This window comes from Notamacropus eugenii, chromosome 2 (genome assembly GCF_028372415.1).
Source record: "Notamacropus eugenii isolate mMacEug1 chromosome 2, mMacEug1.pri_v2, whole genome shotgun sequence".
NCBI lineage: Eukaryota > Metazoa > Chordata > Mammalia > Diprotodontia > Macropodidae > Notamacropus > Notamacropus eugenii.
Window position 1 is genome coordinate 485,740,332 of NC_092873.1, and position 142,220 is coordinate 485,882,551.

Here is a 142,220-nt window from a genome sequence, read left to right on the forward strand (position 1 = left end):
CAGACAGATCCAACTGTCTGACCATTACATACATACAGTTACCAGAGAGAAGAAGCACCAACATGAGGTTTTCAAAGTGTGTATGTGTGTGTGTGGGTGCTTAACAGCTACCAAGAGTCTCATCTGGCACAAGAACCTTCTTCCAAAGCAAAACCTCACCTCAAAATGTATATGTGTATACACACACATACACACAACACCCCCCACACTTTTCAGAGCCGGAAGGCACAACCCTCAGGACCCAGTGCCTCATCAATTAACAAAGGTGTGGACCTTCCTACAAAACAAGCCTCCCCCAATCAAACTCCCCTTAACAGATTCCAAGTGAGACCTATTAGGACAGGGGAAGATCTTTAACTCTAATTAACATTACAGGCTGTGAGCTTTGAAATATCAGAAAAACTATCAAAGGTCCTCTCAGGAATGTGAGGTAAAAGCAGTCAGGTGAGGACTATCCTGCTTGACCCAGATCAGCAGTGAGCATCCATGCATAGCCATAACATTGTGTGTGTTGAAAGCAAGGGAGCTACTTGGTAATCTCATTTGGTAACACCCAGAAGTGGACTTTTTTGGGGTTCCTCAAAAGGAGACAAGAACTCCCCAGGCCGTGAAGTATTGCACCAGGAATTTTTTGTAGTAATAGCTTTAAATCTGAGTCCATTCTACTCAGAGTCCTGTGAATGATAGAAGGGCAGTCCTTGCCATACTTTCTCAGTAAGTATTCCTTTGTGAAAGATAATTGATCTTAATCTATAGCTCAGAGAAGTTAGCTGGACCTTCAGGTGATACTGAGAGGACCACACTGGACTGACACTCCTAAGCTCAAAAGGATGAACTTGATCCTTTCCATCTCTGGTACTCATTTATCTAAGATTAGGAAAGAATAAGCATAAAGAGTCAAAAGAAACAGAATACCCATATATTCAAGGTCATATGGAGGCCAGCTGGGATATAGGGCCCAATTCGTTCTCCTCATTCACAAGCTTCCAGGTAAAAATGAAAAATGGCCTCCCGTCTTCCTTTTGTTTGCTACTCAATTCCAGCTCAGCAGCCAATTAAAAGTCTTTTCCCCCCAACCATGCAGTAATCAGAACACCTGAGAGTGCTCTGAGTTGAATTTGAGGTAGCAGTTAAATGTTTCAGCTGAAGATATTCAGCAAGCAGTTGGAAATATAGAACTGGCTCTCAGGGGAGAAGCTGGGGATTGAGATACAGATTTATAATTATAAGATATATGTGTAACAGACTTGATGCATACCCAGACCACCTAAAATGGCATCATCTACATGAGAGGGGCTGGAGACCTGCTTCTGGCACTGATACATGCATGGACATTCTGCATTCACCTACCATGGGGTTGGAAACAGCCTTTCTCCATTGGCTGGATAGCAAGAATTGGTGGCATCTTTCAAACTACCCAACTAGGACAATTTCTTTTCTTTCTAGGAGAGAAGATTCTTTTCAGTCATAGAAGATTATGTACATTATGCAATAAGCGGGTCAGGGTCTGAGGGCCACCTCTCCAACTTCTTAGACCATGTGGCCCCAAGCAACAGAACTTGGAATTCTGGTCTGTTTCATTTGTCCTTGTAAATTTAATTCCAGTCTATCAGAAGGGAAAGGGGATAAGAGAAAGGGGATGATAAAAAAGAGGGCAGATTGGTGGAAGGGGTAATCAGAATGTACACCATCTTGGGGTAGGGGGAGGGGAGAGATGGAGAGAAAATTTGGAATTCAAAATCTTGTGGAAGTGAAAATAAATAAATTTAAATTTAGTTCTAAGTGCATGGAATGGAGTTACAAACTGGGAGCCTGAGCCATGGAGATCTGGGAGCTCAACAATCCAGGTTGATGTTGCAACTGCAGGAAACTTTGAAGGAACAAATGGTCTATGATGCTATCTCAGTGGAGTTTTTGGCTTGACCTTGGGTGAGATGATATTTAAGCTATAGTGTGAGCCTAATCCCCTTCCTTTCCTCAGTGAGAAAATTGAAGGGATTAGAAAAAGTGGTTACATGTGGGAATTGAGTGAACCACAGTAACCATTTTGTGACAATTCTGGATGTGGTTCAGTTCCCTTTCTATTCATTTATGGGTCTAGTCCAGTTTCTGTCTTGTGAGAAAACTTTATTCTATCATGAGAATTGTGAAACGATTTTGTTGCACTGTTTGAACCCAGCCCTGTGTGGTTGGAAAATTGGATTACCCTTACATATTGCTTAGTAACCACTAACTAAGAACCTAGGTTCTGCTGACCAGAAACCCAGTCAGATCCAAAGGTTGATGCAAGGAATTCTCTCACAATTATATATCTCAAGTAATGCATACATCTTATCTGAAAACTAGCCCCATACTGGTCAGCTATTGTTTCTATATTCCTTTGATTTAATATAGACACTTGGAAGGAGTAGGATATCTCTTTTTCTGATTTCAGGGAATTGTACCTGTTCACTCTTCCCCTTCCAACTTGGAAGGTCTCTAATCTTTCTTCCAATTAGAAATCAGGTTACCTAATTTTGTATCCTAGTTAATTGTTTTCTTTGAATTAATTGGTCATATTTGATTAGTTGTTTTGAACGCATAAAAAGCTATCTCCCCGTAATTAGTGCCAAAGCTGAGGAGTTCTGGTCCCAGTTTTTTGAGCAATTGGCATGTGTTACTTAATAAAACAATATGCTAGGAAGCTCGAACCTTTGTCTCCTCAGTCATTTCATCTTTTACCCTCTACATCAGAGATATAGCAGGGATTATGCTTTCAGGTATTGGAGGAAGCATTTATATGTTTTCTCTTTTTATACCTTTGAAGCAAATAGTCCTTTGTAAAAGCTGATCTGACTACCAAGTGGCTAAGTGAAACTGAGGTACTTAGATACCCCAAAATGGACAAATACACAATTTGGCGGGGCTCTAGTTGTAGCAGAGAAGACAGATATTCCCTCAATCCCTGTAAGGTAACAGAGAAGGGGGAAGGCAGGAAATGTGACACACATGGCCTCCAGGCAGTGAGGGCTGGAGAACTCATATTAAGCATGAAAGAAATGTAATTAATGGGGCAGAGAAGATATGTAAATAGATTGAACAGAAACCTCCAAACACAAAGACATAAATTACCCAGAAACACAATAAGAGCCAAGTGTACTTCTCTGTTTACTTCCTAATAGAATTTGTCAACCATTACTAAGTTCATTTGTAGAAAGACAAGCAAAATTAGTCTGAATATGAGTATTTATTTCTCCCAAAACTTATGGAACATGCATATAGAGATATGCATGAGAGTTCATCGTGAGACAACGAAATCAAAGACGGACAGACAAGGCAGATCTTATATCTTCAGAGCAATTCCCTCTTACCCTTCCCTCCCTTCCTGGCTCAGATGCCCTATGTCAGCCAAAATTATAGTCTCCATATGGTTAACCACAATATGAGAAAGGAATTTCTTAAGTGAATGAGTTATAGATACAGCAAAATAGGGGTAGTATTAAAGTGTCAATTGAAATTATAGATCCAGGATATCTGTGTTTCCTTTACCATTAACATGGCATGACGTATATGTCCATAAAACTCTTAAGAAAAGTCCCATTATTCAAGATGGTGTCCCATCCCAGGGATCCTGTCCTTAGTGGTCAGAAACACAAGAATGTTTTAGATCGGCTTCAACTGTTGACATAGGAAGGAGCATTTTGAGTTCACTCAGAGAGTGATGAACCTCTGTCATCCCAGAGCACTGGAAAGCATTGTGGTAGATTAAACTCAGAGTGAACCACAATGCTTCTCCTGATTGGTCAATACAGGTTTTAGGCCTTTCTTAGATCTTGGGGGTTCAAAATGACTTAGGGAGGGGTCTATAGATTATAGGTGCAAACTACCAAGTTTACCTTGCCCTAATAGCTTCCATTCAAATTGAAAATATGTGTTTCTTGGGGCCTAAAGATGCAAAAAAAGAAATTTCTAGCAATTAGAACCTCCTAGCAATGCAGTGCCTTAAGAAATAGTGAGCTGAGGGATCAATCAGTGGAACAAATTAGATACACCACAAATGAACACAACAGTCAAGAGTTTGATAAACCAAAAGGCCTCACCTACTGTGTGGGATAAGATTCAACAAAAACTACTGGAAAAACTGGAAAACTCTGACAGAAATGAAGTATGGACTAGTGAATTCATAATTAATTTATAAAATGGGACAGGCATGGCTGGTTCTTTGGGTAATCACCAGGCAGAACCACAATGGCAGCTGGGAATGAGGCAGCAATCACATTTTAATAAGAATATAGGGGTAAAGAACACAGAAAGTACAGAGAAAAGAAGCAAAAGAGGTACAGAGGTAGGGGAGGGGTGAGGGGACTGGGGATGGGATGATGAAGGAAGCAGGCAGTGTAGCGAACAGGATGAGGAGGGGAAAAGGCACAGAGTATTTCTCACATAACCATGGATGAGTAGGAGCACTCAGCAGTGTGGGCTTGGTAGACATGGATAGTGCTGGGGGCCAGCAGTTTGAGGTCTCACATTTTTTAACATGTTTTAGGGAGAATAGGCTCACTCTTCTCAGTGCCACTTTAGTGTTAGTTCATTAATATTTCCAAGTCATCTCAAAGTTAACAGCATCATTTGGTATTCTACTGGTCTTTTGGAACTTGTCTGAAATTTACCTATCATAGATGGAACCAAGGCCTTGACAGCAAAGCTTAGCTAGCCTCCTCTGATTCAGTATCTATTACCAGGATGTGATTTTTATTTAACATGCAATACAATTACTTGTCCTTGATCTTTGGCATGGTTTGTATTTGACATCTAGATTCCCCTTTGCCATCTTACTTCCTTCTAATACTACTTTATACTGGCTACTTATAAACTTATTTACTGTATTGACTAGAAGGGAAGGGATGGTCAAGGGGATCGGAGCAAGATATTATTTTAACATAACTCATATCTCACACTGTGTACCAAGATAAACTTCAAAGGAATATGTGCTTCCAGAAAAAAAAAGGGGGTAACTTCATAAAGAAATAAGAACAAGGAAGAAATTACCTTTCAGATCTGTGGACAGGGAAAGAATTCATAACCGACAAGGATAAGCAGGATCCCAGAAGATCAGATAGATGATTTTGATTACAAAAAAAGTGCCAAATTTCTGCATAAACAAAATGAATGCAGCTAAAATTAGAAGTGAAGTAAGTAGCTGAGGGGGAGGAATGCAACAAGTTCTTCTCAAACTTATAGTATATACACTTAGTTTTCTATTTACAAGACATTCAAATAATAATAATACCTATCATTTTATAGTGCTTATTATGTGCCAGGCACTGTGCTAAGGGCTTTGTCATTATAATCTCATTTGATCCTACAAAAGGTTAAGTGATTTACCCAGAGTGAGTGTTGAGGTCAGATTTTAATACAAGTTTATACTAATGCCAGACCCTCTTATACAAGAAGGAAAGTCCTTCTCTAATTGATAAATGGTCAAAGTGTATTAACAAGCAAGTTTCTAAGGAATAGATATAAGCTGTCAATAAACGTATGAAAAAAATGCTCCACATTATTAATAGAAAAACAAATTAAAGCAACTCTGAGATTCCACCCCACACCATAAGATTGACAAAGTTGGCAAAAAAGGAAAATGACAGATGTTAAAGGGGCTGTGGTACATTAAATACATTAATGTAGGAAGCTAGGTGGCACAATGAATGGAGAGTGGAATTTGGATTCAGGAAGACTTGAGCTCAAATCCTACTTCAGACACTTACTATCTACATAACCCTGGACAAGTCACTTAACCACTGCTGACCTCAGTTTCCTCATTTGCGAAATGGGTATAATAATGGAGAGATGTTGTGAAGATCAAATGATATAATATTTGTGAAATACTTTGCAAACCTTAGAGGACTATATAAATGCTAGCTATTATTAATGTACTATTGGTGGAGCTATGAATTGTTCTAGCCATTCTGGAAAACAATTTGGCACTATGCCCCCAAAGTTATTAGACCATTTATATTCTTTGACTCAGCAATATTTATTCTTCAGGCCTTTACTCCTAAAGAGATGAAAGAAAGATGGAAAGGACCTATACATACAAAAATATTTGTAGCAGCTATTTTGTGCTGGCAATGAACTGCAAACTTAGTGGGTGACCATCAGCTGGGAAGTGGCTGAACAAATTATGATATGTGAATACAATGGGATACTCTTAGGCTATAGGAAGTGATGAAGGAGTGAGTTTCAGAAAAACTAGGAATACTTGCATGAACTGAAGTGAACAGTGAAAGAGAACTATTTATATAGTATCAACAACATGGTGTCATGATAAAGATCTGTGATAAAAAGAAACTGAGACGCAAAGTGCCAAGCATGATCATTTTATTGGTATTGATGAGGACTGGAAGGTGGGGCTGAGAACCCTTACAAAAAAACAGAGTACCAGGGACAGGTCACCTGGAATGAATTCTAGGACTCAAACATTCTTGAGGTCAAGGTAAAGATTTATTATGCTTTTCAGCAGGCAAGAGTTCTTAGGGAACCTGCCACTTTAGAGGGGCATAGCTAAAGTTTATATAGGATATTCTATAGGAAACATGCCAAATATGCTAACTAGGTGTTTTGGGGTGGAATTAGGGAGTGGTTAAGGAGGGGTTAGTTCTTAAAGGAACGTTTACTTTTGGTATCTACTGAGCGGGTATTTTATCTAGAGTTCATTGGGAAATAGCCCAAGGAGGGGCTATATGGAGGTGTGGTTTTAGGCCTGAAATGTCACTAAGTCAACTAGCAATTAGGACTGACTCAGCAATACTAGGTTGCTCTCTGTCTAGACATCTAACAATGTCTTGTTAGACAAGATAAATGTAAGGGAGTCTAAGTCTAGGATATACATGATTGGCCATCAAGTAGTAAATGTTGCTATGATCCAGTGCACAGCCCATTCAGTCAGTACACAGCTGGCTCAGACTGATAAGTTCTATAGGTGGAGCTAGCTTCTGTATCAGGAAAAAATAAAAGTTTTGCTGTGGAAGGCTGTGTCCTTGGGATGGAGAGAAACTGCCTGGGATAGTGTTTTGAAGCTAGGGAGAAATGTGATTTTTAGAGAGAAATGTGATTTTAGAATTGGGACCCAAGCACATGCACCCAAGCATTGCATTGGTATAACTAGCAAATATGAATAAACTACCCCTCAGTAGTCAAAGATGCATCTGACAGTTGGAGTAGCTCTTTTATACAGTTGGAAAGGTAGCAGGTTATATAGGGAATCAAAATAATCCAATGATGCAAATGACATCTGAGGTTGTGATTAATCTGACCAGAGATGGAGAGTGGGCTATACTTGGCTTGATTCAGAAGGAGGATTTCAATAATCCAAGGCAACAGGGGAAAAAATGGAGTTTGCTAACATCCCCTGGCTAACATCCTTTGGAAAATCTTATGGTGGGGACAGTTTGTCATTAGATTGACTCACATCCCCTGGGAAGTTTGGTGGTGGGCAAACATACTATGACCAGGCTGACACATCTCCATCGGTCAGTCAAATTCATGGATTTGAGTTATAGGCTTACAGGAGTTCAAACCCACCTAATGAAAGGACCAACCAATACTTAAGGGACTGATATTAATATATAATAAATTGATTAAACTTTATTTAAAATAATACAAAATAAAATGGAAGTATCAATTTTCAATTTTACATTGGCAAAGTCAAACAATTTTAAAAGCCTTATGAACTCTCCTTGATGCAAAGATCAACAATGACTCCAGAGGACAGGATGAAAATTGGTACTATGCCCAGAGATGTGATGGATTCATATACAGTGTAGAATCACACACATACTCACATTGACATACTCTCTCTTCCTCCCTCTCTCTCTCTCTATCTCTCTCTCTCTGTTTCACTCTCACTTCTTGACTCTCTCCCTTCATCTTTTAGGCCCTTTGACCCGGAGAAATGGGCCTTGGTTTGTCTTGTTGCCATTGCTGTTTTTCTCTTTTATTTGTCCTGTTCAGTTTTATATGTAGGTGTCAGAATCCCCACAGAGTCTTGACTCAGCCATGTTGACCCTGGAGGCAGGATTCCAGACTGACCCCACAGGAAAGCCCTAGGATGCAAGGTGCCTAGAATTTTAACCCAAAGGGGACTTTGGATATGGAACTTGGTAGGATTGTGTTGTATAGGGACTGAGCCAAACAGTGAACCTAATTCCCCTCTTCTCCCCAGAGAATGAAGTGGTACAAGGGGGAGACTGATTATACCTTCTAGATATTGGGGGAAAATGTTTATATGTTCTTTTTAGTTTATCTTCGAGGTAAATATTTATATGTAAAAACTAATTTGACTATTAAGTGGTGAAACAGAACTGGGGTTCAGGAGAACTGTAAAACACAATTATCAAGGGATTGAGTCCATGACAGATAAGCTAAATTCACTCTAACACCCTAAAGGGTACTAGAGAATCCTGGGGGAGGTGGGAAGTATTTGATACCTATTCAGATATTAGGAGAGCCCCTGTTTTCCAGAGCTAAGGGTCAGCAAGCAATATGTTCTCTGAGTAAAATTTCACAGTAAAATTTCAAAATTGTTTCATATAATTATTGTATACCTGTGGTCTCAGAGCTTGGACAAACACCTGCTGTATCCACGTTCTGGTCACGAAGCCCTGCTATGAATCAAACCTGTTTCATTGTTGCTGTTACCACTCACTGTCAGGGCTACAACTCACTGCATAGCCTTTGGTAGAAGGATTGAGATCTCCCTACACTGCTTCAGGCCCCATGTGCCCCATCTCCCCCCACTTTCTCCACCTGCCTCCCACCCCCCCAGCACGTTCGACTTTATTTCCCTCACTTTGAAATTAAACTTTTGTTTGATTCCTGACTCTCCTATCTCTAGGCTACTCTGTTCTACTCCAGCCATCCACAGGCTAGAGGCTGGTTCAGTCCAGCTGACACACCTGGTTTCTAGGCAGAGGAAGCAAGGGTAGGCACTGTTACTCTCAACAATCCTACAAAGTAAATACACAGGTATTATTATCATTATTTTACAGATCAGAAAACTGAAGCTCAGAGAATTTAAATAATTTGATCACAATCCCAGGGATTATAAGTGACCAGTTCAAACTCAGGTCTTCTTGTTCTGAATATGATTTTCTTTCCACTGGGTCATCCTGGCTCTCTATGTCTATGGCATTCTTAAAACCTTAATGTGAATATCTTTATGAGAAGAGACAGATATACACGAAAAGTGAAACAATACTCAGATACATGAGCTCTATTGTGCAATAGAAAAGATAATGATGGGTGGAGGGACAGCAAAAAGAGTTGGGAGACTTTCCATATCATTAGGTTGATTCAGTCACAGCCGAGCTTGGTCACCCACTCTTCTGAATAAAAGGGTTAGTGGAGGTCCTCCTCCTTAGATTTCTGTGATGAAGCAAGTGAACTCTCTAACAAGCAAGTGAACTTATAACTTGTAGTTTAAAGTTTTGGAGACCTAATATGAGAAAGAATCTGTCTAACCTTATCTAATCATCTCTAAGGATAATATAAATTACATATACAATATGTACTGATGTTAGCTCATTAAGCTAAATGTGTATTAATAGACAAGTATAACAGAAATGATCACCACCCCTATGGAGTTAGGGAGACTCATCTTCTTGAGTCCAAACCTGACCTCAGACATTTACTACCTGTGTGACCCTGGGCATATCTCTTAATACTGTTTGCCTCAGTTTCCTCGTCAATGCAATGAGTTGAAGAAAATGGCAAACTACTCCAGTATCTACCAAGAAAACCCCAAATGAGGTCACAAAGAGTAGAATTAAACAAGTTAAGTTAAGTTAAGCACCAGCAGAGTGGGTTCTAAGTAAGAGGGAGGCAAAAAGAAAAAAATGTAAAGGAAAAGAAAAGAAAGAGAATTGTGTCCCTTTTGTGGGGCAACTCCAGTGACTGCCACTTAATATAAATATCCAGTCCAGTATCACAGTCTCGGAACAGGCTTTTCTTTTTTCTTTCTCTTTTCTGCTTATCTCCCTTGGGTCTCTCTGTCTGTCTTTCTCTCCTCCCTTCTCTCATTACAGGTTGAAGATCTCTGATGTCGTTTCTTCTGTTGTAGATAATATCCCCCTAACGTCAGAAAGGAAGCTGCTGTGAGAATTAGTGCATTCCTTTGGCTTCCGAGTCCTCTCCAGTCACTCAGGATTTGCTCTGTTCAGCTCTGTTCATACCTGTGGATGAGTATGACACCATAAAATATCAGAGCTTGGAGGAGTCTTAAATATTGTCAAGGAAAACCCCATCATTTTCAAAGGAGAGAATGGCAGCTCCGGTAGGGCTCAGAGTAGTCATCTGCAGACACAGGTGTAAGCCCCAGATCTAGTTTTGGGAGCTGCAGGATTGGGAGATGGGAAGAAACTGACAAAGGAAGAAAAACTGGGGAAAGTAAGTAAGGGCCCGCTAGTCTCGTTTTCTTCTGAGAACAAGAGACAGGAAAGGAAATAAGAGATAACAGTTGTAGTTGCAGGAGGTTTTGATACATGTCTCTAAGCAGTGTTGCATCGTTTTTTAAGAAAATTTCCATTACTGCGTTGGCCGGGAATCGAACCCGGGTCAACTGCTTGGAAGGCAGCTATGCTCACCACTATACCACCAACGCAGACGAGAGAAGTACTTTCGAATTCCTTAGACGAGTAATTCTAGGTAGGGAACTGAATAATTCTAGGTGGGGAAAAGGAAAAGGGAAGATTCAGGTTGTTTTTCTTTTACAAGTATTTAGACTGTCTGGATGAACTACGCTGTGATTCCTAGCAGCAAAAGTTTCCAAACTCAGACTTACCCTCCTGTTCTCCACTCACCGTACCCCACTGCTAGGGAGTGGAGAGAGTGGATAGACAAGAGGAAAGCAATCTGCTTCTTCCAGAGACATCCTCAACGCTCCAGCTTTGGGAAAATATCCAGCCGAGGGTGCGGATCAGCAGAGACGGGGCCAGAAACCCACCAAAAAGGGGCTTCTGCGAAACCATTTTCCACCCCTTCTCTCGAAGTTGCTCCTGGATGTCCCCCAAGTGCCCTGGGTCCAACACTCCGAGGAGGGAGTGGAAGAGTCCGCGGATCGCTGAAACCAGACCTGCCTGTCCTCCCGGCCCCCACTCCTGCCCTCCTCATCACCACCACCCCTCACCCGGTTTCTTATTAGATTCAATTAGATCATTATTTACTAAGCACCTAAGTGCCAAGTGAATTATGCCAGAACTAGAGATGGAAAGACCCTAATGGAAGCAATCCCTTCTTAAGGAGTATATATTCTACTAGGGGGACAGTAACACGAATAAATATAAAACATATACAAAGTTTATTTATTCCAAGTTAAGAGAACACGAACAAGATGGGCAGCGGCAGGGTGGATGCGGGTGGAGCAGGTTCAGTAAAGGCATTATGAATAGAAGGTCGGGCCTGGAATAGGGAAGATTTATGTTCAGGAGTTCAAAACTGGCCTCAGACATTTACTAGCTGAGCAAACCGCGTCATCTGCGTTTGCCTCGGTTTCCTCATCTATAAAATGAGTTGGAGAAGGAAAGGCAAACCACTCCAGTATCTTTGCCAAGAAAACCCCAAATGTGATCACAGAAAGTCAGACATCACCAGTAAATAAAGGAATTAGGAGGAGCAGAGAGGAGAAGTGAGAGAATTCCAGGAATAGAAGATAGTTGTGCAAAAACATGACTGCAGAAGGTGGAATACTGGGTAGAATATATATCAGGCAGGTCTGTTTGGACCAGAGTGCCCAAGAAGTTGTAAAATGAAATGTCAGTTCAGAGAAACTAGTTGGAACTAAGTTGTGCAATAGAAAAGTTACTGGCTCTAAATGACAAAGAGGATTTGGTATTTTATCCTAGAGGCACTAGGGAGCAACAGAAGTTTCAGAATCAAGAGAGTCCTAGGGTGAGACCTGTACTTTAAAAAGATTGTTATGTGTAAAAAGTTATGTGGAAGATGGACTGGAGAAGAGAAAGACTGAAGACAGGGAATACAATGAAGGAGACGAGAACGGCAGTGCCCTCAATTGAAACAGAGAAGGTAGGAAGATAGGTGAGTTGAGAGGCTGACAATACGGAGCTCAGGTGAAAAATGAAGATTCACCTGTTGATTCGCGAGTTATCTGTAAGAGACGCTAATTGAATTCTGGCAGCCAATATAAGCATCAGAACAAAGATCAAAAGGAATTAGGACAGATTATGGGAGACAGGGAAGCAAAAGAGATTAGACAGGCTGAGAAAAACAGGGAAGGGAGAAAGATGGGTAATTGTCAAAATGGTTATCTGTGTCAAAAGCTACAGAGAGCTCAAAAAAAAAGAACTAAGGAAAGGTCACTGGATTTCAAAATTAAGAGAACTTGTGTAATTAAGTAAGTTATATCTGTTCAGTGATTTTTTTTCTTAGTAGGCTATATAAATATCTATTAATAGTCCTTATCTATACTCACCCTGTTCCTTGGGTGAGAGTGGGAGGAAGGAAGAAGGAAAGCAGGGAAAGAGATGAAAATGGAAAGGTGATTAAAAGATGAGACGAAGCATTAGGTAGTTTGGAAGCCCAGAGGACATGGATACCAAGATCCTCTCAGGTTATGACTGGAAAAGGTCATCTACTATAAACATTACCACCATTCAAAGGAGCTGGAGGACCAAGTTTAGGCAAAAAAAAACAAACAAAAACAAAAAACAAAACAGCTGCAAAATTCTCAACTTGTTGGATTCAGAGTTAAAATTCTTGCCATGTGGACATCAATTCAGTGCAGCTCAAGAAACATTTGCTAAATACTCTTCCAAATCCTCTACTAGGTGCTGGTGATTCAAAGATTAAAACATATATATATATATATATATATATATATACTGTCTATACAAAGTTTGCAGTTTAGTGTTGAAGGACACACACACACACACAAAGTACTGTGCTGTGCATTTTAGACACAAGTGTATTAGGAAAAAATATTTAATTTAACCTTCATCTAATATCCAATCCACTCCTAGAATGGAGAGAAGTATGTCCAAACTGGCATAATTCCCTCATTCCCCCCAGACTCCAAGATGCTTTTAGGTAATGTTTATAGGACTCTTGAACAAGGAAAAATATTTTACAATACAATTTTGGGGTTAACAATACACAATTCCATTTTCCTCAAGTATTCTCCTGGAATAAACAAAGTGACCGTCTCTCTTTGATCAATATCTTCATCCTTTCTCTCTAGAGAAGTGCTGGACCCAACACCAATTCAGGGGATAGATATTCTTAAATGGATTATAGGGGCCACCTCCTCCATTGGAATATAAACTCCTGGAAGACAGGGACTGTTTTAGTTTTCTATTTGTTTCTCCAGGTTTTAGAACCATTCTTTGCACATAGTAATTAGTTAATGAATGCTTCATTCACACATTTAAATACCCCAACCAAGAGTTATTTTTTTAAACCTTGTCCTTACTAATCTTAAAACATTCTCTAAGGAAGTCCTTTTGTTTTAGATGTAATCCACCTCCAAACAAGGAAAACTGAAAAGGGATTCTTTTTTTTAAGACCTGAGAAATATTATTTCTTCATATTTCTAGAGAAAGCAAAAGGGTAGATTTTTATATGCTTCTACATTAGTAAGGGAAGAGAGACATTCACAAATAACCCTTGCTCAAAGTAAAACCATTAAGAATTAAGTACATAGGAAAGAGAAAGTGTCCTGAGAGTATATAATAGGGACTATTTACTTGTGGTTCAAGGAGAGAAGTTCAGGGAAGACTGTGGAGATGAGATCTGTACAGAGACTTGGAAAAGTAGTATTTCAGCAGGCACAATCGTGGGGACAGGGTACTTTAGGCATGGAAAAGGGCTTTTTGCAAAAGTGCCAGAGGCACAAAAGGGCCTGACTAGGTCCTGGAACAATAATGAGGATGGGTTAGCTGGAGCATAGGCTACATGTCAACTTTCCATTGTAAAGGCTGCAGTATGGAGGCCTCACTGAAATTCACTAAGTTTTGGGGGCTTCCAGCCCAGGGGATCCTTTTTGCCTCTGGCCCCAGGACATTCACTCTTTTCTAATCTTGCCTGATTGCTATGCTCCATCTAGAGAGACTGCTCTCCTTAATTTTCTTTTTTAGGAATGAGAAGTTCCCTAAATCTATTTGACTTCCTAGGTTCAGACACCCTTCCTGCCTGTAATGCCCAATTTCCTTTGCCTTTTTCTTCCATAGTCACCATTACAGAATTCACATTTTGTCAACTGCTCTGTCTTTCCCTTCTACTCTTTATCCATGAATTCCAAACAATTATGGGTTAAATTTCTGGTGCCTACCATAAACAAGAACCAGAACCAATACCAAGACTAAAACACAAAGCAAAAATTTAGGAACTAATGAAAGTTCATTGAGTTCACTAGCAAGGGAAACCCACAAACTTGTGGAGACTCCCCAAAGGAACAAAATGAAAAAGCTTATATATGTTTCCATTCCAGTAAGAGGTGAATTGGGCATAGGGTACCTCTGGATTGGACAGAGCTCTTGCTGAGGGTTTACAGGGTAGAAATAAGGACTGTGGTATTCTTTGATTGGAAAAGTCTGTTACTGGTGCAAGTAATAGGAAATGTTCTTCAGGTTGGCTGTCTCTTGTAACCCTGCCCTAAAAGATAGGACTGTGCTTTGTGTTTCAGGAGTCAGGAAAGTTGAGGACAGGGCTGGGGGTGCAACATGAAAAATCAAGATAGCCTAACTTCTTTATATAGGCCTCACTGTTCACTAGAATAACAGGTGTGTCCATGAACTCATGTTTCTCACTGAACAGTAGGTATGTCCATGTAATTGAATCCCAGCCATGGGTACTGCCCCCAGACCCATTCCTCATATTTCCCACAGATATAGCAGGTGTGACCATGCACTCAACCATAGCCACATCCATCTAGTCTTAGAGAGAACCACAATAGCCAGCAGAAACCAACACTACCAGGATGCCCAAGCAGGATGTGGACCCCAGAACAATAGAAGGGACTTTCCCTAAGTACGTACTTGCACAGTAATAGTAAAAGTTATTATAAAATATCATTATTATACATATTTACCCCCCAATAAGTTATTCTGTTTGCATTGTGGGTAATTACATGTGCAATTCCACAGTGGTTAGGACCCCTCCTCCATTATCAATCCCTTAACCAACCTTTCCTGCCTTTTTAATATTCATAATTTTTGTTATGAAATTATATCTTTACCCTATAAAAATCCATCTTACTTTCTCTGACATTGCTGGTTCCTCTTGGAACTTAGCTGACTTCATGAAAGGCATCAGCCTTAATAAATGCCTATATTTGAATTAGAGGTGGTCTGATTGAATTCTTTGAGATGATTCCACCACAATACATGATGAAACCGCAACAACAGTGTGTCTGTGGTTCATCTGTCTTGCCCCTGACCTTGTTCACATTACAAAACAAAAACAACTTGTATTTTATTTTACTTTTTTCAAAATTTTAAAATTTTCAAAAATATTGATTTTTTTCTCTTCCAGCACTCCCATTAAGGGAAAGAAAAAATGCTAAAACCTTTGCTTTGGGCCAAAGCAAAGGTACAATGGAGTCAGAGAGAGGGCAGTTCATTATAGGGAGGTTGTTGTACCAGCCACACTCTTACTGTTAAAGTGAATAAACTGAGTTACTCACAGTTGTTTTTAGTGATCAGCTCTATAAGAAACGATATTTATCTGTTATATTAAGCACTTGTTTGAAGGATGTTTGCCTTATAGAGATCCCTTTCTATCAACAAAATATTATGCATAAATACAAAAAGTCTGGAGTTGGTATATTTTTATGGAGATGATAGAGTTCTAGAAAGTATTAGACATTTCTGTTGAGGTTTGGTGTATTTGGGACCCCAAAATTCTGACACCCTGGGTCCTATCTGAATGAATTTGACATAAGCATTCTTTTAGCCAAAGAGAAAAGCAAAGTTTATAAAGATCTGCCATATTGGGTTGCCCCCTAAGAAGCCTCACCAATTGTGACACTTGTATTAATAAGTGGGCCAGATTGAACTAGATTGAATCTGAGCACCTTCATGGAGGTAAGAAGGATCTTATATACGGAAAGATTGTTGGAGGGATGTAGGATTGGCCAAGTAGTATGGGCCGATGGAAGGAGGGGTTTAGGAAGGGTCTTGAGGAGGAGTCTAAGGAGAATCTTGGTGGAACTGGGGTGACTAGAAGTCAGACCCAAGAGAATAGGATTTTGATGGGATCAAGGGTAGGAAACAGCAGGAGGCAATTAGACAAAGAGATAATGAAAGACTTATGGCCTCAGGTGAATGCCAGATCAAGTGGAAAGATTCAAGGAGAGTTCAAGGGGGCTCCCAAAGCCTGCACCCCATCAATTTCTATACACTACTGCGATGTTAATAGAATTTATGTTAATGTGAGTTAAAGATCTTCCCCCATCCCTTAATAGGCCTCAAGTGGAGCCCACAAGTGAGGAACTTGTTTAAAGGGAAAGTTTGTTTATAGGGAAGTTTTCTTGCTTGAAGGCTTTCACATCTTTTGTTAACTAGGCACTGGGTCTTGAGAGTCATGATGCCCTCCAGTTTTGAAAAGTGCATATATACTCTGAGGTGAGGTTTTGCTTTGGGGTTTACTCTTTGAAAGGTTTTTGTGCTAGATGAGACTCTGAGTAGTCATTAAGGATAGAGCCTTCCCTCCTTCCCCCACTTTGAAAACCCAAATGTTGGTGCTTTCTCTCTCTGGTAACTAACTATGTGTGTATGTAATGGTCAGACTGTTGGATCTGTCTGTTGATCTGTGATGTATATATTGCTTATGGTCAGACAGTTAGAAGCTCTGTCTGTTGGTCTTTATTTCTCTGCTTGTATTTTCTCTCTTGGTATATGTGATTAAAGATTATTGATCCCTCAAAGGTTGCTTTCCTTTTAGAAAAGCAGATCTAAGAACCTGTGCTAGCAGGCCATCCTGGATGTGTCAGTGTGCTTGATGTTACAACTACAAGGTTAATATTACCAATGTTGAGGTTTGAGATGCTTGGAACCACAAAATACCAACATCCCAGGTCCTGCCTGAATGAATTTGACTCAAGTCTTCTTTTAGCCAGAAAAAAACAAAGTTTATTAAAGATCCACCATATTGGGTTAAGTTTTAAGAAGCCTCACCATTTGTGACACTTGTATTGACAAGTGAGCCAGATGGAATCTGAGCTAGATTGAATCTGAGTTAGATTGAATCTGAGTACCTTCATGGAGGCAAGATGGAACTTATATGCAGAAAGACTGTGGGAGGGACCCAGAAGTAGTCTAGTACTCTGGGAGAAGGGGTCTAGGGAGGGTCTTGAGAAGGAATCTAAGGATGATCTTGATGGAACAAGGGTGGGAAAGCAGCCAGAGGCAATTGGAAATTGGAAAAAGATAATGAAAAGCTTATGGCCTCAGTTGGACCTACAGCAAATGAGAAGATTCAAGGAGAGTTCAAGTGGGTTCCCAGAGCCTATAATCCATCACCAATATAAATAAAAATTAGAGAGCTTATCAAATGGCAAAGGCAAACAGGTCAAAGACACTTTTGTGATATTACATCATAATAGTCTGTAGCCTAAAGCTTAAAGCACTCCAGGACCAGGTATTATAAATTAGTGGGATTGAAACAATAGTGAATTATTTGTACAAGGTAACTAATCATATAACAAAAATTGTTAGCTTTTTTTAATACATCTTGTTCTAACATGAAATTCCCATATTGGCTATTTAGTCTTGAACAATGACCAATTAAACAAATTATACAAAAGGCCTACTAAATTCAGTTAAGCATTAGGATTTACTTAATTTTCAATTATGTTTAAGTTTGAGATGAAAAATTTTGTTTCAGTATTAAAGGACTAACTCTCCCCTCTCTATTCTCCCTCACCTCTCACAAACACAGGCCCATTCAGAAAAGACAAGTGGATACAAAACAGGTGAGGACAATGTTCCTCAACCTCCTCATCACCATTTCCTCCTGCCTCCCCCCCACTACCTTCAAGTTCTAACTAAAATACCCCCTTTTGCAGGAAGCTTTTTCAAATTTCCCTCAGTACTAGTACTTCCCTCGGTTAATTATCCCCAATTTATCCTGTATATAGCTGTTTCTGAATAGTTGTTTATATCTCCCCCCCCACTCTACCTCTCATTACACTGTGAACTCCTTGAGAACAAGGACTATGTTTTTTCCTTGTGTTTTTCCTTGTTTTCTAGTGCTTAGCATGGTGCCTGCCACATAGACACTTAATAATACTTTTTAATTTACTTTAAGATTTTGACTTTAAGATCAGAATTATTCAACTCAACAAAAGGTTGCATTCAAAGTCCACAATAGAAAGTCTTTTTTATGAAGTGGAATAAGAAGACTGGTGAAATAATGTGAAATAAGACTGGAAAGCTTATTTAGAAACATTGCATAAGACTTGAAATGTCAAATATGAACCTACTATGTGTTGATTCCCCCTAATCCACTCTGTCACTAGCAAGTTGAATCCTCTGAGGGACTGCCACTACCTTAGATTCTAGGAGCAAACTTGTAGGTGGCTAGACTCCTAACTTTGATTTCCTACTGATATGATTCCAATTACTAGTAGACTCAGGTTTTAGTCAAGGTATCTACAAAAAATGGCTTAGTAAGAACAGTAGTTACAAAGCATTTCTTACAGAACCTTGGGGTTCTTTCTTTCTTTCTCCTGAAGGCCTTTATGAAGTTTCCTGGGAGGGTGTGACTGAGTACATTGGTAGGCTGGGTTTAAATTTCATCTCTGATGGATGGGTAGCTTAACCGGGTTTGGCTAGATAGATTTGCCTGCTACTGGGCTGGGTTATTTGATTGCTAATCTGACTCCTCAGTAGGTTTGGTGGGTTCCTTTAGTCCCATTGCTCAGCAGCTGGATTGCAGCTGATGATGGAATGAGGCAGGAAGATCACCTATTGCTGGATTTGTGCAAAAGTCACTGGATAGTGAATCACTGTTAGCTTTTACTAGTAAAGATCATTAAGCCACAGGGCTGCTGCTGTTAATCCAGTGCAGAGTATTTACCATGGGACATATTTTAGCTGAACTGAAATGAGATTCCCTGGATTTGCCCTTCAATGGGTTGCAGCAGTCTCTTCCACCTCAAGCCTGTAGCCTTTAGTTTAACTGGTTGTTATTTTTCTCTTTTTAGCTTAAGGGCTACTCCTCTTTGGTCCAGGGCAGTGACCATTAACCTAAGAGAGATAGAATCCACTTCTCTCTGAGGCCCTGAGTCTTGGTTCTGAGATTTATCAACTCCAAGCAGGAGATGAGGGAAGTCTAGTTTCTCCTATCCTTTAGCTTCTTGTCCAGAGTTGGTTCCTCCCAGAAGGATCTCACCATCAAGTTCCTTTTGCCATCTTAAGAAGAGCAGTCAGGGACAAAGGTACTAGAGTTGTCTTTGTCTTGGAACAAATTCATGGTTCTTGAAAACCTTTTCATATGCAATTAAACTATTCAACCATCAGGATCTGTCCAGGGTAAGAAATATATCCATAACTCCGAAAGGGTTCCTTTACGTTTCACTATCTGTGTTTCACCTCTTTCCGATTTTAGCTTTGCACGAGGTCTAAACAGAGGATTCTCTCTACCCCTTTAAGAAAATAAAATTAAACAGATAAGTTGGGGTAAAATAAAAATTTAAAAGTAATACAAACGAGAAGTGGGAAATTTATTTTGGTTAAAGAGCTATAAGAATTGAAAAGCAAGAAATAAATGTAGAGACTAGCGAAAAATCAAAACAAAACAACTATTACATTAGTCCTAGTAAGAGGTAATGAGGACTCGAATTACTGGCATCCCAAAAGAAACAGGGAAAGATAACATAAAAATAATCCAGAGAGAAATTCAATTTAAAAATATTCAATAACATCTGGTAATGAATTGAATGTAAAAAAGGAAAGAGAGTGAAAAGTCATATATGATTAAGAGATGTAAAGGTTGGACGACTGGTAGAATACTAGGCAGGTAGATCATTTTGACAGGAGCGGTCGATCTCTAGACGAAGAACTTGCCCCAGGGACGGAGCAAACTCGGATCTCTTATAGCAGGGCTGGGGAACCTGCGGCTTCGAGGCCACAAGTTGCCTTCTAGATCCTCAAGAGCGGCCCTCTGACTGAACCTAAACTTCACATCAGTCAAGGGGCCGCACTTGAGGACCCAGAGGGTCACCTCGAAGCTGCAGGTTCCCCACCACAGTCTTAGCCCTAAGCCCACGACCGAGCCCGAATCAGCCCGAGGCCCTGTGGGTTGGGTTGCCACGGTTTTTGAGTCCAGTGGACCCTGCCCCAATCCTCCACAGCCCACCCTTCACCCCTGCCATGGAGTTCTTTTGCACCCACTTTCTGGTCGGGTTGTATCTGCGAGTGTTTGCGTGTGAGGGGCGCTGAGAGTTTGGGGGGTGTAGACTGCGAGTCATCTGCAAGAGAGAGTACTTGGGATCGAAGACTGGTGACTGAGAGCTCTACCAAGTCAGGGGCTGCTCTGCCCAGCTGAGACTAGAGCCTGGGTGAAATTGGGACCGCAGAAGAGGATCCACCAGAAAACTCCGAACGTTCAATAAGATTAGAGCTAGAGGGGGCGGGGATCGTAATAAGAGCATGGGTGGTTCAGTGGTAGAATTCTCGCCTGCCACGCGGGAGGCCCGGGTTCGATTCCCGGCCCATGCAATCCTAATTTTTAAAAGCGCAATTCTCCTCCAGCCTCTGACCGCCCCGGGTAGCATAGTACGTCTTCAGCACCTTCATCCTTGGACCTCCGATCTATATCTCTCCCAGTGCCCACTAAAGGAAGCTCAGGTGGGAGCTCCGTTGTTGGCCTGATCCCCAGAAATCCATAACTGGTGCAAAAATGACTTCCAGGGCGCCCAATTTGCTAGTTCTCTGGCAAAAAGTTGGCTATCTCCCTGGCCTCCAGCCCTCACGCCCCCGGCCCACCAGAAAGTGAAAACCAGACAGTACAAGGGAGCCAGGAGCAGGTATGTGACGTTCGGCACTCCTTTCTGGATTTCTCTTGGCCTCCCAACTTGATGGCGGGGCCGAGAGAGAACACACTTCTTCACAAATTGTCCAGGGCCCACGCAGGGTGAATATGCTTTGATTTTCTCCTCGGTAACGGTCAAGCAAAAACTCTTTCCCTGACCGGGAATCGAACCCGGGCCGCGGCGGTGAAAGCGCCGAATCCTAGCCACTAGACCACCAGGGACCGGTTGTTACGTGGCCTATCTTCTTCATTTAGCTTAAGACACGACTTCTGCCACCTTCAGCTACTGTACTCGGCTTTTATTGAAGAACTATTGGACGCGTCTAGCCCACCCTTGGATCACTCTCACCGCAAAACCAATAAAACCAATCGAGGGTCACGTATCCTTCTGCCTCTCTCTCACAGGCTAGCCCATTCCCTTAAATGCTAACACCGGTTTTTCTCTTCTGAACAAAGAACCTACCTGATAAGGATTCAAAACCCAAATCTCTACCCACTCGGCCATCTTTCCTGGCTTGTCTCCTCACATTGTTGCGTGTTGCCCTTTCAACTTTAATTCCTAGGATCGCCTCAGTTGCGCCTTTGCTCTTGTACCATGTCCTTCCCCTCTTCAGAGCCTCCGAGAACACTTGTGCCTTCGCGAAGACTTTTCCTTGGGCTTTAATAACAATCCGTTTGTATCTGCTCTGGCTTCCTGTTTCTATCTCTTCTGTTTTCAGCTGGGTAGAGCACTGGATAGAATGCCGGGCCTGGAATCCGAAAAGACTTGTTTTCCTGACTTCAATTCTGATCTCAGATACTTACTGCGTGATCCTGAGCAACTCACTTAACTTTGCCCCAGTTTCCTCATCTGTAAAATGAGGTCGAGAAGGAAATGGCAAACCACTCCTGTATCTCTGCCAAGAAAATCCCAAATGGGTCACAAAAAGGCAGACGACTGAAAAATGGTTGAATAACAGCAACTCGTGTAACTCCGAAGGAACTTACCATGAACCCTAGAAGGAGAGGGAGGCTTTTGCATATTCAGACTGCAGTCTTGCTTTCCTGGATATGCTCAACAGCTCACCTCCAAATCCTCCAAATTCTGCCTTACACTGGAGTATATGCAACGCCTACAAACCCAAACTTTATTGGGAGGGGGCAGGGAGAGAAGGAAAGTAGGCAGAAACGAGTGTCCTGTCCCACAGCACAAACCCCTAAGAGTGGGGGACCTCTTCCTTCATTTATCATTCCTGTGTGACTGGCTCTCCGGTTTACTTACATAGCTCTAACCTTTCTCCCGTCCTCCAGTCTCTCATCTCCAACTTCCTATTAGAAATCCTTGAGGTAGAAGTCCTATGGACATCTTAGACTCACCTTTCCCTCCTCGTATAGGGTACCACCAATATCCTATGAACCCAGACTAGTATCTAGTCATCCTAGGTTCTTCACAGAACAGAGCGCTGAAAAAAAGGTCAGTTGTGTTGGCCGGGAATCGAACCCGGGTCAACTAGTTTGGAATGCAGCTATACTCATCACTATACCACCAACACCTTAAGTAAACCCTTCTGTCTACTCCAAGAGATCCTACCTACCGTTTCCTGGCTGCTCTTCCATCTGGGGCCATCACAAGAACCCTGCCCTCAGGTTGGGTTGCCATCTCTCTTGTCTCCCGCTCATTCTGTTTCAATAGCTCACGGCCCTACTGGAACCGTCGGTTGTCCTCCACTTGACCTTGACATGAGTTCCCTTGTGCCCACTTTGTGATCAGGTGGTTTTGGAGCATATTTTCGTGAGTGGTACTGTGAGTTCTGGGGATGTTGGTTGCGTGTAGGCAAAAGCACGTGCTTTCGGAGAGTGGACAGTGGGCTGAACTTCTGGGAAACCTGAAGTTGGGGAGTCCAGACCTTGATAATAGGCTCCTGACCTTCCAGGTCTTTGTAGCTTCCGACCTCTTGGTAGCTCAAGTAGGCGTGCCCAAAACTAATCATGGGCTTCCTCTGCTAAGGTCGGGCACAGAATCCTAGCTCCTGTCCCGGCTTCCTTTTCGGTCGTAGGCTAAGGGTTGGGCAAGAGAGAGACCCAGCAGTAGTGACTACAAGGAGTTAAAAGGAGATTTTGGGGGCCTACCGTTGGAGAAGGGCCCGCAGCGGGAGCCTATGGAGGTACCAAAGTTACAGAGAACAGCCTCCAGAAAGCTTGTGTTGGGCAAGGATTCCAGGAAAGCGATGCGTTTGGCTCTGGGTCTCCTAGTGCCACAAAGGCATCTTTGGGAGAGAGACTTTAATGGCGGGGGCTGGGGCGCGAGCAGAGAAAGAAGCAGCATAAGGCATGCAAAAAATGCACACCATCCTCCCCTTCTGGGAATCCAACCCAGGTCTCCTGAGTGACGGCAGGGATACTGACCACTGTGCTAGTGAGAAAAGTGCCAGTTTACTTACAGTTGTCCATAGCCCCCGGCCTGGGCACACATTTCCCTCTTCCCTGCTAATCTTTGTTTTAGGATTTCCTAGATCTTCTGAGCTTCATAAATCAGAAAGGCCCCTTCCTCCTTTCCTACCTCTTCTGCCCACCTCCAAAAACCTTTCACTCTCCTTCACCTTGCGAGCCACATCCCCAGCCTTCACACTTTTCTTCTGTTGTCGTCCAAGATGTTCATGGTTTTTCAGAATTGGAGACTGCTCTCCAAAGAAAGGAATTCTTAAACTTAGGTATGTACAAATGAATGTATGTATGTGTGTCTGTGTTTGACCCCTCTGAAAGTCTCTAGCAGTCTATGGATTGCTTCTAAAGATAACATTTTTGAATGTGGAAAATGAAATCCAAATAAATTAACATAGAAATCAACGTTAATGAAATAGAGACATCAATATGTCTTTAAAAAAATTAACCTAACTCAGGTACTCGAGTAAAAACCCTGTCCTTTCTTGATATCTTCTAGAAAATGGGCAGTGAACACTTGATGGAGTGGGAGGCCCAGAGGGACATGAAATGGGGGGAGGAGAAAGGAGGAGGAAAAGATAGGGGATCGAAGCAGGTGGGTGGGGAGGTGTAGCTGAGAAACAGTGGTCGTGTGAGGAAGCTACGCCTGGAGGTTGATGGGCTATGTGTAGATGGGTGGAGAGGAGAGAAGAGAGGGCAGCAGATTGCTCGAGGACCGCATCCTCTGCTCCTTTGAGGGGGTCTCTTCCCTCCTGGACGCTTTTCACTTCCACTGCAATGTTGGGCTGGTTCCTTTTCGGTGCCAACTCCATCCTTACCCGTCAGTCCTTTTTGGAATGTTCTCCCCCACCACTGGTTCCTCGGGTGGACATCCTCTCCGTACTTCTAGGCCCCTCCGGATCTAAGCTTTGCTTCACGGGCCGCACAGTCTATGTGGTACTTGCACACCCATTCTCCTGTGTGCCCTGGTCACGGCTAGGCTCTCCGACTTTGTGCCCTGTTTGCTAGAGAAGCGCTGTTTTCCCCAAGACACTGGACGCTGCGTGACAGCAGGTCTCCAGTTCTTTCGTTCTCTGAATCGTTCCCCACCTTTTAACCCTGGCTCCAGCGTCGGGAGAGCAATTGCTTGGCTCTCTCATTAGGTGCTGAGGATTTGCTCGTTTGAAAGAGGGCGTCCCTAGAAAGAATGGGCTCGGGGCTGAGCTGCTTGTGTTCTCGAGACAGGGGCAGCGGGGTGTCGGGGAGGCAGGGCAGAGGCTTTGCCGGGACGGGAGGCACAGGAGGGATCGGGCCAGGTGAGCGTTGTTTGTAGTGGGTCTTTGAGAATGTTTGAGTTGGCCTGGAGAGGCGGGCGGGAGGGAAGGTACGCTACGTGTGTGGAAGGATGAACTTTCTTAGTGCTGGTGTCAGAGCAAGAAGTTAGAAATGCTGTGTTAGAAATGAAGGTAGGTGAAGTGAGCTGGAAAATATAGTCTTGCGGTTGCTCTGTGACTGGTTTTGACAAGGGGAAGGGAGGGGCCGCCCTAGGAGCAGAGTCAGGATGGCCGAGCGGTCTAAGGCGCTGCGTTCAGGTCGCAGTCTCCCCTGGAGGCGTGGGTTCGAATCCCACTCCTGACAGCTTGCTTTTTTGCCTCCCAAAACAGTCCAGTAGCTGCCTCAAGGAAGTGGGAGTGACTTGCTCAGACCTCTCACTCCACGGGCACCGGTCCTTTCTCTCCAACTCACTGTCCATAAGACCAAGCATCCACGTGCGTGTGAATGAATGAAGGGTATGTGGCTGAACCATGCCTCACCTCAGGATCAAATTGGAGTTTCATGAGAGGGTAGGTAGATTGGAAGAGAAGCACACAGATGGAAGGTGGGCCTTATGAAAATTCCCCAGTAATATAGTTGTATTTAATTAGGTGGAAGAAGAAGAGGAAAGTTTGGGGCTCGGAGCATGACCTCTTAGAAATCTCATGAAGATCAGAGACGTAGATGGTCTAGGTTACCGCATGGATGGTTCAGTGGTAGAATCCTTCCCTGCCACGCGGGAGGTCCAGGTTCAATTCCTGGCTCGACCATACCTAAAGATGAGTTCACTGTCTTCTTAGTACAAATGCTCTCCTGAAAGTGTCCCCTGCCAAAGTTTTGCATCTCTGGAAAGGAGGTCATTTCCTGTTCATGATCATCATCCCCTCTCTCTACACTCTCCCCCATCCCCCAGACAAGCTCCTACCTTTCGGAGAGGCCAAGAGAAGCCCTTGGTTCTATAATCATGAAAACGGGGGTGGGAGACTGGGGAAAGACCTCCTTCCTTGGCACTTAAGGGACCAGGCTTCCGGCAAAAGTTGTTCTTGCCCACTGGGTTCTGCCTTACCTTCTTCGTAGGGAACCTGTCCTTGACCTCTTATTCCTTACAGTTTGCCCGCGGGACAACTTGGAAGGACTGAAAGGAGCCTCGGGTCTGGCTTTCCTCACTCACTTGATACGTGGCCACACGCCCAGAAGCAATAGAGCAAACGAAAACCAAGCGGCGGCTACAGGAGGTGTCCATCCTAACGTCGTGAAGACTTCTGAGAAGGTTTACGCGCTCTCCTTGAGGTGGGCGGCCACTTGTATAAAACAACGTTCCCTGACCGGGAATCGAACCCGGGCCGCGGCGGTAAGAGCGCCGAATCCTAACCACTAGACCACCAGGGAGTACATACTCTCTAGTCTCCCTTCCTCGGCTAGCATAAGACGGGCCTTTATCTCTCCCATGTCCTCTTCAGGTTCCTCTGGAGACCCAATGGATCCATGTCTGGCCTCTCCCCTGGACCATTTACCTTCCGAAGTGGACTGATGCCCATTACCCCGCTGTCCCGCTGTCACTTTTCCACAAGCCGGCCCATTCCCCTAAATGCTACTAGCCTCTGGCCTCATTTGAACAAAGCACCTATAGGCACACGAGAATGTGAATTCCAAACCTCTACCCCCTCTTCCATCTTTCCTGAACCTCTTCTCATTCCACCCTTTCTGTTTCCGCATTACACATTTCATTCATTGGTTCGCTTTAGTTGCCTCTCTCTTCTTATGGCATGCTGTTTTCTCTCTTTAGAGCATCTGTAGATACATGGGTGCCTTTGGACGGCCTCTTCCTTGGGCTTAGTAACAATCGGTTTGACTCTGCTCTGGATACCTTTTTCTTTTCTTTTCTTTCCCTGTCAGTATCAACTCCATTTATATGGCAGGAGTAACTCAGAAAGAGCTTGGTTGGGTCCTGAACCCTAGAAGGAAGAACTCTTATTCTCCTGCACATGCACAACTGTGAGAGAATCCCCCTTCAAGTCCTTTCTTCATTCTGGAACATGTACAACGAAGGGGAGGGGTGTGAGGAACATAGGCAAAGACCATGTCCTGTCCGGCTGCAGAAAACCCCAAGACTTCTTCCATTATCATCCCTGTGCAAATGACTCTCAGATTTACTTGTATAGCGCCAATCTCTCTGCTGACCTTCATTCTCCAACTTCCTATTAGACATCCTCGAAATAAAAGTCCCATAGACATCCTAAACTCACCATGCCCCAAACCCTTTCTTTACTTTCCCAGGCACCCAAGTTGGTAGAATCATCCTAGACTCCACTCTGCACCTACTCCCCCTACCCTATCCACAGTCAATAAATTATCGATTCCAGTCATTTCTACCTTTCTAACATTTCTCCAAGAGCTCTTTTCTTTCTCTGCAACACAGACACCAACCTGATGCAGCCCCATATCACTTCAAGCCTAGACATATTAGGCTGCTGGGAGGTCTCTGCAACGGAGACCCTAAGTCCTACTGAAAGATAGAAAGGAAAGCCAGAGGACGGACCTGGCTTCAGTTTGATCTCCATCTTTGGAGGAAATTTCCTAATGAGTGAGATCTAGAAGCTTTGGAGTGTGTGAGGACAAATTTTATCCCATTGTCGGTCTTCTCCAGGATAAATGCTCCGACGGAGTGAAGGCAGGGGCTCTTTTCTCATTTGCCTACCAAAGATGCGCTGGCCTAAAGGAGCCCCAAGACATCGCACGCATTAGGTGCTCCATTGTCGTTCAGTTGAAATAAAGGAGACTGAAGTGACATGATGAGACGTGACGTGACCTGAAGGTGAGGTGTTTTATTTGTTTTGTTTTGTTTTGAGCTCGAGACCCAGCATCTAAGAATTGGAAAGATCCGGAGGATACGACAGGATAGAGGTAGAGAGCCGCTCCTAAGTTCAAACTGGGGAACATGCCTAGAGGCCCCAAGGAGGTGATAAATCGGGGGGGGGGGTGTGGTGGGTGAATGAAAGATGGTCATTTGTGACTGTGTCCAGGTCGGTGGTGTGGCGAGATAAAAGAGCATTGTAGAAAACTGCTTTGGCCAGGAATCTAGCCCAGGTCAACCGTTGGGAAGGCAGCTATGCCACCAAGGCAGATGCCCGTTCTTCTCTCCTGCCAAGGTCTAGTGAGAGTCCCAGCTGTTATCCGTTGATCTGGGGCCAGCACGAGAGTCCTGCCGGCAGCTGTATTCCCTAACCTGGTCGCCCGCTCGCTCGACATACTAGCGGAAGCAGGTCCAGATATCTTGGCTCCACGGCAACCGCTTTCCTTGCCTGAAACCTTCAGCCCACACAGAGCTCCTGCCACTTCTTCCAGAGAGACCGCCTGGTACTGCTCGAACTCAGCCACGTATCCCATCACCCAGTTGTCTCGGCTCCTCGCTCGCAGGGGACCATCCTCGGCAGCGTTTCACGACTGCTAAGTGGTTCAAGGCTGCCCAAGGCTGTGGGATTGGGAGCTCAGGATACATCCCCGCCAGTAGGCCAGCCTGAACCCACCAGTCTTGTTAGTGGAATAACCAAAACCAGGGTCACTGGTACGTGAAGAGTACGTGTTGCGGAGTAAGGTGTAAGAAGACTGGAAAGATAGGACGGAACTAGGTCATGGCGGGTTTTAATTCTAGAGGCAATGGGTAAGCCAACCGGAGTTTATTGAGTTTGGGGAGGGGGTGGTGGTGGCATGAATGCAGAATGAATTGGAGTAGGGAGAGACTTAAGGCAGGCTATTGCAAGAAGCCAGGCATGAGGCCATGGGGGCCTACATTAGAATGGTGGCCCAGTAAGAGGAAAGAAGGGAGCATATTCGAAGTATGTTGCAAAGGTGAAATCTACAGGCTTTGGCAATAGATTTAATGGGGCGGAGGGGAGTCGGGGAGGAGGAGATAGTGAGCTATCCAGGATGACCCCTAGATTTCTAGCCTGAAGGACTGGAAGGATGCTGTTACTCTTTACAGTGAAAGGGAAGGAGATCGGAAGATTTAGGGGAAAATACAATTGAAGTGGATATTATCCCCCCCCCAGCCCCTGGGTTGAGAAATGTCTGTTGAGTTTCTAGGTAGGGTTGGGCCTAGTAGCCACTTTCTGTTGTGCCCCTTTGCCTAGTAGCCACTCTCTGTTGTACCCCTTTGCCTGGCAGCTGCTTGGGCCCCCCTCTCTGTTGTGACCCCTTGCCTAGCAGCACCTAGGAACCGCTGTCAAAACTGTTTTGTGAAAAATGTGTGCTATTGGAACCGCAAGGCTGTACCGAGAAGTGCTAAGATGCTTAAAAGGCACTCACACTCCTTTTTCGGGGCTGCCTCCTTTGTGGACAGCCGCTGGCTAATAAAGACGCTCCCAAATTCTCAATTGACTCTTGCCTGTGCTTGTCTAGGTCCGTCCATTTCACAATGAGTTCTGTTTTGGACGTACTGAGTGTCAAGTATCTATAAATATCCAGCTTGAAACCTCTGAAAGGCAGTTGGAAATGCACAATTGGAGATAAGAAGAGAGATTGAGGCAGGAAGGGTATATTTGAGAATCTTCATCATAGAGACGTAATTAAATTCATGGAAGTGTATGAGATCCACAAGTGAAACAGGATAGGCCGGAGAAGAGGACCCAAGAATTTTCAGTGATGGAAACCTACAAGTTGTGAACGCAAGATTTAAAGAAAGATTCAGCAAAAAAGGAAAAAGAAAGATTGTCGAATGGCTAAGAGACAGGCTGGGAGACACGTAATAAATTGGGGATTGGGGTGAGCTTGAACCGAGAGAACACAATCATAGGTGTGTGTAAAAGAAAATAGATCCTCCCCGTCGGGGAATTGAACCCCGGTCTCCCGCGTGACAGGCGGGGATACTCACCACTATACTAACGAGGAAGGTGGCAAGAGAGAGAGGGAGAGAGAGAGGCATTTTTTCAGATTGTTGACTGGATACACTCTCCTCTTCCCAGCAAGCCTCTGATTGGGGTTTCTTAGACTTCTGTTTCCGGAGGGTCACAAACCATAAATGCCACTTCCCCTTCTCTATCTCCACTGCCCGGTTCAAATTCCTCTCGCTCTCTCACTCCACTCCCCGAACCACCTCCGTAGCCATCAAATCTTGAGTCATTTATCTCCAGCAAGTCCATTATTTTCCGGAATTAAAAAGACTCCTCTCCAAAGGAAGGAATTCTTCAACTTAGACGTGTGCGTCAGCTGTGTAGACGTGTACGTTGGTGTGTTTGACCCCTCTGAAAATCCAGCAGCCTACGGACCCCTTCTCAGGATGACGTTTTTGAATGAGTGAAATAAAATTCAACAAATAGCCGATAGTATTAACATAGAGCCCTTACTTTTTTTTTTTTTATAAGTTAAGAGATGCTAGGGTAATACCCCTTGTCCTTTCTTGATAACTTTTAGGAGGCTGGCCATTGCTCTGGATCAAGGGGGCGTTCCTAGGGGAGGTGAAATGGGAAGGGGAGAGGAGGAGGAGGAATGTGTAAAAGGTAAAGTCAAATTTTCCCTAGGAGACTGGAGGCGGCATAAGAGCAGGTCTCCAGTTTTTTCCTGTTCTGAGGTTTTCCGCTATAGCCTACTCCGCGGGCGCCTAGATGTCACCTGTCTCTTCCTGCATTCATCCCTGGCAGACACAGGGGACCTTCTCGTTGGAAAGAGTGTGGCCCTAGTATGATGGCTTCGGGGGTTTTGTTGCTGTGTTGTTTGTGCTTTGTTTTCGAAGAGGACCATGACATCAAGAAGGTGATGTCACGACTTGCAAAGAAATGGATTTAAGTGAGAGAGGACAGTGCAAAGTCATCAGTCTCACTTTCTCCTCTGGAGCCGTATAGGTCTAGTAGCAAGATATAGATCAGGTAGACTGGAAATGGCTCTCAGTTCTCTGTGGTTAAGCTGCGTGCGTTCCTCAAAGAAGGGCCTCGCAGACGCAGTTGGGGAATGTCACGCCAGTGGCGGCTCCGGGACCCGGAGACACAAGAGGGATTGGGCTAGGTAAGAATGGTTGTGGTGCAGGTGTTAGGGCCTCTCAGGAGGGCTTATGTCTGAACCGAGAGCTGAGGGGGACCAGCACTGCGTAGAAGGACATGTGGACTTGTTTGGACACTGCTGCTGGCATGTGAAAGAGGATGGCATTTTGGAAGGGGATGAGTTTACAGAACCAAGAGGTCTTGAGCTTTTGTTTTTAAGGCTGCCGTCCTTAAAAGAGAGGAAGCTTGATGTTACTCTCTCAGAATGGTCAAGCAGTCTAAGACCCTGCGCTCTGGTCACTCTTCTCTGGAGGTGTCGGTTCGAATTTTGCTCCTGATAAATATTTTTTATTTTCCAATATGGTTACAAGGGTCTTATCAGCAAGGACGAGAGCTCTATCTTCTCTGACTCGTGACTCCACTCTCTTTTCTCCAATCCTCTAGCCTTCCTCTAATGGTGATCGTGGGTATTAGAGGTACGTGGAGAAGTGAGCTCCATCTGGGGACCAAGTTGGAATTTTGCCAAATGGTAGATTGGAAGAGAAATGCACACTTAGACATCACACCTCCCTCGACCCTTTCCACCAACTAAACTTCAGCCATTTACCCTTAAGACATCAAAGGCCTCTCCTGGATGAGAACGAGTAGCAACAGCAGCCAGCAGGAGGGGGAGGTGAGATGAGGGAAGAAGTGAGGGTGGAGGAGGAGAAAGTCGAAAGTGAAGAGGAGGAAAGAGTAGGATGGTGGATGGCGAGGAAGCCTAGGAAAATTCTAGGTAACGGTGAGGGTATATTTCGTCAAATATGGAGCGCTGGGTCTGTCCCACCAGAACGTTCCGTGTGCTCATCGAGATCAGAGATATGGAGAAAACCAAAGTCATTCTGCGCATGGGTGGTTCAGTGGTAGAATTCTCGCCTGCCACGCGGGAGGCCCGGGTTCGATTCCCGGCCCATGCAGATCAAAGATATTAGCACAACGTGGATGAATTCAGCTCGATTTTGGACTTCACCCAGCAAGACGCTTGCCTTCCTCAAGCTGGAGCTTATTGACTTTTCTGTAACACCATTCCCCACCTTGGCCCTCCACCGTTACTTACAAGCCCATCATTAACTAATTTGAGAAAGCCCGAGAAAGTCTGTGCTCTCAAGAGAGGAAAACTACTCCCTATATATACAAATCCATATGCAAAACTATATTAAAGACATTAAGACATCCAAAAGCCATGGCCTCTTGGAAATTTGATGGTGCCCATTCAGCTTTTCTTCCAGCCATCCTCACCAAGATTTCCAGACGAGACAGTCCCGGAGAGTGGAAAGGACGTTTTGGATGAACTCCACTCTACTCAGAATTTCCACTTGGCGACTGGGCCAGGGGATACGAAGCAATACAGCAAAGGAGCAGAGTGCAGGGACCATTTTCATTGGGAACTGGACAGAAAAGAGCGAAAGAATGAGCATAAAATAAAACATTCCCTGACCGGGAATCGAACCCGGGCCGCGGCGGTGAAAGCGCCGAATCCTAGCCACTAGACCACCAGGGAACACACGAACAGTTTACTTCCTTCCTAGCTCAGCACAATATTCTCCGGCTGTAACCTTTCCTTATTCTCTTCAGCTTCTGGGAATCCTTTGCATTCGCGTCTGGCTTCTCCAAACTACTTTCATTTGTCGCTCCACCATCACTACCAGCCGATGCTCATCTACCAGCAGTCCCTTTCCCCTAAATGCTACCACCTGCTTGCCTCTTCTGAATGAAGCACCTACGTACACAATAAGAATTCAGAACCCAAACTTTGGCCTCCTTTGCCGTCTTTCCTGAACCGAACCTCTCCTCCTTAGTCACCTTGCTGCTTGCTCCCCATGCACATTTCGTTCGTGGATCACTTCAGCTCCTCCTTTGTTCCGGTGCCATACCTTCCTCTCTCTTCCGTGCTTCCTCGGACTTCTTTGAGCATGTCTAATACGTAATTAAAGATGAGAGACTGGAGGTCGGCAGAGAGGTTAGTAATTTATAAGTAAATCTTGGGAGTCACTTGCATAGGGACATTTTGATCTAAATTTTGATCTAACCATGTCCAAAACTGATCTTATGATGTTCCCTTCACACCTTCCCCTTTCTCTAACTATATAGGGTACCACCAATTTCCAAGGCACCCAGAATGACAGATGTCATCCCAGACTCTTCACTCTCTTTCATCCTCAACCCCGCCCCCCAACCCAGTGCTTGGTCTCCTTTCATCGTCACTCTCCATTCCAATCTAACTCGTCTCTGCTGTCAAATTGATCTACCTGAAGCTCTGGTTTGACCATATCTTTCCCCTATTTATTCAATGAACTCCAGTGGTTCCCTATCGCCTCCTGGATCACATATACAGTCCTTTCAAAGTCCTTTATACTTGCATGAACTGATGATGAGTGAAATGAGCGGAACCAGAACACTGTACCCAGCAAAAAGAACGTTGTTCAACAACCGACTTTATTAGACTTAGCTCTTCTGAGCAATGGAATGATCTAAGAAAATTCCAAAAGACTCATAATGGAAACTGTCATCCATATTCAGAGAAAGAACTATGGAATCTAAATGCAGATTGAAGCCTACTATTTTCTCTTTTATTTTTTGTTTCTCATATATTTTTTCCCTTTTATACTGATTCGTCTTTCGCAACACGACTAAATAATATTTCCATCCATACATGTATAGCTTATATCTGCATGCCATTTTGGAGATAAAGGAGTGGGGGAGGGGGAAAATTTTAGAAATCAAAATCTTATAAAAGCGAGTGTTGAAAACTAAAAATTAATAAATTAATTAATGAAGAGAAAGAAATAACACGTTGAATTCCAATTTCCACCCCCAAGAATGTCTAGCTTTCTTTGATCTATTAAAAAGTTATAAAGTCTGGTATATGAATATAATGGAATACTATTGTGCTATGAGAAATGATGAACAGGAAGACTTCAGAGAGGCCTGGAAAGACTTATATGAACTGATGCTGAGTGAACCAGGAGAACTTTGTACACAGCAACAACCACAGTGGGTGAGGAACTTTTCTGGTAGACTTAGTCCTTCATTGAAATACATGGACTTAAAAAAATTTCCAGTGGACTCTTGAGGCAAAATGTCTTCCACATCCTGAGAAAGAACTGTGAAATTGGATCGTGGATAGAAACAAACCATTTTCTTTTGTATTGTTTTATTTTGTTTTTATGGTTTCCCCATTCATTTTAATTCTTCCATGCCACATGCATTTCATAGGAATGTACATGTAAAACCTATATAAGATTGCACACTCTCTGGGGGGGGGGGGAAGATGAGGGAGAGGGAGTGGAAAAAAATCTAAGATATATGGAAGTGATTGTCGAACACTGAAAACAAATAAAATAATTCAATTAAAAAAATAGTAAAGTTCTTCAAAACTTGGCTCCTTCTAACCTTTTCTGTCCTTCTTACTTCTTACTCCCCTGCATAACCTGAGATATAGTAATACTGGTTTCTTTGTTGTTTCTCTAAGTAAGAGATTCCATCTCTGTACCCTTGATGTCCTCCGTACCTGGAACTCTGCCTCCTCATCTCCACCTCCTAGCTTCCCTGGCTTCCTTCAAGTCTCAGCTAATGCCCTATCTTTGCAAGAAGCCTCATTAATCTGTAAAACCTATGCTCTGAGTGTCTCTTGTTTTGCTTTGTATTCAGAACATTTAGCACAGTCAGTGCTTGGTACATAGTAGGTGCTTTAAGAAATGCTAGTTGACTGACACCTGGCCTGAGCAAAATTACCACTTTCATTTTTTCAAGGTCAGAAAAGGAAAAGCATTCTTTCTTGATTGGGACATCTTTAACACATTTGGTAGCTTGTCACTGATTCATGCCCTTGATAAATAGGGAAGCTTCTTAGGTATTCCTGAAGTAGAATTGAACATTGGAATCTCCTGTGCCCCAAGATTTCTTTGGAGTCCTCAAATCAAATAAGATTGAACCATTCTCCAGCCAATAACCAGAAAAGGAAGGTCTGGGCCTCCTGGAGACCATGAAAGTTCCTAGATTGTCTAAACTCTTCTTTATCCCTACCTCTACCTTTAAGTTTCCTCTATACTCCCCATCTTTCCCTGTTCCCTCTCCACTTCTATATGCTTTCCTGCCTTTTCTCTTTAACTTCCTATTATGCACACTAAGATCAAACAGTTCAAAAGTATTTCATCAATTGTCCTGAATTCCTTCTTTACTATTTCCCCACTTGCTTCTTCATAAACCAGTCATTTGTTATCAAGACCGAGCCTTGACTTACTGAACCCTGCACTATTATCACCCCTACCTCTCTCTTCCAATGAGGATTGCACCCTCTTCCCCAATCAGACATCCTCTTTTCCCCTTCCTACTCAGCCCTCAGTGAAGAATCTTGGAGAATGCTGTGGAAACCAACTCAGTGGAACACCTACAAATTTACCATATTGCATCTTAGCTGGTCCCACTGAAACCTCACAATACTTCTATTCCTTCAGGATTGTCCATCAGGATCTCCACTCCTATTGTGCCAGACCTTCTCTTCTCTCTTAAGACTTTTTGCACCACCTGCAGCATCCTTTCCCCTTCATAAGACCTCACATCCTACTTTTCATCCACATGGACTTTACATTCTCACATCCAGCACCAGTTAATTCTACTACCCCACTCTACATTTCAAAGCACCTAGTCTGCCCCCATTCTCTTCTTGCTCCAGTCTCTGATGGAAGAGGTGAGCCCTCCTGCCAAAATTCTTCTTCTCTTGTGTTTTGATCCCATCCCCTGCTTTCTCTTTTGGGAGCTTGTCCTCTTCATTCTTACTGACTCATTCCTGCACCTACAGACATGCAATCTTCTTTTACCCCTGCTGTTTCATCAAACTCTGGAAGCTCCCTTTCATAGCCAATCTCCTAGATTGGGTGGTAGTGGCTAGTTGCTTCTATTTTCTCATCTCCTATTCACCTCTGAATTAGCTTACTATCTGGCTTCATACTTTGACTAAGTCTGCCTTCTCTTGGACAACCACTTATCTTAACTGACTATCCAAACAGCTGAAAGTTTTTTTCCTCATGCTACCTCCAAGGGTACTTCTCTGCATGTAGTTCTTTCATAATTTCTTTTGGAGCAATAATATTCTGTCCCATTCATATAATGTAATTTATTCAGCTACACTCCAACTGAGGGGCACCGTCTTATTTGGCAGTTCTTTGTGACAAAAATAGCTATGAATCTGAAATTTTCTTAGAAATCTGGGCAAGTATTTTGATGAAGCACATTAATGAGTTTATGAGGGCATTGTGTTAATAAGGATAAATTACTTAAGTGGACTAGTCTGGACTTAGGAGAGAGTAGCATTTGAGAAGAAAGTTTGCCTTATTAAACAATGGGCATAGGAGGAGAGTGGAATTTAACTTAATCAATATAATACCCTGTGTTTAGACCCTGGGGGTATGCATAAAAACTCTACTCTACTTACCATTTCAGGATTTCCAGTCTGGAAAACCTCACTTCAACTTGGACTTCATACACTTACTAGATCTCTGACCTTGGGCAAGTAACATAGCTGTTTTTTTACTCATTTCTCAACTGTAAAACCGTGAAGTGTGAAACTGTTACAAGAGTACCAACTCCCCACAGTTGCTATAACGTTCAAAGGAGATAAATGTAAAGCACTCAGCATAGTGTCTGGCACATAGTAGGAGATTAATTTTACTTGTTTCATTCTTTTATTGGCATCCACCTACTTCTATATATTGTATTGAATGACAAGAGGCACAGACAGGCTTTTACAAGTGATGTCCCCTAATAAATTCCCGTAAGTGAAGACATCTTCACCATCCCACAATTGACAGAAAGATGTAGAGAACACATCTTTCTCTAGTTATTACCTGATGAATCTTTAAAAGGAAACAAAACAAGAACATTTTATTCAATAAAACACAACATTGCTTTTCCAGAACAGAATCTGTCTCTCAAGTGTATCTCAGAATTCAACAAAATAGTTAGGGAGTTGAAGCAATAGAGATTTCCTCTGTTCCATAGGACCCCTCTATTATCCCATGATAATAATCCCTTGTCCCATCTGACAAGGTGTAAAACAAAGGGAAGTGTGTTCCCAATGATATTAGCCACTTGTGTAGCGCCAACACAATATCCATCCTGCAGAATAAAAGCTCCTAGGGAGTGTAGGCAGGTGCTCTTTCCTGTTCCTCTACTAAAGAAGCAACCCTCTCTGACCACACCTTGCAAGTCTTTGTCACTCAATTGTTGTTCAATTGAAGTGAAATGAATGAAGTGAGGTGGAGATTTGAGCACAAGTACCAGCAAGCGGCCAGATGTCGATGATGTGAGTAGACCGAGAGAAGGGTTGCTGACACGCCCAGGCTGGGGAGTATGGCCAGAGCGGGCCAAGGAAGTGAGACGTCCAGAGAGGAACTCAGCAGAGCACCATCCAATCCCTTTGGCCGCTCTGTGTAGGGGTGGGCGGTGTGGCTAAGAAAAAAAGCCTGCGTTGGCCGGGAATCGAACCCGGGTCAACTGCTTGGAAGGCAGCTATGCTCACCACTATACCACCAACGCCATAGCGAACTACGTTTGTTTCTGCCCAGAGTCCAGTTTGCTGTCCTGCTGACTCTCCGCCTGGGGCGACTGTCCTGGCTAGCCGGCTCTTTCGTTCCTCACCCGCTAGCCCTGGCCAGCCCAGATCTCCTCTTGCCTTCTGGGCAGCCGTCTTCCTTGCCCGAAGTCTTCTGCCACTTCTGCCAGAGAAGCTGCCTGGTGCTACCCGAGTTCAGCCACATCCTTCATTGCCTGGATGTCCCAGGTCCTCGGCTCCCAGCTTTCCGTTACTGTCTGGAACCATTCCCTCCAGTGATCCTCAGCTGCTCAGCAGGTCGAGGCAGCGACCAAGGCGGATCAGCTTCGAAAACACTAGCTTCACATGCAGGCAGATCAGCTAGAGCCCTCCAATTCAGCGGAGGGAATGAACAAAGAACTGTTCCTGTTTTGGGCCAAAGCCCACCACCATGCCAGAACCAGACTTCGATCTCAGTGTGTGGGGTTACCACATCTTTTGTCTCACGTGTTCTGTCCCAAACTTACAGCGTCCTACTCGCACAGTCAGCGGTCCTCCACTTGACCTCTGGCTTCCTTTTCCTTCTGGAGGCCAAGGGCAAGACAGGGAAAAAACAACCACTGTTTGTATGTGTGCGAGACAGTCAATTAGGTGCCTGGGATAGGAGAGGGTCCGCTCTTGAACAACCGAGAGGTGGGGAGGGTGCACAGGATGCAAAGGACCAGACTTGCGTTTGGCAAGGACGTTAGCGAGAAGTGGTGTGGGCTAAACTCAGCCACCAGGTGCAACAAAGGAACCTTTTGCGATTGAAGAGACTTCAGTGACCCAGAGTCACACACACACACACACACACACACACACACACACACACACACACACACACTTCACTTCCCCATTTGGTTGACAGTCTCTGCTTTGGGGATTCTTCGGACCCACAACTATGGACTCTGACAAAAGTCAGAGGCCCTTCCGCCTCTCCAACTCGGTTATCTGTCTATTCAAACACTTTGGCTCTCTTGTCCACCCTCTGAGTCCATACTACCTTTAGCTCCTGATTTCTCCCAGATGTTCATCCTTTATCGGAATTAAAAAGACTGATTTTCAAAAGAAGTTCTTCAACCCGGCATGTACACTACTGCGTGTCTGTGTGTATGTGTTTGTGTGTGTGTGTGTGTGTGTGTGTGTGTGTGTGTTTGACCGCTCTGAAATTCTCCAGAGGCCAATGGGCTCCTCGGGATAACATTTTTGAATGCATAAGACGAAATCCAGTAAATTCTAACGAAACTAATGGTATTGAAATAGGATTATCAATATGCTTTAAAAACTTAACCATGTTCAGGGACATTAGGGTACTTTGACAATGAGGGCTGGTGGTTATTATCAATAGAGTAGGAGTCACTTAGGGGAGGTAAAACGGGGGAGAGGAGAGGATGCCGCAGGAAGAGTAGGGTAACGAAGGCGGTGGGTGGGGAGATATGGCCAAGAAAGAGTTGTTGATGGGTGATAGAACGAGAAGGGAGAGCAGCGGATTGCTCAAGGACCACATTGGCTGTTCCTTAGAGCTGGTCCCTTCCCTCCTAAACAATCTTAATTTCCGCTGCAATGTTGATCTGGTCCCAGTCCCACGGAATTCCCCTTCTTACCCGCCAGTCCCCCACTCTCTGTGAAATGGTCTCCCTCAGCACTCGCTCCACAGGTGGAAATCCTTTCAAAGCTTCTAGACCCCTCCGGGTCTAAGCTTTGCTTCACAGGCCTCACAGAAGAACTGACCCTGGCACACCCATTCCCCGCTGGACTCTGATCATGGCTAGATCGGCGCCTCCCTTAGAAGCCCTCCAGCTTTGGAACTAAGTTCCCTGGCAAAGTCCCCAGGAGACTGGATGCTTTGTGAGAGCAGGCCTCCTGTTTTTCGTTCTCTGAGTCGCCCTCTCAGCTTCGTTCCTAGCTCCAGTGTTGGGAGAACCATTGCTTGGCTTCCATAAAGCACCCGGTACCTAGAAAGAATGGCCTCTAGCGTAAACTGCTTGTGTTCCCTAAAGAAATAGGAGGCTGGGGGTCTAGGACGCAAGCCGGAGGTGAGGAGGCGCAGGAAAGGTCTGGCCAAGTGAGGGTGGTTGGTGTGGTTGGGTCTTTTGGGGTCCCACCGATGGTGTTTGTGTAGGCATGGAGAGACGAGTGGGAAGGCTCTCAACATGTGTAGTCTGGATTTGTGGACTCTGTTAGTGCTGGCGCCAGAGGGAAAGCTTAAAGCGGATGACAGGAGCTGGATGAAGTGAACTGGGTACTCTGAGATGGTGGCTGCGTTGTGATTGTTCTCACTAGGGAGGAGGGAAGGCGTCTTTCGGAGGTGTTAGGACGGCCGAGCCGTCTAAGGCTCTGTGTTTTGGTCGCAGTCTCCCCTAGAGGCGTGGGTTCGAAGTCAACTCCTGACGTTTCACTTTTTGCCTTCTACTATGGTCCCGCCGCTCCTTACCATGACCTGAGGAAGACAGAACCACATGCCCAGGCTCCTGACTGTACTGACACAGACCCTTTTTCGATAGCTCACTGGCGAGAACTTCACGGGGCCAGCCTCCAAACGCGTGCATGTGGATGAAAGGTGGGTGGAGGAACAGTGGCCCATCTGAGGACCATGCTGGGTTTTTGCCACACTTGGGTAGCCTCAGATATTTAAGGAGGAGGTGGTGTAGCAGTGGTAGGAGGAAAAGAAGAAAAAAGAGGAGGGGAGGAGAAGGAGGATGAGTAAGGGAAGGAAGGAAAGGAGAATGGAGGAATGCCTAAGAGGAGAAAAGGAAAAAGAAGGAAGTTTAGGAGGGAGGAGGTCGAGGAAGCCGAGAAGGAAGGCAAAAGTTGTAGGTTAGGATGGGCACATGTGTCAAATTTTGGTCTTGGGACATGGTCTGCCAGAAATCTCTATGTGTCCACGGGGCTCAGAGAAGTAACTGAAAGATATTTACCAAGTCTTGCAGGAGTGTTTCAGAAGAAGACTTCTTGCCTGCCACGAGGAAAGCGTGGGTTCGATCTCTGCCCTATGCATAAGCAGGATTTTAACATAAATTCTTTCCGGAAGTATCTGGCTGCTATTGCAGAAACTTTTTGGACAGCTCCCCGAAGGACACCCGAATCTCCAGGTAGGAGCGTCCATATTCTCTTGCCAGCCTTGACCAGCCCGCTACCTGCCTCTTACCTTGCGGAAGCCAGGGAAGCCCATGGCTCTCCGACTCATGGACAGCAGAGAAAGTCCTCTTTCCTGGACACCTAAAGGGAAAGGCCTCGGACAAAAGTCGGTGTTGACCTCTGTTCTGTGTCGCCTTCCACGATGGGTCCCTGACCGTGATTTCATTCTCGTATCGCTAGCCCTACATTTGGATGGATTGATGCGATGCGTGAGACTTGTGGCGCTTTACGGTGTTCTCTCACTCTGAACTGTAAGTGAAGCACGCACAATCTTTGACATCTATGGTCACCTGTTGGAAGAAAGCATAAAACCGAATTCCCTGACCGGGAATCGAACCCGGGCCGCGGCGGTGAGAGCGCCGAATCCTAACCACTAGACCACCAGGAAGCACGTAGAAACTGTTTTCCCTTTCTCGCTCAGCACAACAGCGGCTTTTAAACATCACTCTCATGTCTTCATTTTCTTAAGGGGACATATAGGACCCACGTCTGGCCTCTGCCCTAGACTACTCTCACTTGCAGTTTCATTATCACTACCAATCACGCCGACCTATACCGCTGCTCCTCTCCTACACTCTAGGCATTCTCCTAAATGCTTCCACCCTCTCCCTCACGTGAACAAAGAATCTACACAACAAGAATTTGAATCCCAAACCTTTACCTACCTCATTTTCCCGGACCCAACCCCTCTTCTTTCCTCACTGCTACTTGCTACACTTCTTTTATTCATACGATCTTTTCAGCTTCCCCTTTGTTCCGGTGCCACGCTTTTCTTTCTCCAGGGTCTCTGCGGATGCCTGGATGCTTTTGCACGACTCCTTCCTTTAGCTAAGTAGCTACCCGTTTGGCTAAGGTCTGACTGCCGGTTTCTTTCCTTTTCTAGTCATTATCAACTCCATCTGTACGCCAGGAATAACTAAGAAAGAGCTTGATTGGTCCTGAGCCCCGGAAAGAGGGATTCTCATTCTCCTGGATGTGCTAAACCGTGAGAGAATACCTCTCCAAATCCTCCAAATTGTCTCACCTGTCTTCCTTCTGGAGCGTGTGCAACTACAAATACAATCTTGAGCGGGGTGTGGGTGTGGGGTAAGGGTTAGGATGAGATGCTTAGGCAGAGCCCAGTGTCCTGTCCCATATTACAAACCCTCAGGACTGAGGGTCCTCCCTCCTTCAAGTATCATCCACTAGAAAATTACTCCTAGTTTTTCTTTTTCTTTTTCTTTTTTTGGGTAAGTTTTCTTTTCTCTTTAGATAATATTTTATTTTTCCCAGTTACATGTAAATATAATTTAACATTTATTCTCTAAAATTTTGTGTTCCAAATTCTCTCCATCTCTTTCCTTCCCTCTCCTTGAGCAAGCAATTTGATATAGATTATACACATGCAGTCATGCAAAACATATTTCTGTATTAGCCATGTTGCAAAAGAAAACATAGACCAAAAAAAAAAAAACCTAAAAAAAGAAAGCGTTTCTAAAACAAATATGTTTCTATCTGCATTCGGACTCCATCACTTCTTCTCTGGATAGCACTTTTTCATCATAAGGCCTTCGGCATTGTCTCAGATCTTTGTATTGCATACATCCTTGTATGATGAAGATGTGAATATTTAAGTTATTCACAATTGATCGTTGTACAATATAAATGTTACTGTGTTTCGTATTCTCCCGATTCTGCTCTCTTTAGTTTGAATAAGTTCATGTAAATCTTTCCAGGTTTTTTGTGAAAGTTTCTTGCTTGTCATTTCTTTTTTTTTTTTTTCATTTTGTAGCTTTAAGTAAATATATAATGAAGAATCCTTTCAGATTTAGGCTAAGTTTATGGAGTTTGGTCTTGGTGCACAAAGCCTTTATAGTCAACGAATTACATTGTTAATTAACCGTGTAAAATGGTCAATCGCACTGGATAAAAGCAAAATAATAAAACATTTAAACTGACAGCAGCATATATATGTATGCATGTATAAGGTCCACCAAAATTTTTAAATTTCATTTATTCTCACTGATTGCTAGTCAACGCAACAATTAACAATATAGGTAAAATATACCTTCCCTAGTCAGTTCTTCTGACTTCGAAAATCTGATTTAGACAAAACATAGTATTTAGAATTTTACATTTTAAAAATACAAGTTTTATAAAATATTTTATAGGAATTATTCCTATTATTCTTAAAAGCCAACACAGGAAAATTACACTGAAATGTCTTACAGTGGCATAAGAATTCTAGGAATAATTCAGAATTGAGTTTATAAAAGTCAATGAATGCTCTCTAAAAAGCTGGAATTGTTTAATATCCATGTACCTTAAAACCATGAAAAAATAAAGATTTTGATTCTAGCAGGAGACAATTCCTGAGTTCCTCGAAACAAACTACTACTAATTGTTCAATCACATACTGAGAATGTCTAAACATTTTATCATTATACGGATCTTTAAGTACACACAGATGAAAATATTGTTTGAACAACACTGAATTAGAAGAAAAGTCAAAATAACACAGGGTTGCTTTTTACCCATTTAATTCTTAAAATTTCATGTCTGTAGACAGAATTTTCTTTAATTTGTTTCTAATAGTCTAAATTTCTGATTTGGATGCTGAAGGTTAGTTTTGAACTAGAAATACTGGAAATCCATTTAAAATTCAAGCAGTACCCACATTACTTAGTCAAACAGCAAATGCAAACCAGCATCCTATAAACACCAAAGGGCAGTTGACAGGATTTAATAAATTTGAAGATGTGATGAAGTGGTTCCATCTTTCCATTTGTATACATGGTCTAAAATAACTGTTCTGCAAAGTGGACATGTTTTCTCTCTATTAAACCATAATGTGATACACTCTTCACAAAATATATGCTGACAGATGAAGAGGATAGGCTTCTGGAATTCAGCCTGACAGAACAAATATCATCAGCTTCTGAACACTGTCTCTTGGAGGCTGTCACCCCATAACTTGGTCGTGTTAAAAATATCTGCCCTCCTGAAAGTTCTCAGATGCCCAAAAAAGTCTAGAAGTTTTAGAATGAGGTAGAGTAGACCCAGCAGAATCCCAAGACTCCATCCTGTTACACTGCCTCCTAACTCCCCATAGCTAACAAGGTAACGAAACCAAACTGGTATAGGAACAAAAGTTCGATAATACTGGCACAGTTCTTCTATGAGCATATACCAATAGCCCTTGGATTTAAAAGACATCACAAAAGAAGGCACCAACAAAATAAGGCATTTGAAGCCCATGAAGAGGAATTTAAAGATGAAGTCTGTAATTCCCACAATCCAGAGTACCTCCCAGAAGCTCGAAAAATTCAAAGTAGGATTTAAAAAGATTAAGCTGTAATAAAGCGATTGAGACTGAAAGGTGTAATACAAGAGAACGGAAGATCCTGCTAAGAACACCAGTAAACAAGCGCAGTATAATTTTGAGCACCTTTCTCTTAGAAAAACCTGATTTACAATGCTTTTGTTTGCATACATAAAAGTTGTTAGCAGCCCAATTCCAAGAGAAATGACTGTTATATGCTGCATTACAAGTTTGACACACAAAATCAAAATATATGGAAGACTTTTCTGCAACCAATGGAAGAGATAGCGAAACTCAGAGATAGAGCTGCTGCCATTTTCTCCTGGCTCCGCGGTAGCCTCATCAGGTTTGCCTTGCTTCACTGTGTGAATGACTTCTTAATCGACTGTGTATGCAGCCCTGAGGATTGCTTTGGGAACCAGACCTTAAGTTTCTAGGGCTTGGACTTTCACCACACTCTCCAGGTACGGAGCTTATCTGGATGAGAATGTCTCCAGGATGATGGCAAGAACCCTCACCAATCATTCTTACAGCGTGGGCACAATGAGAAGCTGGGCAGTCTCGCTGCCTCCAGTTCCTGGAAGATTGTGAAGGTGGTTACAGTTGGCTTACATGACCTTAGACTGCTTTTCCTTTGATCCAGATTTATTTTTTTGAGGATTATGTCTCCTCTCATGATGAGTCTGACGAGGCCTCGGAGGCAGCGGCGGCGGCGGCGGGAAGAGAGGGACGAGGCGCTGCCGCGGAGGGCCCTTCACTCCCGGCCGTCATCACCGCCATCCTCCCGCAGCCAACGATTGCCGCAGGCTGCCCGGCGGAGGAGGTGGCCGCTTGTCATTTCTTATAGCGTAATAGTATTCCATCACAATCATACCCCATGATTTGTTCAGTCATTTCCCAATTGATGGATACTCCCTGAATTTCCAATTCTTTGCCACTACAAAAAGAGCTGCTAAAAATATTTTTATTTTTTATAAATTTATTTTAATATCAATATCAGTAAGTCCTTTTCTCTTTAAAAAATTTCTTTAGAATACAGACCTAATAGTATTACTGGATCAAAGGGTATTCACAGTTTTATATCCCTTTGGCCATGAATCCAAATTGCTCTCCAGAATAGGTGGATCATTTTACTATTCCATGAACAGAGCATTACTATCCTAATTTTTCCACATTCACTTCAATATTTATCATTTTCCTTTTCTGTCACATTAGCTAATCTAATAGATGTGAGGTGATACCTCAAAGTTGTTTTAATTTGCATTTATCTGATTAGTAGTGATTTGGAAAATTTTTTATATGACTATAGATAACTTTGATTTCTTTGTCTGCAAAAAGCCTGTTCATATCCTTTGTCCATTTATCCATTGGGCAATGCCTCTTATTCTTATGTTTCTGTATATGTGAGAAATGCAACCTTTTTCAAAAAAACTTGCTATAAAATTCTCCCCCGGTTTTTTTGTTTTCTTTCTAATCTTGACCGCACTGTTTGTGTAAAACTTTAAAAATTTAATTTAAATTTAATGTAATCAAAATTATCTAATTTTGCATTCTGTAATTCTCTTGATCTTGTTTGGAAATAGATCTGACAGGTAAAATATTCCGTGCTCCTCTAGTTTGCTTATGATATCACCCTTTATACCTAAATCATGTACCCATTTTGACCTTCTCTTGGTATACAGTGAAATGTTGGTCTATATCTCTACTGAGTTTCTAAGGGGCAGGTAGGTGGTACCATGCATAAAATGGTAGGTGTAATGTCAGGAAGTTGACCTCAAATTTGGCCTCACACACTTACTAGAGGTGTGACCCTGGGCAAATAACTTAACCTTGTTTACCTCATCTGTAAAAAGAACTGAAAAGGAAATGGCAAATCACTCCAGTATCCTTGCCAAGAAAACCCCAACAGGGGTCATGAAGAATTGGACACAACTGAGAAATGACTAAAGAAGAACAAATGAGTTTTTGTCCCCAAAGCTTGGATCTTTGTATTTATCCAGCACTAGTTTACTTCAGTCATTTACTACTGTGTATTGTATGCCTAATCTAATTTACGGATGCACCACTTTATTTTTTAACCAGCACCAGATTGTTTGGATGATCTGATGCTGCTGGGCCAACTTCCTTCACATTTTTTCCTTTGATATTCTTGATTTTTTGCTCTTCCAAATGAATTTTGTTATTATTTTTTCTAGCTCAACAAAATAATTTTTGGTAGTTTGATTTGAATGACGCTGAATAAATCCATTAATTGAAGTAGCATTGCGATTTTTATTATATTGACTCAGCCTACCTGTAAGGAAGAATATTTTCCCAATTGTTTAGATCTGACTTAGTAAGGAAAGTGTTTTGTAATTATGTTCGTATAGTTCCAGGTTTTTTCTTGTCAGGTAGACTTCCAGGAATTTTATATTGTCTATCATTATTTTAAATGGATTTATCTATCCCTTGCTGCTGTACTTTGTATATACAAATGCTGATGATTTTTGTGGGCTTATATTATATCCTGCAATTTTGCTAAAATTGTTAATTATTTCAACTAGTTTTTCACTTGATTTTCTAGGATTTTTTGAGTATACCCTCACATCATGTGCAAAAAGAGATATTTTTCTTTCCTTATTGCCTATTCTAATTGCTTCTATTTCTTTTTCTTCTCTTCCGCTATATATAGGTAGCATTTCTAGTACAATATTGAGTAATAGTGGTGATAATGGGCATCCTTGCTTCACCTCTCTTCTTATCTGTCAGGAAGACTTCTAACTTCTCCTAGTTATAAAAATACTTGCTGTTGCTTTTTAGAAAGGTACTACTTATCATTTTAAGGAAAATTTCATCTACTCCTATGCTTTCTGGTGTTTTTAAAAATAGGAATGAGTGTTGTGTTTTGTCAAAAGATTTTTCTGCACCTATTGAGACAATCATATGATATCTGTTGGTTTTATTACTGATATGGTCAAATATGCTGAAAGTTTTCTTAATATTGTACCAGCTCTGCCTTCCTGATATAAATGCCATCTGGTCATGGTGTATGATCTTTGTTATGGTATGTTATGATCGATGATATATTGCTGTATTCTCATTGCTAGTATTTCATTTACAATTTTTGCATCCATACTCATTGGGGAAATTGGTCTATAGTTTTCTTTCTCTGTTTTTGCTCATCTTTGTTTAGGTGTCAGCATCATGTTTCTCTCATAAAAGAAATTTGGTAGGATTCCTTTGCCTATTTTTCCAAATAGTTTATATAATGTTAGAATTAGTTATTCTTTAAATGTTTAGTAGAATTCTCTTGTGAATGTTTCTGGTCCTGGGAATTTTTTTTCTTACAGAACTCATTGATGGCTTGTTTAATTTCTTTTGCTAAAATAAGGCTATTTAAGTATTTGATTTCCTCTTTCTGAGGCTTTGCATATTCCTGTTTTGACTTCTCTGCATTCTTCTAATTATGTATCTTGACTTTCTGTGTCACCAAAGTAACTTTCTATGGTCAGGTTCTTTCTTCTTCTTCTTGTTTCCCATTTCCCCAACCTGTTTCTTGACTTTTAACTTCATGTTAAAGCTGTACAATATTCTCTGGGTGCAAAGGACGCTATGTCAAACATCAGGCCTTTCTTGATTCTATTTTCAGAGCTAGGTTTGGGGGTCTGCAAATTTTTGGTTCTTCCAAAGTGGTATGATCTAAGGAGACTGGTCACTGCTCTCTCCTGGACTGTGCTTGGATTTGCAGCCTCGAACAGTGACCAAGATTTCTGCTTCCCTGCAGCTGCAAGTAGTCTTGTGCTTCTCCTTATCCTGCAACTGTGACTGGGGCCCAGGTATGGGCAATGAAACAGAGTCTTGAACTCAGTGCCTGCAAAGGATGCCCTGTAATCTCCTTTGGACTAGTTGTCCCATCTCCTTACCATTTGAGAGATGGAGAAGTTGCCACCACCACCTGGGGAGTGGCCAGCTCCATTCTCACCTGAGTCAGCCAAACTTTTCCTGCCCATATTCTAAGCTATCTTGGGCTGGAAAATTGTTTCCCTGAATCTTTTGTTGGTTCTGTCACTCCAGAATTCGTTTTGAGGCATTACTTTAAAGTTGCTTGGAGGGGAATTTGAGAGAGCTCAGGGGAGTCCCTAACTTTACTATGTCATCTTTGACTCTAAGATTTTCTTATATAGCACCTAAACTGTCTCCTCACCTCTAGTGTCTCATCTCCACCTGCTTATTAAGACATCTTAGAAGTAGAAATTCCATAGACATCTTAAACTCACCATGGCCAAACATGATCTTGTGATCTTACCCTTAAACTCTTCCCTTTCCCTTTTTCCTAATTGGAGAGGGACTCATGTCCCAGGCTGGCATCCTAGACTTGGCACTTTCCCTTACCTTATTCCCCCTCCCCCCCAAATCACCAACAATTCTCTAGGCTAGTTGTTTCTACCTTCCCAATATTTTCCGCATATGTCCCGTTTTCTCAGTGACATAGCTACCACCCTAGTGCAGGACCTCATCACCTCAAACCTAGACTGTTATAAAAAACTTGCTTGCTGGCCTCTTTATATCAGAGTCCCTGTGGAAATCTTGCTGGAGGAGATGGATAGGAATGCAGGAGGATGGGCAGGCCTGACCTCAATTGGATCTCCATCAGAAGCAATATCTTAATGAATGAGGTCCAGAAACTTTGGAGTGCATGAGGATAAGTCCTATCCCCATTGTCTGTTTCCCCCAGAATTAAAATTCCTAGAATGTTTAGGCAGGAGCTCTTTCTTGTTTGTCTACCAAAGATGTGGCCCTTGAACAACACACTATGCATGCACTGATTAGGCACTCCATAGTTTTTTAAATAAAGTGGAATGAAGTGAGGTTGAGTTTGGGCTCCAGAGCCAGTATCCAGCCAGAAAACGTGAAAGATCCAGAGGATTTCAGAGGATAGAGATAGAGGGCCACTCTGGTGCCTCAGATGGAGAACATGTCCAGAGGGGCCCCAAAGAGGTCACAATCAAGATAGGGACATGGCAGAGAGCTGACAAAGGAGAAGAGCCTTCATACCTTCTCGTAGGGGTCGGCGGTGTGGCAAGTGAGCATTGTAAAAGGCTGCGTCTAGTGGTGACTCGACTGCCTGACAGGCAGCTTTACTCACCACTGTATCAATCAAGGCAGACTCCCTAGGCACCTGCTTCTTCCAAGACTCAGTGAAAGCCCCGGCTGCTCCCATGCTGATCCTCCAGCTGGGCCCAGTACAAGAGCCTTGCCCGCATCTGTACTCACTCTCTCCACACGCTAGCCGAGGCCAGCCCAACTCTTCTAGAATCGTTGGTAGCCGAGGTTTGGTTGCCGAGCTTGGCGGAAGCCTTCAGCTGGCACAGGGCTCCCGTCACTTCTACCAGACAACGCGCCCTGGTGAAGCCCCTGTTCAGCTAAATTTCTCACAGTCCGGTTGTCCCCTAACCTCGACTCCAGGCCTCTCCCTACAGCCAGCTACAATCACCGCGAGCAGTCCGCAGCCGCGAGGCGGGTCAAGGAGGCCACCATATCAGACAGTGAGGTTGAGGAAAAGAGAATTCACCAAACATCCCGCAGGCAGGACAGCTCAATCTCGCCAGGTTTCTGTGGGGTCCAGGAGAAAAGGACCAAGAACTGATCTCGTGTTGTGAACCAAAACCTACGACTGCTGCAGGACCTGTCCGTGACCTCTATGGTTTGGGTTGCCACTACTCTTGCCTCCCGAGATCTCAATCATACGTGACCCTTTTCAAGAATTCTTGCCCTGCGCCAATCCTGTACGACCCTCCCCTTACTCCTATCGCCGAGTTCTCCTGAGCCCACTTTCCGGTCCGGTGGTGTCTGCCAGTGTTCATGTGTGAGTGACACTGTGTTCTGGGGATGTTGGTTGGGTGCCATCTTCAGGCAAGAGCCCATGCATTCAGATTGGACACTGGGGTGAGCTCCTTGGATCCTGGGACTGGGGCGCCTGAGACGCACTCCTGGGGCGCTGGCCTCAGGCAAGACCTCTACAGCAAGAGCAGACACGCTATGAGCAATCCAGAGGATTCCTCTGCTAAAATCGGGCACTGAACCGTTTGGCTTCTTTTTCGGTCTGGGGGCCAGCGAGCAGGCAAGAACCAGACAAGATAAAGCAGTCACTACGTTACTAGTTCTGCGATACAGAGTCCCTTGGGCGCCTGGGGTAGCGGAGGGCCCACTCTTGGACAACCCGGAGGTGTGGAGAATGCGAAGGATGAGGTCTGCGTTTAGCAAGGATTTAGGGGAAGTGGTTCGGGTGACAATGAGCCCCCTGGTGCCACAAAAGCACCTTTTGCATTGGAAGAGATTTCGATGGCCCAGAGTTAAGGCATCAACAAGGAGAGGAACTAGGTTCGGTAATGTGTGCCAAAAAGACGAAAACACTCTTACTCCCTGTCGGGGAATCCAACCCCGCTCTCCCGCGTGACAGGTGGGGATTCTCACCACGATACTAACGAGGAAACAATTGGGCTAAATGTTCTTGTCCTTCGACCTGAAGCTAAACAAACGCCCATACCCACACACTTCCCCCTTTGGTCTCTGCGTTGGGGTTTCCTGGGACCCACAACTCCAGACTCTGACAAAACACAAAGGCCCCTGCCTCCTTCCCAAGTCCTTTACATACTTAATCACTCTGGCTCTCAGTCCACTCTCCCCGGCCATCCTACCTTTAGTTCCTCATTTCTCCAGGATGTCTGTCCTTTCCTGCAATAAAAGAGACTGACTTCCAAAATACTCTTCCTCTTAGTTTCCCAATTACTGAGTTACTTCATCCGCGTAGTCTCTGAGTCTGAGAAAAAACTGCGCCTGGAGGGCGATGGGGTGGGGCTAGAAAGGAGAACAATTAATTGCTCTGGGACCGCATCCGCCTCTCTTTTCAGCCGATCTCTCCTCTCTTATGCAATGTTGATTTGGTACATGTTGTACCCATTCTCGTTCTTACTCGTCACTCTTTGTGGAATGCTCTCCGCTAGCACTGTCTCCGCGGATGGAAATTTTCTCAGAGCTCCTAGGACCCTCCTAGTCTAAGCTTTGCGTCACAGTCAACCAGACGCTTGCACACTTTCTTCAGCATGCCCTGGTCACAGCTAGGTCGGTGCCTCTTGCTTTGCAGAGAGTATCAGAAGTTGAATTTTTCCTAGGCGATTGGGCTCTGCGTGAGAGCAGGTCTCCACCTCTTTCCTTCTCTGAGAAGCTCGCCAGGTGCTCCCTCGGCTGGCTACTACGTATCGCTCCCCCTTTCCTTCCTTTCATCCTCCGCGCTAGTGTCCTGGCAATGATTGCTTGGCTCCCAGCAGACGCTGAGGACTCGTTTCTTTTTTTGAAAGGAAGGCGATCTTAAAATAATTCTGGAAAACAATTTTCAAAATTTAACATTTTAAGGTATTGTTGAACACCTGTGTCACTTCATCCAGAGTTCTGAAAATCTTCCCATCTTTTGTTCCCATCAAATTGTCTGAAATGTGATAATGATTAAAAGGCAAATTGATTGGGGGTGAGGGGGAGGAGGGAAGGAACGAAAGGCCCCAGGAATGAACTGCGTACGTTCCTTAAAGAGATCGGTGGGACCAGGATCGGGGACAAAATTCGGAAATGTCAGGGGAGCAGGAGGGGTCCGGGGGGGGGGCGTTGTTGTGGTGCTGGTCTTTTGGGGCCCTCCCGAGGGTGTGCATGTTGGCATAGAGTGGCGGGCGGGATGGCGTGCGGGAGGTGTGGAAGGTTGGTTCTGGACAGGTGAGCTTTCTTAGACTGTGCTAGCGGGAGAGGAAAAAGAGTTTGTGGAAGGAACTGAATGAGATGAACTGACAGCTCTGGGCCTGGGGTTGTATTATCTATGCTATTTCCAGAGAGGAGGGAGGGGAACCCTTTGGAGGAGAGTCAGGATGGCCGAGCGGTCTAAGGCGCTGCGTTCAGGTCGCAGTCTCCCCTGGAGGCGTGGGTTCGAATCCCACTCCTGACATGTCTCTTTTGCCTTCTACTATAGTCCCATGCCGCTGCTTGAGCAGGACGCGGAGAAGACAGAACCACACGCCCAGGCTTCTGACTCCACTGACACATGCCTTCTGGACAACTCACTGGCGAGAACTTCGTTGGGAGAGCTTACACATTCGTGAGAGCAGATAAAAGGTGCGTGAAGGAACAGTTGACGGGGGTCGGTCCTAGGCGCCTGGGCGGATAGGGGCCTCCCCGGGAGTGGCAGCCCACCAATCCGAGGGAGACACGGCTCCCATAGAGGAGTTGTGAGCCCACGGGATTGGTCGGGTGGGCTGGATCCAATCGGGTGGTAGGCCTCGCCCTCGGGGTGGGTTAGGATGGCAGCCCGGAAGAACCTCCCTATATAAGACAACGCCCTGAACTGCTCGGGGGACTCCTCCATGCAATAAAGCTATGAACCTCCTGCGCATTGCCTGATTATTGCCTGCCGCTGTGTCCCCCGGGGTAGGTCCGGAGACGTCCCAAGCGGTGCCCACCGAAGGGAGATTCTCACTCGAAGGTCCCGGGGACAGACCCGGGACAAACAGTGACCTGTGTTTTTGCCAGAGGGTAAGTAGATTGGAAGAGAAAGGCCTTTGGAAACTTCCAGCAACGTAGCTTCAGATATTTTCAAAGCAGTCATAAGACTTCCTCAGAGGAGGTGGTGCAGGAGAACCCGGAGGAAGAATAGAAAGGGAAAGAAGAGGAGGAAGAAGGGAAAGAGGACGGGGAGGAGTAGGAAAGGGAGGAAGGAGGGGAGGATGAAGGAGTATGTAAGAGGAGAAAGTAGGAATGGAAGAGAGAAATCTAGGAGGCGGGAGGTCGAGGAAGCCAAGCAGAATGGCAAAAGTTGTAAGTTAGGGTGAACACGTGTAGCATGAAATTTTGGGCTTTGGATTGCCATATACCAGAAATCCCGAGGCATCGAAATCAGAGATCGCCGAGGAATGGTAAGGGCGTGTTGCATGGGTGGTTCAGTGGTAGAATTCTCGCCTGCCACGCGGGAGGCCCGGGTTCGATTCCCGGCCCATGCAAAAGTGGCTTTTTAAAAGTGCAGATGCTCAGAAGTTATATTCCTGCTTTTCTCCACCTTCCGTACAGCTCCACGCTAGAAGCAGCACTTTTCCTAGCCATGCCCATCTCCCGCTCGGGATGTTACAACACTCTTCTTACCTTGCGGTGTTCGGAGAAATCCTACACTCTTCGATTGATGACACCTGGGAAAGCTCTCCTCCTTGGGCATATAAAGGACCAGACTTCCGACAAAAGTCATTCTTGTCTGCCTCTCCTTCCACGCCCGGGCCCTGCCTGGTTTCCTGCCTTGGCCCCCGCAATCCTCACAGTTTTCCAGGAAAACAGTCTGGACGGACTAACCAGATACTTGAAACTGTGGCTTCTCTGGGTTTCCTTTCCTAATCGGAACTTGGCGCGGGAAAATGAAACAGCAGAACAAGGGAACTCGGGGCCGGAGACGATTGGCATTTGGCTTTGTGCACCCCAACAATGTAACATCTTCCGGGAAAGAACACGAGTTCTTGATCATCTGCTGGTGCTCGGGTTAAAACATGATTCCCTATACGGGAATCGAACCTGGGACGTGGGGTTCACAGCCGAATCATAACCACTAGACCACCAGGGACAGACCTTCTTCTCCCTTCTTCCTTCTGCATGACACACCTTCCCTTAGGCTCCTTAGTCTCTTCTAGGGACTCATTGGACCTGCCTCTAGCTTCTCCCCTGGACCACTCACCGATCCACTATCACTAACCAATCACTCCGACCTATCCACCTACACTGTGCCTCTAAATGCTACTGAAAAGTTTAAACTAATTCTATACAATATTTTGGTGATTTTATTTGCATATAATTGTTTCTTGTCCTGTAATTTCATGTCAGGGTTCTTTATTTCTAAACTTAGTTAAAAAATTCAACTGGCTTGTGATGACTTTAAAAATACAGTTCTTATAATCCTTGTTCTAGTCTTGCCTCAAGGAAATCTGCTGACTTTGGGGGATGCAATGGACCTCAACGAGTCAGTTCGAGGATCTTTACACCACAGAGCTGTCCTTCAAAGAAATCTGGTTTGCTATCCACATCATTCTGCTCCACTACCTACTTTTTCAGGTGAACTCAAAAATGCACATTTCTTAGTAGCAAGAGGGAAGGAGGGGAGCTGTTGCTAGCCCCTCGTTTCCAATTTCCAACCAATTACATTGTGTCCCCCTCCCTCGCAGTCCTGTAACCGACTACATTGTTTTGGCCATTTGGTCAAGCTCTTGTTCCTGGCTGAAGAAATGCTGTCCGTGTATAACGTACATGTGAATGTTTACGGTGGCAGGGAGGAAGGGTGACAGGGATAGAATTTAGGAATCAAAACTTTAAATAAAAAAAAATTTTTTTTAAGAGTGAGCAAAAAGAAGGAAAGAGCGAGAGTTGACTGGCGTTTTGTGAGGAAAAGGGGATGTTTTCTTTCCTACCATAATAAGGGATATGAGGAGAACAAATATATTAGGGGAAGCATTGGGAAAAGGCTGTGATGCTTTTGTAAACCAAATATGCAGGATTGGTTAAAATGAAGCTTTAAAAAAAACTGTGTGATTAAAAAAGGTCATATGGTTAAGAGTGATAACCCACATTCCCCGTTGATATCCTCTGAATGTCACAAGAATTTGAGGAAGCCTCCTAGCAAAATGGATAAACCCTCTGTGGGAGTGAATTTGTGGGATGACAAGAACAGGATTTCGCTCAGGATGAGCATAAATGGATGGATTCCAATCTGCGTCCTTGGAGGGAATACCAACATCATTGAAATCGAAGAACTCTTGGAGTACTGTAATAAGTAAGTGTTTGTTTATGTGTCTAATAACATACAGGCAATAGACATACATGTATGTATGTATGTACGTATGTATATGTATATATACAAAAATGTCAATTTATGTGAAAAGTTAGGAATATAAAACTCAGTAAAAATATTCTGAGACTTCGTATCTATGGTTTGCTGATATTCCAGAAACTAAACAATAATACGTAATACTAAAATAAAACTTATTAAAACCAAAATGAAGTGCTTTTCTTTATTCTATACTCCCCCAAACTTATAAATGAGAACTATCTCCTTCATTGGGGGGGTGTTATCTTTGCTGAAGGAAAAGAAGATTCTATTTATGGGTAAATTCGAGCTGTACTAATAAAACGATCATGCTCCCCACGTTTACCATGTTTTTAGCTTAATACTACCACCGTCTTACCTCCACTGAACAAAAAATCTACACAAGAATTCGGATTCCGAACTTCTACTTACCCTGTCTTTCCTGAACCTCAATTTCTCTTCATTTCGCACCTTTACTGCCTATTTCTCTTCCTCTTTATTCAGAGGCTTTTCAGTCGCCTTTTTTTTTTTCTGTGCACGTTTTTCTCTTTTCGGGGTTTCTGCAGATACCGGATGACTTTGCAAGGCCGCTTTTTTTTGTTTAAGTAAATAACCTTATGTCTATAGTCTGGCTACCGGTTTCTTTTCTTTTCTAGTTAGTATCAGCTCCTTCAGTAAGGCAGGAGCAACTTCGAAAGAACTTGACTGGTCCTGAGCTCCGGAAAAAGGGAGTCTCATTTTCCCGGATGTGTTCAACCGTGAGAGAATCCTTCTCCAATCATCCAAATTGTCTCACCTGTCCTCATTCTGGAGGGTGTGCAATTACATATACAAACTGGGGTGGGGAGGTGGGGTATAGGGGTTAGGATGAGGAGCTTAGGCAAAGCCCAGTGTCCTGCCTCGTTTTAAAAAACTTCAAGAGTAAGGGGCCCCTTCCTTCAAGCATCATCCCTGTGGAGATGACTTCTAGATCGTCCAATAGAACACCCAACCTTTCTCCTGACTTCCGTCTCTTCATCTCCACCTTCGTATTAGACATTTTCTATACAGAAGTTCCACAGACAGCTTGAACTCACCATGCCCCAAACTGATCTCGTAATCTTTCCTCCTCACACCGTCCTCTTTCCTCGCAGGTTATGTTCACTCAAGTTCGTGTGTGAGGAAAAATGAATATCTGGGGATACGGGATAGGCGCATAGCGAAGGTCAGAAAGCATGCGGTTGTAAAGTGGGCGTTTGGATCGAAGGTCCTCGGAGCCAGGGACTGGGGCGTTGGATGTTGGTAGCCCTGTATCCTTCTCCCTCTGGAACACGACTGCTATTAGCGTTCCATAGGCTTCCCCTGGGGAGGTCGCGCACAGAACCTCGACTCTTGCTGTTGCTTCCTTTTGGTTCCGGTGGATGGTGCAGAAGGGAGATTCATGAGCCTCTGCTACAACGAATACGAGACAGTGAGTGATATCGTTGCTGGTTCCCTGAGATACGAGGAGGGCCCGCGAATGAACGATCCCGCGTGAGAGAGCAGGAAGTTTCCAAGGAGCTTGCTTTTGCCGAGCGCCTGAAAAGATTCTCTTGGCCATCTAACACCACGAAGGCTTCTTTCGAGTTTGGAGAGACTTAGACCGCCTTGAGGTGAGTGGGCGTGGATGGAGAAAGAGCAAACCAGTGACTTGGTGCAAAACGCTTGAAAAGGTTCTCCCCGTCGGGGAATCGAACCCCGGCCTCCCGCGTGACAGGCGGGGATACTGACCACTATACTAACGAGGAGGTCTGTGACAGGTGTGCACTTGGAACCCCAAGTAGCATGAGGACACACTTCTTTCTTCCCTATCAGTTTCTGGTTTGTCACTCCTTAGGTCCCACAGCTTTGGATTCTGACAAAACATAAAGGTTCTTTCTTCCCACCTTACCTCCACTACCTGCCCTACTCAAATCACTCTCGTCATCTCGATTCGCTCCGCAAGCCAGTTCGCCTTCACCAGATCTTTCGTCCACTGTCCTCCAGGACGTCCGTCTTTTTCTGGAATGAAAGAGCCTGATTTCCAAAAGAAGACCTTCTTCAACTTAGGGTGTACTTTAATGAATGTGTATGCCTGCGTCTTAGATCTCTGAGAGTCTCCAGCAGCCTATAGGCTCCTTCTCAGGAAAACGTTTTTAATACCTAAAATGAAATTCAATAAATTACCAAAGAAATTAACGGTATTGAAGTAGGAATAGAGATTTCAATACGCTTTTTAACAAATGAACCATGTTCGAGGATACTAGGATAAAACCTTCCTTTCAGGATACCCTCTAGGAGATTGGAGGTTACTATAGTATAGACCAAAAAGCGAGTCTTTGAGGGAGATGAAATAGGCTAGACAGGAGGAAAAGGGGCGGGGGGAAGATATTGCAGGAGGAGTAGGGGATGGAAGGGTCGGGTGAGGAGATCGGTTTGAGACAGTTTTGCTCTGAGGGAGCCGCACGAGGAGATAGGTCAGGATGGACAGGTGCAGGTTGAGGAGAAAAAGGAAAGCTCGGGGATTGCTCCTGGACCGCATCGGCTGCTTCTCTTAGCTGGTCCCTTCCCTCCTGGGCAATTTTCACTTTTGCTGCAATGCTGGCCGCGGCCCAGTCCCATGCAATCCCCCTTCTCACCCGCCAGTCCCCCACTTTTTTTGCAGCAGTCTCCCTCAGCTCCACAGTCGGAAATCCTTTCAGAGCGTCTAGACCCCTCTGGGTCTAAGTTTTGCCTCACAGGTGTCACAATCGGTCTGACACAGCTATTCCCCCCCGAACCCTGGTCTTGGCTAGGTTTCTTAGACCGTGCTAGACATAGAGGGAGAGGTTGAAGTTTGTGGAAGAAACTGAATAAGATGAACTGACAAATCTGATTATGTTGCTATGGCCATCACCAGAGAGGAGGGAGGGGCGCTTTTGGAGCAGAGTCAGGATGGCCGAGCGGTCTAAGGCGCTGCGTTCAGGTCGCAGTCTCCTCTGGAGGCGTGGGTTCGAATCCCACTTCTGACACGTTTCCCTTTTGCCTTCTACTGTGTTCCCATGCCGTTGTCTGAGCACGACGTAAGGAAGACAAAACCACATGCCCAGGCTCCCGACTCCACTGACACGGATCCTTTCTCGACAAGTCGCTGACGGGGGCGAGACTCCAAACGCGTGCGTTGTAGAAGAAAGGTGTGTGGAGGAACAGTGATCCTCGTGAGGATCAAACTGAGCTGTACCAGAGGGTGGGTAGATTGGAAGACAAGCACATAAGTGGACAGCTGGTCATTTGAATCTACCCAGTAATATAGCTTCAGATGCTTACTTTCGGGGCAGTCATACGACTTTCCCAGAGGAGGTGGTGTAGCAGCAGCAGGAGAAGCAGGAATTGGAGGAGAATGCAGAAGAGGAAGAGAGGGAGAATGGGAAGGAGGACGAGGGGAGGAAGAATGAAGAAGTGCGTAAGAGGAGGAAGTCGAAAAGGAAGAGGGAAATTTGGGAGGGAGGAGGATGAGAAATTCAAGCAGAATAAGTTGTAGGTTAGGGCTTGAATGTGCTGTATCAAATTTTAGGTGCTGGGCATGGCCTACCAGAACGCGCTGTGCATTCACGAAGATCAGAGAGGTTTCTGAGGAAGCAGTAACATATGCAGCATGGGTGGTTCAGTGGTAGAATTCTCGCCTGCCACGCGGGAGGCCCGGGTTCGATTCCCGGCCCATGCATAACACAAGATTTTGGCGCACTAACCCTTCCTCCTCTTGAACAGCTCCTCGCAGAAGGACAGCATTTCCTCCTTGCGACCATCATCCCTGCTCTTTGCCACCTCTCCATCCCTCTCCTAACCCTGCAGAGACCAGAGTCTTGACTCTTGGGCTCAAGGACGGGGAGGTGTGGGGGGGTGGGAACCGTCTTTCCTTAGCACCTAAAGGATCAGGATTCTGGCAAATGTTCCTCATGCCCACTGTCTGCTACCTCGCCTTCCACTATGATGCTTTGGAAGCTTCTCTTCTATGGTTTTCTTTTCTCCTTTGAGACTAGGTAAAATCTCCAGGAGAAAGAAAGCAAGTGAGCAAGGAAACCCCGAGCGAGCCGCAGGGAGGGAAAGTTCGCAGTGTCTCTGATGTTAAGCGGTGGATAACTGTAAAATGTTGTTCCCTGACCGGGAATCGAACCCGGGCCGCGGCGGTGAGAGCGCCGAATCCTAACCACTAGACCACCAGGGAGTACGCAGTTTTCCTATTCCTTGTTTGGTCAGTAAAGCACTGGCCTTCTGCATCACTCCTTTGTCTTCCTAATTTTCTTCAGGGGGTTCATTGGACCTACATCCGGCCTCTGCCCTGGACTACTTTCACTTGCAGTTCCGTTGTCACTACCAACCACCCCATCCTATACCGCTGCTCCTCTCCTACACTCTAGGTATTCCCCTAAATGTTTCCATCCTCTCCCTCATATGAACAAAGAACCTACGCAAGAATTTGAATCCCAAACCTCTAACTACCCTATCTTTCCCGGACCTCAATTCTTCCTCATTCCACACCTTACTGACTGCTACTCTTCCACCTTTTATTCATGGGATCTCTTCAGCTACCTCTTTGTTCCTGCTCCAGACTTTTCTCTCTTCTGGGTCTCTGCAGATACCTGGATGTTTTTGCACGACCTCTTCCTTTAAAAGGTTAAGTAGCTATCTATTTGGCTAAGGTCTGTTTGCCTATTTCTTTTCTTTTCCAGTCAGTATCAGCTCCATCAGTACCCCAGGAGTAACTCAGAAAGAGCTTGGTTGGTCGTGAGCCGGGAAAGAGGGAGTCTCATTCTCCGGGATGTGGTCAAAAGTGAGAGAATCCCTCTCCAAATCCTCCAAATTGTCTCACCTGTCTTCATTTTGGAGCCTGTGCAACTATAAATACAAACTGGGGGGTGGGGAAAATAGTGTGAGGGGCTTAGGCAAAGTCCACTGTCCTGTCCCATTTTACAAACCCTCAGGAGTGAGGTTACCTTTCCTTCACGTATCATCTCCGTGGTGATGACTTAGATTTTCTTACACCGTACTGACTTCTCTCTTGGCCTCCAGTCTCTCATATCCACCTGGCCTATTAGACATCTTAAACTCACCATGACCAAAACTGATCTTTCTCCCTCACATCCTTCTCTTTCCCTGATTGGCGAGGGTACCACCAATGTCCTAGACTCCCAGGCTGGCAGCTTAGGTATCGCCCTAGACTTGTCACTGTCCCTTATTCCAACCCCTCCTCCCCCCATAGCCAATAATTGAGTCTATACATTTCTACCTTCCTAACATTTCTCCCATATGTCCCCTTTTCTCAGTGACATAGTCACCACCCTAGTACAGGACCTCAGGCGGAGTTTTGGACTCGAGGCCCAACATCCAACCCTACCACGTGGAAGATGCAGATGTCGGAGCAGAGATATAGAAGTTCACTAGGATATCCGGGTTGGGGAACAAGCCCAGAGGGCTCCAAAGAAGGGGGAAATGAAGAGAGGAGCAAGGCAGAGGGCAGGCCTAGAAGAGTCTTCATACCGGAGTGAAGGGGTCAGCGGTATTGTAAGAGAACAGGACGTTGTTCAAGGTTGCCTTGGCGGGGAATCGAACCAGGGTTAACTGCACTGATGGCTGCTCTGCTCACCCTTATACCACTGACGCTGACACTCCGCGTGTCTTCCTCTGCCAAGGCGCAGTGAGAGTTCCTGCAGCTGGTCCTCCAGTTGGGGCCAGCACAACCGTCCTGCCCACAGCTCTACTCTCTCGCCAGCTGGTTCGCTGCCCCACACAAACAGAGGCCAGTCCAGAACTCCTTTTGGCCCCTTGGCAGCCTCTCTTCTTGCCCACAGCCTTCAGTCTACGTGGCTCCTGCCACTTCCGGCAGCCTGTTGCTGCCCCAGCTCAACTACGCGTCTCACCGTCGGGTTGTCCCAAATCTCTGCTCTTAGTTTCTGGTTACCGCCACGTACTGTACCCGTCCGTTTCTGGGTTGCCACAGAGAATGCGGGTTAATGCTATAGCCAAACCAGTGGTGTGGTTTTCACAAGGAACACCGTACGCTGGCAGGTAAGCTTAAAGTGTGTTCCTGGGGCAGGGAGGTATGAAGCAAGATTATGCCCCAGGGACAGAGCACACAAACCAGGACTGTCTGGAGACCAGTCCATGATCTTTGCTGGATTTGGTTGCCACAGCTCTTGCCTCTGGAGTGCCCTGCTCCAATCCTCCACTGTCCTATCTGTGCCCTCGTAATCCTTTCCTCACCCCTGCCACGGAGTTCTGCTTCCCCCGGATTCTGGTGATGTTGTGTCCACTGGAGTTTGTCTGGGAGTAACTGGACTGAATGTCTGGCTCAATCTGCAGGCTAGGGCGCGAGCGGTTGTAAACTGGACATTTGGGTTGGAGTTGGTTGGAGCCAGGAGCTGGGGCGCTGGACTTTGGCAACCCGGTATCACTTTTCTGATGGGGCTATTGCTGTAAGCGGCGCACAGGCTTCCCCTGGGGAGTTCGGCCACAGAACCCTGAATTTTGTGGATGCTTTCTTTTGGGACTGAGGCGAGTGATCTATGACTCCAGAGGGGGACCCATCTGTCTCGGCTAGGACGATAGGAGATAGAGATGACTTTGGATACTTGAGAATGGAGGAGAGCCCGGGAGTGAACGATCTCGGGTAAGACAGCAGGAAGCTTCCAAGAAACTTTTTTTGCTGAGCCCTTGAGAAGATGCCCCAGGTGACTCTTGGCAGCCTAACGCCTCAAAGGTTTCTTTTGCCTTTGGAGGGACTTTGGCCACCCTGAGGGGAAGAGACGAGTAGAAAGAGCAAGGTGCAAAATGCTCCGCCTCGGGGAAATCTAACCCCGGCCTCCCGCTTGACAGGTGGGGATACTGACCACTATACTAATGAGAAAAGTTGCAGGTCTTTCACACCCGTAACCTTAAGTAGCTCTGGGCACACACTTAACTCTTCCCCTCCAGTCTCTGCTTCCGAGTATTTTAGGTTCCTCACCTTCAGACTTTGACTAAACACAGGGACCCCTTCTTTTTACCCAACTCTGCTACCTGCCTAACTGAAATCACTCTCGCCCTCTCGGTCCACCGCACATGCTACCTTTGCAGCTAAGAAACCTTCGGTCTGTTGTCTTCCAGGACCTCCATTCTTTCCCAGAATTAAAGAGGTTGATTTTCAAAAGAAGAAATTCTTCAACTTAGCGCCTGCGTCTTTCATCTCTTTGAAAGTCTTCAGCGGCCTATGGACTCCTCAGGATAAAGTTTTTGAATGCAGAAAATGAAATCTTCTTAAATGAAGAGTCAGAGGAAGAGGAAGAGAAGATTTACGAGAGGTGGAAGAGGAATATGAAGGCAGCGAGGAAAAGATTTGGAGCCGCCAAGACCGAGGACTCCATGAACATAAGCCATTTCTCCCCAACCCACTGGCCTTCACAGATCCCGACTCAGTTGTGTTCGGGTGTATGAAGGAGCCGGCCGCATCTTAGTACCAAGTTGGGTTTTCCCAGGTTAGATTGGAAGAAAATGCACACGGACTTCGGGCCTCTTTCGACCCTTCCTACCAATGAACCTTTAGGGCATTCACCAGACTTTCTCTGAGATAAAGGCGCAGGTGAAGTAGGAGGGGAAAGAGAAGAAGTAGGAGAAAGAATGAGATAAAAAGAGGTGGAGGAATTAATAGAAACTGGGAGATGAAGACGAGGAGAAAAGATTAGGAGGTCGAAGAAGCCAAGGAGAAAAGCAAAAAAAAAAAGTTCTTGGTTAGATTGAACACGTGTTGTGTCATGTTTGGGGCGCAAGATTTGGCCTACTAGAAGTTATGGGGTGTTCAACAAGGTCTGAGACTGAGCAGACAGATAAGTTATTCTTTGCATGGGCGTTTCAGTGGTAGAACCCGGTTGCTTTCCCTGCTCATTCATGCATTTTTACTCCTCCCTCCCTCCCCCTCCCTCCACGCCTTTTTGTATTTTAGCACAAGTCCCTTCCTGAGGTTTCTCGTTGTCAGCTCAACTTTTGGACAGCTCCGTGAAAAAGGAAGCTCCCAGGGAGGAGCACCTTTGCCTGGTCAGGACCATCCCCACCCTAAGTGCACAAAAAGGACCTGCCAAACCTTGCCACCCAGCCTTACCTTAGTTGAGTAGGTCAAAGGAGACCTGGACTCTCGGGCTCTTGAACAGCTGGGAAAGCCTTTCCTGTACAAAATAGAATCGTTGGCTTCCAGAGCACAGAGCTAACACCACTAGCAAAAGTCGATCTCGACCACGCTGCTCTGTCTCCAACCTTCCTCCCAGCCCTCAGCCTCCGAGTTTGCGAGACGGAAAGAACGAATGCTTGGGATGGGAGGTAATCTACTCTGGTCTTCCTTCGCTCCCCTCCAACTCCCTAACCTGGCGGTCTGTTCACGGGAAACGAAGTAAAACTGTAAGGGAGCAAGACAAGAGAGGGAAAATCTTCCTCTAGGTTCTCTCTTATCCCACTCCGTCGCCCCTTCCATCCCCTTGGTCACATCTCCATGCCTTCTTTGTCTTGACATAGGGTTTGGCTCCTTCTGCCCCTGAAAAGACTTCGACTGCCTGGAGTTGAAGCGGCAGCAAGGAGAAAGAGAACAGTAGGGTTGGATAGTGTGTGCGAAAAGAACTGCTCGCGGTCTTGGAATAGAACCCCAGCCTCCCGTGTGACAGGCGGGAATACTGACGACTATACTAACCAGGACACTGTGGCATGACACTTCCTAGTCCATAGCCCTGGCTCTAAACGCACATATTTCCCACTTGGTTGACAGTCTGCCTTGGGGGTTCTTGGGACCCAAGACTGGGAAGGTTGACACAATACAAAGGCCAGTTTCCTCCTTCTCTATCTTCGCTGCCTGCCGGACTCCAACCACTTTCGCTGTCAGTCCGCCCAGCGAATTACATCTGCAGCCATCTACTTTTCTTTCCTTGTTCTGCAGGACTTCAATCTTTTTTTCTGCAAATAAAGAGAATGATCTCCAAAAGAATAAATTCTTCAACTTAGTATGTGCATTAGTGCGTCTGTCTCTGTCTCCCTGTCTGTCTCTCTCTTCATGGGAGTGTTTTGACCCCTCTGGACTATGAACTTCTCAGGATATCGTTTTTGAGTGTACAAAATGAAATTCAATAAACTTTCAAAGAAACTAATGGCATTGAAACAGAGCTATCAATATACATTAAAAAAAAAATAACCACGTCCAAGGATACTGGGGTAAAACCCTCGTTCTTTCAGCCCGTAGGAGGTTGGCAGTTAATCTCAATTAAGAGGAACCCCTGGGGCGTGGGGAGTGGGGGGAGAAATGTGTGAAATGGAAGAGGGAAAAGGAGAAGGGAAGGATACCGCAGGAGGAGGGGGACGGAGGTGGCTGATGGGGAGATGTGTCTGAGAAAGAATGGTGCTGTGAGGGGACAGAGAGGGCGAGAAGGGAGAACAGCTGGTTGCTCAGGTACCGCTTCGGCTGCTCCCTTGAGCAGCCTTCCCTTCTGGTTAATATTCACTCCTGCTGCTAACATGATCTTTACCAGTCAGCCAGCCACTCTTTTTGGAATAGTTCCCCCCAGTACTCTATCCACGGGAGGAAATCTTCTCAAAGCCTCTAGGCCGCTCTGAGTCTAAATTTTGCCTCTCAACCCTCACAGTCTACATGACGCTTGCACAATTCCTAGGTGTGCCCTAAGACGGCGCCTCCACAGACGCTCTCCTGATTTGCAAAAGTGAATCAGGCGAGGAGACTGGACCCTGCGTGAGAGCAAGTCTCCATTCCTCTCGCCCCCGTTCTCTAAGCAGCTCTCCTCTTGTATCCCGGGTTCCAGGGTCGGGAGAACCATTGCTTGGTTCCCAGTCAGGGCTGGGGACTTGCTTTTTGGAAAAAAGGGAGGCCCTAGAAAAATGATTTCGGGGTTGAGCTGTGTGTGTTCACGGAAGAAACAGGGACAGAAGAGTCGACAACGCATTTGGAAAAGGTCTGGGCTGTGTTGATTCGGTGAACCGGAGGCGCAGCAGGGATAGGGTCAGGTGAGGGTGTTCTGTTGTGGTGAGGGTCTTTTGGGGCCCTTCCAAGGGTGTATGTGTTAGCCTAGAGAGGCGGGCCTCAAAGCGCGCAGCGCGCGTGGGAAAGTGGTTCTGGACTTGGGGACTTTCTTAGACAATACTGGTGGAAGAGGGAGAGGTTAGAGCTCTTGGAAGGAACTGGATGAGGTGAACTGAAAGATCTGGGCCTGTGGTTGTGTTAAGACTGTTAATTCCAGAGAGGAAGGGAGGGGTGTTTTGGTGCCGAATTAGGACCGCCGACTGGTCTAAGGCGCTGCGTTCCGATCGTAGTCTCCCCTGGAGTTTGGGTTTGAATTCCACTCGTTATGCTATTCCTTTGCCTCTCACTGTTGTCCCACGGCCTCGCAGCTTCCTCACTACTTGAAGAATGGGGAGCAACTGACTCAGGTCCCTGACTCCACGGACACCGATCCCTTGTCCCCCACTCACTGACCTTCATAGGCTGAGCCTCCACTTGCGTGCGTTTAGAAGAAGGACGTGTGGGGGAACTGTGGTCCATATAAGGACCAAATTTTGCCAGAGGGTAGGTACGCTGGAAGAGTAAGGCAGACACGGGCAACGGACCTGTTGAAATTTCCAAACATATAGTGTCAGATACCTACTTTCAAGGCAATCATAGGTCTTTCCCGGAGGAGGTGGTGTAGCAGTAATAGGAGAACCAGGAGGAAGAGGAGGAATGGAGAGGGTGGAGGAGAAAGAAGAAGAGAATGGGGAAAAGGAGGAGGAGGAAGATGAAAAGGAAATTTAAAAAGGAGGAGGGCGAGGAAGTCAAGAAGGACAAGTTGTAGGCTAGGGGTCCACACACGTCAAATTTTGGTTGCAAGTATTGATATGGCTAGGTCTCTGCGAAGATTAGAGACATCACATAGGAGACCTCAAATATTGCGCATGGGTGGTTCAGTGGTAGAATTCTCGCCTGCCACGCGGGAGGTCCGGGTTCGATTCCCGGCCCAGGCATTTTAGTATAACTTCTATCCCGAGGTGTCCTGCTGCTTAAGCTGACTTTTAGACAGATCCCCGCAGGCTCCAACATCTTCAGAAAGGAGAGAGCCTTTACTAGCCACAACCATCATCCCCCAGTTCCTCTCACCAACCCTTCCCCGTCCTTTCACCCCGATCCTTACCTTGCGGAGAGCAAAGAAGCCGAAGACTCTTCGGCTCATGGACAGCAAGAAAAGCCCTCCTTCCTTGGCACCTAAGGGACCAGGCTTCTGCCAAAAGTTCTTTACCGCTCTTGTTCTACACCTCACCTCACATGCTGAGCCGCGCTGCCTCGCCCCCCACTTTCCCCGCACCAGTTTGCCACCTTAGACAATTTGGACGGACTTCAAGAGGTACTTGGGGTTGGCATTTCATTAGTCTGTTTTCCTTTCTTAGTCGTCACTAGGCTAGATGGATAGGGGAAATGAGCAAGGGAAAAGGGCGCAGCTACCATTTGCTAGGGGTAAGGTAAAGTAAGTAGCAGAGCGGGAAAGATCACCCCGTTGGAGAACGGCGTAAAAGGACAAATTCCCTGACCGGGAATCGAACCCGGGCCGCGGCGGTGAGAGCGCCGAATCCTAACCACTAGACCACCAGGGACCCGCTTATCCTTCTTAACCGAGGACAACACAAGCCTCTTTTATCTTCCTTTGGGGATCCATTGGATCCATTTCTAGTCTCCCTCCAGAATACTCACTTGTGGTTCCACTGTTATACCAACTCCGCCGACCAGTACTTCTGCTCCTCTCTTATAATTCAGTCATTCCCCTAACTGTTACCACTCCTGCCTCGCTTGCACAAAGAATTTACCCAATAAACCTCCACCTACTCTATCTTTGCTGGACCCCAAACTTCTAATCCCACACCTTGCTACCTGCCACCATTCCTCCTTTTCTTCTTAGGTTCTCTTAAGCTTCCCCTTTGCTCCTGTGGATCTCTTTTCTCTTTTCAGGGTTTCTGCGGATATCTGCATGCCTTTCTTTGCAGAGCCTCATCTCTTCCTTTGACTAAGTAACAATCCATTTGGCTATAGTCTGGTTGCCTGTCTTTTCTTTTCTAGTCAGTATCAGCTGAATCGTACTAGGAGTAACTCGGAGAGAGCTTCATTGGTCCTGAGCCTTGGAAAAAGGGAGTCTCATTCTCCTGAATGTGCTCAATCATGGGAGACTCCCTCTGCAAATCCTCCCAATTGTGTCATCTGGAGGGTGTGCAACTACAAATACAAATGGGGGAAGGATGTGATGGGGCAGAATAGTTGAGGGGGGAGTTGAGGAGTTTAGACAAAACTCACCGTCCTGTCCCATTTTACAAACCCTCAGGAATGGGGGCTCCTTTCCTTCAAGTATCATTCCTATGGAGATGGCAACTAGATTTTCTTAAGCAGCACCTTTCTCCTGACTTCCAGTATCTCATCTCCACCTTCCTATTAGTCATCTTCGATGCAGAAATTCTATAGACAGCTTAAACTCACTGTGCCCAAAACTGATCTTGTGATCTTTCCCTCTCACATCTTTCTTTCCCTAACTGGACAGGATACCACCAATATCCTAGGCTCCCAGACTGCAACCTAGGTGTCAGACTATTCTTTTCACTTTCCCCTATCCCATATCCCTCCGCCTCCAAATAGCCAATAATTGTTGAGTCTAGTGTAGTTTCTCCTTCCCAACATTTCTCCCATATTCGCCCCTTTCTCAGTGACATAGTCACCACCCTCCTGCGGGGCCTCATCACCTCAATACTAGACTGATGTATTAGCCTGCTGGTTATTCTCTCTACATGGAATCCCTTGTCCAGATTTTACAGGAGGAGATGGACAGGAATGTCAGACATTGGGCAGGCCTGGCTTGAGTTGGATCTCCATCTTTGGAAGAAATGTCCTGATGATTGAGATCAAGATCCTTGATTCCCTCCAGAATAATACCTGTCATGAGGTGTAGGCCGAGCCTTGTTCAGCTTTATCTACCAAAGATTCAGCCATGAAGCTCAAATGTTGGAGAAGGAGATAGCAAACCGATCCATTATCTTTGCCAAGAAAACCCCAAATAGGGTCACGAAGAGTCGGATTCGACTGAATTAAGACTGTACTTGGTACATATTAGGCACTCTATAGTCGTTCATTTGAAGTAGATTGAAATGAAGTGGAGTATTGGCCTGCAGATGCAGCATCCAAACAGACAACTGATGCGGGGGATTCCAGAGGACATAGAAAAGCTCACCGTACATTCGGGTTGGGGAACATGCCCAGAGAGCCTCAAAGAGATGCAAAATGAAGAAAGATGCATGGCAGATGGCACGTGGAGGATGAATCCTCATACTCTGGTGTAGGAGTCAGATGAGTGGCAAAAGACAGAGGGCTGCGTAAAAAGGTGCGTTGACCGAGAAGCGAACCCGAGTCAACTGCTTAGAAAACAGCTATGCTCACCACTATACTACCAACGCCAACACGTCGTGTGCTCTCCCCGAACAAGATCCAGTGAGACCCAAATAGCTCCCCTGCTTATCTGCCAGTTGAGGCCAGACCAAGGGTTCTACCAGCGGCTCTCCAGCTCTCACTCCACACATGAACCGATGCCAGACCAGAACTCTTTTTAGCTCCTTGAGAGTCGCCCTCCATTACTCACAGCTTTCAGACCCACACGGCATTTGGGTTGGAGCCAAGGACTAGAACACTTGGCACTGGCAGTCCGGGGCCCTTCCCTCGCTGGATCAGGACAGCTGTGAGCCGCCCAGGGGCTCTCTCGCACAGAGCACTGTCTCTTGCTCTGGTTTCTTTTTGGTTCGGAGGAGAGGGATTGATTGCGCAGGAGAGGTACCAGTCGGCGCAGATTATAATGAACATGAGACAGAAACTCTCTTGAGTACCTAAGACTGGAGATGGCCCCCCGAGTGTTAACGACCTCGCCTAAAACAAGAAGCTTGCGTTTGGCGAGGCCTAGGGAAACCGCCGTAGGCTGGAGCAGCCTAAAGTCACCAAGACTTCATTTTGCCTTTGGAGAGGCTTTGGCCGCCCCGAAGTGAGTTGGAGGCTCCGAGAGAGAAGGGGATAAAGTTGGGTGTGTGCAAAAGCTTAAGTAAGCCTCCCCGGGGAATCGAACCCCGGTCTCCCGAGAGACAGGCGGGGATACTGATCACTATACTAAGGAGGACGACCTCCAGGTGTTTACACTTGTAGCCTCAAGCAGAAGCGAGCACACACTTTCTTCTTCCCACTAATCTCTGGTTTGGGGTTATTTACGTCCTGCAGCTTCGGAGCCTTACTGCTTCTTCTCCCTGATCCCCAGTCCTCACATCCACACCCCCTCCCAGACCATTTCTCAGCATCTCTTCCTCTTACCTGTTTCTTCTGGGTTTTGCATATGCTTTTCATTCACTTGCTACTGTAAAAAAAAAAAAAAAACCACAACAATTTTAGAAGGGCAGAGACAGGTGTTTTTCCAAGTATTATACATCCCCTTTCAGATGATATCTTCACCATTACGCCGTTGACTGACAGACGTAGAGAATATGAGGTTCTTCTGTTCCTCCGGTCTATTGTACCTCACAAAAACAACTCTAATGAGCACCATAGCTCAAGAACATTTGATTGGGTTAAATACAATCACTGACTCTCCTCCATCAAGGTGTGTCCCCTGCTTACCTCCCAACACTACAGGAATCCTTGGGAGACATAATCCCTTTGTTCTGGGAGGCCTCTCAGTCATTCCTCAAATTATCTGGTTTGTATATAGTTGTTTGGTTGTCATCTCCCTCATTAGACCATTAACTCCTTGGAAGCAGGAACTTTCTTTTGTTTTTATTTTATCCCCTGGGATTAGCACATTACTTGGCATATAGTAGATACGTAATGTGTGTCCGTCCTTTGTTGTCAAAGAAGACCATGCCATCAGAGAAATGATGACATGATTTGCACTTGACTTTGTTTTTGAGTGAGGGAGGGCTGTGCAGGTCACCAGCCTCACTTCTCTTCTAGACCATCTATGACCCAGGATGAGGCAATTGGGGTCAAGTGACTTGCCCAAGGTCACACAGCTAGTGAGTGTCAAGTGTCTGAGGTGAGATACTTTATACAATTTTACTGAAAGACTAACTGACACCCAAAAGATTGGATTCATCAGACTCTTTGTGTGTCTGTTGGAACAAATTCAAATAAAGCTTCTTCATGAGCCCCACTGAACAGCAGGTGTGTCCATGCACTCAACCACAACCGCATCCATCTAATCTCAGACAGGACCACAATACTCAGCCAATCAAAAAGCAGCATCACTGAGGAGGATGTGGTGCCCAAAACAATAGAAGGGATTTTCCCTAAGCAGGCACCTGCCCCAGTAATTGCAAAAGCTGTCCTTTAGGTGAACTTATGATGTAGAGAGGCTTATTTATTACAATATCATTATCATACATATATACATGCCCACCAAGGTTTTTCTGTATGCATTGTGGGTAATGGCATGCACAGTTCTCAAAGTCCCAAAGTCAGTGTCTTTTCCATTGAGTACTTTCTTCTCATTATGTGACCAAAATATTTAAACTTCATCTTCAGTATTTGACCTTCCAGTTAGCAGTGTGAATTAAAGTCTTTAAATACTGACTGATTTTATCCCTTTACTGTCCAAGGGACTCTCAAAAGTTTTCTCCATCTCCACACTTCAAAAGCTTGATTCTGCAGTGTTCAGCTTTCCTTATAGTTCAACTCTCACAGCCATATGTAGCTATTGGGGAGGGAGTAAAGAAGAGGAAAAGAAAAGGCTTCCGGTGAGTGCGGGTGGGGTGGTTTGCAAAACAAAGGAACCTAAAATAATGGTACAGTTTCTAGGTAAGAGTAGTTGCCGTGTTGTGTCAAATTCGGATATTGGGCCCTGTTCCACTAGAACTCTCTATGTGTTTACGGAGATCAGAGGTAGAGCAGAACCAAGCTCAGCTCTGATTCAGTGGTAAAATTCTCGAGTGCCACGCAGTAGCTCTTGGTTTTACTCCCGTTCCGAAGAGATGAGCTTTTTTTTTTTTTTTGCACAAGTCCACTTCTGAGTATTCAGGCTATCCTTTGGCACTTTTTGGGCAGACTGCTCCTGGCATCCCCAGGTAGGAGTAGTTTAATCTATTAAGAACATCACATCCACCTTGGCTGGCTAACCTTAGCCACCCACCAGAGACCATAAAGGGCGGGAGGCCTCAGGCTCTGGAGATGGACGAAAGCCGTCTCAGTATAAATTAAAGTACATAAATTTCCAGGGGACCTAGGCTCTCGGCTCTGGCAAACCTTGCTGTACTTCCTCCTCAGGTCAGCGCGTCCCCCTCACAAGTTATCCAGAAGAAACCTAGTATGAATATTTACTATTTCTTTTATGCCCTCGAAACGTGGCGGCTGGGCCAAGTAAAACCAGAGAGAAGACAATGGGAACCATTTGCAGATGGAGGCAGGCATCAAAACTCTTTGGTTCTGGTGGCCACCAGAAGGACAAAACATTTTCCCTGACCGGGAATCGAACCCGGGCCGCGGCGGTGAAAGCGCCGAATCCTAACCACTAGACCACCAGGGAACACACGTACAACAGATTGTCTTACTCGTTCAGTCCAATGCCGGCTTCCTACATCGCTTCTACACTCTTCTGTTACTCTTCTGTTATTCTATTTCCACTCACATCCTTTTCACTGGGTGTCCCTCATGCCTGGAACTCTCTGCCTCCTAGTTTCCCTGGCTTCCTTTAAATCTCAACTAATGCCCCACCTTCTGCAAGAAATCTTCCTCAGACTTCATTCATCTTAGTCTCTTCCCTCTGAGAATTCCCTTTGTTTATTCGGTTTATAACTCCTTTCATATATTTGTTTGTCGATCCCCTCCCCCTCCCCCTTCCCCCTCGACTGTTGACTTCTTGACATTAGGGACTTATTTTTCCCTTTCTTTGTTTCTGGAATGTTTATTCAGCACAGTGCCTGGCACATAGTAGACCATTTAGAAGTAAATGCTGGTTGCTGACTAGCACTAGAACTGACTCACAACTGCCACTTATGTCATTCTACTTTCAGAAAAGGAAAAAGAAAGCATTGATTCTTGGATGGAACATCTTTCAAAGTTTAAAAATAATATTCTTTTTGTTTGTGAATTCACAATTCACAAATAGTTTTTTGCCTATGTATGTCCTTGAATACTTGGAAAGATTCAGTGGCAATTTTGAAGTTGAAAGCATTGGAATACTCCATCTTCCAAGTGTTTTGGGATTTCTCTTAAGCAAACGAAGCTGATCCATCATTCTGATTGCTCCTTCAACTGTTCATCAGAAAAGGAAGAGCAGGAAAGACATTCTAGAAGATTGTGAAAACTCCTAGATTCACTAAAATTCTTCTTCATTCTTATTTGAACCTCTAGCACCCACACTCCCTCTTTTCATACTCTCTCCCTTCCATCCCAATTCTCGTAATTTTTTTGTGACTCCCAAGTCTTTTTTGAATTAATTTATTTTTACTTTTCAACATTTACTGACTTCCAAGTCTTGACACTAAGATTGTATGGTTGAAAAGAATGCCATCAACTTCCCTTAAATCCTTATTCACCATTTCCTCATCTCCTGTTATCTTAGTTTCACCATGCCAAGTCCTTCCTAGCACTGCCTTTACCCCCTAAACTTCTATAAAGATCCCAATCTGTACCTCCCCCGCCTCCAAAGGTGGTCATTTTCTGTCCCTCTTAAGTCTCAAACTGATTCCACAACATATTTATGATATCGCAGAAGTCCTTTGTCCCCTACTGCAGCCTCATTGTGATTTTATTCCTTAAAGATTGTTCCTTTATCGAACGTTCTACTCCTGTTGTGTCAAATTTTCTCTCCACGGACTTCCTGCACCCCCTGAAGAATCCTCTCCCCTACAGAGCAGCTCAGTCTAACTTTATGGAAATCATCCCATCAGCCAGCTCCTTCTATAACTCCTCACTCCATATCTAAAAATCTTCCTTTTCCTGCTTTCTTCCATTCTATCTTACTTTGTTCCATTCTCTGATGGATGACTATTTGATCCCCTCTCCTGCGGTCTCCTCTGAGACCTTTCTCCCTCCGTCCATGTCTTTAATCTTCAATCTCTCCACAAACAACTTCTCCCTGATTTAATTTTTAACCTTACCCTGACAGACCTCCTTCACTGTTAAGCAAACTTCTCTTGACCCTGCCATTCCATTAATCTATGATATTGTACCTCTTTTCCCCTTTCACAGCCAGATTCTTTGCCAGCATGATCTAGTCGAGTTTCTTCTATTTCCCGAGCTCTCACTCACTTTGGAATCCCATTATAATCCCTTACCAGGATCCAAACTACACTTTCTGGAGCCACTAAGGACCTCTTAACTGAGTATTCAATCAACTAAAGGTCTTTTGCCTCATTCTACCTGAAATGGGGATCTCTATGCCACGACCCATCTAAACTGATTCTCCTTTATTGCTCTCTAGGAGCCTGTAATTTGTCTCTGTCAGAATCTGTCCCTTTTTCTCTGTCTCTCTCTGATTTGTTGTCTTTCAGCCTGACTCTCCTTCTTTCTCATTCTGTCTTTGTGTCTTTCTTGTCTCTCTGTCTGTGACTTTCCATATCTATCCCTTGCTTCCTGTAGACACAGTCACCACATTACCGCATTTGTCATAGGTTTTGCCAAGGCATATTCTTCCTCCAATTAGTCCCCTAAGTTTGGGCATGCCCTTCACCTAGGCTCTAGGCTTAGCCTTCTTTCTTTGGTGATTTCAACATTTCTCATGGATCCCATATTATTTTAATACAGATTGCAGATGACTCCTAAATACAGCAGTCTAGACTTAATCTCTTCTAAAATCCAGTGTTTTTTTTTTTAACCACCTATTACACAAAATCTCTGTCTGGACTTTCTCATGGCATCTTAAACTGAGCTCATTCCACTTTCTTTGAAGCCCAGCCCTTCTCTAAGCTTCTCCATTTCTGTCCATGGAACTATTTCCCTTAGGATCATCCAAATTCACATCCTTGGAGTCATCCTTGACTTTTCCCCTTTCCTCAATTCTTATGGGACCAACTATTTACCAGCTCTCACCTACCCCATCTCCATTACATCTGTCCCATTCTATGCATGGAGGAACCCCTGCCAAGACTCATATTGAAGGTCTCCTAGTATCTTGCCTAGACTATAGCAATAGTCTCAAAACTGACTTCATTCTCTTCTCCTATTTATTGTATTTATTTATTGCTGCTTCATGGATATTGCTAAAACACAGACTTCACCACATAATGAATCATGTCACCTCTCTGTCTCTGTCTCTGTCTGTCTCTGTCTCTCTGTCTCTGTCTCTCTGTCTCTGTCTCTGTCTCTCTGTGTCTCTGTCTCTGTCTCTGTCTCTCTCTCTCTGTCTCTCTGTCTCTCTCTCTTATACACACACACACACTCACCAAGAACATACCAGACATCACTCAGTGATCTTCAGGACCTCCATATTGATGCTGAGATAAAATACTGAATCCTTACCCTGGCCTTGGAATCCCTTTCCAGTAGGACTCCCATCTCTCTTTCTGGTTCCTATCCTCCCCTCTCTCTCTCCCTCCTCCCCCCCAACTCTCCATTGCTGTCAAACTGACTTGATTTTTGTTCCCCACGGACCACATTCGCAGCTGGGCCTCTCAGGCACTGCATATGGGGTTCTCACCTAAAACCGAGAGTTTCTGCGTCTCTCTCTCACACACTCAGATGGGAAAGATCCCTACCCTCAAAGCTCCCCTCAGGTTTGACCTACTTGCTACAAGGGGCCACGCGTTGTTTTAGAGCTGGAAATATCCTTAGAAGCCAAAGATCGTCATCCTCCCTCCCTTTGGAAATAGAGAAAGTGAGGCTCAGACATGTTAAGTGTCTTGCCCAAAATTACTGCCCGCTAATAAGCGTCTGAGGAAGGCTTGGAACTCAGTGCTTCCGGACTCCAAGTCCAGGAGCCTCATCTCCCACTCCCCAGACCATTTTTTAATCACTTTCTCCGTCTTGACAGTATCTTATCTTACTTTTTACATATGCTTGCTTTCACGAATTCTTGTAGTTTGTATGACAAAAAGGCATAGACAGTCACCTTGCGGGGAAGTAGAGGGTACAGGAGGGGTCAGCCAGGTGAGGGTGGTTTGCTGTGACGTGGCTCTTTGGGTCCCGCAGTGGGATGTTGGAGAAGGGTGCCCCAGAGAGGCCGGGGGGAAGGCTAGCAAAGTGTACGAAGAGTGGTTCTCGACATGTGGACTTACTTGGACGTTGCTGATGCCAGTATGAGAAGAGAAGGACTTGGAGAAAGCGAAGTCTTGGAAGGATCTAGGTGAAATGAACTGAAGATTTGAACTCATGGTATTGTTGAGACTCCGGCCGGAAGTATAGAGGGAGGGAGAACTTTTGGGGCGGGTTCGGGATGGCCGAGTGGTCTAAGGCGCTGGGTTCTGGTTACAGTCTCTTCTGGAGCAGCTGGTTCGAATCCCACTCCTGAGAAGTTTGCCAAGTACCTTGGGTTTACGCCTTCCCCCAGTCCCTTGAATCGCGGAGCCGCACAACGCGATAAGAGTTAAGACCAAGTTTGTGTTCCTTTTTTTCCCCTGAGAGGAGAGAAATGACCAGGCTTCACACCTCTTTCAATCCTGCCTACCAATACAGATTCAGATATTTATCTTCGTGCCGTTTACTCGATTTTCCCGGGGGAACGGAAAATGTAGGAGCAATAGAGGAAGGACAAGGAAAAAGAGTGCGTGGCAGGAGAAAGACGGAGAGGAAGTAGGGGAAAGGGTAGGAATGGCAAGGATGCTAAGGAGAACGGCAATATTTCTAGAGCAGAATGAACACATTTTTGTGCCCAATTTTGGGCACCGAACCTGCGCCACCAAAAGCGTGTTCATCCAGATTAGAAGTAGAGAGGAAAACCTCACCTTTCTTAATAGCGTATGGTGGTTCAGTGGTAGAATTCTCGCCTGCCACGCGGGAGGCCTGGGTTCGATTCCCGGCCCATGCACGTTTACTCTTCATAAAAGTGCTCCTAAGGACTCTCGCCACTCCTGGACAGGACCCTTTTGGACTACAAAGGGGACTGGACTCTCACATTCCCAGGATAAAGCACCAACCATGGTTAAAACTACTTTCCACACCTTGGCGCTCTTCTTGTGTGTGATACCCCTTCCTTACTTTAGGAGCGCAGAGAAATACTTAATTCTTGGGCCCTAGGGCAGCAGAGAAAGCGGTCCAGGTCAAGATAGACCTACAGGCTTCCAGAGCGCCTCGATGCCTATGGCCTATGGCAAAAATGAATCTCGGTCCTCCCTCCGCCCCCTCCTTACGCCCTGCCTCCAATCTTACTTCCCGGAGGCTAGGCTGCTTCCGCCCTCCCTACGGTCCGAGTTTTCCAAACTGACTGTGAAGTTGAGTAGAATGGAGTCGCCACTCTAGTTTTCTATCTGTCCTCGAAACCTGGGTACTTCGCCCAAGGAAATGAAGCCATACAAAAGGGGAGTAGGAGGCAGCAGAACCAGGAAGAAAGGAAAATGATGATTCCTTGACCGGGAATCAAACCAGGCTGCGAATCCAGGGATCACCGCTTTGATCAGCCCAAAAACTCACCTCCTATACATTTCCCCTATACTGTTCAACTTCCTTTAGGAATTCTTTGGATCCACATTTGACCACTGTCTCTCATTGATCTCACCCTGGCCAATCTACTGGGCGCTTCCAACAGACCCAACCTACCCTTCGGCCCCCTCCCACACTCTGGTCCATCCCCTTAAATGCTACTACCTGCTCGCCTTGCCTAAACAAAGCACCTAAATAAGAACAATAAAAACGCATAATCCAAAACCCTATTTCCCCAGTCACTTTTCCCAGACCAAACCTTTCCGCATTCCACAGCTTGCAGCCTATCGTTCTTTCACATTTCATTCATCGGGCGGCTTAGTGGCCTCTTTACTCCATGCTTTCTCTTCAGGGCATCGGAGTATATACCTCGATGCCTTTGCACAACCTTTTCTTCTGCCTTTGCCTCTGCTCTGGCTTGTTGTTTCTTTTGTTTCCTAATCAGTTATCAACTCCACCAGTGTGACAGGAATAACTTAGAGAGTTCGGTTTGGCCCGGAGCTCTGGAAGGAGGGAGACTTGAACATTAGGAGAGGAGTCTTGCTCTCCTGAATATACTCAACCGTGAGAGAATCCACCTCCAGACCCTCCAAGTTCTTTCTTACTGTTCTACATTCTAGAGCATGTGCAACTACAAATATGAACTCTTTGCAGGGCAAGGCGAGGAGCGTAGGCAAAGAGAGCTTTTCGAAGTAGAATCCCCATAGAATCTTAATCTCACTATATCCAAAACTGATCTTATGATCCTTCACCTCAAATCCTCCCCTTTCCCTAACTGTAGAACGTACCACCAGTTTCCCAGACACCTAATCTGGTAATCTAGGTGACATCTTAGACTCTTCACTTTCTCCCAATTTTCCCCACCTCTCCCATAGTCAATCAACTGTCCAGTGCGCTCATTTCTACCTTCCTAACATTTTTCCTATTTGCCTGCTAATTGGTTTCCCTGCTTTAGTTCTCTCTCCATTCCAATCCAGCCTCCTCTACACTTTTAAATTGATCCACCTAAAACCAAGGTCTGACTATCGCTGTTCTATTCATTTAGTGAAGTCCAGCGGTTGCCTATGGCTTCGAGTATCACAGTCCTCCGCTTTTTTTTTTTAATTTTAATTTTTAATTTTTTTAACACAGTTTATAATAGATAAAACAATTCAAACTTTTGGTCAGGTGATACTTCTTTTTAAGGCATTTACAATATGGACCACAAAAGAATTTTTTTAAAAACATTAACCAACTGAGACACAAATAATATTTAAGTTGCTAACTTCACAAACTCTTGACCTAATTGTCTCCACAGTATTGCTAAGAATTAAAGGACCCTAACTTGTTGTTGCTCTAAAGTCCTATGCCTAATAGCTTAATTTTAGATTTAACCTCGGATGTTCTCCTACCAATAATCTATAATTGAATAGATCTGGTATTAAGCTTGCAAACCTTTTGACTATAGGACATTGCCACCAAGAGTAGGGACATGGTGGGGATACAATATCTCCCCACCTTCATGTCAGTTCCAGGCAGGATTAGATTACTTGCATTCAGTCAGGCTTAAGGTCTGCCAGGTGTCAGTGGAGAAACTGAGTCAGGAGAATCCTATCTCAGCCCAGGCTGAACCACTCTCCCACCCTTCCCATGAGATCACCTTTTGCAGTTCATACCAGAATCTCACCAGCTTACTGACATCATAGGTTGGAGGCTCAGATCACCTTTCTTGCTACCTATACCTGGAGTTAGACTCAGAAGAACAGTCACTTAATAGTCCCATAGCATCTAAAAAATGGCAAATTCCAATAACCAGGTTTCAAATATGATTATAATTTTACTCTGGCTAAGGAACATCTTTTGAGGCAAGTCTTAAGTGGCTTACATGTTTTTCTATACATGTTCTAGTTCCTGATTAAATAGCAATCATAAAATCAAATTTACCATTAAAACCTTAACTTTTCTATCAATGCCAAATTTTACCTGAGGCTACCTTCCTCTAGGAAATTTAGACTGAAATTCTTTTCCCCAAACTAAAGATGTCATTGATTTATTCTCAGTAACTAATTCAGTCAATTGTTTTAGTACTAATTGCTTTTACCTCACTTTGTAACATGTCCAATTTTTCTCCCCATCGCTCCCCTCCCCCTGCTTCCTAATACCTTGTATTCTGATAACTCCTTCCCTCTATGTACCCTCCCTTCTATCACACCCCACCCTTCCCTTATCCCCATCTTCCCTCTTTTCTTGTAGGGCAAGATAAATTTCTATACTCCATTCCCTGTAGTTCTTATTTCCCGATTATATGCAATAAAAATTTTCCACATTCATTTCTAATACTTAGAATTCCAACTTCTCTCCCTCCCCCACCCCTCCCCAGCCCCAATGAGAAGGGAAGCAATTCAATACATACTAAATATGTGTTCTTTTGCAAAAGACTTCCATAATAATCATGTTGTGTAGTACTAATTATATTTCCCTCTGTCCTACTCTATTCCCCCTTATTTTTATTATCCTACAATTGACCTTGTCCCTTCTCAAAAGTGCTTATTTCTAGTGACCCCCTTCTTCCATTTGCCCTTCCTTCTAAAAATCCCCTCACCCCACTTGTCACCTCCTCTCCTGCTTTCCTGTGGTGTGATATAAATTTTCATATCAAATTTAGTGAACGTGTTATTCTCTCCTTCAGCCACATGTGGAGAGAGTAGCTTTATTTTTCCCCCCTCTCTCTTTCTCCCTTATCTCCTCCTTTGAATAAGATTTTTCTTATCTCTTTTATGAGTTATACCTTGTCTCCTCCCATTTCTCGCTTTCTCTTCCCAGAATTTTCCTCTTTCACTCCTTAATTTTTTATTTCATTTTATTTTATTTTTGCGTGTGGATATCATCTCTTCTGATATAATACACCCTGCATTCTCTATCTATCTATGTGTATAGTGTGTGTGTGTGTGTGTGAGTGTGTGTGTGTATAATCTCTCCATCTACCCAAATAGAGAAAAGATTCAAGAGTTAAAAATATTTTCTTTCCATGTAGTAATGTAAACAGTTCAGCTTTAGAGAGTCTTTTATGATTTTTCTTTCCTGTTTACCTTTACATGTTTCTTTTGATTCTTGTCTTGGAAAGTCAATTTTCTCTATACAGATCTGGTCTTTTCCTCAACATGAATGACTGAAAGTTGTATATATCATTGAATAACCATTTTTTCCCTTGAAGTATTATACTCAGATTTGCTGGGTAGGTGATTCTTGGTTTCAATCCCAGTTCCTTTGACTTCTGAAATATCTCATTCCAAGCCCTTCGATCCCTTAATGTTGAAGCTGCCAGATCCTGTGTTATCCTGATTGTATTTCCACAGGACTCAAATTGTTTCTTTCTAGATGCTTGCAGTATTTTCTTCTTAATCTAGGAACTCTGAAATTTGGCCACAATATTCCTAAGAGTTTCTCTGTTAGGGTCTTTTTCAGGAGGTGATCGGTGAATTCTTTCAATATTTATTTTGCCCTCTGATTCTAGAACATCAGGGCAGTTTTCCTTGATAATTTCATGGAAGATGATGTTTAGGCTCTTTTTTTTGATCATGGCTTTCAGGTAGTCCTATAATTTTTAAATTATTTCTCCTGGATCTATTTTCCAGATCAGTTGTTTTTCCAATGAGTTATTTCACATTATCTTCTACTTTTTAACATTTTTGGTTTTGTTTACTAACTGCTTGGTTTAACTCAAAGTCATTCGTTTTCTTGAACTCAATTATCTCTTTCAACGAATTTCTGTGAGCTTTTGAACCTTCTCCTCCATTTCACTAATTCTATTTTTTAAAACCTCCTTCTCCTTGTTAGCTTTTTGGACCTCTTTTTCCAATTGAATTAGCCTCTTTTTAAAGTTGTTATTTTCCTCAGCATTTTTTTGGTTCTCCTTCAGTAAGCTGATAACTTGTTTTTTTAAGGTTTTCTATTGCCTGAGCCCAGTTTAAGTTCCCTTTGGAGGTAGAGACCTTGACTTCCTCTGACAGTATACCTTGTTCTTCCTCATCCGAAAGGATTGGGGAAGACGCCTGTTCCCCAAGAAAGTAACCTTCTATGGTCTTATTTTTTTCCCTTTTTTTGGGCATTTTTCCAGCCAGTTACTTGACTTGTGAGTTTCCTCTCCACAACCACCTTGCCTCCAGTTCTGCCAAGCCAGCACTGGGGGCTGAGATTCAAATGAGCAGCTCCCAAGCCTCAGGGGCTTTCGGCAGGGGTGGGGCTGCTATTCTGTGTGAGATTAAGATCAGCTGCTTAGGCAGGGGCAGGGCCACCACACAGGGGTCAGTTCCCTCAGGGGCTTTCTGATGAGACCTTCAACAATGGATTCAGGCTACTGCCAGCTTTGGAAGCTCTGTCTGCTGCTGTCTCTACTCCTGCCTCTACAACAGATTCAGGATTGAATACGGCCCTAGCTAAAGATGGCCTTTAACAGGTCTCAGTTTGACTGAGGCAGTGCCCATTAATGTTATTATGAGGCAAAGAATGCCCTCTTTACCACGGGAATGCTGCACGATTCTCTGTCCTGGGGATGCAAGAGCGTTAGCTGTTTTAGCTGTCCAAAAACAGCCGAGGAACTCCCAAAGTCCTCAGGGGAATTAATGAGCTTTAAAAGGTTCAGAATGCATGAGCCGGGAATCGAACCCGGGCCTCCCGCGTGGCAGGCGAGAATTCTACCACTGAACCACCCATGCAGTAGGCCATCTGTTTGCCCTTTCCGCTTCAGATCTTGGTGAATTCATGAATTCACTGGGTTTGTAGGTAGTTCAGGTCCTGCGCCAAAAAGAAAAGAAATTCGCTCATGCCAATCTAACACTTTTGATTTTCTTGCCCTCCTCTCTACTAACCCTTTTCTTTTTTCTCCTCCTACATACTCCTTCGCTTTTCTTTGTCCTCCTCTTTGTCTTCCTCCTTCTACTACTTACATTTCTTCCTCCTGGAAAGTCGGAGGAATGGCCTGAAGGAAACAATATTGGTGGAGAGGGTCGAAGGAGTTATGATGTAAAAGTGTGCATCTCTCGTCCAATCTACCCTTCTTCAAAAATCCAACTGGGTCCTCAGACCCCGCTGGCTCCTCATACAAACGAAAACTTATTCGATCCCTCATAGGCAGGGAGAAAAAAAGATGATGTCAGAGAAGTCAAGGGCCTAGGCAGGCCACTCTCTCTGCTTCTTGTAGCACACAACAGGCTGAGTATCTGGCAGAAATGATAAAAGCCTTGCCCTGGCTGACGACTATGACAATGAGAACGGCTGCCAAGGAGCCAAGAGAAACTGGGCTGGCCTTAGTTCACGTCTGGAGTGAGCTAGTCCTCCACCGCGTATAGACGCGGGCATGCCACTTGTGCTGGCCCCAACTGGCACATCAGCCCGTGAACAGCCTGGATCTCCCAGAACCCTGACAGAGATCGCTTTTCTTGTCACCTTGCGTTGGTGGTATAGTGGTGAGCATAGCTGCCTTCCAAGCAGTTGACCCGGGTTCGATTCCCGGCCAACGCAGCTTTTTTTACACCACTCTTTTCCTTTGCCACATCTCATCACCCTACACACTAGTATGAATGACTTTTGCGCCTGCTCTCTGCGATGCCCCCTACTTGATTATTCGGCTCCTTGGAGGCCTCTGAGAGTGTTTCCCAGCCTGGGAATGGGAGCCGCCCACTCATCCTATGTCCTCTTTCATCCTCCGGATCTTTCCCGCTATCAGGCTGGATGCCGCATTTAGAACCCCAAACTCCGCCTCAACTCATTTCACTTCACTTGAGCTGAAATTGAATGCCTGTTCTTTGCAAAGCACCAAATTAGTTATCAAGGTGTTTGGAAGACGAACAGGAAAGAGTGACCTTCCAGTTCAAAGAAGCTTCATGCTGGAGGGCAGCATGGAATAGAACGCATACGTGAACAACTACAAAGGGTCTGGAATCTCATCCATCAGAACATTCCTTCCAAAGATCGAGATCCGGGCTTACCCCTTCCTGTCCCTCTCCTGCAATAAGATTTCAACCGGATTCCTATGCAAACTGGATTTCTCATACTTTTCTCTGCTGGATCCAACTCCTTGTTCATTTTCAGTGAAATTGACAACACAAATGAAAGAACGAAACGTAAATACGGGTTGGTTTTTTTGTTTTGTTTTGTTTTGTTTTTGCATCTACGTATGTTCATGTTTGGTCTGTACCACCCTCAAATGGCAGCAAGGACCCTGTGAGTCCATACTTTTGGGTGCGAGTCAGTCTGTCAGTCAACAAAATAGACTTGTGCCTACAATGTGCTAAGAGCCGTAGATGCAAAGAAAGGCAAAAGAAAATCTCTGCTCCCAAGAAACAGTCTGATAAGGAGGTAGCTGTTTAATAAGGGAGACAAGATGCAAACAATTACGTACAAATGAGATAATCTGAGGTGGGGAGTCCAGAAGCAAAGGGTTTTCCGTGGCTACCTCCTCCAAACAGTTTTATAGAATTTGGAGATAAGTAGGGGAGACACCTTGGTGGAGGGCAGTCAGTATTACAGTTCTACCAAATCAAACATTATTGGTATGTGGTCGCTACTGTAGTTCTTGTTGTAAATTCAACAGACATTACAAACAAGCTTCTCTTATTCCACACCTTTTTTGTCAATGGTATGATAGTGAAGCTATCTAATGGGGATATCACTTGTGAAAACCTTTCTGTGCCCTTCTAATACAACAAAATATTCAGGAGCAAGGAAGAGCATGTGCAAAAACCATAAGAGGTAATATCAATAAGGAGAAAGTATTGGGAAATTATCTGAAATACCAGGCAGCATGCGGGAGATGAGGCAGTGAGGTACTGTCGTAGATAGGCCAGTGAATTTGGAGTGAAAAAGCCCTGAATTGTCATCTCTCCTTGGCATTTAATAGCTGAGGTAATCCTAAGCAAAGTAATAACCTAAGTCTTTTTCCTTATCTCTAAAGTGATGGGGTAGGCTAAGGAGAGTGAGAATCGTTGCAGTCTAAGAATGCTACTCAACCCTAAATTTAAGATTGTAGCAAGTCAGTGGCATCTGAGCTGAACTTTGAAAGCACTTTGGGATTCATCCCATCTGAGACAAGGGGGGGTGATCAAAAATCATGGAAGGCCAGAGGTGGGAATCATTTATGCTGTGCCTGAGAGGGTCATATTTGAATGTGACCCATGAAGAACTAACAAGCTAGTGTGACAGCAATGGAGCTTGTGGGAAGGGGAGCTATTCCGGGGAGAGGAGGTAGAGGATGTATAGTTAGGTTGTTCTACCCCTAGGAAGGCGATACAAGGTGTAATGATGGTGGCAGGGTGTACTAAGCCTGGGCTGGGATTTGGCAAGGAGTAACTGTTTAGGACAAAAGGAGGTAGGGAAATGGAGGAGAAGGATTTAAGGGCGGTTTATGACATATTTTGAAGTATTCAACCTTAGCGTTAAGACAAGGCAAGGAAAAGATGTGGAAATAAGAATGGAAGGGAGAGGGTGTGGGAGGAGGAGGGGTGGAGTAGGGAGGGATCCTAGAGGTGGAAATATGACTGAAGAAATATTTTAAGGGATCTGAGAGTTTTCATGGTCACACAGCAGATCCTCCCTACTCTGTGTTTTTTGGTGAGAAGTTGGAAGGGCTGTCAGAATAATGATTCAACCTCATTTGCTTAGAAGAACAAACTCCCAACAAGAACTCGGGAGACAGGGAATTACAATGTCTGCTCCACATCAAGCATATCCGTTAAACTTCCCAAGATAACAAAAGCACGTAAAGAGAAAAGCTACATGAAATACATGAAAGTATCCCAGTTTATAAAGAGTTTTTCTTTTCTGCTTGTGGAAATGGCAATTGGGAAGAGTCAATCAATCAACTAACATTTGTTAAGCATTTACTACTATGTGCCAGGCACTGTATTAAATACTCTGGATACAAAGAAAAGAGAGGTAGGATGAGGGGAGGGTGGAACCACTTCTGGCTTCTGCTCAATGCTGGAGACTATCTGCAAAGAACCTCGAACAATCAAGATATATATATTGAATAAATTGGGTAGTGGTCTCAGAGGGAGTCCCCACTCCTAAAATTAAGGAGTAGGGATAAGGAAAGCTTTAAGCAAAATGTGGGACTTCAGCTGAAACTTACAGGAAGTTGTGAGGAAGAGAGTTCTAGGCATGGAAAACTCCCAGTGAACGAGTTGAGAGCAGAGAAGGTGGAGATATGAAAGATAAAGATGTAAGAAGGAGCTAGGTTATGAGGGACTTTAAAAACAGAGGACTAAGAGGAGCCAAGATGGCAGAGTAGAAAGATGCACAGACACTCAGCCCTTACCCCACAGCCCATAAAATACCTGTAAAGAAGAACTCTCAACAAATTCTAGAGCAGCAGAAGCCACAGAACAAAGGAGCAGAGAAGATTTCTGTCCCAGAGAGACCTGAAAGACCAACAGCAAAGGTCTGTGGCACACTGAACAGGGAGCAGAGCCCAGCCCTGCCTTGGCCATGCTGCACCGAGAGGAGCATATCCAAGCAGGCTTCAGGGACAGAACCTCCAGCAGCATAGCAGATCCCTCAACCCTCAATCTGTATCTCATCACCGGACCCAGATGGCTCCGGAGAAGTGAGGGTGGTGACTTTGCACAACCGTCCTCACTTAAATGCAAGTCACATGCATGCCATGGCATCAACTCCCTGGTCTCGCAGTCCTTTTCAAGGAAGAAGGACAAATAACAATCCTCTGCAGTCTATTTGCCAGCCAGCCTTCATTCACTTGAGGAGCCCAGAGAACATCTGGGTGTTCCATCTCTTGGACAGCTAGGGAAGACCCTCCTCTGGCAAAAGTTTACCATTGCCCACCTCGATCTGGCCTTTCTCCCTGACGCTCCATCTCCAACTCCGTCCTGAGTTTTCCAAACGGACAGTGAAGGGATCGGAATGCACCCCTGAGATGGGCTCCATTCTACTCTAATTTTTCACCTGCCTTAGGGACTTGGCGGAGGGCAGGGAAAATTAAGCATTTTGTGAATGGGAAATTAATATGCGTAACCGTGAGAGAATACACTTCCAGACGCTCCGAGTTCTGTTTTTACCGTTCTTCATACTGTAGCATATTCAGTTACAAATGCAAGCTGTATCAGAGAAGATTGGCAAAGCCGAGTGTTCTGTCCCACTACGCAAACTCCAAGGCTGGGTGCTCTTTCTCGTCTCCACGTATAAGATTTCCTTGGTGAACTCTTCAGCTCTCCTTGCTTAAATAACCATCCCCATGCAGATGACCCGCAGATTTACTCATACAGCACTAGCCTCTCGCTGACTTCCAATCTCTTACTTCAACTATCTATTATGCATCTTCGAAGTAGAAGTCCTAGAGACATTTTAACTTCACCATGTCCAAAACTGATCTCATGATCTTTCCCCTCAAACTTTTCCCACTTCCTACTTGTAGAGGGATACAACCAATTTCCCAGTCACCCAGGCTGGTAACATGCCATCCTAGACTCTTCATTCTCTCTCCCTTAATTCCTTTCCCTCTTCCCCTCCCCACCATAGGCAATCACTTGTCCAGTTCAGTAAAGGACCAGACTTGTACATACACACTGTACAAAAAAAATGTATTCACATTTTGTTCCTTTGTTTTCTAGTTAGTGCACTGAAAATGGACAAGGAGTTGGACATGGGATGGAAAATCAAGAGGAAATCAAGTTGCATTAGATAGCTTGTTGAAATCTTTTTGGAAGAGATGGACAGAAATGCTAAAAGCTGAACAGGCCGGGCTTAAATTGGATCTCCATCTTTGGAAGGAATGTCTTGATGGATGAAGTTCCAGATCTGCTGTAGTGAATGAGTGTAATAGTCAAAGGTAGGAAATCTGCTGCCTCGAGGCCACATGTGGCTCTCCAGGTCCTGAAGTTTGGCCATATTTGTTCCGTGAAGTTTGGATTCAGTCAAAAGACGGAACTTCAGGACCTAGGGGGCCACATGCCCTGGAGGCAGCAGGTTCCCCAGGCCTGGAAGTTCAGTTCCACCTTTGGCCTTCTCCAGTACAAAACTTTCTTTGAAAGAGAAGTTAGGGCCTCCTCGTTAACCTTCCAAAGATGAAGCCGTATGGTGAGTGACCTTGTTCTGATTAGATAGTATCTCTGTTGTAACTCTTCTGAAGTGAAGTTTCGACCTGCAGATCCAGCATCCAGCGGAACGAATCAGAAAATGAGAAAGAACAGAGCTAGAGGACTGCTCCCACACGCCCTCGCCCGTGGCGTGGCTGCCGCTCCGAATGCACCCTCAGGCTGGGTAGCCAGAGCCCGCCAGTTTGGGGACCTGGAATCAACGAGGAAGGCTCTCCAAGACCGAGCACACGCGTCTCTTGGACCAAAGCCCAAGATAGCTCCCGAACCCGTCCACCACTCCTGGGGCTTGGGTTGCCACAGCTTTTGTGTCCCCTCCTCCACCCTCCCCACCCGGATCCTGTCCCAATCTTCCAAACCCCTGCCTGTGCCCTCGCGGTCCTCCGCTTGCCCCTGCCACAGAGTTTAGAGCTCACTTTCGCCAGTTGCTTCTGCATGTTGCTGGTGTGTGAGTGGAACTGAGTCTTGGGATGTAGACTGCGTTCTATATCAGGTGCGCTCCTTGGAGCCAGGGGCTGGGCCGCTGCTTTTGGTCATCCCCAGGCTCCTCTAGGACTGGAGCAAACATTTAGTGAGCAGCCCACAGGTTTCCTCTGCGGAGGTTGGATCCCGAGCTCTTGCTTGGGCTTCCTTTTAGGTCGGAGGTGAGGAATTGGGCGAGAGGGGGACCTCGCGGCCGCTGCTACAATAAGTGTCAAAGAAACCCTTGGGCTCCAGAGGCTGTGGGAGGGCCGACGAGCAGGCCAGCAGGCTGCGGTCAGAAAGTTTACCTTTAGATAGCTCTCTTCGGAGATTCTAAGGGTGGCTATTAGCCTCTTAATATCACAAAGGCGTCTTCTGCTCTGGGAGAGACTTCGGCTCTTAAGGAGCAAGGACTATTGTCCCGCCCCCGGACCCCCTTCATCCCTTTTCTGCAATCACGTCTGTTGTTCCTTCTCTACGACTTAGATCGTTTTCCAGTATTAAAGAGATGGCTCTCGAAAGGAAGGAATTCTTTACCTGGTGTGTGCGTATATGTGACTGAGTATGTGCCTATGTGTATCTATGTGTTTGACACCTCTGGATGTCTGCTGTAGCATTCTCAGATAACATTTTGTCCTTAATAGTATTTTATTTTCTTCAAATTATATGTAAAGATAGTTTTCAACGTTCACTTTTATAAGACTGAGTTCCAATTTTTTTCTCTCTCCCTCTCCTCTTCCCTCCCCAAGACTGCATGTAATCTGATACAGGTTATACATGTACAATCATATCAATCATATTTCCACATTACTCATGTTGTGGAAGAAGAATCGGAACAAAGGGGGAAAACCGTGAAAAAGAAAAAAAAGAAAATAGTGTGCTTTGATCTGCAGTCAGACTCTTCAGTTCTTTCTCTGGATGTGTATAGCATATTCCATCTTGAGTGTTTGGGAATTGTCTTAGATCATTGTATTGTTGAGAAGAGCTAAGTCTATCAGAGTTGGTCATCACACAGTGTGTCTGTTACTGTGTACAATGTTATCCTGGTTCTACTCACTTCACTTGGCATGAGTTCGTGTAACTCTTTACAGGTTTTTCTGAAATCTGCCTGCTCATCATTTCTTACAGAACAACACTATTCCATTACATTCATATACCATAACTTGTTCACCATTCTCCAACTAAGGGGTATCTCCTCAATTACCAATTCTTTGCCACCACAAAAAGATCTGCTATAAATATTTTTATACAGGTGGGTCCTTTTCCCTTTTTTATGATCTCTTTGGGATATAGACCTAGTAATAGTATTACTCCATCAAAGGGTATGCATAGTTTTATAGCTCTATGGGCATAGTTCCAAATTGCTCTCCAAAATAGTTGGGCAGACAACATTTTTGAATTTATAAAATGAAATCCAGTAAATTACCAACAAAACCGATTTTTATTGAAATAGCTATTTTTTTCAAAAGAAATTATATTTAAGGACTTTAGGTTAAAAATCTTTGTCCTTTCTGGATACCCTCCAGGAGGCTGGTCACTGCTCTCTATCAAGAAGGCGTCAAAGGCACATATGGAATGGGGTGGAGCAGAAGAGGGAATAGCAAGGAGGAGATAGTGGAAGAGGAGAAGGAGAAGCCAGAGGAAGGTGCTGATGGAGAGATATGGGTACAGTGGGGTCATGAGGAAGCAGCTCCTTGAGGTTGATGGGTGACATCTTTTTTTGCTTGTTTGTTTAGATCTGACTTAGTAAGGAAAGTGTTTTGTAATTGTGCTCATATAGTTCCAGGGTTTTTCTTGTCAGGTAGACTTCCAAGAATTTTATATTGTCTATCGTTATTTCAAATGGATTTGTCTGTCTTTTGCTGCTGGACTTTGTATATAGAAATGCTGATGATTTACATGGATTTGTATTATATCCTGCAATTTTGCTGACATTGTTCATTATTTCAACTTGTTTTTTACTTGATTTTCTAGGATTTTTTAAGTATACCCTCACATCATCTGCAAAGAGTGATATTTTTCTTTCCTTATTGCCTATTCTAATTCCTTCTTTCTTTTTCTTCTCTTATTGCTATATATAGCCAGTATTTCTAGTACAATATTGAAAAACAGTGGTGATAATGGGCATCCTTGCTTCACCTCTCTTCTTATGTATCAGGAAGACTTCTAACTTATCCCAGCTATAAATAATACTTGTTGATGCTTTTAGCAAGGTACTACTTATCATTTTAAGGAAAATTCCATCTACTCCTATGGTTTCTAGCATTTTTTTTAAAAATAGGAATAAGTGTTGTATTTTGTCAAAAGCTTTTTCTGCATCTATTGAGACAATCATATGATTTCTGTTGGTTTTGTTACTGATATGGTCAAATATGCTGAAAGTTTTCTTAATATTGAACCAGCCCTGTCTTCCTGATATAAATCCATCTGGTCACAGTGCATGATCTTTGTGATATGCTGCTCTATTCTCCTTGCTAGCGTTTCATTTACAATTTTTGCATCAATATTCATTGGGGAAATTGGTCTATAGTTTTCTTCCTCTGTTTTTGACCTTTCTTGTTTAGGTGTCAGCATCATATTTGTGTCATAAAAGGAATTTGGTAGAACTTCTTTGCCTATTTTTCCAAATAGTTTATATAGTATTGGAATGAATTATTCTTTAAATGTTTAGTAGAATTGTCTTGTGAATTCATCTGGTTCTGGGAATTTTTTTCTTACAGATCTCATCGACGGCTTGTTTAATTTCTTTTGTTAAAACAAGACTATTTAAGTATTCTATTTCCTCTTCTGAAATTTTGCATATAGCTATTTTTGACTTCTCTGCATTCTTCTAATTGTGTATCTTGACTTTCTCTGTCACCAAAGTAACTTTCTATGGTCAGGTTCTTTTTCATTGTTTGCCCATTTCTCCAACCTGTTTCTTGACTTTTAACTTTATGTTAACGTTGTACAACATTCTCTGGGTGCAAAAGGCACTATATCAAGCTTCAGGCCTTTCTTGATTCTGTTTTCAGAGCTAGGTTTGGGGGTCTGTAAATTTTTGGTTCTTCCAAGGTGTATGATCTGGGAGGTGTGGTCACTGCTCTCTCCTGGACTGTGCTCGGGTTTGCAGCCTCTTTTCCTCCCTAGAACAGTGACCAGGATTTCTGCTTCCCTGCAGCTGCAAGTGGTCTTGTGCTCCTCCTTATCCTGCAACTGTGACTGGGGCTCAGGTATGGACAATGCAACAGAGTCTCGCACCCAGTGCCAGCAAAGGATCTCCTGTAATCTCCTTCGGACTAGCTGTCCCATTCCCATATCATCTGAGAGATGGAGAAGCCACCACCACCAAGAGCTGCTGCTGACTTGCTGGGGAGTGGCCAGTTCCATTCTCACCTGGGTCAGCCAAACTTTTCCTGCCCGTATTCTAAGCTATCTTGGGTTGGAAAATTGCTTCCTTGGACTTTTTGTTGGTTCTGTCACTCCAGAATTCATTTTGAGACACTACTTTAAAGTTGTTTGGAGAGGAATTTGAGAGAGCTCAGGTGAGTACTTGACTTTACTATGTCTTATGTGGTACCTAAACTCTCTTCTCACCTTCAGTCACTCATATCCACCTGCCTATTAGACATCTTAGAAGTAGAAATTCCATGGACATTCTAAACTCACCATGGCCAAAACTGATCTTGTGATCTTTCCCCTTAAACTCTTCCCTTTTCCTTTTTTCCTAATTGTACAGGGTAGTACTCATGTCCCAGGCTGGCATCCTAGACTTGGCACTTTCCCTTACCTCGTTTTCCCCATCCCCAAATAACCAATAATTATCTAGGCTAGTTGTTTCTATCCTCCCAACGTTTTCCCTATGTGTCCCGTTTTCTCAGGGACATAGCTAGCATCCCAGTGCAGGACCTAGACTGCCATAAAAAACTTGCTTACTGGCCTCTCTATATCAGAGCCGCTGTGGAAATCTTGATGGAGGATATGGATAGGAATATCAGAGGATAGGCAGGCCTGACTCAGTTGGATCCCCATCAGAAGCAATATCTTAATGAATGAGGTCCAGAAACTTTGGAGTGCATGAGGATAAGTCCTATCCCCATTGTCTGTCTCCCCCAGAATTAAAGCTCCTAGGATGTGTAGGCAGGAGCTCTTTCCTGCATGTCTACCAAAGATGTAGCCCTTGAACAACACACCATGCATGCACTGATTAGGCACTCCATTGTTTTTCAAATAAAGTGGAATGAAGTGAGGTTGAGTTTGGGTTCCAGAGCCAGTATCCAGCCAGAAAACGTGAAAGATCCAGAGGATTTCAGAGGATAGAGATAGAAGGCCACTCTGGTGCCTCAGATGGGGAACATGTCCAGAGGGGCCCCAAAGAGGTCACAATCAAGATAGGGACATGGCAGAGAGCTGACAAAGGAGAAGAGCCTTCATACCTTCTCGTAGGGGTCGGCGGTGTGGCAAGTGAGCATTGTAAAAGGCTGCGTCTAGTGGTGACTCAACTGCCTGAAAGGCAACTTTACTCACCACTGTATCAATCAAGGTAGACTCCCTAGGCACCTGCTTCTTCCAAGACTCAGTGAAAGCCCCGGCTGCTCCCGTGCTGATCCTCCAGCTGGGCCCAGCATAAGAGCCTTGCCCGCATCTGTACTCACTCTCTCCACACGCTAGCCGAGGCCAGCCCAACTCTTCTAGAATCGTTGGTAGCCGAGGTTTGGTTGCCGAGCTTGGCGGAAGCCTTCAGCTGGCACAGGGCTCCCGTCACTTCTACCAGACAACGCGCCCTGGTGAAGCCCCTGTTCAGCTAAATTTCTCACAGTCCGGTTGTCCCCTAACCTCGACTCCAGGCCTCTCGCTACAGCCAGCTACAATCACCGCGAGCAGTCCGCAGCCGTGAGGCGGGTCAAGGAGGCCACTATATCAGGCAGTGAGGTTGAGGAAAAGAGAATTCACCAAACATCCCGCAGGCAGGACAGCTCAATCTCGCCAGGTTTCTGTGGGGTCCAGGAGAAAAGGACCAAGAACTGATCTCGTGTTGTGAACCAAAACCTACGACTGCTGCAGGACCTGTCCGTGACCTCTATGGTTTGGGTTGCCACTACTCTTGCCTCCTGAAGGCCCTGGTCTCAATCCTACGTGACGCTTTTCAAGCATTCGTGCCCTGCGCCAATCCTATACTACCCTCCCCTTACTCCTATCGCTGAGTTCTCCTGAACCCACTTTCTGGTCCAGTAGTGTCCGCTAGTGTTCATGTGTGAGTGACACGGTGTTCTGGGGATATTGGCTGGGTGCCAACTGTAGGCAAGAGCCTGTGCATTCAGAGATTGGGCGTTGGGGTGAGCTCCTTGGATCGAGGCACTGGGGCCCCTGAGACTGGTTCCTAGGGCGCTGGCATCAGGCAGGACCTCTACGGCAAGAGCAGACACGCTATGAGCAATCTAGAGGCTTCCTCTGCTAAAATCGGGCACTGAACCGTTTGGCTTCTTTTTCGGTCAGGCCAGCGAGCAGGTAAGAACCAGACAAGATAAAGCAGTCGCTACGTTACTAGTTCTGAGAGATAGAGTCCCTTGGGCGCCTGGGGTAGAGGAGGGCCCGCTCCTGGACAACCCGGAGGTGTGGAGGATTCTAAGGATGAGGTCAGCGTTTAGCAAGGATTTAGGGAAAATGGTTCGGGTGACAATGATCCCCCTGGTGCCACAAAAGCACTTTTTGAGCTCGGAGAGACTTCGATTCTATGGACGGGACTTGAGGCAGCAACAAGGAGGAGAACTTGGTTGGGTAATGTGTGCCAAAAAGAGGAAAACATGGTTGCTGCCCATTGAGGAATCGAACCCCAGTCTCCCGCGTGACAGGCGGGGATATTGACCGCCATACTAACGAGTAAACAGCCAAATAGTACCTCCTTTTCCTCCGACCAGATGCTAGACAAACACACCCACACCCACACCCACCCACTTGGTCTCTGCATTGGGGTTTCCTGGGACCCACAACTCCGGACTCTGACAAAACACAAAGGCCCCTGCCTCCTTCCCAAGTCCTTTACATACTTAATCACTCTGGCTCTCAGTCCACTCTCCCCGGCCATCCTACCTTTAGTTCCTCATTTCTCCAGGATGTCTGTCCTTTCCTGCAATAAAAGAGACTGACTTCCAAAATACTCTTCCTCTTAGTTTCCCAATTACTGAGTTACTTCATCCGCGTAGTCTCTGCGTCTGAGAAAAAACTGCGCCTGGAGGGCGATGGGGTGGGGCTAGAAAGGAGAACAATTAATTGCTCTGGGACCGCATCCGCCTCTCTTTTCAGCCGATCTCTCCTCTCTTATGCAATGTTGATTTGGTACATGTTGTACCCATTCTCGTTCTTACTCGTCACTCTTTGTGGAATGCTCTCCGCTAGCACTGTCTCCGCGGATGGAAATTTTCTCAGAGCTCCTAGGACCCTCCTGGTCTAAGCTTTGCGTCACAGTCAACCAGACGCTTGCACACTTTCTTCAGCATGCCCTGGTCACAGCTAGGTCGGTGCCTCTTGCTTTGCAGAGAGTATCAGAAGTTGAATTTTTCCTAGGCGATTGGGCTCTGCGTGAGAGCAGGTCTCCACCTCTTTCCTTCTCTGAGAAGCTCGCCAGGTGCTCCCTCGGCTGGCTACTACGTATCGCTCCCCCTTTCCTTCCTTTCATCCTCCGCGCTAGTGTCCTGGCAATGATTGCTTGGCTCCCAGCAGACGCTGAGGACTCGTTTCTTTTTTTGAAAGGAAGGCGATCTTAAAATAATTCTGGAAAACAATTTTCAAAATTTAACATTTTAAGGTATTGTTGAACACCTGTGTCACTTCATCCAGAGTTCTGAAAATCTTCCCATCTTTTGTTCCCATCAAATTGTCTGAAATGTGATAATGATTAAAAGGCAAATTGATTGGGGGTGAGGGGGAGGAGGGAAGGAACGAAAGGCCCCAGGAATGAACTGCGTACGTTCCTTAAAGAGATCGGTGGGACCAGGATCGGGGACAAAATTCGGAAATGTCAGGGGAGCAGGAGGGGTCCGGGGGGGGGGCGTTGTTGTGGTGCTGGTCTTTTGGGGCCCTCCCGAGGGTGTGCATGTTGGCATAGAGTGGCGGGCGGGATGGCGTGCGGGAGGTGTGGAAGGTTGGTTCTGGACAGGTGAGCTTTCTTAGACTGTGCTAGCGGGAGAGGAAAAAGAGTTTGTGGAAGGAACTGAATGAGATGAACTGACAGCTCTGGGCCTGGGGTTGTATTATCTATGCTATTTCCAGAGAGGAGGGAGGGGAACCCTTTGGAGGAGAGTCAGGATGGCCGAGCGGTCTAAGGCGCTGCGTTCAGGTCGCAGTCTCCCCTGGAGGCGTGGGTTCGAATCCCACTCCTGACATGTCTCTTTTGCCTTCTACTATAGTCCCATGCCGCTGCTTGAGCAGGACGCGGAGAAGACAGAACCACACGCCCAGGCTTCTGACTCCACTGACACATGCCTTCTGGACAACTCACTGGCGAGAACTTCGTTGGGAGAGCTTACACATTCGTGAGAGCAGATAAAAGGTGCGTGGAGGAACAGTGACCTGTGTTTTTGCCAGAGGGTAAGTAGATCGGAAGAGAAATGTGCGGACAACATGCTTTTGGAAACTTCCAGCAACGTAGCTTCAGATACTTTCAAGGCAGTCATAGGACTTCCTCAGAGGAGGTAGTGCAGGAGAACCCGGAGGAAGCAGGAGGAGGAGAAAGAGAAAGGGAAAAAAGAGGAGGAATAAGGGAAAGAGGACAGGGAGGAGTAGGAAAGGGAGGAAGGAGGGGAGGATGAAGGAGTACGTAAAAGGAGAAAGGCGGAAAGGAAGAGAGAAATTTAGGAGGCGCGAGGTCGAGGAAGCCAAGCAGAATGGCAAAAGTTGTAAGTTAGGGTGAACTTATGTCACATGAAATTTTGGACTTTGACTCAGGGCATACCACAAATATCTGGGCATCGATATCACAGAGATCGCTGAGGCAAGATAAACGTGTGTTGCATGGGTGGTTCGGTGGTAGAATTCTCGTTTAGTCACACGGGACGCCCGGGTTTGATTCCGGCCCATGCAAAAGTGACCTCTTAAAAGTATTCCTCACCTTTTGGACAGCTCCATGCAGCACCTCTCCTAGTCATGCCCATTTTCTCTGAGAAGTCCTACACTCTCCCGCTGATAGACACCTGGGAAAGCCCTCCTGGGCACTTTAAGGACTAGGCTTCTGACAAAAACTGTTCTTTGTTGCCCACCCTTGTACCTTGCCCACCGATCATCCACACCCGGGTCCTGCCACCAATTTGCCAGGAGGACAATCTGGATGGACTCCAGTTTTCTTTTCCCAAACAGAACTTGGCCAGATGATACGAAACAACAGAACAAAGGGTCTCGGGCGCACCTTGACAGAACGCTAGTTTTTGATGCTTGTGCTCATCTGTTATGTTAAAACAGGGTTCTCTGACCGGGAATCGAACCCGGGCAGCGGCAGTGAGAGCCTCGAATCCTAACCACTAGATCACCAGGGAACAGGTAACAAACATTTTTCCTTCCTCACAGAACATAATACGGGCCTCCTGCACTTTGCCCAAGTCGTCAACCTTTTATGGTGACCCATTAGATTCATGATTGGACGGGACCCTTATGAAATAATTGCCGGAAGACTAATGTGATTACGTTTTTGTAAGACACTACTAAACCATATTAAGTCTCTTTACGAGCAGATTTAAGTAGCACCGAAGTGACGTGAAACCTGGAAAATAGATCTAGTGGAAAAAAATATCTCTGAAAATCTGCCCTAGAAAAGAATCCTAAGAATCAAGTAACTAATAGCCTTATTAAAGCTACTGAGATGCTGATTGAAGTCGCATATCTCTCAGTTTAAGTAGATTAAACTGGACAATTTGTGGACAGTGGTCAAGTACAGATACCTTTAACTAAAAATTTGCAAGGAAAAACATCTTCCCAGAAGTAGACCCTTGAACTGGATGCATCTTGATGAGTAAGAAAGAACTCTCTTTCTTCTCTTCACTCTGGCTTGTATTTTTGTATTATCTGTACAGTCCTTTTCTTTTAATTTATCTTTTATCCCTGAGTCACTCATGCCCCATTAAAAACTGTATTCTCCATAAGATCATAGAATGGTTGCTGCCTAAGACTAAGGAATGATCGAACAAAAAATCAGTGTGGTCATACCTATTATTCTGTCTCACATTCCCTACTGGCTCCTAAGAACTTATATTTCATTCAAATAATACTTCCAGGGATGTCTATCGAAAATCGGAACTGTGGAAAAATACCAGATTGTGTTGTCATTAAAACAATTATATTGGTTTGGCCTCCCCATGAGCATTTGATATTATTCCAATTGTTTATGTCAGACTTTATTTGTGTGAAAAGTGTTTTGCAAATGTGTTCATATAGTTCCTGAGTTTGTCTCAGCAGGTAGACCCCAAGTATTTTATATTATCTACAGTTATTTTAAATTTAATTTTTCTTCCTTACTCTTGTCCATTATTGTGGGCTTTGTAGGTAATATATAGAAAAGTGGATGCTTTATGTGGGTTTATTGTCTATCCTATAACTTTTCTAAAGTTGTTAATTATTTCAAATAGTTCTTTTATTTGATTCTCTAGGATTCTTTAAATATACCACCAGTATCATCTGCAAAGGGTGATAGCTTTATTTTCTCATCACCTATTCTACTTCCTTCAATATCTTTTTCTTCTCTTCTTGCTAAAGGTAACATTTCTAGTACAATAATGAATAATATTTATGACAATAGACATCTTTGTTTATGCCTTGATCTTACTGGGAAGAGTTCTAGATTTTCCCCACTGGAGATAATGTTTGCTGATGGTTTTTGATAGATATTACTTATCATTTTAAGGAAAACTCCATTTATTCCTATGCTCTCCAGTGTTTTTAATAGGAATGGGTGACAAAATACATTTTGTCACAAGTTTTTCTACATCAATTGATATAATCATGTAATCTCTGTTGGTTTTGTTACTGATATGGTCAATTACAGTTTTCCTAATATTGAACTAGTCCTACAATCTCACTTGGTCATAGTGTATGATCCTGGTAATATAGTGCTGTGATCTCCTTGCCAATATTTTATTTAAAATTTTTCATCAATATTTATTAGGGAAATTGATCTATAGTTTTCTTTCTCTGTTTTGGCTTTTCCTGGTTTAGATATCAGCACCATATTTTGGAATTAATTGTTCTTTAATATTTGGTAGAATACACTTGTGAATCCATGTGGTCCTGGGGATAAAAATACAAAATTGTAGATCACAAATGTAGAAATAACCATTGTTATTTTACATTTCACAAGTTGAAAAATGCATATATTCTCTTCTCTTGATGGGGTAGGGTATTTTGTTCTGGAAATATATGTGTGAAATAAACTACATCTACCCATTCCTGATACCTAGCTGATATCAAAATTGACCTTTGTTGAGGCCGATTTAAAGTATACTTGCTAATGCTGCCGAATACTGCCCAAAAGTAACGTATAAAAGAATTTTTTAACCTTGTGCTCCTAGAGGCTTTCACATGTGAGTATCTACCTGACTACCTGACTAGCCAAATACAGACTTTTTGGCTTTATCTTTCTCAGGACTTATGCCTACATCGATCCTATCCTCAGAGACCTCCTGAGATTGGTGAATCCAATGACTCCTGAGGGTCAACTTCAAATTTAATTCCACCACAGCTTCTTCCTTTCCAGTTTTACACCTCACTTCCTTCCACATACCCTGACATAATGTGACACTGCCCTCCTTGCTGTTCCTCTAAGCAAACTATTCCATCTGTGAAATCAACCTTTTCAGTGGGTTTGCCTCACACCACGATCTCTCTGCCTTCTCATCTCTGTCTCCTATTTTCTCTTTCTTCAAGTTTCAAGTAAAGTCCCAGCCTCTGCCAGAAACATTTCTCAGTCCTCATCAATCTTAGTGCCTTCTTTCTGAGAATTTCCCTTATTTATCCTGTATAACTTGTTTGCATAGTTTACACATAAGGAGTATGCCTGTGTTTATGTGTGAGTGGAACTGGGTCTGTGTATGTAGGTTGCAGGCTACATGGAGGCGAGCTCCTTGGAGCTAGGGGTTGGGCCTCTGCTTTTGGTCATCTCTAGGTCATCTCTAGGACTGGAGGGGCAGCTAGGTGGTGCAGTGGATAGAGCACCAGTGCAGGAGTCAGGAGGGCTTGAGTTCAAATCTCACCTCAGACATTTGACACTCACTAGCTGTCACACTAGCTGTGTGACCTTGGGCAAGTCACTCAACTCCTATTGCCTCATCCTGGGTCATCTCCAGTCATCCTGATGAATATCTGGTCATTGGATTCAGATGGCTCTGGAGGAGAAGTGAGGCTGGTGACCTGCACCTCCTTCCCTCACTCAAAACAAAGTCAAGTGCCAGGTCCTGTCATAATTTCTCTGATGGCATGGTCTTCTTCGGCAACGAAGGACGAACACACACACTAGGACTGGAGCAAGCTCTTAGTGAGCAGCCCACAGGTGTTTTCTGCGGAGGTTGGGTACTGAATCCTGGCTTGGGATTCCTTTTAGGTCGGAGTCTAGGAACTGGGCTAGAGGGGGAACTCGCGGCCGTGGCTACAGCCAAAGAAGCCCTTGGGCACCTGAGACTGGGGGAGGGTCAGCGAGCAAGTGAAAGGGGTGGGGAGCACGCCTGTGGGCTGCCTCCAGAAAGCTTGCCTTTGGATAGCTCCCTTTGGAGATTCTAAGGGTGGCTCTTGGTTGCCTAATGTCACAAAGGCATCTTTTGCTCTGGGAGAGACTTCGGCTGTTTAAGAGCAGGGATTCGTGTCCCTCCCTCGCGCCCTCTTCATCTCTTTCTTTGTTTCTGGAGCAGTGAGCACAGAACCTGGCACGTAGTTGTCAGTCACAACCCTTCATAACCTGCCCTATCCGCTTTTTAGTCTAGACAACATTTGCATATATATATATATGTATATATATACATATATATATTCACCCCCCCAAAAAAGCATTCAAATTTTGTTTGTTTGTTTTAACTTTAAACGTACTGAAAAATGCACAAAGAGTTGGATCCAGAAAGGAAAAGCAAAAGATGACCTGGATGCACTGTAGAAATTTCCGTAGAAATTTTATAGGAGGAGATTGACAGGAATGTTAGAGGATAGTAGACCTGACTTAAATTGGATATCCATCTTTGGAAGAAATGTTCTAATTGGTGAGATCCCAAGTTCGTTGGAGTTCGTGAATATGCTTTCTCTCCCACCATCAGTGTGATCCAGAAGAAAGATCATTGAGGGTAAGGAAGGGGCTGTTTGCGGTTTATCTTCCAAAGATGCAGCCTTCTAGAGTCTCCTTGAACAGAGGAGGCACTCCAACGTTGTGAAGTTGAAGTTAAATACTGGGCTCGAGATCCAGAGTGTCTAGAAGAAGGAAAAGATCCAGAGGATGATAAAGGACAGAAATAGAGGGGCACAGACACACCCCACGCCCCTAAGGAGGAGAGAAATCATAAGGAATCTGGCTGAGGGCAAGCAAAGCGCAAAAGTCTTTTGTGGTTCTATGTAGGGGTCGGTGGTGTGGCTGAAAAAATGGCTGCGTTGGCCGGGAATCGAACCCGGGTCAACTGCTTGGAAGGCAGCTATGCTCACCACTATACCACCAACGCCTAACGAAAAGTTTTCTTGCCTCCACCCTACTCCAGAAGATAGACTGCTCCACTGTTGATCCTCCGCCTGTGGCCAGCACGAGAGCCCTGCCCACAGCTGTACTCGCTTATTTGGCTCTCTCGCTCCTCACACGCTATCTGAGGCCAGCCCAGATCTTCTCTTGCTTCCTGGGCAGCAGCCCTCCTTGCCCGAAGCCTTCAGCTCGGATAGGGCTCCTGCCACGTCTGCCAGAGACGTGGCCTGCTGAAGCCCAAGCTCAGCTTCATCCCTTATCATCCCTATCTCCAAGTTCCTCTGGATCCCCAGGAGACTCTCGTTTGTGAAGTAGGTCAAGGCTGGTGGTACCGTTGGCTGCACGGTAGACACAACCCGTCGGCAGGCCAGCCTGAGACCGCCAGCTTTGAAGTATTGGGAATGGACTGAGAGCCGTAGACCCAAAGTCCTCGAGGGCGCTCGAACCAGCCTGTGACCTCTACGGGTTGGGTTGCCACAACTCTTGCCTCCTGCAAGTCTTGTCCCAGTCCTCTATGTCCCTGCCCTCTCCCCTCATAGCCCTCCGCTCGCCCCTGACACGAGGTTTTCTTTCTCCCACTTTCTGATTGTCGGATTGTGTCTTTGCATGTGAGGATGTGAGTGGTACTGAGTGTTTGATTAGAGTGCACATCACCTGCACGCTAGAGGGCTTGGGGTCAGAGACCGGGTGGTGGGGTCAGAGGCTGCCCGAGTCTAAGATGGGCACATGGGCCTTGGCAGTCCTAGACTCCTCTCCGGCTCTATCAGGCAAGCTGTGAACAGCCCACAAGTTTCCTTTGGTGGCAACAGGAACAAAGCTTTGGCTCTTTCTCAGGCTTCTTTTTCGTTCGGAGACGAGTTACTGGGCAAGAAAGGAGCCCCATGTCTGGGGCTGCAATGATTTCGAGACACGGAGACCCTTGGGCATCTGAAACTGGAGTGGCCAGCAAGTCTCAGTTTGGCTAGCTAGGCCCCAGAGGGAGATACTCCGGTTGATTCTTGCTCGCTTAGTGCCATAATGACATCTTTTGAACTTGGAGAAGCTGGGAGTCCCGAGTTGGGGCTGCAGATAGTAGAGAAGGAGTAGAATTTTTGGGTTGTGTGATGTGTTAAAAAAAGATAAATAATCTCCTCCCCGTCGGGGAATCGAACCCCGGTCTCCCGCGTGACAGGCGGGGAATACTCACCACTACACTAACGAGGAATGAGGTAAACAATCCTTGGCTCTCAGCATCCCAGAAATACAGATAAGAAGGCAGATCGCATCCCAGGAAGGCATGCATATACATAAAACACTCGCAGACACACATACGTAGATACACTCACTCTGCATCCTAGAGATGCACACACAGATATATCCTCTTCCCTCCCCCCCTCCCTTCCCTCCTTCAGTGTCAGCTTCTTAAGGCCCCCCAGTTTCACAAACCTGGAAGGCTCTTTTCCTTCTTAACCACCTCAGCTGCCTGCTTCGAACCCCTCTCAAACTCTACCCCTTGAGCGGCTTCGGGACCCATTGGTCCGTTGCTGGGCTCTCAGCAACGGGCTTTTGGTACATGCTTTTGAAAAGAGGGGGGCACTGGATGGAGTGGCCTCGTGGGTCCTTTAGTCTCTTGTGCCCTAGAGCCGTTATCCTTTTTCATCTTTAAAGAGATGACTCTGCAAAGGAAGGAATTCTTCACCGTACTCGCGTGTGTCTGTTCGAGCTTGTGTTTGATGTCTTTGCATGTCTGCAGCAGTCTTCTTAGGATAACATTTTTGAATGCATAAAACGAAATCCAAAATATCGCCCCCCAAAATGTTTTTATTGAAATAGAGCTATCAACATGTTTTTTAAAAAAATAGAAACAAAGCTCAGGAACCTTAGGTAAAAAACCCCCTTTATTCCCCCCTCGATAGCCTCTGGGAAGGGTGTGTGTGTGTGTGTGTGTGTGTGTGTGTGTGTGTGTGTGTGTGTGTGTGTGTGTGTGTGTGTGTGTGTGTGTGTGTGTGTGTGTGTGTGTGTGTGTGTGTGTGTGTGTGTGTGTGTGTGTGTGTGTGTGTGTGTGTGTGTGTGTGTGTGTGTGTGTGTGCGCGCGCGCGCGCATGCGCTCATTCTTTCAGAGTCCAAAGGAGGCGAAAACTAATAGGGTGGGAGGAGGAGAGGTGGAAAAGTCGAAGGTAGGGGAATAAGCGCTAGGGCGAGGGCTTGGGGAGATGTGGCTGAGGTGCTGTGATCAAGCAGCTCCTGGAGGTTGATGGACGATGGATGGGATGGATGGGTGATGGGGTAAGAAGGCAGAGTAGCTGCAAGCTCCAGGACCTCATCTGCTGAAGATCGATTGAGCTGGTGTCTTCGCTCCTGGTCAGTTTTCACTTCCATGGAGATGTTGACCTGGTCAAACAGGCGAAGCCCTCCTTTCGCACGGACCCTCCACTCATCTTGGGATACCCCTTCACCAGCGCTCACTCCTCGGTTGGAAGTCCTCCCAGTGCTTCAAGGCACCTCCGGATCTAAACTTTGTCTTACAGTTGACACGACATTTGCACACCCATTCCCCGGTATTTCTCGGTCACATCTAGACCTGCGCCTCTCCACTGGCCCTTCTGCTTTCGGGAGTATTCGAGGGCGGAGTGTTTTCCAAAGGAGATGGACCCTTTAGTCCCCCGCACCAATAATTGCTGGAGCCATTGCCGAACTCTCAGCAGAAAGCTCTTGGGACGTGCTAGTTGGAAAGAGGGAGGCTCTCGATGGGGTGGCCTAGTGGCTGAACTGCGTGTGTTCCTTAAAGAGAGAGAGGCAGGGTCCAGGATGCCGTTGCAGAAGGCGACAGCAGCTGCGGTGTGGGAGAAGCGAAGGAGAAAAGTGGGAGGAGGGGGTGGGGTGGGGTGAGAGAGATGAATGTGCTTCATCTAGGGAAGTTGTAGGGTGCTTGGGTCAGCGTATGTGGAAGGATGGTCCTAGACATGTGGAGTTGCTTGGATAGTGCTGGTCCTGGGGGAGAGGTCAGAGCGTGTTGGAAGGAAATGAGTAGGGTGAACCGAACTATCTCTCAACTTGTGGGTTGTGTTGTGGCTGTGGTTACTTGAGCACAGAGATGGTGTGTTGGAATACGGTCTGGGTGGCGTGATGGTCTAGCTTTCGGGCTCGACATCAGATTCTTTCCTGGAGGCGTGGTTTGGCACGTCACCCAATTACCTTTTGCCTTCCACTGCTCTCAGGCTCCCGCTGGCACCTAAGAGCTACCAAAGGAAGAGTGAGCGACTTGCGCCAGGCCCTAGACTCCAAGAACACCTCTTCCTTCTTTCTAACCCACGGTCTTTCATAGTCCACGACTGCATAAACCTGCGTTTGTATGAGGGGTGTGTGGAGGATCTGGTCCCAAAACCTAATGGGATTTTTGCTGAAGGGTAGATTGGAAGGAAGACTTGGACTTTGGGCCTTTTTCATCTTCCCCACCAAACCAACTTTCAGATACCTACCTTAAGGCCATTTAACCAACCTCTCTAGGGGAAGAGGTATAGGAAGAGTAGGAGAAGTAGAAGTACGAGAATTTAGGGGAAGGATCCAGGAGGAAGCCCAAAGCAGAAGGCAAAAATGTTAGGTAAGATTCTTTGGGTATGATGGGAAAATAGACGCAGGGGTCCTGGCCCACTAGATGGCTGCGTGTGTTCTAAGAAATCAGAGACAAAGAAGAAGAAGAAAAAAGACTTCCTCCCGTCGCATAGGTGGTTCAGTGGTAGAATTCTTGCCTGCCACGCGGGAGGCCCGGGTTCGATTCCCGGCTCATGCATGCGAACGTTTTTTAGCTCGAGCACCCTTCTGGAGGACACTTTTTGTGACTGGACTCCTTTTGGACAGCTTCTAAAGTACACTTGCAGCGGCAGGAGCAAGCACCCCCTCCTCTCTCAGCTGGATGGCCACCCGCATTTGTCCCGGCAGTTAGAGGCACTCTGCCATCATCATCTTCAGACCACCAGAGAAAACCTTGGAACTTGGTCCCTTGGAAATCGGGGAAGGCCTTCTCTGAACAAGATAGTCCCACTAGCTAGTTGATCTTGCTCACCCTGCTCCGCCTCCAATCTACCTACCAGATACCCTACCCTCTTTTCCCCCCGGGCAGTTTTCCAGATGGAAGGCTAGTGAAACTGATGTTTGGCATGGGTGCCGTTCCGCCTTTCCTTCTGTCCCTGGGACTTGGTGGCTAGGCCCATGGAAATGAATCAAGACCGTGAGTGAGCAGGGCTCGGGGACGTTTGTAGCTGGGGCCAAGCAGTGGAACTGGTAAGAACAGAATCTCTTTTCGGTTATAAAGACCCTTTGAGGGGCCTCTAAGAGCTGCCAAAGGCCTTCCCTGACCGGGAATCGAAACCGGTCACGGTGACGAGAGTGCCGAAGTTTAAATACTAAACCATTGGGATGCACGCCTTTACCTTCCTGAACTTCTTATTCAGCCCAACACTTCTGCATCCCTCCCGTGTCCTCTCCAGCCTCTACTGGATACCCATGGGGCTTAAGACGGGTCCTTTCCTCGCGGTACTAACTGCTCTCCCAGTCGACTCGCTTATATTCTCCCACACGCTGGTCCATTGCCCTAAATGCTACCACAGCTTCCCCTCGCTCCAGTAAAACACTTTCCAGAACAAGGCTGGTAGATCCTGGGTGTACCTTGCCCGGCACTTCCCCAGAGACCCTCATAAGTTTGGACCCTCTCCCTGGCGAACTTCTGTTTTGTCTGGAGAAGTTCTTTTTCCTGAAGGAGGCTGGACGCAGTATGAGAACAGATCTCGAGTTCTTTCCTTTTCTGGGCAACTTGGTTCGAGCACACCCCGCTTCGCCTCACCCACTGGTGCCTAGGCTTGAACTTTGGAATCCAGCTCTTGTAGATCCTGCCCTTCCTGCCTTTAACTCCTATGGATCGTGCAGGTGAGAAAAACCCCGGATTGGGAGTTCCAGCCCAGTAAGGATTTCCTTTTGCCCTCGGGGCCTTGAAGAATCTGATGAAAGGTATTTATTTAGATACTAAAGAACCAGAGTAAGGCTGTACATTAAGCTGGGGTACGAAGGTGGCAGCAATCGAAAGCTGCTTTCTTTTAAGCACCACAAAAGGACTATTTCCCTGACCGGGAATCGAACCCGGGCCGCGGCGGTGAAAGCGCCGAATCCTAGCCACTAGACCACCAGGGATTCAGCTTTCTTTTTCTCGTGCCCCATTACATCCATCAATTACAACTGTTCGCCTACTTGAGCTTCCTCAAGGCCATTCTGTAGTCAAAAACTCAATGTCCATTCACTTTCGCTTTTAGCCCTACTTCTCTCGTCAGCTCCAACTGCCTCTTTCCCACACTCTAGGCCATTTCCCTAAAAGCTGCAGTGGGCTCACCGGTTTGGAGCAAATCACCTACACAATTATTTCGACCCCTCCATCTAGGTAGCAGTGAATAGAAAGAATGCTGGGCCTGGAGTCACGAAGACCTGAGTTCAAATGTGACTTCAGCTACTTACCGGCTGCGTGACTCTGCTTCAGACCTCTCTGCTTCAGTTTCCTCAACTGTAAAGTGGAGGTAATAATAACACCTGTTCCTCTGACATTGTAGATGATGGTGATTTCTTCGGTCAAACCTCTTGATTCCACAGCTTACTAATGTTGACCTTCCAAATTTAATTTCTTGAGTCACCTTTTCTTGTGCCATGCCTTTCTCTTTGCTTGTAGATATTTTGTAGTCATTCCACTTCTTTCAAAATTGTTTGCCTTTGTAGTATTGTTATTGTATAAATCCTTCTCCTAGTTCTGTTCATTCACTTTGTATCAACTCATAGAAGGTTTCCCAGGTTTCTTCAAAACCATCATGTTCATCATTCCTTAAAGCATGAAGCATGCCATCACATACATATACCATAGTTTGTTCTGTCGTTCTCCAGTTGATGGATTCACCTTCAGTTTCCAAATCTTCACCACCACCGCAAAAAGAGCTACTATAAATGTTTTGTGCTTAAGGGTCATTTTCCTCTTTCTTTGATCTCTTTTGGTATAGTAAGTAGTATAGCTGGGTATGTACAGTTTAATAGCTTTTTGGACATGGTTACAAATTACTTTCCAGAATGGCTAGATCTGTTCATAGTTCTACCAAAAGTGTTTTATTTTGAATTTCACAAGTTATTAGTGATTTAGAGCATTTTTCATATGGTTATTGATGGCTTGGATTTTTTTTTTTCTCAGAAAACTCACTATTCTCATCCTTTGACCATTTTTCAATTGGGAAATGACTCTTATTCTTAAAAATGTGAATCAATTCTCTATATCTTGCTGCAGATTTTCTTTCAACTTTCTCCTTCTGTTCTTATTTTAACTGTATTGGTTTCATTTGTGTTTAACTTTTAAAATTTTATGTAATCAAAATTGTTCATTTTGTCTCCTTTGAATCTCTGTCTCTTGTTTTATCATGAACTCTTCCCTTTCCATAGATCTGACAAGTAATTTCTTTCACACTTCTCTAATTTGTTAATGATGTCACCCTTCATGTCTTAATCATGTACCTATTTGGAGATTGTCTTGATGTATTGTGTGAGATGTTGGTCTATACCTAGTTTCTGCCAGAATGCTTTCTAGTTTTCCTAGTAGTTTTTGTTGAAGAGTGGGCTCTTGGCCCCAAACGTGGCATCTTTGGGTTTATCAAATGCTAGGCTACTCTGATCTATTGTTTCTGTGCACTATGTACCTATTATGTTCCACTGGTCACCCACTCTATTTCTTGTGTCAGTTTTAAAATGTTTTAATGATTACAGGTTTTTAGTATGGTTTGAGATTTGGTACTGCTAGGTCCTTTTTCTTCCCTTTTTCTTTAATTCCATTGAGATATTCTTGACTTTTTTGCTCCTCAGGATGAATTTTGTTAATTTTTTTTTTCTGGCTCACTGAAACAGTGGTATCAAATTTAAACAGAAATGGAAGCTGCTAATCCATATCTAGGGATCCCTGCAGGTCACACTTAATTTTTTTAACAGATAATGTTATCTATGTTTTCTTGTTTTTTTTTTTAAATTTATTTTGTTAAATACATCCCAACTACAGTTTAATCTGGTTTAGTGGCCTGATATATGTGTTGATACCTCTGTTCTGAAGTAATCTCTTGCAAATTAATCTGTTTACATTTTTGTTATGTTGGCTCAGACATAAATGAGCAATTCATAATTCTTCAATTATTTAGATATAGCCTTATTTATGTAAAGAACATTTTGTAATTGTGTCCATATGTTTCTCTAGGACCATTCTTGAGTCCTCTCTTGTTTGGGGGGATCTATGAGAGCTCTACTCTGCTGAGATAGCCTTCGAGAAGCCAGGGTCAACACTATATCATGATGAAATATTAGACAATAGGATTTTATCTTTATCTGTGTGATTTCAAATATCAAAATAAAAGTAGAAAGTAACAGTCAGTTCAGATTTTTTTTACCAGCTGCATAGCTTGGGTAAGGAAAACCAAGCATCTAGATTCTTTCTTTGTAGCTATAACTTTTGTATGTATGATTTCTAAGTCTACAAGTAACTGCTTCACAATTTAATCCCAAGGAACCAATTATATTAAAGCAATTGTAATTTATTCCATCAAGAACCCTTTGCTGAAGAATGAGATTTACTTAGTTGTGTTTATTTTGTTTGTTTGTCCTTTATTCTGACATCAGAAGGGTAATGTCTTGATTTGCAAGTTAGTTGGGTTTATTTGTTCAGAGGCAGATCTGTGCAAAGTCATCAGTCTCACTCTCCCTTCCAGAGTCATCAGAATCCAAAGGCAAGACATAGGTCAGCATGACTGGCAATGGGCCAGGATGCAGTGGGAGACATTGGACTTTTTAAGCTAAGTTTTTTCCCAGGTCCCAGTTTGTTTGAGTCAAAACCCATTCAGTAATTACAGGTTAGGTAAGAATGGAGGCAAAAGATGGCCTAGCTGGTCTTCACTAAAGAATCAATCTGGGTTGTTTTAAATATAAACTGTATGAACTCTCTGAGAAGCTGGTGCCAAAACTCAGTAGAATTTGAAAAGAGGGGAGAGAATATGGTGAGTTTAATAAGGTATGAGTTTAAGTAGTACAAAGAATAGGCTAGAATATGTTTTGCTACATGAAACTGACCTTTAGTTCTGGGGTCTTCATTTGATTCCAATGATTATGAGTTGAGACTGAGACATAGAAAGTGGTCATCTTCTACATGTCCCAAAGAAATAGCCATGCAGCACTTTTTTGTTTTTAGCATATTTCTAGCTCAATGTGTTAGCACCGTGATATAATAATTATTAATGATTTCAACTAGTATTTATATAGTGTTTTAAGTTTTGCAAAGTGTTTAAGTTTTTTGCAAAATGTAATCACATTTGATCCTCACAACAACCTTATGAGTTAGGTGCTATTATCACCCCCATTTTATAGATGAGGAAATTAGGACAAAAGAAAGTCTAAGTCACTTGTCTAAAGTCACAGAATTAATAAGTGTCTGAGGCAGGATTCAAACTCGTCTATTTGATTCTAACCCCTACACTCTATCCACTGTGCCATCTAGCTTCATATTGTATTATGCTGAAATATAGCTGTCAAATTAAAAAAAAAAGTTTGTGGATCAGATTAAGAACTCCTCATTTAGAATTGCTTGGGAGAGCCTGAAACATGGTCACACAGTCAAGACTTTTACTAAATGATAAGAATATAAATGAATATATTTATTGTTTCTGCATTCCATTCAACATTCTTTTTTAAATCTATGTGTTTATTATCATTGTTGTTACCAGTATTTTCATTTAGTCCTAATCAGTTTGTATATATTTATTGCACTCTGATTTCTCTCTTCTCTTCATATAAATCCACTTTTTTTCTGGTTTCAGTTTGTATATATTTATTGTACTTGGATTTCTCTCTTTTCTTCATATAAATCCACTTTTCTTTTGGTTTCTTTATATTCTTCAGAGCTGTCATTTCTTGTGGTATAATAATATTCTACAGTAGTTGCAAGTTACAATTTGTTCAGCTTATGGGACACATTGCTTGGCTCATGTTATTGGTATTATGATAGGCTCTACTTATGGATATTTTTTAGTAGACTGGCATATTTCCTTGTTTAATTACATCTTTAGGGCATAAACTCCAAAAGTTCCTTGTATGTACTATAGTTAGAATGAACAGCAACATAACTATCTGAACATGGAGATTTAATCCCTGTTCTTCTATTAATTGTCTGAGACAAAAATAATTGCACTGAAATGCAAAAATGCAGATTGAAGGAAAAATAATGGAATACAAATTTTAAAATCCATTTTGGAATAACATGAGTGAGCTCTACAAAGCAAGAATACTCAACTTGAATAGTGGTTGTGAAGAGACTAACTAAAGATTATAGGTCTTTCAGGAAATTAATGAAAATTAAAACATGAATACCATACTTTAAGAAATCAAACAGAAAAATCATCCATAAATTTTGGAATAATATAGTAATGTTAAAAATTTATAGAATCCAAAGAACACCAATGGAAAGAAAGCATAAGTTTAAATAATCAGGAAACATTGTGGTCAAATTTCAGATACACTGAATCTAAGAACACATTTTGTCAAGCAGTAAGGAAAATAGACTTTAAATTTAAGGGGAAGCAATCAATCAGGTGGACAGAATACATACTTACTATGGGGTTACAAGAAATAAAAGCTTAAAAAATGGAATATGATATTCTGAAGAGCAAAGGATATTGGGTAGTATTCCCAATAACATTCTAATAAGCTGATTGTAAATATCATAGAAAATAAATTGACATTCAATCACAGTAGAAATTTGAATTACTCTTAAAAGATCTTAGGTATGCTAGATAATCAATATGCTAAATACCTGATTAAAAACTTTTAGATAATAATGAAAGACTAAGAGATAAAATGTTAATTTTCATGTGGCTAAAGTAAGAGAAGAAATTGAAAGTCTGTGTAAGAGAGAATTTATGCTTTTCTATTCTCTTTTTTTAAAAAAAAATCCATGTATTTTTTAAGTGACAGTGAGAAGGCAAATAAAACACCAAGTGGGTTGAAGAATCTAAGACAGGGGTTCTTAACCAAGAGTTCCATGATAGAATTCAATGGAGTCTGTGAACCTGGATGAGAAAAAAAAATTACACTGTCATTTTCATTAATCTCTGAGTGAAATTTAGCATTTCCTTTAATAAAGAATTTAAAACAGCAACAACAAATGAACTTCTGAGAAAGGGTAAATAGGTTTCACCAGATTGCCACAGGAGTACGTGAGATAAAAAAGGCTAACCACTACTGATATTAGGAGTCCAAGGGGGAAAATTAGGAGGGAAAATAGAGGAAATAAATGAATATTTCTGAGGGAAAATAATATCTGATTAATACATATGGTATATATTAATATATAGTATGTAGTATATGTAACATATTGGAAAGCTTCAAAGATAGGGAGAGGAGAGTGGGAAATAAAGGTACCCAGGTTATGACCAGTCAGAACTCAAATACAGAGCTAACTGAGAAGCTTTCAATTTCTCTTCTATTTTGAAACTGTGAGAGAGTAAAGTTGGGACATTAGGTGATACGACATGGGTAGGGAGGAAGAGTGGAATTAGGCTTAGTTAGCAGAATGGAAACAATTGGATAGGGAGTGAGGCTAACACCAGAGAATCTAGATGGGGTGAGATAAGGGTATTTTAATGAGTCCTTCTGGGGTCTACTGGGTATATACTTTAAGTGATCAACTTTGACAAGACTGGGTCATGTGTCTGGATTCTACTTTCTATTACAGAGAGAAAGTGGTTATATATTTGGAAATATTCTAGTCTAGGAGAACATAACAGTTCACAGGTTTAAAAGAAGGGTGGAGAGCACAGCTAAGATGGCAGAGTGGTCAGAAGCATTGTGGTGGGCTGTTCTTCACAAAACCATCCAAGCAGAGAGAGAAAATGCACCTGACTGAGTCCTGATGGGGAAATCGATAAAGTTACAGTCAGTAATTTGTCCAGCTTTACTTGTCATAAAGAGATAGAAAGGAAGTTTTCTTGACAGTGGAGAAAATAGTTGGGCCAAGAGCACTCTGGGAGAATCACTCCAGTGCCCAAGGAGAGGCTGAGCACTAGCAGAAGAAGATGTCCTATCATCTTATTGGAACACTCCTAGATCCATACCAGGGTACTAAGACAAGGAAAACTGGTAAATAGTAGCTTTGTTGCCCATTATCTAGTCCCTGGTCAAGTAGCTAGAATGGAGAGAGAAAGGGATTTGTAAACATCTCTGATATTCCCTGTTAAGGAGGCCCTGGGCAATATGCTGAGAGAAAAGGAAATTCAGAAGCCAGCAGCAGCAGCAGCAGCAGTGGTGGCGGTGGTATGTGGCCTAAATAGGGTCTCATTTTCAGTGTCTAGCTTATCCTGCAGAGGAATAATCAAGGCAGGAGTCCAAGACCAAAGGAGACCTACAATTCTGCTACTGTGAATCAAAAGTTTTTCCAGATGACTGACAGGGGAGGAATGCAGTAGCATCTCCTCTTCCCTAGACCCAAAGACAGATCAGGAGCTCATAGAATTCAGAAGAGGGGGTAGGGTGGGGAGGGGCAACACTCAGATTTTGCCCTAGATTAGACCTCTTTGGGAATACTGAAAGCCTGTAACTCCCTCATCTGTTTCTGAGATCTTGGAACAACATAACACTTCCTTAAATGTTGTGTTATTAACTAACACTTTCCTAAGAAAGCAGCAAAAAGTTCAGCCCAGACCTTCTCTCCGCAAATGTGGCAGACTACAGCCTAATATCAAGTCCAGGAGTCAGGAAATAGGCTGGAAAAATGAACAAACAAAAGGTGAATGGAAAGTCATCAGAGAAGGAAAGGGCAAAGAACAGGGTCGGAACTCCAACATGGATCACAAAACACTTCCTACTCTACCATTTCTCCATTGAGAAGTATAACCCTGGGAAGAGATTCTAGAAGAGTGTTTAGAATTAAGAAATGAGGTAGAAGGAAACTAACATTTTTTGGAAAGGAATATTACAAATTAATATCATTTAAACAGAAAAGTGGATGAGTAGAGATGTTTAATTACCTTATACTTATCAAAGATGAAAACTTAAGAGATAAACAAATGAGAGAAAGAATAACACTAAAAGTAAATGCAAGATGCTTGGGATTCAACAGGGTAGTGAGAGAGAAGGGGACTCAAGGGAGGAGAGAAGATTTTGACTTGCATAATAAAAAAGTCACAAATATCAGAAACTAAGAGCTAACAAAAAAGGAAGCAAATTTGTTATGTGTCTCTGTAGTCACATAAATCATTAATGAAAGAAAACACAAATTTAACAGTTATAATGCTAAATATGAATGAATTAAATTTCCTAATGAAAAGAACTATAGTAAAGAAATGAATAAGAAAACAAAACCCAACAATTTGCTGAATAGGAGTATCCCATTCAATGTATGGATTTTCACACAAAGTGAAAATGAGGGGATGTAAAAAACTTATCACACTTCAGACAAATATATAAAAAAGGAGGAGTTACAAGTCTGATCTCCGATAAGGGAACAATAATAGTTAAAAAAATGACAAACAAGCAACTATATCACACTACATTTACAATAAAAATAATATTAAATTTATAGGCATTGAATTGCATTCAGGTTAAGTTATTAAAAGGAAAGACAGGTAAATTTTAATGCAATAGTAGTATGAGACTATAATGTTCCCCTCTGTGTTGGGTCTAAAAATTTAATAGAGATAAGCAAGAAGGAATATATGTAGCTCAACAAATTGTTTGGTAAACTTGATTTGACTGAACTTTATCACTGAATGGAACATTTAAAGAAGATACTCTATCAGTATCCAATAGGGCTTGATGGTCTTATAAGTCTTTCCAACTCTGAGATTCTGTTTGATATAGATTTATAAGGTAGTACAAGAGTAATTGACAAATGATGATGTAGAGATATTAGCCATTCTGGCAAGGCTTGGATTGGTTTTTTGCAAGCAAGAGCTAAGTTACTAAACATCCTGGGAGTTTCAATTCCTCCAAGGTCAGGAAGGGAGGAAACCATTATGAAATCAGAAGACAGATAACAACTGCTTTAGGAAGGGAGGGCAGAGTCACTTTAGGGTGGGATGGTTAGGGATATCCCTGGAATCTTTAGGGTGATTCATTAGTCTTCCCTGAAATGACTTCCCTTCAATTGTGATGTGGCTTTGAAGACAAATGAAAATAATAGTAATAGCTGGCATGCACATAGGGCTTTAAATGTTACTTCATTTCGATCCTTAAAGAACCTGCTGAGATAGGTGAATTCCTATTTTACAGATGAGGAAATTCAGGCTAAGAAATGTTAAGTAACTTACCTAGGGTCACCCTATACCAATGACTTGGGAGCTGAACTTGTGTCTTTCAGATTTCAGCACATTATTCACCAAACCACCTGCTAAACAGTTGAACATATCGCCCTCACCATTATTTAGGACCCAGCAGTTTGGCATTTCAGATCTAGTTGGATAAAGTCTAGTCCAATACCTTAAATCTTTAGGCTCTGAAAAATTCAAATAGGTGATAAAGATGCTGGCAATAACAATACTTTAGATCTCATACCTACTACATTTAGCTTTAGATATTTTTTTTTTGATCATTGCCTTGTAGGATTATAGAATTGGAGAGGGCCCCAGAAGTCATTTGGTTTTCACCTCATTGAAAGCATAAATTCCTTTTATGGTGTCTTTGACAAGTGATCATCCAAGGAAACTCGTTACCTTCTCAGACAGCTGTAGCACCAACGCAATATTCACAGTGCTTATGGCAGCCATGAATATGCTGGTGCAATTCTGAATCATGAAATACAACAGATTCTTCTCAAGAAAGACAGAACCAAAACATTTATTCAGACACCAGAAAGCCAAACCCATTATAGTAACAAAGAAATCTATACAACATAACAATGCAGAGGGCAACACTAGCCCCAAGGCTTCCCTCTGTTAGGCTTCCCACAGACCAACTCACTTAAACAAATCACAAGCAAGTTCTCTCACTCCTGCTAGTTGCTGCCTTTCCCAGCTCTGATTGCTCTCTAACTTCTTCTCAGCTCTGCTCTAGCTCTACCTCTTCTGGCTCTGTCGCTTCTGCTCCATGTGATTTAAACTCATGTGACTCACACTTCTTGTGACTTAAGCAGGTCACAAGGGCCTATTAATGGATGGGAAAGATCTTCCATTAAGAAGCAAAAGTACATTAACAATAAGTGAGTTAGTTAGTTGTTAGCTTAGTTAGTTGTTAGAGTTAGTTGAGTTAGCATTAATTGTTAAGAAGTTCATTCCAATAACGAGCTGAAATTTCTGTCCTGTAACATCAACCTTGTTGTTACTAGGTCTGCCTTTTGAGGAAGAATAAATCATCTTACAATAATCATAACTGCACCTGACAATAATATAGCATTTTAAGGTTTTCAAAGTACTTTACACACATTACATCATCTTATTCTCACAGAAGCTCTGGAACATAGTGCTATGGGTACTGTTATCCCCCCATTACACATGAGAAAAGTGAGACTGAGGGAAGTTAATTGATTTATTTACCCAGGGTCACACAGAGGTTGGAATTTGAACCTGGGTCTTGCTGGGTCCAAGTCCATTGTTCTATAAAGTGGAACTACTATCTCTGTTTCCACAGGATGGACCTTAAAATATTTAAAGAAAGTAATCATTGCCCCTCTTCTCCCACTAAGTCTTATTTTCTTTCAAATAAATTTCCCCAGTTCCTTGGAGAGTACACTTTTGAAAATTCCTTCTGTGATTGTTGCTTATCCACTGTGTGGCCTTTGACAAGTTACCCAAACACCCTAGGTAAGTTTCCTCAACAGTCAAATGCTCTAGTTGGGACTAGATGACCTGTGAGGTCCCTTCCATTTTTAGATCCATGATGCAATAAGTCATTGTCATGGGGCCAATCAGAAGAGACCTGTTTCTGTTTCTAGGTGATACACCATCAAATACTTTAAGCCAAATATTATGTTTTTCCCAAGTGTTCTTTAGATTAAAAATACCCCTTCCCTCAATAGCTAATTTTGTACCTTGATAGATATGAGGAACTAGATTCTCTGTCTCTTAATGCAGACTCAAGAATGGAAGAAAACCATTTCCCTAGAGTGGTAGATGATAACACCTTAAATACTATGTCTGTTCTCTGTCTATGCATTCAAATGCATTAATTAGGATTATTTGTGAAATAGTTCAACCTTGAATTCAGAGGTGAATTTCACCTTTCTCTCTACCCACTTGGCTACTTCCCCATCTAGTCCTCATTACTTCTTGCAGCAGCCTTATAATTAGTCTCCATGCCTACTGCAGCTTTGCTCTCCAATATATTCTTTACACAGCTACCAAAATGATTTTTACTAAAGTAGAAGTCTGATCATGTCCCTCTCTTGTGCAGTGAATTATAGGGGGTATTAATTACCCCTAGATCAAAATACTAACTCCTCTGCTTGGCGTTTAAATTCCTTCACTATCTGGTTTCATTCTCTTTAGATTTGTTAATGACTTCTCTACATTTTTTTCAAGGTCCAACTGTCTGACTTCCTCACACATGATGTCCCATCTCCCTCCTTGTGCCTTAGAAAAAGATTCCTCATGCCTAGAATTCTCTCCTTGCCAACATGTGTCTCTAAAAATCCTTACTTCAACTTAAATGCTGCTTCCTACATTATGAAGGCCTTCCTTTACTGATTCCCAACCCCACCCCCCAGCAGTATTTGGCTTCCCATTCCACCCCCCACCATGACCTTATATTTATTACTTATTATGTATGTATATATGGGATTTACTGTCATTTTTTGGTATTTGCATCCTCAACTCCTAATATAATGTGTGGCATGCACTAAGAACTTTATTAATAAATGTATGATATTTCTAATGCATTTTACAGGTTTATTTTCTTTCTGTTTTTTAAGTAGGCAGTCACAGAGCTTGTGTCTCTCACAAATTTATTTTGGAATTTCAGTGATATCTGTACATGTTTACATAGAGTATTTAAATTCTCATTCTGGGATGGCATTACCACTCAGTTATTGGTGTAAACTTTCAATGATCAGGGGGAATTATTGAAATACAAATACATTTAGAAAAAAATTAAGGTCATTTATCAAACACAAATACTTTAAAAAAATAAGGACCTGTTAACTTCTAACACTTGAAAATTTGAAGCATCATATGTCTTAATGAATAAAAAGGAAATTATATTCTTAGCATATTGTGGTATAAGAAGAAGAATAAATTGAGAATCAGAGGTCTTGGGTTTGAGTCCTGCCTCTTCACTCCCATCCTTTCTGTCTTGGCAAATGAAAGGACAGAACCGCAGGTTCTCTGAAGTCTTTTCTAACCTGAGATCAACAGCTTCATTTTTGCTAGAAGCTGTTGGGATTAAAAACAAAGCTTGAAATAGGGCAGTGTTCAATTCCGTGAAGAAAAAGCTGGGATGACACTACAGGCTTCATTTGGAACTCCATATAGGGGTGTGTGTATTTTGAATATGACATTCACCCATTGGTTCAACCTGTTTTTTGAATGAGTAATCCCTTGTTTAATCAGCTGGTAAAGTCTGCCATCTAGTGGTAGCAAGTTTCTTTAGATCAATTTTACACTAGTCTGGTTTATTCTATAGTTTGGAAGTTGTTAATATAAATGTTACATTTAAAAATAGCACAGAATTGTTATCCTACTCACCACCAAGTAGGTCTTTGTATTTCAGAAACCTGTATATTTGGAAACGTGAGACAAACAATTCAAATGGAAGATCATATGATTTTGACCTTTAATATGTTAGTATTTTCAATTCAATTTAGTTCTGATGAGTTCAATCTAATAAACATTTATTAAAAGCTTACTCTGTGCTGGGCATTGCACAAACATAAAAACTGAAACTGTCCCTGCCTTCAAGGAGAATACATTCTAAGGAACAGAAATAGCACACACACACAGAAGTAAATATAAATGCTGTATATAAATGCAAAGGTGGGAACTAATTACTTCAATTAAAATAAATGAAAAGTTGCCAATAGATAAGTATTTAGATGAGACAAAATAGTTGAGACAAAAAATACTTTTGTCGGATGAAAACTAGGAATCAGTCTATTAGAGGCATGAAGCAGGTGTGAATAGGTCTAAGTACTTCTATTGAGTCAACACTTAAGATCTGGGGATAATTTTGGAAAGAATTCAAAGAAATCCTTTATCATTTTGGAAGGTATGAAAGCCATTGGATGAAATTAAATGATGTCACACAAAAATATATTTGTATTAACTGCTATTTCTTATGGGTTTTGCATAAAAAACAAGCCAGTTTGGAATTATGACTCTAGAGAATGAACATTTGGTAGCAGAAGAAAGGATAGACAGACATAAACGCCAAATTGCTTTTAGGAGTGAGTAGAGAAGAACAACACTCTTGTTCTTCACCTCAACCTCAGTCTCAGTCTTGGTCTCTCCTCCTCCTTCCCTCCTAGGACTTTGCAACCTTAAAGATTCTAGAGGATTCGGATTTTTCCCTTCTAGTGAAGTCCTTAGATCAGTTGACAGCCATGTCTGTGATGGAACTCAAGACAGATTGGATGTGATGAAGAAAAGCAGATTCAGAGTTCTACAAGAAACCTACCAGAAAATGCTCCACCCTTTTTGTGGTGGCAAAAATTGGAATTTGAGAGGATGCCTATCAATTGAGTAATTGCTAAACTAGCTGTGATATATGAATGTAATGGAATACTATTGTGCAATAAGAAATGATGAGCAGGTGGATTTCAAACCTGGAAAAACTTATATGAAATGATACAAAGTGAAATGAGCAGAACCAGGACAACACTGTACACAGAAATATTGTATAAAAATGAATGAATCACTTAGCTCTTCTCAGCAATACAATGATCCAAGACAATTACAAAGGACTTATGATGGAAAATGCTATCCACATCCAGAGAAAGAACTAATGAACTCTGAATGCAGATCAAAGCATTCTGTTTTCACTTTTTTTGGGTGTGGTTTTTTTTGCCTTTTCGTCTGTTTTTTTTCTTTCACAACTATGTCTGATGTGGAAGTATGTTTAATGTAATTGCACATAGCTAACCTTTATCAAATTGCTTGCTGTTTTAGGAAGAAGGGAGAAAAATTTGGAACACAAAATTCTGTAAAAATGAATGCTAAAAATTGTCTTTACAAATAATTGGAAAAAATACTATTAAAAAAAAAGAAATGCTTCACTGTACGTAAAGGAAACGTCTTGAAGATCCTAGAAAAATGATATCCAGAATCTGTGCTACTTTTTGGTCACATATTTTCTCTAAGCTTGAGTCTGTTTTCCCTTGGACTCTAGGTGTATTGGTAGAAGAGTGTGTCACAGACTTTTGGTTAGATATTTTGTATCAATTATGCCCACTTTTACTATGTGTAATACTCACTTCTAATAGTTAAATCTAGCTAATTCTTGTCAGTGGATAATCATTGTGAGATGTGAGTTACAGCATTAGAAAAACATCCCTCCAACTCCTCAGGGTTACCCCTTGACTCTGAAGGGACAAGTAGAAGCCTTTTCTTCAGGTTCAACCTGATAGTTAAGCGTAGATTAGTGGAAGAACTGAGAACATATGCTCCATATGTGAAAAACTTCAGGGATAACTACACTTGTCTAGTTACCTGCTACTTGAATAATTGCTTTCTTAATTCTCATCTTGAATTCCAAAGCAATCAATCAAAGGTTTGTTTTGATATCACCTCATACATTTCAAGTTTGGAAAACAGATTTTTTTTCTTCCCTAGCATGATAATTAAAATATTTCATGAGTTGTTTCATAAAGTCTATTCAGATCCTCTCCTTAAAAAGTCATTCTTATTATGAATTTAATGATTATCAAATGACTACCAACAAAATGGACATTTTCCTATACAAAAAACAGAAAAAAGAAGATTGTATATTAAACCTTGAATCTCTACAATATACAATTTATTTTCATATATTTCATTATAATTTTGCCCAGTAGATTTAATGCTGCCTCCTTGTCTTTGTCTCCTAAAAATTCTCATATTCTTTTCTATGTACTTCTTAATTTTTCATTTGTGCTCCTTATACTTTCTTTGTATCAATATCCACCCCCTGTAACTATCTCCTCCCTCAATAAAAATTCTCCTGCATGAAAATATTCATATTCAGGCAAAATCCCACGTATAGGCAATGTCTCAGTACATGTATCTTATTTTGCCTCTCCAGCTTATCACCTCTCTCCTGAGACTAGGGAAGCACAATTCATCATGATTCTTTTGAAATGATGATTGTTAATTGCATTGATCAGGGTTCTTCAAAGTTTTTTTCTTCATTATAATCATATTACAATTTTTTAAAATAATAATTTTATTCTAGGTGGTGTAGTGAATAGAGTGCTGGGCCTGAAGCCAGGAAGACCCGAGTTCAAATCCGACCTCAGACACTTACTAGTTGTGTGATCCTGGGCAAGTCACTTAACTCTCTTTGCCTCAGTTTCCTCCTCTGTAAAATGAACTGGAGAAAGAAATGGCAAACCATTCCAGTATCTTTGCTAAGAAACCCCAAATGGAGCCATAAAGAGTTGGATACAACTGAGGATATACTGAACAACAAATAATTTTTTTTCCAGTCTTGCTCACTCTATTAATTCATACAATTTTCAGGCTTCTCTGAATCCATTGCTTTTGTTACTTCTTGTGGCACAATATTATTAAATTAAAATACCCAAATTTGCTCAGCCATTCTCCAATTGGAGGAAAAAATCACTTTGTTTACACTTTGCTTATGCATATTGCTCTAACTGATCTGATCTTATTGTTATAGTATAATTATATAGTAATTTCCAGAATTATAACCATTGATAGCAAGGACAATGAACATCTTATTCTGGCATTTCTCTCTTGTAAATAATACTGGATTTATTTGTTTTAGATAGATGCCATTGAGGAAAGCTCCATTTGTCCCTATGCATTTTGGTATTCTTTTAAAAATAAATGGATTCTTTTGCTAAAAAAAAAAGCCTTTTTCTACATGTTAATGTGATTTTGTCACATTATGTGAGTTTTGTTCCACTATTAATATATTCCATTGTGTTTACAGTTTTACTCATCTGGAATTAACCCTGAAGTCATGGCATAAATCCAACTTGGACATAGTGAAGAAAATATTTACATGTTTCTGTAACTGCTTTCCTAGATTCAATATATAGAATGAAACATACATTTTTGGAATGACCAATGAGGATATGTGCTTTACTTGACTATGCATATTTGTTATAAGAGCTTTATTTTTAATTTTTGGTCAGTGGTAGAAGGTTAAAAGAAGGGAAAGAAAACGTGCTTATTAATCAGAAAAATAATAAAATGAAATAAAAAAATGTGTTGCTGTAGCCCTTTTTCTAGTATTTATTTTTCATTGATTGGCACCAATATTAGATCTATCAGTTTTTTCATTCTCTGCTTTATCTTTTCCTGATTTAGATATCAAGACCATATATGATCGCCACTTGGATAGAATTTCAAGAGGTAAGGGGTGGGGGTGGGCTGGAAGAGGGAGAATATTCCAGGCATCAGAGATAACTTTTGGAAAGGAATAGTGGTTGGGGATGGAATGTTAAGTATGGACAGAAGCAGGTAGATGAGCTTGGCTGGACTATTAATATTATTTTAAAGAAGAATGATTGAAGTAGCTAGGAGATGCAGTGGATGGAGTACCAGTCCTGGAGTCAGGAAAATATGAGTTCAAATCAGGCCTCCAACACTTACTAGGTGTGTTACCCTGGACAAGTCACTTAACCCCGATTGCCTCTGTCAACCAGACCAGAGCCAACCTCTAACCTGGGAATGGCTGGAGTCCAAGAGAGCAGGCCAGAGGCAATTGTGTCAGGGATTAAACAGAAGTTTAATTGATTTCAGAGTGAGGAAAATGCTTGCAAGCATAAGTAACCCACCCTACTCCAAGGAGGGTTTAACATGCTGAGGCAAAGGCAGGTCTTACAGACATTTTAAAAAAACCACAAGTGGGCTTGACCACTACACAGTCATTCTCGGCAGTTCCCAAAACAGGCTCATGCACGGACAATGCAGGTGTTGCTGAGTTTTGTGGGAGCAGTTCTTAAACTGATTGTCTTAAGTCTTCAGGGTCTTTGAGCCTTGTGATTATTCACAGAGGTACAGAACCAGAGTTAGCATGGCAGGAACAGAAATGCAGTCAGTTATAAGAAACAGGAATTGTGAGCATGTCAAGAGATATGATGGATGGCTCTCAGGTCCCTGGGAAATAGGGGAAGCTCTAATAAATTTAAATAGTTATTGATTAATATGAAAATCATAAATTCCTCAGTGAAGATCTGGTCCTGGTCAAAGGAATACACTTTGCCAGAGGGCAAGGTTATCCAGAGAGCAAAGAATTGTTGTTATGCCAATCTCATGGCACAGCCTACTCGTTGGGCCTTAACTCTGGAAAACAGAGGGTATCCTGATATCCTGATACCTCAAAAAAAGAGGACAACTTTATTATTATGAATTATTACAATTTTATACTTACTTTATTTTAATTAATATACAACATATGCGAGGTGGCGTAGCCTCATGTTGAGAAAACTGATCTTGGAATTAGGAAGACCTCCCTCTGACACAAAACAGATGTATGACCTTGAGGAAATCACTTTCTTTCAGAGTTCCAGGCAAGTCTTTGAGACTGAGTTACCAACATGCTAAAGATCTTTTAGTAGAAAGACTTCCCTGCACCAGAGAAATTGCACATCTGGATTCTTCCCTCAGTGAAAGAATAAACCAAAATCACCAATTTCAGTACGGCAAGGACTCAGAATTACTTCATTCAGTGTGGGCCTTATGAAATTTTCTCTCTGCCTGAAACCAATCTTTATGGATTTCTCTGGTTTTAAAAGTAGTCAAATATCTGAGATTCAAACCAGGCTGATTCATAAACAACAGATAATCCAGGGCTAGGTTCTCTCTAGCTATTTTAGGTCCCCATCACCTCTGGCCTAGTTTCGCATAATAGCTTCTTTTTGTCTTTTCCTTAGGATGACCCTTCCTCCACACAACTGCTGACATGATTTCCTAAAGCACAGAACTTACCATGTAACTCCCCTGCCCCCCATCTCCAGTAAATGCCAGGGGCTCCCTATTACCTATATCATTAATATGAACTTTTTGGTTTGCCATGTAAAGTCCTCACAACTTGGCTCCAATCTATCTTTCAAGCCTTATAATACATTACAGTTCTTGACAGTCAGTATTCCAGTCAATATAGTATAATAGTCATTAACCATGGCTACATTTTGCCCCTCCCCAGGGTTCTCCAATACTCTTAGAGTTTTTTTTTTGGTGTCTAGGTTATCTGTCACTAGCTCTAGTACCACACTGATGATATTTCCCAAATCTTAGGTGGTTCCCTGCACCCCAAGTCTGTTTAACTACTTGACAGATTAGCTTTTACAAAGAAAGATTTACTTCACAGGTATAATAAAAACAAAGATACAACCTGTGGGGCATAGTCCCCACTCTCCCCCACTCCCTATACCCTAGGGAGAGGAAAAAGATTAGGTTCACAGTTTAGCTCAGTTACTGTATAGCACAACTCCAAGTCCAAATTCGCCCTTCGGTTCAAGTGTCAGGCTTCCTGTTTTCACAGAACTTCTCTAACTGGCTGCAACATATAGCCTGGAATATGACCTTCAATTCTGCCATCGTTTGATTTTGTTTTCAGGAGGAATTCCAGCCCTTTTACTTGGAACTGAAAAGGACAAACAAATCAAAACAAACCAAGACCCAGCCCCAAGTCTCTACATTTTTTAGGGGCACAGAATAAAAGTGGGGAAAAGAAGGAGAAAGGTGGCTCTCTCTCCGCCCTCCTCCCCCACCTCCCCCAGGTAATTCATAGCACCCAAGCTGTGGAAGAACATGGACCTTCATCCTTTCTGAAAGCAGTTGGGAAGCAAATGAGTGTCCCAGTCTGACAATTTTTAAAGATGCACTTTCTTCTGCTCACAAAGCCAATCGGAAGAGGCTTACCTAGGTGGTAAGGGAATGCAGAATTTTCTCCTGGAAGCAGTTCCTTCCATTTGGGGTTATCTAGGCATGAACGACAAAAGCCCCATTACAGTAGAACACCATTTCCTATCTTTATGCTTTTGTACAGGCCAACTACCATGCCTGGGATTCATTTCCTCCTTACCTCTTCCTCTTAGAATTCCTAATTTCTTTGCAAACTCTCAGCTCAAGCACCAACTTATACATAAAACCTTTTCTGATCCCTCTAACTAGTATCATAATCACTCTGTTTATTTTCTGTATATATGGATACATTTCACACACATGTATATATAAACATGTTGCTACACATATGTAACTCTTCAATGACTGTAGAGTACATTGGAAAATGGCTTTGCTGAAAAATTCATCCCCCTGTGCCTAGCTTGGTGGTAAGCTTTCCCAAACTTATCTAGACTGGTCCTCAAGTGACAGATACATAGACCATCAGAGGGTTCATACTCCAGGCATTTCTAGCCTTGTAATCCCATTATAAATTATATTATGTTGCTAGAGCCTTTGAAAATCCATGATCGCTTCCAGTGAAACAATAAATTAGAGCTTTTTAAGGGCGACAGCCAATAAAAATACACAAAACATATACTTATATAATCTTATATACTTATATATACACTCTATGTGTATAGACTTATAGACATATATCTATATATACAGACTATATACTTATAAGTCTAGGCAACATATCAATATTTATCTATATCTGTCTGTCTAAACAACGGGACTAAATATGATCTTGCCAGCTTCAGTGAATTTAGCTTTTGGTTGTGGCTACTTAGTGACTAGAAGGGCAAAGGCCAACATTATACGTATCGTGCTTGAGATCTACAATCAAGATTCTATGGAAATTTTCAAATCTAAGGATGGGTGAGAATAATTTGGTGAGATTAAGTGTGTTAGTATTTAGCACAATTAGCACCTAATTGTAATCATAATTATTTTTATTTAATTTACTTTTTAAAATGCAAAGTCATTTCCTAGATCATCAAGGAATTTAATCACTTAGATTAAAGAGTTGATTCATTAAACAACCTGGGCCTAACCTACATTTTTAGATATTCATTACTTCCTTAATTTACTCTATGATCCAATCAAACTGGCCTTCTTATGAGTCTTCATAAATAACACTCCATCCTTTATCTCCAAGCTGGTGCACTGCTTGGCCCTTTCCCTGATATGCTCTCCTCCCTGACTTGAATCACCCAAAATCCTGTGTTTTGTTGAAGGCTCAGATTAGGCACTACCCTCTGCTGGAAGTCTTTGGGGGGAAATTTACTACTCTGAAGTATAGGTTTTGATGCCTTTTTTTCTGTAGAGCAATATATGTCCCACAAGAAACTATATTATTGTTTACTGCCTGTCTGTGGTTCCCCCATTAACCACTCTTCTTTTGTATTTACAAACTCAATTCACAAACAACCTTAAAAGGGTAGTTAGAAAGTGTTACCTTTCCATGTGAATAGCAATTCCTTTTAAGCCAAAGAACTGCAAAGCTCACCAAGCTGGCTCCTTCTAGGCTACAGGGCCCAACCCAACCCAGCCCATTCTTTCACCTGTATATTGTTCTGTCCAATCACAACAGAGTTCGTTGCAAAGCAGCTCAGGTTGAATCTTCCCCATCATCTCGTTTATTTACCTAGGAAAAAGATAAAAGCAAATATAAGGGGGTGGTATTTGTTGCCTGTGTAGGTTATATATGTCCACATGAGTCTGTCTAGTTGTGGTTCATAGAGAGGTATGGATATCTATTTCTAAAGTATCCTGAATCCACTCTTCTCCAAGAGAGATTTTGATTTCTGCCCAGAGGGGAAGTAAGAGGTTAGGGTCAGAGGCTGGCTATATTATTCTGTTGGGAGAAAGGTGGTTCCAGACTTGCATTACATTTATCTGGCTCCCTAAGTATTGATCATCTAAGGGAAAGAACTTAGAGGTTCAAGCTGAGATCCTGATCATTATTCCTCAATGAGAAAGAAGTGACCCCAAACTACTATATCCAAGGCTTGACTCCCTTCCCACCAAATGCCAGTTCCTCAAAGAACACAGCAAGTAAACCCATTTATCCAGACAAATAGCAGGCAGAAATTAGAGAAAGTATATGGATGAGAATATAGTAGAGAAATACACAGATGAATGAGCTCCTCCATTGGGAACAAGATATCTCAGCTCAAAAGAGAGAGACAGAGAGAGAGAGAGAGAGAGAGAGAGAGAGAGAGAGAGAGAGAGAGAGAGAGAGAGAGAGACAGAGAGAGACAGAGAGACAGAGAAAGACAGAGAGAGAGACAGAGAGACAGAGACAGAGAGAGAGACAGAGAGACAGAGAGAGACAGAGAGAGAGAGCCCCAGATTTCACCTAAGGAGAAATTCCCTCAAGGGATAGGGACTTGATTGAAGTATTGGTTCTTATATTTGTTAGTTTCCTCTGAGAGTCTTTTTCCACTTTCAGAGACCTGAAGATAGTCTGGAAATGTGGGTCTTCTTTTTTCAGGTTGGAAGCCTGCACACCAGAATCTTTCTTCTTTTTTGCCAACTTTGCCCATCATACAGGTTAGGAGCACTGAGTAATGAATCTGCCCCATTGAAGAAAGTCTTATGCAAATAGACTTTGAATTACAGGTTACATAAGTTCATAAATCATGTATCATGGTGATATATGATAGGTACCTCCTGGTACCTCCATTTTTTTGTCAGGGCCCAGCGCATCCAAACTTTATTTAATTCCCTTTCTGGCTGAATTTCATGTTTCAGTTGCAGTCTTACTCCTCACTCTAGCACATCCCCTTACCATGCTGACTCCCTTCTTCCAGTGGTGAGTTTCTCCTGGGGTCTCCGATTTTGGGAGGGACCCAGGGTGGTCAACCTTCATTCACATTTTGGCTGTACTTTGACCTTTTTGGACTAGATTCCTTGCCACTTTCATCCTTTCCCCCCCACTCCCTTAGCTCCAATTTGTTCGTTGTCTTTCTTAATTAGAATGTCAGCTCCATAAGGCAGGAATTTCTTTCTTTTTGCTTGCATTTGTATTCCCAGATATTACCATAGTGTCTGGTACACATAAGTGTTTAATAAATGAGTATTGCTTGTTGTTGCCTTCCATGGTAAGATGCAAATAAGTGTAAATAAAATAAAAGATTCTAGTTCTAGTCTGGGTGAAAAATTGCTAAGCTGTTTTTTTTTGTGATATCTTTTCTAAATTTATTAAAATCTTATCTAAGATTGTACTTGCTCCCTCTGCTTCTTTGAGTTAGGATGAAGCATAATGGATTTTGCTCTAGCCCTTTATTTTAATCATTTGAGTCTTTAGGTTTCAAGTGAGTTTCACATAAACAGTGTATTTTGAATTCTACTTTTTAATCCATTCTGCTCTCCTCTTCCACTTTATGAGTGAGTTTACCTCATTACAATTATGATCATCAATTTTGTATTTCTCTCTGTCCTATTCTCTTACTCATACTCCCCCCCCCCCCATTTGCTTCTTTCACCTTCTTTAAAAAGATGAAGAAGGTCATGGGTCAGGAGTGTGCTCAGCACTGATGCTCTGCTTTTTATAATCAGGTTCTACTTCCCTGTCCATTTTCTCCTCTTTTTACCCAGACCCCAATTACTGTCTCTTAATTTTTCTTTCTTTCCCTTCAAGCATCTCTTCATGTTCCCTACTTTGTTCTTAGGATTTGTTTTTGTTCTAACTAATTTCTCCCTAAATCCACTCTTTCTTTAGTCCAACTCACCGTTCTCTACCTGTTGCCTCTTGTTTTCCAGTTGAATTGAATGTATTTCTACATCAAACTCTCTCTCTCTCATGTTCCTTTGACTAGAAAGTGATTTATGAAGTGGCATTTGGTCTGCCAACCACTTTCTCATTTGTATTGATTTCCATCTGTGAATCCTGAATATATATATATATATATATATATATATATATATATATATATATATATATATATATATATATATATATATATATACACATACATATACATTCTCTCACACTTCTACTGATTTTCTTCTGTATATATCTTTCTCTCCTCCCTTTCCTTTATTTTAAGATCATCAAAAATAACAAAGTGACTCCCAGGTCCTCTATCTTATTTTACTCCTACTTCCTCTGATGACAGGATTTTGAGGGGATATTTGTATCATCACTTCCCTCCTCAATAAAATGTGAACAGTTCATCCTTTTAAAATCTCTTCCAGTAGCTTACTTGTACTTAACTTTTTTATTCTTCTTTTGATTTCCTGTGTTTGTATTTCAGAGTTTCTACTCAGCTTTCGTTTTCTCAGCAAGAAGGCTTGGAAGTACTTATTTCATTGAAGGTATTGTTTTTCCTTTGTAGAATTATACTCAGTTTTTCTGGATAAACTGTTCTTGGCTGTTGTTGTTGAACTTTTGTTTTTGGAGAAGATCAATGACATCATGGGATAATGTCTTGACTTGCAAATGAATTTGATTTAGGTGAGGCAGAGGTGTGCAAAGTTGTCAGCCTCACTCTTCTTGAGTCATCAATGTCCAGTGAGAAGACAAAAATCAGGACAACAAGGGATGGCCCAGAACCCATCTTTGCATCTTTGATTCCTGACCAAGCTCTAAGTGCTGCGATTCTGCTTCAGTCACCTTCAAAGTCATTGAAACAAATTGTTCTCATCCCACCATTCTGCCAGGGGGAGTCTACACATGCTTGGGTAGACACTCTCTTAACTCACTCATGGGCTTAAAGCTGCAAGCCTCTATCTTTTGCCTTTCAAAATATCACATTCTGTGTTCTCCTTGCCTTTTTTTGGTGGTAGCTGTGAAATCTCATGTGATCCTAATTCTTGGGTACTTTAGTTCTTTCTGCCTGTTAGCAGTAATTTTTTCTTTGACTCAGAAGGTCTGGATTTGGGTAATGATGTTTTTAGAAATCTTCATTTTTGGGTCTCTTTCAGGAGGTGAGTGGTGGATTTCTTTTATCTGGGTCTTTTTTTCTAGGCTTTCCAGGATATAGACCCTGGGTTGTGTTCAGGCAACATAGCTACACACTTTTCAAGTGTTCAAGTAGGTAGTTGCTGTCCCTAATTTCTGTCAGTGAACTGGAAGGCTCAGCAAGTTTAGAGATACATCTTATTCCTGTTCTGAGCCTGGAGACTGAGTCCACAATGCTACTCTGGGGTCAGACAAAAACTTCAGCCACTGTGCTGAGTCCCTGTTCTGAGCTGCAGGCTAAGTCTGTGATCTCCTCTCCTTGGTTCGAGTGCCTTATTCTCTCCTAGTACCTGAATCCATGATCACCTGTCTGGAGCAGAAGAACAGTGCTGAAGCCCTATTCTAGAAAGGGGGCTGAGTCCGAGACTCCCTCTCTGAATCAGAGGAATGGCTCTGAGTCTCTGTTTTGTGCCTGAGTTCTGGGTCCACAAACCCAAGTTTGTTCCTCAGTTCCTTCTCTGGGAACTTTCCCATGGATTGAATTTGTGATCTTGTATTGGAAAGAAGACTGCCTGGGGTTTCTCCTTAGGTTTCCTGATTACTACTTTGTCTGGCATTCTTGGAGTTTTGTATTTGTGTTGTTGTGTATTTTGAATTGTTGTGTATTTGTGGGGAGAGCTGGGTTTTACTGCTTCCTTCCACTCCATTATCTTGACTAGTCTATACTTGGCTTTACTCTTTAAGCAAGGTAAACACACCTAGTCAGCTCACAAGGATACAAAGTGTTTGGCCTAGAGGCCGAAGGGCTACCCGAGCCTTTCTTACCTGTCGTCCAGGTCTTCGGGGATCAGCCGGATAAACGTTTTGAGAGAAGAGACTTTCCAGAGTCGAACAAGGGTTAGGCTTTATTCAGGGTCTTAGTTACATGTGCAGGGTGAATTCTTCCTCAGGAGAGAGGAATCCTCCTCCTCCCAAGTGGGCAAGGATCGTACAGCAAGAGGATGGGAGCGGGAGAGGGGGGGACCCTCTTCCCTCCAAGGGCCCCTCAGTGCAAAGAGCGCCTTCAGGCTTTCCTGATCCTACTTAAGTTCTCCCGCCTCCTGCCGCATAGTTTGCACGTGAATACTGTGCTTGCTCTCAGCCCCTAGCTAATTAACAACAGGTGTGCTCAGACCACGGGCCAATCTCAAGGGTGGGATGCTCTCCCCAGCAAGTTTCCCACTGAGAAGAGGTGGAAATGCACGAGATAGCCCCTGTTTCACGCCTCAATTCCCAGCTGTTCCCTGGGGGGCCTCATGAGAACTCTGAGGTTTAGAAGTCCTCCTTTTACCTGCCCGAGACTGTCCACATGAAACTGAGCTTACACCCCTAACAACAAAGCACCTGAAAACTCTGTATTCCCTTCCACTTTTCCTTTTCAAATCTGAGTTGACAGTATTGAACAATAGGTTATTGGTGAAAAGCTTTACCTTTCTTTAGAAGGTAAATTTGGATGGCCAAAAGATGCCCAATTGACTTGAGTTTTACTGGCTAGCCTCCCTTTCCTAACCTTCCCTCCCCTCCCCTCAACTCCCCTTCGCTCCCCTTCCCTGCACCTTGAGCCCGATGCACTGTAAAGCTCAGATGCCATGGGGCCCCTGCACCCTGCCTAAAGGCTCTCTTCTGGATCCTCCTAACTTCAAGGTGATTATCAGTAGTAACTGTTGCTGTTTCCCTCTCAGCATGAGGTCTTTCTTTTCTTTGCCCAATTAAAGGGGCCATGCCCTGGCTACTTCTCAAAGAGGCCTATTCAGTGAATGGGTCTTAACTCACCCTAAGTGAGTACCTGCATAGACCTTGGCCTAAAGGGCCCAAGGTCTCCCAGTGCATCCTAGGTCATCTCCAGTCATCCTGAGGACTATCAGGTCACTGAATTCAGATGACTGGAGGAGAAGTGAGGCTGGTGATCTTGCACAGCCCTCCCTCACTCAAAACAAAGTCAAGTGTAAGTCATGTCATCATTTCTCTGATGACACGGTCTTGGGCAAAGAAGGACGAACACAACATCTTTCTTTAACTCTAGTTGATGCTGATGGGCAACAATCATCACTGCAGTTCTTTGACAATGAAATCAACTTTCACCAATCAGGAATCAAATAACTGAAACCTTCTGTTAGCTGACTGCTTCTACCACAGTTCCATTAGGAGCAGCTTTTCATCCCCTTGCTGTATCACTTCTTTTCCTTAGGTTCTCATGTCAAGATCCTATGTCAGGTTCCCATTCAGGTTACAATGTCAGGCTTGTATCACTTCAGCGGCTTAAATGAGGACCTTCTATCTTTCAATAACTTACCTTTTATTTAAAAGATAACTCCTGTAAACTGATCCAACCATTTTGGAGAGCAATTTGGAACTATGTCCAACGGGCAATCAAACTGTGCATACCCTTTGATCCAGCAATACCACTACTAGGTCTATATCCTAAAGAGATCATAAAGAAAGGAAAAGGACCTACATGTGCAAAAACATTTATAACAGCCCTTGCAGATTTCAGAAAATCCTGGAAAGACTTGTATGAACTAATGCAAAACGATATAAGCAAAACCAGGAAAGAATTGTAAATAGTGTCAGCAATACTGTGTGATGATCAAGTATGAATGACTTAGCTCTTTTCAGCAGCACTATGATCCAAGACAAATACAAAGGACTCATGAAGGAAAATGCTATCCATATCCAGATAAGAAAACTGATGGGCTCTGAATGCAGATCAAAGCATTTTTTTACTTTATTCTTTCTTGTGATTTTAAAAATGTGTTTCTTCCTTCACAACTGTGACTAATAAGGAAATATTTTTTACATGAAAGCATATGTATACACTATATCAAATTGCCTACCATTTTCAGAAGAGGGGAGGAAGGGAGAAAAATTTGGAACTCAAAATCTTGTGAAAACGAATGCTAAACATTTTCTTGACATGTCACTGGAGACAAAATGAATTACTGTTAAAAAAATAAAAGACCAGCTCCCAGTAAGACCACCTAAGATGGAGGAGTAGAAGGAAACCAGCACAGTCCAGCTCCCTTCACAACTATCTGGGGAGAAACCATAGCAAATAATTTCTCCAACCTGTGACCATAAATTAAACCCACAGATGAGCAACTAAGGCAAGAACCATGGAAAAGGGATGGGATGGGATTCCTAATTCAGCCACTAGGCTCAAAACAAGGCCATAGTACTGGTGCTCTGATACCAGAGTGGCATCTCTGACTCAAGCCCTAGGCTAAGGATAGGGGTAGGCCACCCACTGCTGTGCTGTTTTTTGGCCGTAAATGAAAAATCAGTGGTAGACAATGAACTTTCTGAACTTGCAGAGCCTTTCAGCTAACTGATGGTCTGGGGCCAGCATCTGTCTACTGGAAGTCCACCCAGGAGAGAAGTCTGCAACGGTCTTGCCTTGACCAAATCTTAGGATTTGGAAAGCTGGGAAAGGGGAGTAGGGGGAGCCATGGGAGTAGAGAGAAGACTGTGCCTTTGGTACAACCTATAGAGCCTGATAAATGTTTTCAAATTCTTGGCCCGAACTACTCCATGATCCTTAGAAAACATAGCATTAAGTACCCAGAAAATTTAGTAGCAGTGTGCTAAGATACACTAGGACCTTTCAAGTGCACATAGCCTCCCTAAACATCTTCATTTCTTTTGAATGTTTCTCATATGGCATGGGCTTGAAGAACCAGGTCCTATGAATTATCCCCTTTTATGCATCCTATTGTCTGCTTTGTCTGTCAATGAAGCTATGAAAGGGTCAATGACTTTAGTGCCCCAATGCAGTCCCTGTTGGCCCCAAACTAAGAATTATTAAGTGCACATACTGTGTCTTCATGAAGTAAATGTGTTGGTCAAAAGTAATGTTTTTTTGCATTCACCTATACCTGTGACATTTGAGTCATGGCATATGGAGAATGGTGCAGCAAACACTGAATTTGGAGTCAGGAAGGCTTGGGTTAAATTTCCACTTTAGATACTTACTAGTTCTATGACTCCAGGCAAAACTTAACCTCTTTGTGTCTCTGTTTCTTCAACTACAAAATGGGGGCATTAGACTCGGTCACCTTTAAGGTGCTAAATTTTAAATCTGTGAACTGTGGAATTATTTCCCTGTGGCTTCTCTCTGTAATTTGAAGTAATTACCACTAGATGGTGATGTTGGATGTAAAGTAAAGCAGTTGGACTCCTCCAAGTTTTATTCATTTGTGGTTCTTTTGTAAACGTATATAGGTATATGTACACATATAAATGTGTGTGTATATATATACATATAAAAATATATACATGTATTGATGTGAATATATTTCTAAATAAAACAAAAACAATTTGTAGAATGAAATAATTTGGATAAGGTATGTGATTTTAAATTATAAATAGAATTTTATAAATCTTTAAGGTTTTTTTTTTGCTTCTTTATATGGGGTTGTTCAGTTGATAAGCAATAATTATACTCTTAAATATTAATAATATGTAAGATATTTATGCCCATGTGAAATATGAATGTCTGCATGGATTGTTTAAATATATAGATATGGCTCTTGGAGGGGCATGGATAAATATGGATGGAATTTGACCTACCTCTCTGTAAGGGAGAATGCTGTTTTAACCTGAATGGGAGCAGAAGAAGGTCCATGACTGGGTGCTTGCTCCATTCTTTCCCTATGTAAAAGAGGGATATGAAACTGGATCGATAGCTATTTCCCCCCTCAACTATTGCTAGTCTAAGGATATGATTTTTAAGGGTTCAAAACAAAAGCTACTTCTTTGATCAGTCACCAGAGGCAGGGTGGGTGGCCCTCAGCTTACTCTCCCAGTTTTGTCCCTTCTCACCAAATTCTTGTTACATAAAAGACCATTGCAAAGAGTAATTATTTATTCAAGTAAAACAGCTAACAGAAATTGGAGTTCTAAAAATTAGAATATAGTTGAAAATGCACAAGAGTGAATGAGCTCTTTGCTGGGAATGAAATGAAATCTCTGCTCAAACCAAGAGAGAGGCCCTTTTCTCACCCAATGGAGAACATCCTTGAAGTCTCTAGGGAGGCCAGCTGGAAATCAGGGATATAATGATGGGTTGGTTTCTCCCAAATGTCTGAAGCTTCCAAAGTTTTTAGATATATCTCTTCCAAAGAGTGTCTAACCACACACACATACACATACACACACACTCACACTCACACACACACATTCTTTCCCTTGGAGCTTTGGTATCAACTCCATCCTTTATACAAATATTCAGTATCATTTCATTTTCTCCAATTAAGAGTCACATCTCCTTCAGTACATATAGAGGCTTGCAGAATGCCCCAGGCTTGGTTGGAAGCCTGGTTACAGATATATATTCTCATCTGAAAATTACAACTCATTCAGAAGTCATATTGACACAAGCAAGACTGTGTCTAGGCTGTTTTCCAGATGGAATCCCTTGGCTCACTGCAGGAGGCTACAGGCATTTAAGTTAGGTGTACGTCTGAGTTAATTAGGCTTCCTAGACCCCCAAACTCTGTAATAAAGGCAATTTTAAGGTATAGCGGGTAAAGAATTGGCCTTGGACTCAGAAAAATCTATGTTGAAATCCTGCCTCTGACCCATACTGGCTGTTGGACCCTGGAAAGATACTTACTCTAGGCAGCTTTCTAAAAGGATAAATCACACAAAAGTTGCTGATTTGTGTTGGTAGAGGGGATCACTCCTTCAAGAAATAACACCACCAATAAAATATCAGATCACATTCTCTATAATGATAGCTTTTGGACTTATCTATGAAAAGATTTTAGGGAAAATGATAAGGGCAATTTAAAAAAGGTTTTTGTTTATTTTTTTTTTTTAAATTTTTACTTCTATTGAGGGCAAGGAGAAAAAGGAAGAAGCATGGCCCCACTTTGGGCAGATGGGACAACATTAAAGAATAGCCCAAAGAGATATTGCTTGGTATAAATTCTGATTCTGTTTTCTCTGGCAAGAAGAATGATCTTTAGACCAAAAAATGGTTAAGTGATATTTGAAAGGCAAGGGAAGCAGATGGGCTAGGATTGTTGAACCTCTCACTGTCTCTGAGGAATCCTGGAGACTGGAAGAGGTACTGCAGGATTGAGGCTGAGCAAACTCCACACTTGTGAGTTCAAAGTGTAAACCCAATAAAATTGATAAATGCACTATTATAAGGATGGCTTGTGAAAATTCAGAACGAGACCCTACTAACATCTTGGATTTGTGATTAGCCAACATAGGCTAAGCAAGGACAAGTGGTTTGCCAGGTTAATCTCATTTTTTCTTCCTAATTCTCCTCCTCCTTTTTCTCCTTCTCCTTCCTTTTCTTCTCCTCTTCCTTCTTCTTCTTCTCCTCCTCCTCCTCCTCTTTCAGATAGTTAATAAATTGGCAGATCTGAATTTTAGCAAACTGCCTGACAAGTTATTCTATTTTCCATGAATAAGGTGGATAATTCTGGGTTGGATAATAGGAGAGTTAGGAAGATTCATACAGAAGAGAGGTGTTTTACACTTCCTCAATTCCAAGGAATGTAACTTATACCTTTATCAGATATGAATGCTTCTCTGAGTAACAAAATCAATCATCCAAATCTGTAAACTAGGTATGAATCATTCCTGGGTGTCTCTATTGAATCAAACAATCAGTCAACCTGAGGTATAAACTAGGTTGAGCAGTGAAGTCCTCCAGAATGTTGGATGAAATCAGATAACAAAATATATTGGAACTAGTTGAAAGAATTAGATATACTTTTGGGCACACACACATATACATACATACATGTATATTATATATACATGCACAGACACACATATTCATCTATCTATCTATCTATTTATCTATCATCTTTCTATCTAGATTTAGAATTCTATCTAGAAACTGGACAACAAATAAATCTAGAATCCCCTGCTTAGGTTAAAATAAGGAAGGAAAGAAGTATTCAGTTCTCTACAGTTTATGTGAAAACATTCTAAAGACATGTAATCCACTGCACATTAAATGGAAGTCAATGATACAATGTGAATGCTAAAAAAGTTATTTCAGTTCTGAAGCACAGAATTCAGAAGAGGGGAGATCTCAGTTTTATTATCCTCTGTGCTCATCAAATCACATCTAAAGCACCATTTCCAGACCTTCGGGGAGGGAGCCTTGGGTCTTAGAGAGGGCACTGAACTTGGAGTCAAAACCCACTTCAGATTCTTTTTAGTGATCTTGGGCAAATCATGCAATCAATATATGCTTCAATCAATTGGATGTAACCCAAAGTTTGGTCCTGGGTCCTCTTCTTTCTCTATATTGCACATCTACTTGTTGTTCAATTGCTTTCAGCCATGTCTGACTCTTTGTGATCCCATTAGGGGTTTTCTTGGTGAAGCTATTGGAGTGGTTTGCCATTTCCTTCTCTAACCCATTTTACAGATGAGTAGATGTAGGTAAATAGGGCTAAGTGACTTGCTCAGGGTCAGAGATAGTAAGTACCTGAGGCCAGATTTGAACACAGGAAGATGAATCTTCCTGATGCCAGGACTGGCATTAGGAAGAGATTCATTGTACTACGTAGCTGCCCTATGTCTATACATAGAGATAATCTTGATATCTATCTGTCTACCTATCCACACACTCAAAGAAGCACACACGTATGTGCGTGCATATGAATGCATACACAGACGTATACACACACACACTGGAATGCATCTGGAAGAGGGTGAAGTAATGATTATGGTGACCTGGTGACATTCAGCCTGGTGAAAAGAAGATTTAAGGGAGACATGATTGATTTTTGACTTCAAATATTAGAAGAATTAGAGTGAGGATGAGGTCTCACAAGTTGTTCTTTCGAACTTCCAAGGTCGGAGCTAACACATTTGGGTGGAAGTTCCAGGGGACAGATTTCATCTCACTGGTAAGGAACATTAGTCAAACAATTAAAGTTGTGCAGAACAGAATGGGCTGTGTCACAAGGTAGTGAGTTCCCAGGACCTTGGGAGGGATTAAAAGCTAGGGTAAGGAGAATGTATTCTTTAGTTAATCTCTAAACTACTCAAGATACGTTTAAGAAAAATTTCTCCTTACTCCATTTGGCAAACAAGCCTGACATTTAGGAAGAGAAAGATGACACCCTGAGTTATTTTGACAAATGATATTTTGTTGATTTATGGGGAGAAAAGCTGAGGTAGGTAAATAATGCATCTGGTTAAAGACCACAGGCATTTCAAACTGAGGGGAAATGTTTAGGGCAGTACCTAAATATATTCTAGAAAACACAAGTGAATTTGTCCTACCTGGAGCATTCTTATGCCTAGAAATGACAGAATACTTGAGAGAAATTAGGCATTAAATATATAATATTCATCATTTTGATGCTATAAGTACCAGATGTTTTCCATTAATCTGGGGATGTGACTAGCTTACATATTTTGCATAAATTTGCACACTGAATTCAGATATCCTTCCTCCCTCTAATAAGTACTTCCTTTCACAGCTGTGCTGGAGAGGGGTAATGGGAGAGGCATCCTCTTTTTTTTGTTTCTACCTAGGACGATAGACTTGGAGCTTGAAGGAACTGTAGAGGACCTCTTATTGAATCATCTCATTTTCTAGATGAGGAAACTGAGGCTCAGAGAGGTTAAAGGACTTGACCAGGGTCACTCACAGAGTGAGTAAATGCCAGAGGTGGAATCTGAAGTTAGGTGTTCTAGATTACAAGTCCAGAACCTGAGCTACTGCCACCAAACTGCTTCCAAACTTTGCCCAGAGCTTAACCTGTTGGTTCCGTGTTGGCCTTCGGAGGACTCCCTTCCAAACATAGACCATTTTAGACATAGAAGCAGGAAATTGGCATAGTGTGCAAATGCCCCAATGAGGAACATTCCCCAGTTGAGTTCTATGGTCCAGGACCTGTCAGGTTCTGTTACTTTCAGGAATCTGAATATTGTTATTGTGTATAGAGGTCTATAAGATACTTGGATTTTTCTTATTCTGGGTGCTGTCCTCTGAACTGGCCTTGAGTGAACTCCTGTGACTTTGGAACCGTTTAGGGACAGTGTTACAAAACCACATGATTATAGTGTCGGAGTTGGAAAGACTGCCTTAGTGTTTGAGTTGAACTCACATAGGAAAGGGATTCTTGCTGTAACACCCCTGACAAGTGATCATTCAGCCTCTGATTGAAGATTTCCACGGAGGGAGAAGTTTCTTTTCTTTCTCTATTCCTTCTATCCTTCCTTCCTTCCTCCCTTCCTTCCTTCCCTTTTCTCCTTCTCTCCCTTCATTTCTTTCTTTCTCTCTTCTTCCTCTTTTCCTTCCTCCTCCTCCTCTTCTTTTTCTTTTCCCTTTTCTCTGCTCTTTCACCTTCTCCTTCTCCCCTTTTTTCTTTTGTTTTCTTCATCTTTCATCATTATCATCATCACAATAATAACCAGCATTTATATAGGCTTTATAAATATTATTTCACATTAGCCTCACAATAACCCTGGAAAGACGGGGCTACTATCAACCCCATTTTACAGATGATGAAACTGAGGCAGACAGAGGCTAAGTGGTAAGTCTGTCTCACCAAGGGCCATACAGCCAGTCAGTATCTGAGGCTGGATTAACACTCAGGTTTTCCTCATTCCTGTTCCAGTCCTTTATAGCCTATCTATCTCAGAATCACCGAGCTGCTCCTTGAGATAGCCTATTCTATTTGTGGAAAACTTCAATTGTCAAAAAGTTCAAATTCTGGACAAGTTCCCATTTTAAAACACCTTGTTACAATAATTAGTTCATTTTAAGCCAAGAAGGTAACATAATGGCCTCTAATGTCCCTACTCTGACCTTAGGGAGTGTCTTTTAGACGAAAGGCAATGAGTTTGGTCTTAATCACTCCATGCTCCGAGTTAGGAATATTTCTAATATCTAGGCAGAGGTTGGGCTTTCTTCATAACTCTTACTTATCTGGATTGTTAGCCCCTGGATTCTTTGTGGTTGAAACAAAATTCCATTTACTGGAAACATTTGGGTAATGAAACCAACCATAGATTATAAAACAACAGCAGCAGTTAGTGTTTAGATAGCGCTTTTAAGGTTTGTAAAGCACTTTACAAATACTATCGCATTCGATCCTCGTAACAACTCTTATTATTATCTTCATTTTACCATTGAGAAAATTGGAAGAGGTTAAATTAAGTTGGTATGTGTTTTGAGATTGCAACTCAGGTCTTCCTGACTCCAAGCTCAATGTTTTATCCATTGTGTCTCCAGCTGTAGGTGAAGTTGAAGAAAGATCTTTTCCTAAGACTCCCTTCAGCCTGGGTCTCCTGCTCTGAAAGGTCTGTAAAGCCAATGGCCTTTTGGAACATCTTGCTTCTCTGTCATATTTATCTTCCCATCCTACTTGCAGCTCTAATGTCTTGAATGAACGGGATGCTACCAAGCATGGTAATTTATAGATGACCTATAGGTTGGCATGACCAAGTGTCCTTAGCCTATCCAAACACAATTTTTGTACCATGTCATTACAGTTCAAAGGACTTTTCCCATTTATCTGAAGTCTATGAAGGAGAATGATTGATTTAATATCAATTTAATCTAATATTTAATATTTTTTTTGAATAAATGAAATCATCTGCTCTTACACTTGAGCATAGCTATGATAGTCTACCAGCATCTTTTCTAATCTAGGCTGAATTTCACTAGTTCATTTAACTGTTCCTCATACAATGTGAACTCAAGGTCCTTTATCACTCTTGTTGCCCTCCTCTGGATGTTCTCGCATTTATCTTTGTTTTTGATGCAAATTGTGCCCCGTAAAGGCCAGACTGTATTGTTGTTGCCCAGCTGTGTCCAACTTTTCATGACCCCATTTGGGATTTTCTTGGCAAAGATACTAGAACAGTTTGCCATTTCCAGCCCGTTTTACAGATGAGGAAACTGAGTCAGATGTTTACATGCCCAGGATCATATAGCTAGTAAGCGTCCGAAGCTGGATTTGAACTCATACAGTCTTCCTGACTCCAGACCTGGCACTCTATTTACTGCGCCAACCTAGCTGCCCCTTAATTTTCTTCCTGGGCCAAATACCTGTACTCTGTGACATCAATATCACCATCAAAGGCCATGCATGATCAGAAGTCACAACAAGGCCCTTGACACTTAGAAATCTGCACCTATGCCATAATGGATTTAAGGAGATTAAAGACTTTCAGCCGTCACTAACCATTAGGTCATACATTCAAAGCCACTCTCTGTGATACATCATCTTCATCTTCATCATAGTTGTCTTTTATATAGCGCTTTAAGTTTTGCAAAGTTCTTTGCCTCTTTTGACTCATTTGAGCCTCAAAACAACTTTGTGAGCTGGTGCTATTATCCCCATTTTACAGATAACAAAACTGAGACACCGAGAGCTCTATTAAGTGTCTGAAACCGGAAACAAACTCGGATCTCTCTGATTCCAAATTCAGTGTTCTCCCTGTAGTCCTGCCTATGTGTTATAGTTTTCTTTAATAGATTTTGAGCACACAAAGGTGTTCTTAGAGTGAGCGTGCCATAATTGCCAGAGACTGCTGCAATCACAAAGGCTGATGGTAGAATCCTACAGGACTGTATTCATGACATTAAGTTCATTAATGATGTTGATGTGTGCCTTTTGTTCTCGAGGCTTATTCAACAGATACAGCCTTGCATAGTGGATGGAGTGATTATAGTCACGGTACTGACTAGAGCAAAATTCTCAGAATACTATTATTATTTCAGTGGTCCGAGACAATGTGTCACATTGACAATAGTGGCAGCTAGGTGGCATCATAGTGCATAGGGTGCCAGGCCTGGAGCCAGGAAGTCTTGAGTCTGAATTTGATCTCAGGTATTTACTAACTGGGTAACCTTGAGGCAAGCCACTAAACTTCTGTTTGCCTCAATTTTCTCATCTGTAAAATGGGGATGATAATAGTACCTACCTACCCACCTATCTACCTACCTACCTACCTATCTACCTACCTACCTACCAGAGTTATTTTGAGGATCAAATGAGATAACATTTGTAAAGTGCTTAACACATAGTAGGGACTATATAAAAATACCAGCTATTATTAGTGGATAGTAAACCAACCTGGGAACCAGGTTCACATCCTACGTCTGACACATTCTCAAATGGAAAATCTAGGCAAGTCACTTAAACTCCCAGTGCCTTTGGCAATTCTCTAAGACCATATATTTCAGAGAAGGTGCTGACTGAAATGGACGGACCGAGAAAAACACAGGCAAGAGTCAATTGGGAATTTTTAGAGCGTCTATATTAGCTGGGCCAGAGGCTGTCTTGTGGAAAAACCCAGAGGAGGCAGCCCTGAACTAAGGTGTGTGTGTGCGTTTTAAGCATTTTGGCACTTCCCGGTACAGCCTTGCGGTTTTAACAGCAAACATATCTCACAGAACAGTTTTGACAGGGGCCCAAGTTGCTGCTAGGTGAGGGGGCACAACAGAAAGTGGCTGCTAGGCAAGGGGGCACCACAGAGAGTGGGCTGCTAGGCAAGGGGGCACAACAGAGAGTGGCTGCTAGGCAAGGGGGCCCAACCCTGCCCAGCAACCCAACAGACATTTCTCAACCCAGGGGCCCCAAGGAGGAATAATGTCCACTTCACTGACCTTTATTAGTAGAGGGAGTCTCCTTATAATAACTAAATGACAGGTCCAGTTCCTGTCCTTTTAGCATTATTAACATTTAGATGCAAAATACAATTTCCAAAAGGTAGAGGGTTGTAAGAGGTAGAAATTTATTTCAAAAGGATACTTGATGGGAGAAAAAAGAATCCCTTTTAAAAAGGCTGTGGTAGCCTTCAAGTTGCTAGCAAGAGTTTCTCTGACTTCTATCTCACCTTGCTTCAGCTTTTCATTTATCACCATTTACAGCCCTATAGAATCAAAGCAGGACATAAAAATCAATCCATGTTTATTCTGTTTTCATACATCATTTAAAATTACCAAATAATATTTCTGCAACCGGGGCCAGCTTGTCACATTGAGGACTTTGGTGATGAGACAGGGTGTCTGGAAGAGGATGAATGTTGCTTGATCTAGGTGAACTCAATGTGTTCAAGGGGGCAGGTGGGAGGGGAGGCATTGGCAACCTGCACAGACAGGGGAAGGGAGGAGAATGAGATGGTGGAGGCTATGAAGGGAAAATGAATTAGCCAACCAGGACAAATTGCCTTAGTTGGAAAAAGGAGGGTTTTGGATGGATAGGGGTCAGGACTGGGCCATGGAGTCTCTAAAATTCCTTGTCATACTAATATTCTTCAATTCTGATTTTGTAGTTCTTTATCCTAATGTGACCTTATCAGTGAAAAAGCTAATGTTCTGCACTAGAAAAAAAAGTTTTCAGGGATCTTAAGACTAGAGCCAGACATGACATAGAATAAAAGCAACCTCAGCAGCCATCTGGTCTAACCCCTTACACAAAGGAATCCATACTATAGTATGGTCTACAAGTCATCATCCTGCCTCCACCAGCAGACCTCCAAGAAGGGGAAAGTATCACCTCTAGAGAACCTTTTCCACTTAAAAAAAAATATATTACATGTACATGTAATTTCCCCCCAATTACATGTTAAAATAGTTTAGAAAGTTTTTTTTACTCTCCTTTATTGTTTTTGTTGTATTTGAGTCTTCTTGTCCAAAATGATTAATGTGGAGATATTTTACATGATTTCATGTGTATAACCTATATCTGATTGCTTTACCATCTTAGGGAGGGGGGAAGACAGGGATAGTATCCTAACTCGGGTCTTTCTGACTCCAGGACCTTTACTCTATTCATTATGCCATCTAGCTGTTTAAATACTTAAACACAACTGATATTTTCTCTGAGTTTTGTTTTCCAGGCTAAACATTCCTGATTCCTTCAGCTGATCCTCATTAGATCTGTCCAAGTCCATCTCCACTTCTGGACCCACCTTAAACTCTGACCTCCTACCTTTTAACAGTGTTTCCTCCAAAAATCATCACAATGCCACCTTCCAAGGAATCAGAGCTTCTCAATTTTCTTTAAGCATCCTATGTAAGAATGTGCTAAGAAATGTTTAACAATAGGATCTTCAGTAAATTCATCATACTTTTAAGTTTAATCATTATTAGAATTTTTCTATAATTTTCTTAAGTCCAAACCATCAGCAAAGCAATAAATCAAGTCCTGATTTCTGAGGTACAAGGGTTCACACTGAACATTTAACAATGGACTCCTCTGTTAGAGTGACTGGCTCCAGCACACTCTGAGTTGAAGTCACCTCTTTCTCTTCCCTTGTCTATTAAAGACCTTGTTGCATTCTTCAATTAATAAATAGCTAGCATTTCTAAAGTGCTTTAAAGCTTGTAACATGCTTTACAACTATTATTTTAACTTCACAGTAATCCTGAGAAGTAGGTACTATCATTATCCCATTTGCAGATGGGAAAATTAAGTAAGATAGAGTCTAATACCTTGTCTGGGGTCACATAGCTAGGAAATGTCCGAGGCTGGATTTGAACTCAGGTCTTCCTGATTCTGGGTTCAGTGCTCTATCCACTCTGCCTCATACTCTTTCATATATGTCTGTTACACAAGTGGGTCATATTTTGTTGTTCTCCTCATGGAGAGACCTGGAAGACCCTAACACCAAATGACTTCAGTTCCCCCTTTTCTTTGTGGGCAGGCTACTCCAGATCCCCTGAGGACTGGAGGACCTCAGTTGGAATTATAACCTATTAGGCCAGTTACTTTCCCTTCTGCACCCAGATGACACTTCCAACTTTCTTAACAATTTCACTTCCTTTTTTA

At 43.3% G+C, this 142,220-nt stretch overlaps 1 long non-coding RNA gene, 27 other non-coding genes and 1 pseudogene across 28 annotated transcripts; 13 read left to right on the forward strand and 16 right to left on the reverse strand.

Annotated features, from left to right (window-relative positions):
- Positions 1 to 10,564: 10,564 nt before the first annotated feature.
- On the reverse strand, positions 10,565 to 10,636 carry TRNAG-UCC (transfer RNA glycine (anticodon UCC)). The gene has a single exon. It is a non-coding gene; the product is annotated as a tRNA-Gly (tRNA).
- A 10,001-nt stretch (positions 10,637 to 20,637) lies between these two features.
- On the forward strand, positions 20,638 to 20,708 carry TRNAG-GCC (transfer RNA glycine (anticodon GCC)). Its single transcript has one exon. It is a non-coding gene; the product is annotated as a tRNA-Gly (tRNA).
- Positions 20,709 to 21,171: 463 nt separating this feature from the next.
- Positions 21,172 to 21,243, reverse strand: TRNAE-UUC (transfer RNA glutamic acid (anticodon UUC)). Its single transcript has one exon. It is a non-coding gene; the product is annotated as a tRNA-Glu (tRNA).
- Positions 21,244 to 24,976: 3,733 nt separating this feature from the next.
- On the forward strand, positions 24,977 to 25,059 carry TRNAL-CAG (transfer RNA leucine (anticodon CAG)). The gene has a single exon. It is a non-coding gene; the product is annotated as a tRNA-Leu (tRNA).
- A 993-nt stretch (positions 25,060 to 26,052) lies between these two features.
- On the reverse strand, positions 26,053 to 26,124 carry TRNAK-CUU (transfer RNA lysine (anticodon CUU)). The gene has a single exon. It is a non-coding gene; the product is annotated as a tRNA-Lys (tRNA).
- Positions 26,125 to 29,550: 3,426 nt separating this feature from the next.
- Positions 29,551 to 29,622, reverse strand: TRNAD-GUC (transfer RNA aspartic acid (anticodon GUC)). Its single transcript has one exon. It is a non-coding gene; the product is annotated as a tRNA-Asp (tRNA).
- A 1,970-nt stretch (positions 29,623 to 31,592) lies between these two features.
- Positions 31,593 to 31,663, forward strand: TRNAG-GCC (transfer RNA glycine (anticodon GCC)). The gene has a single exon. It is a non-coding gene; the product is annotated as a tRNA-Gly (tRNA).
- Positions 31,664 to 32,175: 512 nt separating this feature from the next.
- TRNAE-UUC (transfer RNA glutamic acid (anticodon UUC)) lies at positions 32,176 to 32,247 on the reverse strand. The gene has a single exon. It is a non-coding gene; the product is annotated as a tRNA-Glu (tRNA).
- Positions 32,248 to 37,211: 4,964 nt separating this feature from the next.
- TRNAG-UCC (transfer RNA glycine (anticodon UCC)) lies at positions 37,212 to 37,283 on the reverse strand. Its single transcript has one exon. It is a non-coding gene; the product is annotated as a tRNA-Gly (tRNA).
- A 3,488-nt stretch (positions 37,284 to 40,771) lies between these two features.
- Positions 40,772 to 40,843, reverse strand: TRNAE-CUC (transfer RNA glutamic acid (anticodon CUC)). Its single transcript has one exon. It is a non-coding gene; the product is annotated as a tRNA-Glu (tRNA).
- A 1,356-nt stretch (positions 40,844 to 42,199) lies between these two features.
- LOC140523208 (E3 ubiquitin-protein ligase RNFT1 pseudogene) lies at positions 42,200 to 48,956 on the reverse strand (annotated as a pseudogene).
- A 2,686-nt stretch (positions 48,957 to 51,642) lies between these two features.
- On the forward strand, positions 51,643 to 51,725 carry TRNAL-CAG (transfer RNA leucine (anticodon CAG)). The gene has a single exon. It is a non-coding gene; the product is annotated as a tRNA-Leu (tRNA).
- A 397-nt stretch (positions 51,726 to 52,122) lies between these two features.
- LOC140529863 (uncharacterized) lies at positions 52,123 to 54,802 on the forward strand. The gene is made up of 2 exons (XR_011975704.1): positions 52,123 to 52,309; positions 52,841 to 54,802. It is a non-coding gene; the product is annotated as an uncharacterized lncRNA (long non-coding RNA).
- Positions 52,703 to 52,773, forward strand: TRNAG-GCC (transfer RNA glycine (anticodon GCC)). The gene has a single exon. It is a non-coding gene; the product is annotated as a tRNA-Gly (tRNA).
- A 1,503-nt stretch (positions 54,803 to 56,305) lies between the features above and the next one.
- TRNAD-GUC (transfer RNA aspartic acid (anticodon GUC)) lies at positions 56,306 to 56,377 on the reverse strand. The gene has a single exon. It is a non-coding gene; the product is annotated as a tRNA-Asp (tRNA).
- Positions 56,378 to 57,536: 1,159 nt separating this feature from the next.
- On the forward strand, positions 57,537 to 57,619 carry TRNAL-CAG (transfer RNA leucine (anticodon CAG)). Its single transcript has one exon. It is a non-coding gene; the product is annotated as a tRNA-Leu (tRNA).
- Positions 57,620 to 58,240: 621 nt separating this feature from the next.
- TRNAG-GCC (transfer RNA glycine (anticodon GCC)) lies at positions 58,241 to 58,311 on the forward strand. The gene has a single exon. It is a non-coding gene; the product is annotated as a tRNA-Gly (tRNA).
- Positions 58,312 to 58,740: 429 nt separating this feature from the next.
- On the reverse strand, positions 58,741 to 58,812 carry TRNAE-CUC (transfer RNA glutamic acid (anticodon CUC)). The gene has a single exon. It is a non-coding gene; the product is annotated as a tRNA-Glu (tRNA).
- Positions 58,813 to 65,538: 6,726 nt separating this feature from the next.
- TRNAG-GCC (transfer RNA glycine (anticodon GCC)) lies at positions 65,539 to 65,609 on the forward strand. The gene has a single exon. It is a non-coding gene; the product is annotated as a tRNA-Gly (tRNA).
- Positions 65,610 to 66,161: 552 nt separating this feature from the next.
- Positions 66,162 to 66,233, reverse strand: TRNAE-CUC (transfer RNA glutamic acid (anticodon CUC)). The gene has a single exon. It is a non-coding gene; the product is annotated as a tRNA-Glu (tRNA).
- Positions 66,234 to 71,098: 4,865 nt separating this feature from the next.
- Positions 71,099 to 71,170, reverse strand: TRNAE-UUC (transfer RNA glutamic acid (anticodon UUC)). Its single transcript has one exon. It is a non-coding gene; the product is annotated as a tRNA-Glu (tRNA).
- Positions 71,171 to 75,538: 4,368 nt separating this feature from the next.
- On the forward strand, positions 75,539 to 75,610 carry TRNAG-GCC (transfer RNA glycine (anticodon GCC)). The gene has a single exon. It is a non-coding gene; the product is annotated as a tRNA-Gly (tRNA).
- Positions 75,611 to 80,844: 5,234 nt separating this feature from the next.
- Positions 80,845 to 80,915, reverse strand: TRNAG-GCC (transfer RNA glycine (anticodon GCC)). The gene has a single exon. It is a non-coding gene; the product is annotated as a tRNA-Gly (tRNA).
- Positions 80,916 to 81,648: 733 nt separating this feature from the next.
- Positions 81,649 to 81,720, forward strand: TRNAG-UCC (transfer RNA glycine (anticodon UCC)). Its single transcript has one exon. It is a non-coding gene; the product is annotated as a tRNA-Gly (tRNA).
- A 12,326-nt stretch (positions 81,721 to 94,046) lies between these two features.
- On the forward strand, positions 94,047 to 94,129 carry TRNAL-CAG (transfer RNA leucine (anticodon CAG)). The gene has a single exon. It is a non-coding gene; the product is annotated as a tRNA-Leu (tRNA).
- Positions 94,130 to 99,352: 5,223 nt separating this feature from the next.
- Positions 99,353 to 99,424, reverse strand: TRNAG-UCC (transfer RNA glycine (anticodon UCC)). Its single transcript has one exon. It is a non-coding gene; the product is annotated as a tRNA-Gly (tRNA).
- Positions 99,425 to 100,568: 1,144 nt separating this feature from the next.
- TRNAD-GUC (transfer RNA aspartic acid (anticodon GUC)) lies at positions 100,569 to 100,641 on the reverse strand. Its single transcript has one exon. It is a non-coding gene; the product is annotated as a tRNA-Asp (tRNA).
- Positions 100,642 to 103,136: 2,495 nt separating this feature from the next.
- Positions 103,137 to 103,207, forward strand: TRNAG-GCC (transfer RNA glycine (anticodon GCC)). Its single transcript has one exon. It is a non-coding gene; the product is annotated as a tRNA-Gly (tRNA).
- Positions 103,208 to 104,529: 1,322 nt separating this feature from the next.
- Positions 104,530 to 104,601, reverse strand: TRNAE-UUC (transfer RNA glutamic acid (anticodon UUC)). Its single transcript has one exon. It is a non-coding gene; the product is annotated as a tRNA-Glu (tRNA).
- Between the last annotated feature and the right edge of the window lie 37,619 nt (positions 104,602 to 142,220).